General features: G+C 46.3%; 3 protein-coding genes across 5 annotated transcripts; 1 reads left to right on the forward strand and 2 right to left on the reverse strand.

Moving 5' to 3' along the window:
• Positions 1–19,194: 19,194 nt before the first annotated feature.
• Positions 19,195–30,492, reverse strand: DNAAF6 (dynein axonemal assembly factor 6). Its single transcript, XM_066580993.1, has 7 exons — positions 30,301–30,492; positions 28,813–28,919; positions 28,487–28,559; positions 25,173–25,272; positions 25,000–25,096; positions 19,604–19,689; positions 19,195–19,421 (listed from the first exon to the last, which is right to left on the reverse strand). The coding sequence occupies exons 2-7, from the start codon at positions 28,903–28,905 to the stop codon at positions 19,292–19,294; spliced, it is 579 nt and encodes a 192-aa protein (XP_066437090.1). The 5' UTR covers positions 28,906–28,919; positions 30,301–30,492; the 3' UTR covers positions 19,195–19,291.
• A 45-nt stretch (positions 30,493–30,537) lies between these two features.
• On the forward strand, positions 30,538–53,229 carry NUP62CL (nucleoporin 62 C-terminal like). Of its 3 annotated transcripts, none has more exons than XM_066580995.1 (12): positions 30,538–30,616; positions 32,350–32,676; positions 34,899–35,146; positions 36,410–36,529; positions 37,567–37,674; positions 39,611–39,680; positions 47,150–47,297; positions 47,382–47,431; positions 49,609–49,743; positions 50,291–50,402; positions 51,204–51,270; positions 53,051–53,229. In XM_066580995.1, the coding sequence occupies exons 2-12, from the start codon at positions 32,357–32,359 to the stop codon at positions 53,140–53,142; spliced, it is 1,470 nt and encodes a 489-aa protein (XP_066437092.1). In that variant the 5' UTR covers positions 30,538–30,616; positions 32,350–32,356; the 3' UTR covers positions 53,143–53,229. The 3 variants fall into 3 exon arrangements, with proteins under 3 accessions (XP_066437092.1, XP_066437094.1, XP_066437093.1); XM_066580997.1 differs by having other exon boundaries at positions 47,153–47,297; XM_066580996.1 differs by lacking the exon at positions 30,538–30,616 and adding an exon at positions 30,874–30,895.
• Positions 53,230–68,990: 15,761 nt separating this feature from the next.
• Positions 68,991–99,216, reverse strand: FAAH2 (fatty acid amide hydrolase 2). The gene is made up of 10 exons (XM_066580998.1): positions 98,967–99,216; positions 94,559–94,778; positions 94,279–94,488; positions 89,849–89,968; positions 89,166–89,301; positions 85,148–85,265; positions 82,855–82,974; positions 74,569–74,668; positions 71,334–71,528; positions 68,991–69,335 (listed from the first exon to the last, which is right to left on the reverse strand). The coding sequence occupies exons 1-10, from the start codon at positions 99,141–99,143 to the stop codon at positions 69,160–69,162; spliced, it is 1,572 nt and encodes a 523-aa protein (XP_066437095.1). The 5' UTR covers positions 99,144–99,216; the 3' UTR covers positions 68,991–69,159.
• Between the last annotated feature and the right edge of the window lie 15,536 nt (positions 99,217–114,752).

The following is a 114,752-nucleotide window of genomic DNA, read 5'->3' on the forward strand; positions in this document are numbered from 1 at the left end:
CCACACACTATTCATTCTGTCAAGGTGTCTGCACGCCCCAGTCAGACCGCGGTTTTTTATAAATAGTCACAGGCAGGTACAACTCCGCAATGGGAATTCCGTGTGCACCTACAGCATGGGTGGCTCCCTGGAACCCACCGGCGGTACATAAAAATATCCCATTGCATTGCCCAACACAGCTGAGGTAGTAATGTCGTGCTTAATGCAGGTGGGCTTCGGCCCACAATGCATGCCCCAGTCAGACTGGGGTTCTTTAGAAGTGGACACATGTAGGTTAAACTCCGTGTGCACCTACAGCATGGGTGGGTGCCAGGAAGCCACCGGCGGTACATAAAAATATCCCATTGCATTGCCCAACACAGCTGAGGTAGTAATGTCGTGCTTAATGCAGGTGGGCTTCAGCCCACACTGCATGCCCCAGTCAGACTGGGGTTCTTTAGAAGTGGACACATGTAGGTTAAACTCCGTGTGCACCTACAGCATGGGTGGGTGCCAGGAAGCCACCGGCGGTACATAAAAATATCCCATTGCATTGCCCAACACAACTGAGGTAGTAATGTCGTGCTTAATGCAGGTGGGCTTTGGCCCACACTGCATGCCCCAGTCAGACTGGGGTTCTTTAGAAGTGGACACATGTAGGTTAAACTCCGTGTGCACCTACAGCATGGGTGGGTGCCAGGAAGCCACCGGCGGTACATAAAAATATCCCATTGCATTGCCCAACACAGCAGAGGTAGTAATGTCGTGCTTAATGCAGGTGGGCTTCGGCCCACACTGCATGCCCCAGTCAGACTGGGGTTCTTTAGAAGTGGACACATGTAGGTTAAACTCCGTGTGCACCTACAGCATGGGTGGCTCCCTGGAACCCACCGGCGGTACATAAAAATATCCCATTGCATTGCCCAACACAGCTGAGGTAGTAATGTCGTGCTTAATGCAGGTGGGCTTCGGCCCACACTGCATGCCCCAGTCAGACTGGGGTTCTTTAGATGTGGACACATGTAGGTTAAACTCCGTGTGCACCTACAGCATGGGTGGGTGCCAGGAAGCCACCGGCGGTACATAAAAATATCCCATTGCATTGCCCAACACAGCTGAGGTAGTAATGTCGTGCTTAATGCAGGTGGGCTTCGGCCCACACTGCATGCCCCAGTCTGATTGGGGTTCTTTAGAAGTGGACACATGTAGGTTAAACTCCGTGTGCACCTACAGCATGGGTGGCTCCCTGGAACCCACCGGCGGTACATAAATATATCCCATTGCAGTGCCCTACTCAGCAGAGCTAACGTCAGATACAATACAGGTGGGCTTTGGCCCACACTGCATGCCCCAGTCAGACTGGTAATATGTACCTTAACAGTAACCTCGTTGGTGGTAATGTGGTGGTGACTGCGGACCTAGTAGCGCGGTTTTATGTAGTTGGTTTTCGGAATGTGGCCATGATTAAGTGGGCCGTGGCCGGGGGATGGTGGTGGTGCTCTCTTGTAGTGTCGTTAAAGGTGAAATTCTTGGACTGCCACCAGACGGACCAATGCAAAGGTATTTGCCAAGAATGTTTTCATTGTTGGAGGAGGAGGGGGATGTTTTGGAGGCACTATGTGTCCTCTCCACGTGTCCGTGGTTATATGCACCTTAACAGTAACAGCGTTGGTGAGAAATGGCCTCGCCACCATCATGTCTTTGTGAAGCCTCTGTTTCCACACCCCAGTGACATACCATTAGCTGCGGTATAGGCAGAGCCCAGATTTATTAACATTTCAGCGGTAGTATTAGGGACAGGCCCCACTAACATATCACTAGCAGCAGTATAGGGGGAGCGCAGTCTTAGTTCCATTTCAGTAATAGTAGCACTCAAGACAGGCCTCAGTAACAATTCCGAAGCAGCAGTATAGGAGGAGCGCAGTCTTAGTTCCATTTCAGTAATAGTAGCACTCAAGACAAGCCCCAGTAACAATTCCGAAGCAGCAGTATAGGAGGAGCGCAGTCTTAGTTCCATTTCAGTAATAGTAGCACTCAAGACAAGCCCCAGTAACAATTCCCATTGCAGCAGTTTAGGGAGATAACAGTCTCTTTCACATTTCAGTAGCTGCAGTATAGACAAGGCTCCAGTTACATTTATGTAGCAAAAGTGTAGGCCAACCCCACACACCTTTCTGTACGATGAGTGCAGGCGAAGAACATAGAAATTACTATGATTACACTGTAGGTGAGGGCCCCAAAAAATTGGTGTAGCAACAGTACTAATGTACCTCAGAAAAAATTGGCCATGCCCAACCAAGATGGCAGGTGAAACCCATTAATCGCTTTGGTTAATGTGGCTTAAGTGGTAACTAGGCCTGGAGGCAGCCCAGTTTAACGAAAAGTTGGTTCAACTTTAAGTTTCATCGCTTGTAAGAGCATTGAAACGTATAAAAATTGTTTGGAAAAATTATATGAGTGAGCCTTGTGGCCCAAAGAAAAATTGCCCGTTCGGCGTGATTACGTGAGGTTTCAGGAGGAGGAGGAATATTATACACAGATTGATGAAGCAGAAATGTCACCGTTTTGGATGGTGATACAGAACGATGCTTCCATCCGCGGGTGCAGCCTACATATTGCTTAGGTATCGCTGCTGTCCGCTGGTGGAGAAGAGAAGTCTGGGGAAATCCACGCTTTGTTCATCTTGATGAGTGTAAGCCTGTTGGCACTGTCGGTGGACAGGCGTGTACGCTTATCTGTGATGATTCCCCCAGCCGTACTAAACACCCTCTCTGACAAGACGCTAGCCGCAGGACAAGCAAGCACCTCCAGGGCATACAGCGCGAGTTCAGGCCACGTGTCCAGCTTAGACACCCAGTAGTTGTAGGGGGCAGAGGCGTCACGGAGGACGGTCGTGCGATCGGCTATGTACTCCCTCACCATCCTTTTACAGTGCTCCCGCCGACTCAGCCTTGACTGGGGAGCGGTGACACAGTCTTGGTGGGGAGCCATAAAGCTGTCCAGGGCCTTAAAGAGTGTTGCCCTGCCTGTGCTGAACATGCTGCTGGATCTCCGCACCTCCCCTGCTACCTGGCCCTCGGAACTGCGCCTTCTGCCACTAGCGCTGTCGGAGGGGAATTTTACCATCAGCTTGTCCGCCAGGGTCCTGTGGTATAGCAACACTCTCGAACCCCTTTCCTCTTCGGGAATGAGAGTGGAAAGGTTCTCCTTATACCGTGGGTCAAGCAGTGTGTACACCCAGTAATCCGTAGTGGCCAGAATGCGTGCAACACGAGGGTCACGAGAAAGGCATCCTAACATGAAGTCAGCCATGTGTGCCAGGGTACCTGTACACAACACATGGCTGTCTTCACTAGGAAGATCACTTTCAGGATCCTCCTCCTCCTCCGCCTCCTCCTCCTCAGGCCATACACGCTGAAAGGATGACAGGCAAGCAGCATGGGTACCGTCAGCAGTGGGCCAAGCTGTCTCTTCCCCCTCCTCCTCATCCTCCTCATGCTCCTCCTCCTCCTCCTCAACGTGCTGAGATATAGACAGAAGGGTGCTCTGACTATCCAGCGACATACTGTCTTCCCCCGCCTCCGTTTCCGAGCGCAAAGCATTTGCCTTTATGCTTTGCAGGGAACTTCTCAAGAGGCATAGCAGAGGAATGGTGACGCTAATGATTGCAGCATGGGTAGACTCCTCAAAGTTTCCAAGGACCTGGCAGATGTCTGCCAACCAGGCCCACTCTTCTGAAAATAATTGAGGAGGCTGACTCCCACTGCGCCGCCCATGTTGGAGTTGGTATTCCACTATAGCTCTACGCTGCTCATAGAGCCTGGCCAACATGTGGAGCGTAGAGTTCCACCGTGTGGGCACGTCGCACAGCAGTCGGTGCACTGGCAGATTAAACCGATGTTGCAGTGTCCGCAGGGTGGCAGCGTCCGTGTGGGACTTGCGGAAATGTGCGCAGAGCCGGCGCACCTTTCCGAGCAGGTCTGACAAGCGTGGGTAGCTTTTCAGAAAGCGCTGAACCACCAAATTAAAGACGTGGGCCAGGCATGGCACGTGCGTGAGGCTGCCGAGCTTCAGAGCCGCCACCAGGTTACGCCCGTTGTCACACACGACCATGCCCGGTTGGAGGCTCAGCGGCGCAAGCCAACGGTCGGTCTGCTCTGTCAGACCCCGCAGCAGTTCGTGGGCCGTGTGCCTCTTCTCTCCTAAGCTGAGTAGTTTCAGTACGGCCTGCTGACGCTTGGCCACCCGCTGTGCTGCCACGCTGCGCGACACCGACTGCTGGCGACGTCCTGCTGCTGCTGACACATCTAGATTGCGAGACAGAGGTTGAGGAGGAGGAGTAGGAGGAGGAGGAGGAGGGTGCTTTAGTGGAGGAAGCATACACCGCCGAACATACCACCACCGAGCTGGGGCCCACAATTCTGGGGGTGGCTAGGACGTGAGCGGTCCCAGGCTCTGACTCTGTCCCAGCCTCCACTAAATTCACCCAATGTGCCGTCAGGGAGATGTAGTGGCCCTGCCCGCCTGTGCTTGTCCACGTGTCCGTTGTTAAGTGGACCTTGCCACTAACCGCATTGGTGAGGGCGCGTACAATGTTGCGAGAGACGTGGTCGTGCAGGGCTGGGATGGCACATCGGGAAAAGTAGTGGCGACTGGGAACTGAGTAGCGCGCCGCCGCCGCCGCCATCATACTTTTGAAGGACTCCGTTTCCACAACCCTATATGGCAGCATCTCAAGGCTGATAAATTTCGCTATATGGACGGTTAACGCTTGAGCGTGCGGGTGCGTGGCGGCGTACTTGCGCTTCCGCTCAAAGACTTGCGCTAGCGACGGCTGGACGGTGCGGTGCGAGACATTGCTGGATGGGGCCAAGGACACTGGAGGTGAGGGTGTGGGTGCAGGCCAGGAGACAGTAGTGCCTGTGTCCTGAGAGGGGGGTTGGATCTCAGTGGCAGGTTGGGGCACAGGGTGAGAGGCAGCGGTGCAAACCGGAGGCGGTGAACGGCCTTCGTCCCACCTCGTGGGGTGCTTGGCCATCATATGTCTGCGCATGCTGGTGGTGGTGAGGCTGTTGGTGGTGGCTCCCCGGCTGATCTTGGCGCGACAAAGGTTGCACACCACTGTTCGTTGGTCGTCAGGCGTCTCAGTGAAAAACTGCCAGACCTTAGAGCACCTCGGCCTCTGCAGGGTGGCATGGCGCGAGGGTGCGCTTTGGGAAACAGTTGGTGGATTATTCGGTCTGGCCCTGCCTCTACCCCTGGACACCGCACTGCCTCTTGCAACCTGCCCTGCTGCTGCCCTTGCCTCCCCCTCTGAAGACCTGTCCTGAGTAGGCGTTGCACACCAGGTGGGGTCAGTCACCTCATCGTCCTGCTGCTCTTCCTCCGAATCCTCTGTGCGCTCCTCCCTCGGACTTACTGCCCTTACTACTACCTCACTGCAAGACAACTGTGTCTCATCGTCATCGTCCTCCTCACCCACTGAAAGGTCTTGAGACAGTTGCCGGAAGTCCCCAGCCTCATCCCCCGGACCCCGGGAACTTTCCAATGGTTGGGCATCAGTGACGATAAACTCCTCTGGTGGGAGAGGAACCACTGCTGCCCAATCTGAGCAGGGGCCCGAGAACAGTTCCTGGGAGTCTTCCCGCTCCTGAGCATGTGTCATTGTAGTGGAGTGAGGAGGCTGGGAGGAAGGAGGAGCAGCAGACCGAGGATTCGGATTTGCAGCACTGGACGGCGCAGAACTGTGGGTGGATGATAGCTTGCTCGAAGCACTTTCTGCCATCCACGACAGGACCTGCTCACACTGCTCATTTTCTAATAAAGGTCTCCCGCGTGGACCCATTAATTGGGCGATGAATGTGGGGACGCCAGAAACGTGCCTCTCTCCTAATCGCGCAGCAGTCGGCTGCGATACACCTGGATCAGGAGCTCGGCCTACGCGTCCTCGGCCACGTCCACGTCCTCTAGGCCTACCCCTACCCCTCAGCATGCTGTATTACCAGTGATTTCCCAGGCAGGAAATAAATTGGCGCAAGCCTGCAGGACAAATAGAATTTTTCCCTTTTTTTTTAAAGGGAAGGTCGGCCCACTGACTATATTCAATCAGATAAGAAATCTGTTCCACAGAAATGCAGTTATATGAAGTGCAGCAGAGCGGTGATTTTCCCCAGGCAGGCAGGAAATAAATTGGCGCAAGACTGCTGTTAAACGTAGCTGGCTGCGTATGATTTTTTTACTATCTCCACCCACCACACACGTACACAGAACGCTGAGGACTGACAGAGGCAGGCCACATAGAATTTTTCCCTTTTTTTTTAAAGGGAAGGCCCACTGACTATATTCAATCAGATAAGAAATCTGTTCCACAGAAATGCAGTTATATGAAGTGCAGCAGAGCGGTGATTTTTCCCAGGAAGGCAGGAAATAAATTGGCGCAACACTGCTGTTAAACGCAGCTGGCTGCGTATGATTTTTTTTTACTATCTCCACCCACCACACACGTACACAGAACGCTGAGGACTGACAGAGGCAGGCCAAATAGAATTTTTCCCTTTTTTTTTAAAGAAAAGGCCCACTGACTATATTCAATCAATAATATATGTCTTCTGGCCCTGCCTACACAATTCTCTCCCTGTAGTATTACTGCAGGGCGCAATGCTCTGCACTGCCGATTTTGAAAAAAAAAAAAATGCAACACTGCTAACAGCAGCCTGCACAGTACTGCACACGGTTAAATGTGGCCCTAAGAAGGACCGTTGGGGTTCTTGAAGCCTACACTCACTCCTAACACTCTCCCTGCCTAACCACCACTTCTGTCCCTGGACTATTACTGCAGGGCGCAATGCTCTGCAGACAGCCGATTTTGAAAAAAAAAAAATTGTGCAACACTGCTAACAGCACCCTCCACAGTACTGCACACGGATAGATGTGGCCCTGAGAAGGACCGTTGGGGTTCTTGAAGCCTACACTCACTCCTAACACTCTCCCTACAGCAGCACCAGCAGCAGCACTTTCCCTCAGCTAACTCACAAGGCATCTGAGGCGAGCCGCGGGAGGGGCCGACTTTTATACTCGGGTGACATCTGATCTCCCCAGCCACTCACAGCAGGGGGGTGGTATAGGGCTTGAACGTCACAGGGGGAAGTTGTAATGCCTTCCCTGTCTTTCAATTGGCCAGAAAAGCGCGCTAACGTCTCACAGAGGAAAGTGAAAGTAACTCGAACACTGCGTGGTGCTCGTTAAGAGTAACGAGCATCCCGAACACCCTAATATTCGCCCGAGCATCAAGCTCGGACGAGTACGTTCGCTCATCACTAATGTTCACCATAGCATTCATTCTAACCTTTTCAGAGGTATTCAGAATAAGTGAAGTAGTGGCGAGGTATAAGGGTGGAAAGTCAGCTCTGAAACTGGGGAACATTAGATTACTAAGAGGTACAGCTCTCTGACGTGTTTCAGAGGGAATAAATCAATAAAAAAAACTTTTTTCTGCTTGTATGAAATTTTTTGGAGAATGTCTAATCTGGGAATTCTGTTGAGTTTGTTATTGACTTACTGGAATTCTCTTTAACACATATATTTTTTTGTTTTTAAGGACCGTTTTGGTCCTGCAGTTCCAGGGAGCAGTGATGGGAGTGACTTGTGCACCCTCATATTCTAATTTTTACTGCGGCTATGGGAGTGAGAGGTGGCTCAAAACACTGCGGCAAATTAGTCTGCTGCTCATGATATAGCTTTAATGCATTATGCTGTTTTCCCATCTGACAGCGCTCCACATCACAATAAGAACGCTTTCTTCAATCACTGAACTGTAATGAGATGAATATTGAGGATTGAGTTTCTGGATGGCCTCATTGAAAGGGATCTAGATGGTTGTTTATCAACTGACCTTTTTAGGAAACCTACTTCTACAAATGCCTTATTGCATGCTACATCTTCCCACTATCCTCAGGTAAAACAGGCTAAACCAACTGACCGCTTCTTGCAAATGCGTCAAATCTGCTTTAGTAACTTGAGATTTAAGAGACAGGCCAGGGATCTTTTTGACTGGCTCCATGAGACAGGATACAACCATAGGGGATATAAGGATAAGGCAACATCTAGGGACTGCTTGTTGACAAATACCCTTAGGGTGACTACCCACTAGCGTTTTTTTAACTGCAAAATTTGCAGCGGTTTTTTTTTCTGCAGGGGTCTTTGGGCTATGGGACATGTAAAGCTAAAATTGCGATCGCGCAAAATTGCGATATCGCGGTAAATCGCGATTTTAACATTACAAGTCCCATAGACCCCTGCAGGAAAAAAAAAACGCTGTGAATTTCGCTGTGAAAAAAACGCTAGTGGGTAGTCACCCTTAAAGGGAATATATTATCAGAAACAAATCTATAGACGTATTTATATTAAAATATATACACATGATCACATGGAAGGGCACAGCATGGTGAACTTAATTTGCACTTAGGTAAATACCAGAGACAGGGCAAGAGGGCACAGACGTATTGTAATTATTAGCACTTAAATAAATACTAGGGAGGGATGAGCATAACAGTAAATAAGTCCAGTGACAAGTAATGTGAAAGTTTATAGTCTCTAAATTGATGTTAGGGGGTCAACAGGCCAGCGTGTTACCTCTGCTCTGGGTTTCTCATATCTTATAATCTCCACTGATGTAAAAGCCCCATTCCGAGATTCATATTGTTTCTGATAGTGCCAAAGGTGGTTATAAATTTATATTCCTAAATTCATCTGTGATGTTGGGACTTAAAATTGCTTTTTGGTATAATAACTTTCATATGGAAATAGTTCTGCTTGTAGATATATGACCCGTACCTCAAGTTTCACTAATTTGGCAGTAATTGGATATTTAAAATTGTTTTCCTTATTTGCTGTAATACATCATCGATGCTCCATTATGCTGTGTGTTGTCGTGGATTAATTTAGGTTGGTATGACGACCAGATAACTCAAGGTTCCTGCTCTTGAACACATTAGAGATATAAAGGCAGCGGCTAACACTTCACATGTTGAAAAATCGAAGCCAAGCTCTGGACACCTTTTGGAAAAACATGATTGCAATCCTATGCATTTAAAAATATATAATTATTGTAAAGTATATAGTCTGATTTATTAGTGCCTTCACAGCTTCCTTGTGCTGCTGGTCTTTCCTTGCATGTATTTTGTTATACATATATGAAATTTAATTAATAAAGTTCTATATCTTTCAATGGTTGTTGGTCATGTATACCTTCTTGTGTGTAGGTTTACTAGTTGCCTGAAGGCGGTGGCCTGATATGTTATTTCTTTGGAGGTTTTGTGTCGGTTTAACAATTGCTGCTCAAATAGCCTTTGGGTCTTTTTGCGACATTTTTTGACATAAACTACAATAAATCTGCTGGTCCAATAGTAGCCAGCTCATGCTAATCTCATGCTTATCCTTACAGTGAATTGTCACGTGTCTTCTGCACCAAGTGTCACCACAACCACTGACACTGGGCGATAGAGACTGCCCATATAATAATTGTCTAGTATTGGGCGCTGCTTCATAAGCCCTTCCCTGAAAAGCCATTTTAAAAAGTGTATTAAAAAAAAAAATCAATACTCACCTCCCTTCAGCTGCCGGGGCTCAGCCGCGACTTCTGCTGCTGTCCCCGGCTCTGTAGTTCTGAGCTATGAGCAGCCGGGGATTTAAAATTCCCGCCTGCTGGTAGCTCTAATTGTGATTGGCTGAAGCACTTCAGCCAATCACAATCAGAGCTTCCAGCAGGCGGGGATTTTAAATCCCCGGCTGCTGATAGCTCAAAACAGCAGTGCAGAGTCGGGGACAGCGGCAGCAGTCGCGGCTGAGCCCCGGCAGCAGTCAATGGCTTTTCAGGGAAGGGCTTCATAAGCCCTTTCCTGAAAAGCCTGTTAAAATAGTGTGAAAAAAAAGGCATTCTCTTCAATAGAGCCACGGCTGCTGCTGGCGGCTCCATTGAAAACAATGCTCTGCCGGCCCCCTGCATTCTTTTTCAGGGAAGGGCTTTACATATAAGCTCTTCCCTGAAAAAGAAAGATTTTAGTGTAAAAAAATATATATATATACTTACCTGTCCGCGCTGCCGTGACCCCCGCCGGGATGAAGAACACTTCTGTCACGGACTCTAAAAGCAACAACAGACAAAAGATAAGAGACATTTATAATTATGTAAAATTATTCCCTATGTACTTTTTTTAAAATCGAACAAAGCATTATGGGTGACTTTACATATAAGCTCTTGCCTAAAAAAGAAAAATTTTAGTGTAAAAAAAAAAAAATAAATAAACTTACCTGTCCACCGCTGCTGTAACCCCCGCAGGGATGAAGAACACATCTGCCGCATGCAGCAGATGTTTCCTTCATCCCCGCTAGTTAAAAGAATTCTCTGCTGCTGCATCTGCCATATCTGTGAAAGATGCAGCAGAGAAATTCTTCAATTCTCACACATGTCAGCTGCGCTAGAGGATTCTGCTGCCGGCAATTGATTTCAGGGAAGGGCTTTAAATATAAGCCCTTCCCTGAAAATCAAGTAAAAGTGGTTTAAAAAAACAAAAAAATAGATACTCACCTTGCTTCAGCTGCCAGGGCACAGCCACGTCTTCTCCTGCTGTCCCCTGCACTGTAGTGCTCATCCATCAGCAGGCAGGAAATTAAAATCCCTGCCTGCTGAAAGAGCTGAATGTGATTGGCTGAGGTGCTCAGCCAATCACAGGCAGCTCTCCCCGAATGAATAACGGCTGAGAGCTGCCTGTGATTGGCTGAGCACCTCAGCCAATTACATTCAGCTCTTTCAGCAGGCGGGGATTTTAAATCCCTGCCTGCTGATAGATCAGCACCACAGTGCAGGGGACAGCAGGAGAAGACCTTTTACTTGATTTTTAGGGAAGGGCTTATATTTAAATCCCTTCCCTGAAATCAATTGCTGGCAGCAGAATCCTCTACCGCAGCTAACGTGTGACAGCTGCGGTAGAGAATTTAAGAATTCCTCTGCTGCATCTTTCACAGATGTGGCAGATGCAGCAGCAGAGAATTCTTTTAACTAGCAGGGATGAAGGAAACATCTGCCACATATGGCAGATGTGTTCTTCATGCCCGCAGGGGTCACGGCAGCGGCGGACAGGTAAGTATATATTTTTATTTTTTTATTTTTTTTTACACAAAAATTTTTCTTTTTCAGGGAAGGGCTTATATGTAAAGCCCTTCCCTGAAAAAGAATGCAGGGGTGCTGGCAGAGCATTGTTTTCACTGGAGCTGCCGGCAGCAGCCGCGGCTCCATTGAAAACAATGCGTGCATTCCGAATGGTGCACGCATGTCCTATCTTTGCAGGCATACGCCTGTAAAGCACAGACATGTGCATGCACCATAGGGAATGCAATGTTGCAAAAACACGCTCGTGTAAAGCCACCCTTAGTCCTTAGCCTGACGGGCGTTTTTTCGCGCGATTTGCGCATGCGCATGTGTCCGGCGATTTTATAAAACCCTTGCTTTGCAATGGTATCGGACACATGAGCGCTTTTTATGCGCTCGTCCGATAAATTATAGAACAGAAATCGCAGATCGCACCTATCTGCGATCTGCGATTCCTGTTCTCTTCTCTATATGCGCTCAATGGGGCCTCTGACTAAGGCCTTAGTGTGTATTTCCTCTGCCCACGTGGAGAAACTTACATTTATCAGTGATAAACCTCATTTACCATTTTTCTGCCAAAGCCTCCAACTTATCCAGATCCATTTATAACAACATACTCCTCTCTATTGTGTTAATTACTTTACATAGTTTCGTATCATTTACAAATATTGATATTCTACTGTACAATCACAGTAGAATATCAAAAGCCATTTTTTATGTTATATAGTTTGAATACCTTGTCATAGATTTATTATTTATCATTGGAAAAAAACATTCTACACCCTTTTTTTCAATTTTTCGAGGAAAAAATAGCTTTGATAAAAAAAACTATTTTTTCCCCATTTTTCAGTTTTTTTTTTCAGGCCTTCCCATCTCTAGTAGTGCCCAAAGCTCCTCCCCCTTTCACAGGGCTCATTCCACAAACTTTGTTAATGATTAGCCTAAGTAACCTCTAAACTACTCACACATTTTGGTGCCGGCCACTGATAGCACGCCACTTTACATACAGACTGACTTCACCCCCTTGGCTTAGGACACAGTGTACTCAGAACAGGAGCTGGGGTAGAAGTCAGGATGTATATAGAGCGATATGCTGTCAGTGGCTGGCACTAGAGCATGTGAGTAATGTAGAGGTTACATGGCTAATCAGGGGAAGAGTGTCTGGAGCGAGCTTGGTGGCAAAGGGCAGGGAAAATCATAGGACTTGGAGCATGCCTTCCAGGTCAGCCACCAAATTTGGGACAGTTGGGAGGCCTGCTTTAAGTGTCCTCTTGAGTAGAAATCACATTCAGCAATGGTAGGGTTAAAGGGTTAAGAGACGTTGGGAGACCCCAAGATAAACTTTTGCACCCTGGCTCATGAGCCTTTAGCTAAACCGCTGGTGGGAAGCATATGCAAGGTCATTCTAACTAGCTATCAGCATTTATAGGAAGATGTCTTGAAAGGGAAGAATCTACTTTTCAATATTCATGAGGCACCTTGATGAAGCCAGTAGCCTCTTTAAACACATTGGTGGCATGTCACTAGGATGTGTCACCAGTGTCTAATCAGCATAGGTCCAACTTCTATGACCCTGGCTGATTGCTAGAATAAAGTGGCGGTGGCACTATAAAAGCGCGGCTCTGTTTAGGTTAAAGTGCTTCTTTAAAAGTAATTTCCAAGCAAATAACTCAGCATCCTAAACTGCCATGAAGAACTCACATTTTCCTACAGGAGAGGTTAACCCTTTTTGCAAAAGATTAATCTGTGTTGAAGTTAATTCATGATTAGATAAATTACTTACCTTCAATTTCATCTGGGAAGCTTGACCCTGTTGTTGAAGATGCGCGTTTTTCAGTTTGTGGCAGTGGCTCATAGGTTGCATCTTTGGCTTCCCAAGCCTTCACCACCGTCCGGGTGCCCCAGTCTGCCTAAAGAATGCTATGCACGTTTCTTCTGAAACCACCAATGTAAACCAACAGGTGCACGTCGACTTCACCAGCGCATGCGCCAGAAGAAGTGGCCTAGGGGCTGCACAGGGTGTGCGCAAGATTTCAATGCTACTAGTGAAGACGTCAAGAGACTAAGCAGAGAAGAAAGCCTGATTCGGAAAGATTGGGGGCACCAGCTCTGTGCAGTGCATTTGCATACATGTACTATGTGTCACTGCATATGGTATGCGGCATAGCACTATGGCAGTGGATTTATAACGATTTTTCTGTTGGCAGGTTCTCTTTAAAAGTTAAAGAGTAACTCAATTTTTTTGAAAAATGTACAAAATATGCTATTCTAAGAATTTTTGCAATAGGTTTTATTAGCCTATTCTGTACATTGTTCATACAAAACCCCTCTTCAGCTATGCAGCCAGGTGAAGTAGGTGCTGACAAATTCATCTTCAGCTAGCTACTGTTACTGCATAACTGAAGAGGGTACTTCAGCTGTGCCTGCACTGTTCTCTCTGATGCAATCATAGCTGTTCCATATAACAGTGTAATAAAAAATGTGTGCTTTAAATTTTAAATCTATTTCAAACCTCCTGTGCCCCCAAGATGTGTCCTCCATTGGTGAAGAATGTGATGTCAAATTTCAGTATGAAAGGATATAGTCTGTAGACTCAGTGCTCTGAAATCGCAAACCCCAACAGAGTTTTCTCTAAATTACATGTACAGTCTGTATGTATAGCTCACAATGCAAATATCAGTTCATATGTAGTGTCAGTTGTGTTCATAAAAGGTGAACATTCATGCTGGAGTAACACAAATTTGTAACTCTACCTTCAGACTCTAGTCTAAGAGTGCTCCTACATGCTAGTTCGCAGCTTGCAGAATGGAATAGTAAGAAGCAGAACCAAGATGAATTTGAGGGTATTGGAAGAAGCTTGAATGGAAATGTAGAAAACAGTTCTAAGAGACTGTAGGAGAATCGGGCCTGATCAAGACAGAATATTGTATTTAATACAAACTAATTTACATGATACTCTATATAACCCGGCTGGAGCTAAGTGCAGGGATGTATGTATGCGTGGAACTCATGTACTAAGTTTCTATTATTTTTATCTAAAGCGAAGTTGAATCAGACTTGGGTCTTCTTCTTCTATAGAAGAACATCTGCATATCTTCCAATGTCGCCTGTGCATAATAGATGTATTTTTCTTTCTGTATCTGATGATGTTAACCCAGAATAGTCTTACTGTCCATCCTAGACCCTAAAGTTACACAAAGATATGTTTAACCTACTGTGATAGATTTATAGTTTTTCTCTAGGTCAGCCCAGAAAGGAACTTGACAAGGTTCATTGTCCTAGACCAGTGGTGGCGAACCTATGGCACGCGTGCCAGAGGCGGCACGCAGAGCCCTCCCTACGGGCACACGCCCCATCGGCCGCTCACCACTTGTGAATACCAGCAGGGGCCGCGGCTCCCCTGCCGGCATTCACAAACGGCACTGCTAGCCGCGCTGATCCCGGTACACACTGGCTTCAGTGTGCAGCAGGAATCCCTCTCCCCCCTGCCCCGACGTCTCTTACTACTTGGTTCCGCCGGGAGGGGGGAGGCGTCCAGCAGCTTGTGTGTCAGAATGTGTGCCGGGAGCATATTAACACTTTCTTCCCCACTTCTGCAGCAATCAGCAATTCCCAGCAACCAGATTGGTTGTTCGGGTTGGCTGATTCACCAAACAACCAATCAGGTTGCTGGGAATTACCTATTGAGGCAGAAGTGGGTAAGAAAAAGTTAATATGCATGCCGGGACCAGAAGAAAAGCTGAGCTTCCAGGAGGTAAGTATGTGGGTCTCGGGAGGGGCACTGTGGGGTGTCACTACTGCACTGGGGGGCCGCTGGGGGTGTCACTTACTGCACTGGGAGGGGGGGCGCTGGAGGGGTGTCACTACTGCACTGGGGGGCTGCTGGGGGGTGTCACTGCTGCACTGGGGGGTGTCACTGCTGTACTGGGGGGTGTCACTGCTGCACTGGGGGGTGTCACTGCTGCACTGGGGGGCCACTGGGGAATGTCCCTAATGCACTGGGGGTTCGCTGGGGGGTGTCCCTAATGCACTGGGGGGCCGCTGGGGAGTGTCCCTAATGCACTGGGGGGCCGCTGGGGGTGTCCCTAATGCACTGGGGGGGGCGCTGGGGGTGTCCCTAATGCACTGGGGGCTGCTTGGGGGTGTCCCTAATGCACTGGGGGGCCGCTGGGGGGTGTCCCTAATGCACTGGGGGGCCCCCTAATGCACTGGGGGGGCCACTGGGGGTGTCCCTAATGCACTGGGGGCTGCTTGGGGGTGTCCCTAATGCACTGGGGGCTGCTGGGGGGGTGTCCCTAATGCACTGGGGGCCGCTGGGGGGGTGTCACTATTATCGCTGTGGGGTGGGGGACACTATTACCGCTGGGGCTGCTGTGGGGTGGGGGCCACTATCACTGCTGGGGCCGCTGTGGGGGTCACTATCACCGCTGGGGCCGCTGTGGGGGTCACTATCACCGCTGGGGCCGCTGTGGGGGTCACTATCACCGCTGGAGCCGCTGTGGGGGTCACTATCACCGCTGGGGCCGCTGTGATGTGGGGGTCACTATTATTGCTGGGGGGTGGGGGTCACTATTACTGCTGGGGGTGCTGGGGAGGCGGTCACTATTACCGCTGGGGGTGGGGGTCACTATTACTGCTGGGGCTGCTGTGTGGTGGGGGTCACTATTACCGCTGGGGCTGCTGGGGGGGTGTCACTATTACGGCTGGGGTGTGTTTACAGGTGGCGGAATGGGCAGGGCTGTTTCAAAATAGACAGTGTGCAGATTCTGACTACTTTTTGGATGCAGAAATGCTGCAGAATTTTCCACAGTATTTTCCGCTGAGGACGTTCTGCAGCATTTCCGCATCCAAAAAGCAGTCAAAATCTGCACCCTGTCTATTTTGAAGCGGCCCTGTCCTTTTTAGAACGACGAGGGTAAAATCGTACGTCGTGAAAAGCCCCGCCCCCTGACATGTTGGCACTTTGCGATAAATAAGTGGATTTTAGGTTGCAGTTTGGGCACTCGGGCTCTAAAAGGTTCGCCATCACTGTCCTAGACCAATACACTCACAGCTTGTATCGCACATAGATGGGAGGGCGTGAGATTTGTAGTCCTGAGGTGATGTAATCACTTAAAGGAGTTGTCCGGCCACACAGGGTAAAAAATTTTATAATGCTGCTGCTTTCCTTTCAGTAAGGATAGTAACAGACAGCATACAGGGGCTCAAACCGGCCAGCAGATCAGCTGCAATGTCAGTTTCTTACCTTAGAATCTGATCTTCACTGCAGCTTTCAAAGATGGCGCCTCTGTGCTGCCTTCTCACATGCTCTGCGCTCTCCCTCCTCTGTGTGCGCGCTCCCGATGGTAGTAAGAGACATGAAAAGGCAGGATTTCATGGCCTCCCTCAGCTCACGTCCTAGCCCCGCCCATGACACGCCCACCTCTATTGAACTGCTCTACAGTCTCTCCCCGCCCAGGCCCCGCCCCCTGCTACATACTATAATCAGAGGGGGTGTGGCCAGGGGAGACTGCGTTATACACTCATGTCAGGATAAAATCCTGGCATGAGTGTAAACAGCAGCACAGTGTATAGTGAATGGAGAGGGGCTGGGGAGAGCCCAGAGAGAACTCTCCTGCAGCCCCCCACTGCAAGGCTACCTACTGCCCCCCCACCCTGCTAAAGTGAAACAAAACATTTCCCCACACACACATGCCCTCATAGTGCCCCTCCCACAGCGACCCCCCCCCCCTCACAATGACCCCCCCCCACAGTGCACTCTCCCACAGTGCCCCCCTAATGATCCCCCACAGTGCCACAAACAGTGCCCTCTACAGTACCCCCTACACATGCCCCCCAGTGTCACCCCTACAGTGCCCTCCAAAGTAGCCCCCCTCATTCCCCCCAACCACAGCATTCTCCACAGTCCCCCCTCAACAGTGCCCCCCCAGTATTCCCCCCCCACAGTGCCCTCCGCAGTACCCCCCCTACACATGCCACCCCCCCAGAGTCCCCCCCACTGCACTCCAAAGTAGCGCCCCTCCACATGCCCCCCATCCACAGCGTCCCTATACAGTGCCCCCCCTGTGACCTCCCCCACAGAGTCCCCCTTTACAGTGCCCACACACAAGTACACTAACAGCACCCCCCCCCCCTCCCCCCGGGACTTCTGACAGCCGGGTCTCCTGACATTGCACACACACACACACACATCACTGCCGCCCCCCCCCCCCCCCCCCGGGACTTCTGACAGCCACTTGCACACATCCATCCATCCATCCTCCCCCCTCCCTCCCTCCCTCCCTCCTCCCCCCCCCCCACGAGAGCCCGCCCCTCCTCTCATTCTTACCTTGGAGTTGAAGAGCCAGCAGACACGCCTCCCCTGCAGGCAGAACTGAGCTTCCCAGGCTGAAGTTCTTCTGCACATGCGCAGAGCTGTGCTGGAGAGGCGCGTCCCCGGTCGTCCCGACAAGAAGAGGACAAGAGACTTGTAGGAACCAGGAACCATGGCAACCGAGGAGCAACACAGGGGGGGGCAACCCTAAAGGTAAGTGAATAACTTCTGTTTGCCTAATTTACAATGCACAATGTATATTACAAAGTGCATTGTATTGGGCAAACAGAAGTAATGAGACCTAATGTTTATGGCCGGACAACCCCTTTAAGTATGGGGAAAATGTATAAGATATGTGTATTCTTTATGTCAGATAGCCACTTTCTGTTGGACTTCTGCCTTGAAAGAACTTACAAAAGAAATTTGTAACCTGCCCTCACTGTGCCTCATCTTGGAATAAATACCGTTTGCTTGAAAGGACTTGTTCTCAGGATCAGTGATTTCGAAGATACTGATACAGAGTTTGTGCTGGCCAACCTGAGGTATGCTTCTGTTCTTCACACCCGCAAGGAAGTGGGAACTTTACTGGTCAGATACCCAGGTTGTGGTCCCCAGTAAATGGTCGGGCAGCTTTTGTTATGCTCAAAAAAGGAAGTAAATGATAGATCTCCAAAACACATTGCACTGTGATATAATATTGTTTTGCTACTAATAAACCTTTAACTATCTCCAGGAGTTGTGTTTGGTAACTTGGTATGACGGTAAATGCCAAGTGGGTATCACCGAAACACAGGGTGAATTTAATCATAGAGTTATAGACTGGTAGAGTTGGAAGGGACCTCCAGAGTCATCGGGTCCAACTCCCTGCTCAATGCAGGATTTACTAAATCATCCCAGACAGATGTATGTTCAGCCTCTGTGTGAAGACTTCCATTGAAGGAGAACTCACCACCTCCTGTGGTAACCTGTTCCACTCATTGATCACCCTCACTGTCAGAAAGTTCTCTCTAATATCTAATTTGTGTCTCCTCCTCTTCAGTTACATCTCATTGCTTCTGGTCTTTCCTTGTGCAAATGAGAATAGGGCTGATCCCTCTGCAGTGTGACAGCCCTTCAGATATTTGTAGACATCTATTAAGTCTCCTCTCAGCCTTCTTTTTTGCAAGCTAAACATTCCCAGATCAAAGTTTACACCATTACTTTTGCTGTATTATATAATTCAGACACAAACTGCGGTTCATTTCTTGAATTGTGACCTTCTCATGTTCTCTGGAAAGAGATTTGCAGATAAAATCCGCAGCATACATTGACATTCTGAGAATTTTAAATCTACACTATAGCTCAAATAATGCTGCGGATTTTGTCTGTAGAGTGTGGATAAGATTTGCTAGAACCTCATCCACTTTGCTAGTACTGTAATACACTGCAGATTTCACGTGGCAGAAATTCTGCAGTGTACTTACTATGTATGAATATAACCTCACAGTCTAGGAAGAGTGATGTAGCCCTAACACTCGGTAAGGGCTCTATCTTGCAGCTAGGGCCACACACTTTAGATATGATAGCACAGAGCCTGACCTAAAAGTGATGCCATGATTGTAGACAGGCTAATATGCTGCTTACCTATCAGATGGAAAGCTGTGGCGGCCCTCAAGTTCATTACGTATTTAAGGGAATCTGTATCGTAGGTATGTATGTATGTTATTATTCTAGAATGTAGCAACACACCAGAACATTCAAAAAACATTTAACTATATGTTGTAATTTGACTTTTAATAAATATAAATACATTCGGATTAAAACTGGAACACACTGACAAATGTTGTTATGTGAATAATAGATTTTTTAAAGTGTCATGAAAAGTTGACGAAGTCAAAGTCTCTGACCATAGTGAGGGTCACTTCCAGAGTTTCAGTGTCCACTTTGAATTTTGCCTTAGCAGTTTTTTCATTCACTGGATGGGGAAGGTGTAATCCCAGTTTGCTAAGGAAAGAAAACATTACAAACTTAACATCAAATCATTAAAAGCGCACCTCTCTTTTGCGAAACAATGTATGTGTCCATTGCTGCCAGTTTGTTGTTGACATGCCATGGGCTGGAATAGGAATAATCAAATAGATTTTTCCTTGTTTATCTATGATGCATTCTTCCCCTGTATTACTTACTATTTTGGAGTACGGAGATCTAGGAACTTTCTCCTTATGTCAAGTGACACATCAGAGGTTTTTGTGTTAGGAAGGTGGATTTTAACCTAGGATAAAATGACAAATAAATCAGAGATGATGGGGTCAAGGACTAAAATATTTACAGAAAAATTGACCATCACATTTGTATGAGGGGGTACCCAAAAGAAACAGGAATCTTCTTCTAGTGGTGCAGTATTACTAGTACAGGCTTCTGTTGCTAGGTGAATGTCTGCGGAACTCTTCTGAGAAGGTATGGCCGCTTACGGCATTGGGGAATGTTGTGTTTGGCTTCAGTGATTTCTTTTCAACAAGTTGTTTAGTTTTCCACCTATTTTGTGATGGCCGATTCATACAAACAACATGCAGCTGTGAAATTTTGCTCCTTTTGTACTGCTTAAAGTACTTGTAAAAAAGTCACACAGAGCAGAGTTGGGTGAATATGAAGGGTGAGGCAAGGGTGTGTCATGCCGATTTTTGTCAAAAACTGCTTAACACTCAGGGTTATGTAGGCAAATGGGTGACTGGTTCTTCCATCATGACAATGCACCTGCCAACACCTCCCTGAGTGTTAAGCAATTTTTATTGAAAAATAATAATAATAATAATAAACTTTATGTGTATAGCGCCAACATATTCCGCAGCGCTTACATAGACAGGGGGGAATACAGAAAGACAAAATACAAACATTACAGAACCACGGTTACATATAGTAATCAGTTGATGGAAACAATAGGGGTGAGGGTCCTGCTCCAACTAGCTTACATACTACAAGTAATGGGGTGATACAGAGGGTAAAGGGGCTGGAGATGTGCACGGTATGGCGAAGTGTGAGCGATGTTATACACATAGACAATGGTCAGACATTTAGCCGTGTGACGGCAGAAACGGTGTGACTGCAGGAGCGGTTTATGATGGCTAGCAGGGATTGCAGTCAGTAAGTCAGGGAGCATGTTATCAGGCGGAGTACAGAGGGGTTTGTTTAGGGAATGCTGTATGCCTTCTTGAAGAGGTGCGTTTTTAGAGCACGCCTGAAGTTCTGCGAGTCCTGGATTGCTCGGGTAGCCTTTGGTAGTGCGTTCCAGAGGACAGGTGCCGCTCTGGAGAAGTCTTGGAGGCGGGAATGAGAAGTTCGAATGAAAGGGGCGCTCAGTCTGGTTTCATTAGCAGAGCGGAGAGCCCGGGCTGGTTGATGGATTGAGATGAGGGAGGCGATATAGGGTGGCGCTGCACTGTGGAGGGCTTTGTGGATGAAGGTAGCGAGTTTGAATTGAATTCTGTATTTAACGGGCAGCCAGTGCAGTGACCGGCACAGGGCAGAGGCGTCAGAGTAGCGGCTGGACAGGAAGATGAGCCTGGCTGCCGCATTCAGGATGGACTGGAGAGGGTAGAGTCTGGTGCAGGGGAGGCCGATCAGCAACGAGTTGCAGTAATCGAGCCGGGAGTGGATGAGGGCGACAATAAGCGTTTTTAACGTCTCCACAGTGAGAAAAGAGCGGATTCTTGCGATGTTCTTGAGGTGCAGCTGACATGTTCGGGCCAGAGATTGGATGTAGGGGGCAAAAGAGAGATCAGAGTCAAATATGACCCCAAGGCAGCGGGCGTGTTGTCTAGGAGTTATGGTGGCGCCACACACTGAGATGGAGATGTCAGGATGAGGTCGGTTAGTGGAGGGCGGAAATACCAGTAAGTCAGTTTTAGAGAGGTTTAGTTTTAGGTAGAGAGAGGACATAGTGTTAGAGACAGCGGACAGACAGTCGGTGATGTTTTGGAGGAAGGGTGCAGAGATGTCACGGGCAGAGGTGTATAGCTGGGTGTCATCAGCGTACAGGTGGTATTGGAGGCCAAAACTCCTGATGGTTTGTCCAATAGGGGCTGTGTAGATAGAGAAGAGAAGGGGGCCAAGGACCGAGCCCTGGGGGACCCCAACAGCAAGGGGAAGAGGGGGGGAGGTAGAGCCAGCAAAGGAGACACTGAAAGAGCGGTCAAATAGGTAAGAGGAGAACCAGGAGAGGGCAGTGTCCTTTAGGCCAATGGAGCGTAGCATACTGAGGAGGAGTTTGTGGTCAACAGTGTCAAACGCTGCAGAAAGGTCGAGGAGGATCAGTAGGGAGTAATCGCCCCTCGATTTGGCTGTCAGTAGGTCATTGGATACCCTAGTAAGGGCAGTTTCTGTCGAGTGTTGAGGTCGGAAGCCAGACTGTAGGGGGTCTAGGAGAGAGTGCTCTGATAAATAGCTTACAAGGCGGGAGTAAACCAGGCGTTCTAGTAGTTTGGAGATGAAGGGGAGGTTTGAGATGGGTCGGTAGTTGGCAGCATCGGTCGCGTCCAGAGTCGGTTTCTTTAGCAGTGGGGATATGATGGCGTGTTTGAAAGAAGAGGGAAAGATGGCAGAGGTCAGAGAGAGGTTGAATATAGTGGTGAGATGGGAGATGACCACTGGGGAGAAGGAACGGAGGAGGTGTGAGGGGAGAGGGTCGCTAGCGCAGGTGGTGGGGCGAGCAGAGAAGAGCAATTTGGAGACTTCTTCCTCTGTCGCTGGTCTGAGTACAGACAGTGAGCAGGAGCTAGATGCAGTGCTGACAAGACTAGGGTCAGGGCTAGTCTGGGATTGGGAAGTTATTTCCTGACGGATGTCGTCTATTTTCTTTTTGAAGTAAGCAGCCAGCTCTTCAGCACTAAGATCCGTCACCGGGGGCTGCGGTTTTGGGCTGAGAAGGGAGTGAAAAGTATCAAAGAGCCGTTTAGGGTTGTGCGATAATGAGGAGACTAGAGAGGTGAAGTAGACTTGTTTGGCATGGTGGAGGGCGAGGTTGTAGGTTCTGAGCATGAATTTGTAGTGGAGGAAGTCTGCGGCTGTTTGCGATTTCCTCCACAGTCGTTCAGCACTTCTAGAGCACCGCCAGATGAAGCGTGTTTGAGGTGTGAGCCAGGGTTGCCGTGTTCTACATCGAATGGCTCGGGTTCTGGGGGGCGCCGCTTCATCCAGGGCATGTTTGAGAGCGGTGTTGTAGTGAGCGGCAGCCAGGTTGGGGCAGGAGAGGAGAGAGATAGGGGACAGAGAGGACTGTAGGGATTCAGCAAAGTCCTGGGTGTGAATGGCCTTAAGGTTCCTGTAGGTACTGTAGGTAGGTGGGTCTGGAGAGATGGTAGGGAGCGTGACAGAGAAAGAGAGGAAGTTATGATCCGACACCCTTGCTCTCCCTCCATATTCACCCAATCGGGCTCTGTGCCACCTTTTTTTTTTAACAAGTGTTTTGAGCAGTGGAAAAGTAAACAAAATTTCCCAGCTGCACGTTGTTCGTATGAGTTGGCCATCACAAAGTAGGCAAAAAGCTGAACAACTTGCTAAAAAAAAAAATCACTTGGAGCCAAATGCAACCTTTCCCAACGATGTCGGCTCACGTACCGCCTCAGAAGGGTTCCGCAGACATTCACCCAGCAATAGAAGCCTGTACTAGTAATGTCCCACCCACTAGAAGAAGATTCCTGTTTCTTTTGGGTACCCCTATGTATTTCCTTTGGTATGATTTTCCACAACTGTTCTGTTGAAGCTCGGCAAAAAGTCTAGACTGTTACTACTGCTAATAATGTCCCCATAAAAATGGAACGATGGAAATGTACAGAACATTTTATGTGAAAGGATAGTTCACCAGCAAATGCCACATCTGTGATGCCTTTTAACCATTCTACTACCCGTTTAGGCCTTAGTCAGACGGGCGTTTTTTTGTGCGATTTGTGGATCGCATGACGGATGCGCATCCGCAAATCGCGTGATCGGTGCCCGAAAATCTGCTTCTAGCCGCGTTTCATTAGAATGAGTGTGAGTCAGACCTGCCTCTGATTGGCTCAGCGTTGAGCCAATCAGGGGGCAGGTCTGACTCACACCCCCTTCACACCCACTGCAGGCCGGCCACGCGGAACTCCGGCTGCCGGGAGCAGGTGAGTATATATATATTTTTTATTTTAACACTTTTCTGGATGAATTGGCGGCTCCATTGAATTCAATGGGCAAACATCGTTCTTCTCTGCCACAGCTGTTACAGCTGTGGCAGAGAAGAATGATTTGTCTTCTATATGTTCTCAATGGGGTCGGCGCTGCTGCCGCCGGCCCCATTGAGCGCATATACAGAAGAGAACAGGAATCGCAGATCGCAGATAGGTGCGATCTGCGATTTCTGTTCTATAATTTATCGGACGAGCGCATAAAAAGCGCTCATGTGTCCGATACCATTGCAAAGCAATGGTTTTAAAAAATCGCCGGACGCATGCGCAAATCGCGCGAAAAAACGCCCGTCTGACTAAGACCTTATGGTGAGACACAAATTTCTTACTTGTGGTTTGCAATTGAAAAATGTTTCATTATATTTGACTTTAGACAAAGGAAATGCTAAAAAATGTGACTATCCTAGACAGCACATAGCGTGCATACTCCTGAGCCTTCCTGATGACATTATTCTATCAGTTGTAATCATAAACAACTAAATAATAGCACAATAGTGCTAGTAGCATCTGCAGTGCAGCAACAATAACAATCAAGCTAAACAACATGCTCCTACGTTCACTTAATCACATGCAGGTCATATAATCAGCAAATGCGTTTAAAAATGGATGTTGTCAAAAACAGAAGCTAACCGTATTATATTATTAAAAAAGTTTACTCTTTCATAGTTTTGAAAAATGTAGCAGCCTAGGCTTTTGAGTAGTGAAAAACTAAGGAAAAAATTATGTAAACATTGCAAAGAAAACTACTCATTTGACGTATGTTTGCAGAACACAGAAGTATATAGGGAAGCATTAACCCTTTCCAATCCAATTTGTATCCTGGTTTTCCTAGTGGGCTTACTTTTTCTGCCTACCTGCTGGCTAAAGCCAGTACTGCATGAGGTGACACGGATAGACTCCGACAGCAGAGAGGCTGGCAATATATAGTAAGAGAACCCCGACGGACGTCTTCCAACATCGGAGCTGTGCAGCGTTAAATCATAATGTCTTTAGACATTAGACGGTGGATTGGAAAGGGTTAAAGGCCTCATTATGTTTTGATGTGCTAAAAAAAACAAAACTACAACATTGGTCATAACAAAAATTATTTACTAAAAACTGTAGAGAACTTCATATTCTTCTACTGACTGCCAGAAACATTTGTTCACTCACTTTTTATTCCGAAAAAAGCAGGAAAACAAAGATGAAAAACTTCCACTATTTTCATCAAATCTGGCCTGAATGTAGGTAACTTTGGTCAATAACAATAAATGAACATTATTATCGTCATTATCTCTAGTATTTTACGTAAAAAGATTTTTCTTGTGAATCAGCTATTCTGTTAGTTAGACGACTACTGTAGATTGTTAGGGTGTAAACATCTAATTGCTTACCGCCAATTCCTCACAGCAGGCTGTTGATGGGTCTTTACGGCTCATGCCTAAAAAGAGATCTTCACTTCCGACTCTCTGCTTGAAAAACATCTCATAGCTGTGAGACAAAGAAGAAATGAATCATGTATTGTATTGTCTGGTAGATTTATATAGCAAATAGCAGCAGTACTTACTCAGGCTGTTCTCTTGGGTCCAAAGAGTCATGAAATTCTGACCCGTCAGGAACTTCCAAAACATCCCATATCTCCTTGCTGTTTTTGTCTTTCTGTAATGCTATAAAATGAGGTAAGCAGATCAGGTGAAAGGAGACTCATGCCGGTGTTCTTTTTTTAAATTTTCTTTTAAAAGTCTATTATACCAGGTCTTTGGTCTTCTGTGAAGAGGTTTGTGTTTCTTCAGATACTTTGTTATACCTGATGAAGAGACCTAAGTATTTTCAGAAGCTTACATTTAACCCCTTCCTGAACTAGGATGTAACTGTACATTGTAGGTCTAGCAAGGTGGGTTTGGGTGGTCTCAGGAGCCAAGCCTACTTCTTACTTGCTTCATACAGCTGTGATCGGATGTAGCTGTGACAGCAGCCATTTAACTGCTTAGATGCCATGGTCAATGCTGACCGCAGCATCTAAGCAACAGGCTGAAGGAGGGGCATCCATCACCGCATCACCCCCCGTGATGCAATAGCGGGGTGCTGATGGGTTGCCATGGCAGTCTGGGGCTTTGTGAAGGCTCTCAAGCATGCCATATATTAGCCTATTAAGCCTTAATAGACTGCTGGTAAAAGTACAATATACTGCAAAAGGGGCCTGGAAGCCTTTCTTGAATGCAACAATATTACATGTTATAGCCACTAGCTTTCTTCAAAGGGGAGCCAGGGATTTATTTTTACTACCTAATTTGGATTCGGGAAAATTGGCTTCTACCCCAGGGGAATTTTTGCTTTCCTCTGGATCAACAATACAGGATACCAGTCTAAACTGGATGTATATATGTCTTTTTTCATATGTAATACAGAGGTATTGCTGTACACCGTACAAGAGATCAGATGTTCACTACCCTATACTGAGCAAAAGAAAAAAGGAAAAATATTCTTGTTCTCATAAAAGTCTGAACTATTAAAATATCACATTATTTAACGTTCTTGCTGAAAATTGTAAAACAAAAAATATCCTCATCGCTATAAAAAATGAATAAGAAGTGATTAAAAAGGTCATATGTATCAAAAAATGGTACCGATACAAGGTACAGCTCGCCCCACAAAAAACAAGGCCTCAAACAGCCCTATCTACAGAAAAATAAAAAGGTTATTGGTCTCAGAATATGGCACCAAAAAACAGTTATTTTGCTTCTTTAACTGAATCCTGGGTTGTTAGCACTTTGATGTTACACGGATGGATGGTTAAACAGCCGATCTATGCCATATGACTTAGTGAAATTAATATGACTCCATTTTCCCTTGACTGTCTTATAGTAAGCTCCTTCCATTTTGTATGATATAGTCTGTGTCAATGGTTTGTACTTTGCCTTTAACAAGATTTGTTCTAATATATTGAAGAATAAAAAGGGACCTTGATGATTAGAACATTCCAAGGTCCTAGATCGAATGACTCAGGTCACTGCGCCCTGTTCTCCTATTCATCTCTAAACAACTTATTGTTTATAATTACTGTATTTTTGTGTTCTAAGAAGTTAATCACGTATGATAGTTCTGCGCTTGTGTTGCGTTTACCTGGCATCTTAGATGTTAAATTCCTTATCTTGCATATTCATATTGCGTTTATGCTTCATTGACCAAAGGTAATAAATGAATTAGAATTAGAGATGAGCGAGTATACTCGCTAAAGGCAATTGCTCAAGCGAGCATTGCCTTTAGCGAGTACCTGCCCGCTTGAGACAGAAGGTTCAGGTGCCGGCGTGGGGGAGAGGTGAGTAGCGGCAGTCAGCAGGAGGGAGCGGGGGGGGGGAGAGGGAGAGAGAGATCTCCCCTCCGTTCCTCCCCGCTTTCCCCTGCAGCTCCCTGCCCGCCGCTGGCACCCGAATCTGCAGTCTCGAGTGGGCAGGTACTCGCCCATCTCTAATTAGAATAGATTTGAATTATTATAATTGAAGCATGTGCCTCTAAAAAACTGCAGGCTGTCAATTAATAAATATATAACTATGGATTACATTGGGTCGTGTGAGGTTTTATGTTATTTCCAGGCCCGTATGTACTTCTAACCAATTTGGACCCCAGAAGCATATCGCATATAGCAAATAGTTGTGTTTGCACCAACAACTTCATGTTATAATGTTCTTATTTACTCTGTGCTGCCATAGGTGGATTCGTTGCCATTTTTTTTAACATCGATCAGTGTATGTTATGTTAAGAATTCCAGTTTACATACTGCAGCAATTTTGAATGACGTCCTGTTTCTAGAAAAACAGCGCTTGGTATGCCTTTCAGAAGAAGATTGCTGCTCACTTCTCTGTAGCGGTTGCTCTTAGTCAGAGCTGATCATCTGACTGAAAACCTCAGAAGACAGATAGCAGATCTCAATGATGGGGCATTTACCTATCCAGAAGGTAAATATGAAACCTTTATGGACAGAGAGGATAAAAAGCAGTGTGCTTCAAGGCTAGATGGGCCTCTTCATCGGGCAAATCTGCACTGACAAGAGAAGGCAGCCAACCAAAACTTACAGACCCGCTGAATCTGCATTTTGGTAGACTGCCTTCTCTTCTCAATGTGAGTGAAGAGTTGCCTGACGAAGAGGCCCGTCCAGCCTTTAAACACGTGGCATATTATCCTCTCTGTCAATAAAAGTTTCATTCTTACCTTCTGGAGTGCTGAATGCTCCATCATGGAGCTCGGCTATCTGTCTTCTGAGATAATCTGTTTCATGTTTTATTCTACTAAGAGACTAGAGGGGGAAGTAGAGTATTGCAGCTCTAATACAAATACTAAAATGTGCATGTGTTATAATTATCAAAGAGCACTTTAGGCCTCATGCACACGGGCAGATTTTTGCTGCGGAATCCGGAGCGAGCGTCCGCCTCCATGTTCCGTAGCACTAACTCTCCATAGCATGCTATCGAAAACTGATTCTTCGTGCACGAGTGGAAAACAATTGCGGTTTTTGCTCGTGGATGAAAAATCGCAGCATGCTCCGTTTTACTGTGGTTCCCACATGGATGGCTTCCATTAAAGTCAATGGAAGCCATCTGACCCACAACCTGTCCGACCACCGATTCCACGGGAAAAGCAGGAGTTTAAAAAAAAAGAAACTGTACTGTGCATGTCCAACATAGCACCAGCTGGCACATCCGCAGTACAGAAAAAAGAAGACACGGACAGGTACGCAGGGTCGCCGGCTGTGGGCACGGGCAGATTCTGTGCGGGTTTACCCATGTAAAATCCATACATGCCCGTGTGCATTCGGCCTTAAACAAAGGATTTGCTGTGATACATAATTCAAAAATTAACTTTGGCTAGAATACCGGTACTTACGAGTGCTACCATTTTTTTCTGGTCTTAAAGGTCCAATATCTCCTGGATTAATCACGGAGGATGAAGAAAGTGCCTGTTTGGTAAATTTAAGGGAAAACAGCACAATAAATATTTAACATAACATACCTGTATAAGGAAGCAAACACAAATCCATCAATTCACTGCCAAGGACTTCTATTCTGGCTACTCTAGGAGTACATGGGGTGGTGAGATGGTGCAGGTAGGTATATAAGGTAGGCAATATATACGATACGTTGTACGAAAGTGTATGATAATGATGTATATACAAAGCACAATATATGGATAGAACGTAACTACAAACTTACTTCATCGTCTTCTTCTTCTTCACCATTGTTAAGCAAGGCAGATAAAACTTCAATAGATGATGCTGAGGAAAAGTCACCGAGACGCGGATCCATTACTAAAATATATTCTAAATGGATAAAACAAAAACATTATAAATGATCGGATAAACAGAAAACATTTATGCTGTGATTGCATTGAAACTAAATGTAGATTCTTTATAGTATCCTCATCTGCTACCAAAAGCAGAGGAAGACTCTGATAAGCCTCTCTCTCCAGAAGTACACCGTTCCCTGAAAACAAGCCCTACCCTGTAAATAAGCCCTAGTTACACTACATAAAAAAATACATTACCTAGCAGACTCAGTCCAGGTCCCTTTCGGTGCTCTATAGAGGTCTGGCGCGGTTCCTGAAGTCCTCAGTCGCTCGTACAGCATCACTTCCTGGTTACAGGATTCATAAATCCCACCTCCAGGAAGCGATGGCTGTGATTGGTTCTTCGACTGCTGTTCACGCAATCAATGCAGTGCTGGATGAACCAATGCAATGGCTGTAATTGAGCTCCCCGTACATAAGACCTGGCGTCTCTTTTGGGGGGAAATTAATATAAGACAGGGTCTTATTTTCAGGCTTACGCTACAATTAAGTATGGGAATGCGCTATTCGTTTTGTTTCGGACGTTTCGCTATATCATAGGTATAGTCTCGGATTATAGGGCGCAAAAAACAAATCCTCATGTAGAAATATCACCTGAAAAAGCAAAAAGTTATGGGGAGGATATAGCAGAATGTGACCTGGACGCAGACGCATCAATGCCCCTCGGTCACGAACGAGTTAAGGTGTTTAGATAAATTGTCCTCCGGCTTCACACGGACGTATCTGTGTGCGCAAAATCCGTGCACGTGATAGGCAGAGAATAGAACTCATTGATTTAAATGGGTTCGTTCGTATTTCTGTTTTTTGCACGCGCATTTCAGTCGCAAGAAGAAAAAAAAATAGAAAATGCTCTATTTTTCTGCGTGTTTACGCACCAAATGTCCCAACAGAAGTCAATGGGAGGGGTGCAAATGTGCGCAATAAGAAAGGAGATGCGGGAAATACTGCGTGATTCCGGTGGGAAAAGAACACATCTTGAACTCATTAAGACTAATTAGCCATCGATGCGTCTTCGTGCCCCACGCGCAAGAGAACACGCCCGGCGGACAGGAAAAGTACAGAAGAATTGCGCATGCAAAATTCAGAAATGTGAACAAACCCACCAAAATCAATGGAGTCAATGAAAGTACATTTGGCGGTAAAACGCTGCATTATATACGCTGCATTTACCCATACGCTCGGGTGAGCCACCCTACAAAAGTGGTGAACCCAGAAACCAGCTGCGGTCTGCCCTGCCTACAGCGCACTGCGGCGCGCCATTATGTTACCAGCAATCCATAATAACATATTCCACGTCACTAAAAGCAAGAAACTAAAAAATAAAGTATCTACTTTTAGCCAAACACAGTATTTACCTCAGACTCGTCTCCACAGTGTTGGTTACTACAGCAACACCGTTGCTAAGGAAACGAAGGGACGTCCGGAGAAGATGCCTTTATGCTGCGCAGTGAAAAAAAATGTAAATAATAAAAATGATAAACTCCTGGTGTTCGCCGCTTTCCTATATCATGTAGACTCCGGTCTGAATATTTGTATGTACGACTGCTTCATCACTCTGCGTGCAGGCATTGTTTAGGACACCTATGGGCCTTCCCGCATCACGTGGTTTATGACGTAGGAGACGTCAGCGCGCGGTTTCTGTAGCTGCTGGAGCCGTGCGGCCGCTCAGAGGTAGGTGACGGTTAGTTCCCCTGCGGTAGGTAGTGGCGCCCTGGTATGTAGGGAGGGTCATGGGTGTGACTAACGTGTGCTCACAGCTTGTTTCCTGAGGGCTGTCAGCCGGTGCCGCCATGACACTCCTGCTGTATGTAGCCTGTGTACATGTGTGTTGGCCGTATCTTACCACCTGCGTCTCCTGCACGAATGGCGCTGTAGTGGCGTAAGCTGCGCCGTATAGGATAGTGGGAGCTGCGGACACAAAACTACTGGTTGGGTTTGTTTATTACAAAGGTAATCAATTTGAGATCTGGTTTCGGCCTCCTGCAGGCGGGCGGATTGGCACTGCGGGATCCAGAGCGGGCGTCTGCTTCTGCCGCAAACTCTGCCCATAGCATGCTACAGCAATACGCCATTTCCTACCCACGAATGGAAATTGATTGCAATGTTCCACTCGCAGGGGCGAAATCGTGGTAGGTCGCGATTCTGTGCGGGCCACACGCTGCTGGCTTCCATTGAAGTCAGTGTAAGCTGTCTGTCCCTCAGCTATTCTGCATCATTGTAGAATGATCGCGGGAGCCGTGTCATCGCCATAGCGACAGTGTGGCATCACCTCTACTTCACATACGCCGGTCGGCACATCCGCAGCAGAGAAGTGAAGCCGTCCCGAGAGGTATGCTGGGGGCACCTGCTGGGCACCGCGTCAGATCCCGCATGTGGGGTCCGACCAGCCCGTGTGCAGGCGGCCTTAGGCTGCGCTCACCCAAGTGTCTTCTGGTAGCGTGCGGTACGCAGCTAGTATGCAGTGACGTTGCAAGCTGCCTGCATGCCGCCAATCGCCATCCACTATCCTGGCGTGTATGTGCGTGCGGAGATAAAACATGCTTTGTTTTTTTTGCGCACGTGTTTTGCTCAGTTTTGTGAGTGGCAACATGGCTGCCTATGGGATATTGGTACAGCTTATTGCATGCGCAAAACCCCCACACGTAACATGCTACGACCATATGCTTGTGTGAGACAACCCCTAAACGTTCTGGGGAAGAAAAACTAGAAAGTGGAGGTTAAAACTTTTTTTTTTTTTTTTAAACCCCTTAAGGACGGGGCCCTTTTTTTTTTTTCCTCCCTACTTCGTAACTTATTTTTCCGTTGACGTGGCGGTCTTGTTTTATGCGGCACAAGCAGAATTTTTCAGTGGTACTAATTAATTTAATGAAAAACTTTTAAAAGCTCCTAAGTGGAGTGTACTGGGGGGAAACACCCTCCCCATTCCATCCCGGGGAAACACCCTCCCCATTCCATCCCGGGGGAACACCCTCCCCATTCCATCCCATGGAAGCCATGATGCCAGAACAGCGGCACATGACTGCTGCATCGGTTAGGTGGTAGCTATTTGTCAAGAAAGACCAGGAAGAGGAACGAGTCTGTGTGGCTGCTTTTATTTTAACACCGTCATACTTATAGTTAAAGTAATTGCCCACATTCGGACGACCCTTTTAAAGCCCGTCCAGGGCTGCTTCAGATGGCCATTTTCAGTAATTCATACAGAGCCCTGAAAAGGAGAGGCCTTCTAATACAGTGTGAGCCCATCCTTATATTGTTCAACAGCGGCTCCATTGTGTCTGGGGATACATTTCTCGTACAGACGTCATGCGGTGTAATGTCATCCTTCCACTGTTTGTATTCTTAGTACTGTAACTGGAGCCAGTAGTGATGCCAGCGCTATAACTCTTCTGTTTCTTGTTTGGCAGGATCAAAATGAGCAGCTTTAACTTTGGGACGAATTCATCTGCTGGTGGCTTCGCATTCGGGACCCCAAAAACCACCGCACCAACAGCAGCTACTGGTTTTTCATTTGGCGGTGCGGCTGCTCCATCCGCAGGCTTTAGTTTTGGCGCAGCGACACAAACTCCTGCGGCTACAGCACCACAACCAAATCAGCCTACTGGACTATTCTCTTTCGCCACACCAGCTCCCACCACCACTGCCGCCGCCGCCGCTGCTGCTGCACCAACATCTGGGTTCTCTTTTGGCGCACAGCCGACAGCTGCGACATCTGCCGGAGGCTTGGTGTTGGGGTAAGGCAAATATCATCAAGCTCCTAATACTTTCTTATGATGATCCCTTTACACTAGTGTCAAACGGGCAGGTTAGGGACTAGGACATGTGAGTTATACCAAGAGGGACTATTCCCATAAGGGCTTGTCAGAGACATTGCAGGGGTGCATGTCGTCTGTGTCCAGGTAGGCAGGTCAGACAAGTCCAATACCTTATAATAGAAGCACATTGGGTGTGGAACTAAGCCCCCTATCTTTTTTTTAAGCCTTGGCCTAGTATATATACATGAACCTTAAGTCGGGTATATAAAGGATTTAATGTGGGAAAAGTAACAGACACAGAAGAATTAAGACTGGTTTCACATCTGCGCTGGAATCTCCGGTCGGGGGTGCTGTCGCAGATCCGGTACAAGATATCAGAAGAAACATTACTGCATAAAGTGCTTTTTCTTCAGGTAAAATGTCCGGCGGCTGAGCGGAAACCGGGTGAAGCCCGTTATAGTCAGTGGGGTCCATTCGGCCCTGTTCATTTTTGTCATAAAACGGATCCATTCGGCCAGGGGATTCCCTTTTCCTGCTCTCCCCACAGATGTGAAAGCAGCCATTGACTGCAATGGAAGCCGCCCATGCATTTTTCCGCACAGAATAGAACATGCTGCGATTCTCCCTCGCTAGCAGAAAATCACAGTTGATTTCTGCTCGTGGACAGGGGAGAATCATTTAGCCTAGCATGTCTATGGACAGACATTGCTGCGGGATTCGCGGTGGGTGTCTGGCCGCGATTTCTGCTGCGATAATCTGTCCGTGGGAATTCGGTCTGTTACAGGTTTTCTTTTTAAATAGTTTTGGTATGCATTGGTGTGTAGCATTTTGTGGTGCATGTTTTCGTTTTGTTTTTTTCCCCCCCAATGTGCTAAAATGACCAGCAAATCAACAATTTTGGTATTGTGGGTCCTAATTTTTCATGAGCTTCATGGAGTAGGATAACATGATATTATAGTTTGAGCTTTTACTGGGTGTAAAGGGTGGGAAAGGGTGTTTTCTTCTTGAATCTTTGTTTCTAAAACAATTTTTCCCCCTTTTAGCCCCACTAGGGGACTTGATATCCTCAATCAGGAGATTAAATATTTACCACAGTGCAGTACTTCTATAGTGCAGTGTATTATACAGTACCTTCTAGAAGTTTGGGAGCACCCCATGTTTTAAACAAATTTCTAGTCAGAGGTTTTCCATCAAGAACAGAAATGTATCCAGACTGAGACTTGGTTAATCCACCGCGTGCCAATATTTTATGGATGTCCTGTGTCATTATGCAGAGCAGGCTTGCAAGCTTAGAAAGCGCTATACATGGCAGGTATCGGCTGTCTTTGACAGCTAACATCTGGCTGCAGCTGCTGGGTTCGAAGAGAACTTGAATCTCCACAGTTATTCCATTGTGTAAGTTTTGACAGTGGCATTTAAAGGGAACTTGTCACCAGGTATGAGCACCATAAACTAAGTATTGGTGCTCATATGGCAGGTGCCTTGGAGTCAAGGGAGTCCCTGATCCAGCACGGTCACCCCTGAAATTCAGCATGGACTGATTGCTGTGGGAGTACGCACCATCTGCGCTAATCACCTCAAGTGACACTGCTGGGCTGGGGAGCTGGGCAAGTATAACAAATACCTCCCTGAGCTCCAGGAAACCTGCCTTATAAACACCATAAGCTAGTTTATGGCGCTCATAACTGATGATTAGTTCTCTTTAAATGGCCTAATAGAGGGAAATGATGCCCTCTGTCGCCCAAATGGTCCACTCAAAAAGAATTTGCAGGCTGCCATTCATATACCATGGTAACTTGAGTTTTTTTGGAGCCCCTAAGCCTGTCATGAATGGCTCCCTATTACGCCTGTGACCTGCCATCTTAATAGGATGCCTGCAAAATTATATACTGCAGTACTGAAATATTGCAGTATACTGTGCAGATAATCAGGGGATTGTTAGTTCAAGTTCCTTAGGACTAAAAAAAAGTATAACAAATTTTAGTCTTTTAAATTTACTAAGAATTAAAGAGAAGAAAAAGAAAAACTTTTACAAATCGTCACATAAGACTAATTTGGCATCGCCACATCGGTCAGCCCAATTTATAAACATTTCACACTATTTATCCCTTTTGTTGAATCTTGTCAGAAAATACATACTTTCATTTCAATTTTTCTTAATATTGTTTTTGCGAATAAACAGCTTATCTTTTTATTTTCAGGAATACTGTACCTAAATTGGGTCTCGGAGTGGCGCAGCCTGCTCCTGGGAGTACGATCAGTGGAGCCACTCAGACTTCCGGTTTTTCTTTCGGTGCTGCAGTTGCTCAACCCAACCCAGCGCCTTCCAACGCTCCTGCTGCTGCTGGTGGCGGCGGCTTCAATTTTACTGGTGCTGTAACAACAACCGTACCCCCTACTACAGCAGCAGCTACTACTCAAGCAGCAAGCAATGCAGTGCAAGCACCAGGTATCTGTTGGCATTTAATTTTTGTTGCTAAAGAGGTTTTCCAGCTCAAAACAAAACTGATGACTTATCCTCAGGATGGGACATCAGTAGCTGAGCAACATGATTTTCTAAGCTGGAAAACCCCTTTAAGCTGGCACTTTAAAAACCCACTCCAGTGAGATAGATATATATTCATTTGTGTCTAGATCCCTCCTGGCCTTTCTCATCAGATGGTCATGTGATCTGTATTCTGGCCAGCTTGGATTTACTTGAGGTTATGTGTCAGTTTCTCAGTCTGTGTGATGCTGTTACATGCAGCCGACTCCCAACACAGTTGCTGATGATGATTGGAGGCTCCTGTCACAGTTATAATGAAGGAGATCACAGCTTATCCTGTTGGCTGTGTACTCGCGGTCTGCAGCTTATTTAGGTGAATACAGATGGTAATGGCAGTGTTGCAGAGAAGGAACACGAAATGCCGTACTAATGCATCATAGGATTGATGTTGCTCTCACTTCCACATCAAGATGATGCATGAGTAGCATCAGACAGGAGACTGCATTGCATGGAGGGGAATACAATATGCACTAGGGACCTCCAGAGAGTGACAGAGGCAAGTTGACAGTTGAGGGAGGCAAGGTTGGAAAGATATATTTGCTGGAGTGGCCCTTTAAACAATGCCAGGATAAAGAAATGGTCTGTTAATTAGATTACGGGTCCATTCACATTGGTGACAGGGAAGTGCCTGACCTTCTCAGGTGCAGCTTGCATTGCACAGCACACAGCGACCCATCCGCATGCTATGCAATGTTCAGGAGACCGCACATCTGTAACTTCTAGTCTCATGCAAGACTCAAACGGAAAAAGAAGCATTGCTGGGACAGAAAAATCGCCCATGTAAATACACCCAGTGCAAATAAGTTGTATTTTTGTGCGTCTTGCAATGCACAAAACTCACTCGATTTTCTCACCCGTATGAACGCACCCTTAGCCTTGCAAATTCCAGCAGCCAGGTAGCCAATTCATTTAACTACTTACTGCTGCTACTTTTTATATTCTCTCTTTGGCTATGAAAGGGGCAGGTCATGGAAAAAAATCTAAACTATCTATTTACAGTAATTTGCCTACCCTGATTGAGAGAAAGGGAAGCAATTGCCACTGCACATATTGGAAAATCTCAAATCTTTGATTTTTATATAAGAAAACAGGTTGGTTTGATACCCCCACCCCTCCTTGTTACCGTTTGTATCATAGGAATCTGTCTCCTTCTTTTTACTCTTCTAGTTTTTTGTATGCCAACACCCCTCACTTCAAACATTGCAACTGCTACCACTGCACCAGCGCAGGCTGCTCCAGTCCCGCAGAATCCAAACCTATTTGGAAAGCCTCCTGAACCTGCACAAGGTAACCTTGCTCCTATCTTATAGACATATGATTGCGTGTATGAACACATCCACAAGGTTTGCAAAAAGTAGCAGATTTTTTTAAAAAAATCTCAACGGTATTTTGTGAGTTTTTATTCATAAGTGAATGAATTAGAGGCAGTTATACAAATATATCTCCATATACCAGAAAAATAAACTGCCTATCCCTCTCATTGGCATATGAGTTGTTGACTGTCAAGCAATTGTACTGAGAGCACCACGTATAGATTGTGAACGATGTCACATCTGACTACACCCTGGGAGTTACGTCCTGCAGGACTGCAGCTGCTGTAACTATCATAAACTGCAGTAGTCAGATGATTGTAGTAGGAAGGGTTTAGTAGTCATAAGGTGTGGGGGAAAGTACTGTTGGATGCAGCTAAGGGGTTAATGAACAATGTACAGGATGTAAGTAAACATTTTAGTGCGGATTCCGTGCCGACAGCTTCCATTGAAACTGCGGATTCCGCTGGAAAGCAGGAGTTTAAAAGAAAAAAAAACAACTATACTGCGCATGTGCTCCGGCCGACACTTCCGCACACATCCGCAGTACAGAAAAAAGATCCGGACAGGTATGTGCGATCGCGGGCAGGGTTGGATTCCGATCTGCCCGTGGACATGAGGCCTAACTAACAAAGTTTCAACCAGCAAAAAAATCATTGCTTGGTTCGCTCACTTCTCGCTGTGTCTAAACGCTTTCCGCGCAGTGTTTGATGTAGAATGTGAAGCGCTGAGCGAGAAGTTAGCGATTCTAAGCAATGATCTGCCTGTCTAAACATTCTGCATAAGCGCAAACAACTAGCGTTGACATCACCCGCTCGTGCGCTCATTTAGCCAATGGTCGTCTCGTGTAAATGGGCATTAGTTGACGGTGTTATTTTACATTTGGTCTAAGTTGTTGCCGAGCAACCTGATTTGTCACTTGTCTGCTATGTAATTATGGGGAGTTTTGTCTTGGTGTACATAGTAAATAGTAAATTGACCTGGTTATTTTTTTCTCTTTGCCCCATCTGACAGTTACAGTTTTAAGCTCCACTACAACAGCTGCACCCAGCACTCTGGGACTGAGCGCCAGTCTCACCACGCCCGCAGCATCTCTCTTCTCAATCCCAACCACAACTTCAGGTAGGACTGCGTTTATGTTGTGAACATATCAGATCAACTACTATTTCCTTTTTTTTTTTTCTTTTTTACGTTAAATTCTATTTCTTTTTACGAGTTTTGTGATAGAAACCAGAAGATTCATAGGGTACACAGTCAGTGCTGAAACCTACTGAGGGTTATAAAGTAGGAGGTAGTGAAAGTCTGACACCAACACTTGAACAATCAACAAAGCGGTCAGCGCAATACACCTGAGATAGATAATGAAGTAGAACAATAACCAGAGGGGTAAATAACACTGTGGAGGAGAAAAGGGAGGGGGAGCAAAAGACTAATCTTCAGGAGAAAGGATGGCTGCCGAGTCACATTATGAAGCCCACACTTTATGGAATTTGAGGACGCGTGTGGTGTTGACAAACCACTTTGCTGTAAGGAAGCATATCCTTAATAAGTTTAACCCATTAGGATTTAGGGGGAGAGGGGTGCTGGCCAATACAAGGCAATGACATTATAGGCTATAAAGAGGATCTGGGGCGAGACAGAATCTCACCATCCATACAGCTAAATAAGAGGTTGGTGTTCCAAGGCTAGAAGGACAATCTGAAGCGTGGCCAGGGTCATTCTGACAAGCCGCCAAGAATTCAACAATGGGGTTACAAAGCTGAATGAGCCATATACCTATTGCATGCTAGGGAGCACACTGCAGCAGCCCGGAAGAGTCTAAGAGTACGTTTACATGCAGCGGAAATAGAGAAGCTTTTCCGCAGCGGAAGATCCGCACCAAAGTCTGCGTCGTTTCCAAGTCAAAAACCACATCGTTGGTGCAGATTCACAGCTGGTTTCATCCATTCAGTAGATTGGATGGAGTTTGCTGTAAATCCACACCAACGCAGCGGATTTTGACACTGTTTTTGATACATAATTTGCTGTGGATTTTCCACACTGGGGAAAGATATATAGCTGATGAGTGATAGAGAGCGGAGTTAAACTATTAGCAGTAGCTGGGGAAACCAGTAGATGGAGAATGGTACAGAAGCAGTCAGCACAAAAAAATTTGTACGGCTGCTTCTGTAAAAGTTAAATTTCTTAAAATATCGCACCGTTTATCCTGAATGCCATCAGAATTGGTTTTTTGGTCTTCAAAGAAAGAATTAAAACTGAATAAGAACCACTCAGTCATGTTGTATGTCCCCAAAATGACACCCAATAAAAATTAATTGTCCTCAAACAATGAGCCTTCACACAGCTGGATAAACGAAAGGCTACGAAAGATGGTGACAGCAAGTATTTCATTTTTCTAGTATAACATAAAACTATAAATTGTACGGACCTCTAGAAGATGTCCTTTTCAATTTCCAATGGAAGCTGCTACCCTCCTTCTCTCTCAAAAACAGGCAAAATTGCACTCTTTTATTTTTTTCCACTTTTTTCCCCTTTGCAAGTTTATGTTGCTGCAAAAATGACAAGTTATGATTTTTTATTTTTTGTGTAAGGGGGGGATGAAAAATTGAGAATGGAAAATTTAAAAGGGCTGCAGTGGGAAGGGGGTGAACATGAAGTTGACGGTTTTCTTTCCGACTCTAATATTTGGGACATTTTTAAGGTCAGTTCCCTCATTTGCACCCTGCTCTCTGGGACTTGGTTCCTCTCTTAATAGGGATGCTGAAAATATTAACTATGGTTTTGAATTGTTCCCACCAAAAGGACACTTTCAGTGGTTCTAAGTTGGGGCACGGCTGAATATACTGAAGGCCCAGATTTCAGTTTCTCAGTCTTCTGAAGTAAGAAATGTCATGCAAAAAAATATATTTCATATTTTATAAACAGCAAGTTGGATGTTCTGTAAATGCTCAGTGGATTTGATTATACTATGTGCAGAGCTTTAAAAATGTACATTCATTCATTCACACGTACGTACGTCTAGGCGCTGAAACAGAAATATGTTTTGTTTTTTTTGCAGCCCCCTTGGCTAATAAACCCCAGGCTACTGTAGTAGTGCCAACTATCACTTCCGGACCAACAGTTGTAAGGTAAGTGCTGGAGGCTGGTTCTCCCACTCTCCCATTTAAGCCTCCCTCACACAGGGCGTTTGCAGATTCTGCCCCGTTTCAGCAGCGCTGGCATACTTTATGCCAGCGTTTTGGCTGCGTTTTCAGCTCGGCTGAAAACGCAGCCAAGAATGCTGAAAAGAAAAAAAAAAAAGTAATACTCACCTAGCCGCTGCAGTCCGGGTCGCGGCCGCTGGTCTCTGCCGCTGATCCGGGCTTCCTCGGCACTCCCAAGTCTAGTGCCGGAGGCCAGGTTTGAGAACCCTGGCTCCGGCAATAGAGTGCTGTGATTGGTTGTCTGTGCTTGCTTGATGCCCAATCACAGCCCTTCATTGACTGTCTCAGCCAATCAGAGCTTGCCGGCGCTGATTGGCTGAGACAGTCAATGAAGGGCTGTGATTGGGCAATGAGCAAGCACAGACAACCAATCACAGCACCCTATTGCCGGAGGCGGGGTTCTCAAACCTGACCTCAGGCAATAGACTTGGGAGTGCCGAGGAAGCCCGGATCAGCGGCAGAAATCAGCGGCCGCGACCCGGACTGCAGCGGCTAGGTGAGTATTATTTTTTTTTTCTCTCTCTCTAGCCCGCTGGGACTGTTTTTCGGGGTAGGGCTTCTATTGCAAGCCCTCACCCTGAAAATCGGCGAGCGGTTAACGCTGCCAAAAACGCGGCACCAAGTGTTGCCACGTTTTTAGCAGTGCTAAAACCACTGCCCATTCATTTCAATGGGCGACGCAGGGCTGAAAACGCCCCAAAATAGAACATGCATCGCTGTCAAAGCGCAGCGTTGGGAGGCGCTGCGTTTTCAGCCCTGTGTGAGCAGCCCCATTGAAATGAATGGGAGTGTTGTACAGCGTTTAGCGCTGGGCTGAAAAGGCAGCGCTAAACGCTGTATAAAACGCCCTGTGTCAGGGAGGCCTTAGGCTGCATTCACACGTATAAGCATTATATGGACATCACGCTTGCAAGCATAACTTTCATGCCGCTGCAAGGTGGTTTTGCTTACAAAAAACTCTTCATCACTTTTGTGAAATTTATGACCCTCTGGTACATGTTTCATGCGCGTCAGAGGATCGCAAGTAATTTCCATTGATTTCGGTGCAAAACATATCACACACTCATGCATCTTGCATGGCATGCGAGTCGTGTGATGTTTTTAAAGGTCCCATTGAAAACAAATGGGCCTGGCGATCGGAGGGAACGCCAAAAGATAGAACATGCTGTTTTTTTTTTTGTTTTGTTTTTTTCTTAATATTCTCTGAGCATTACCGCAAGGGAAAAAAATCGCTCAAGTGAATAAGTCCGTTCAAAAGAATGGAGATCATATATTTTTGCATCACAACGCACAAAACCCCATAAGATTATCGCCTGAATGTAGCCTCTTATGGGGAGGTTTTAAATATTGACACACTTAGTTGATTAAGTTCTCTTGATAACTCAGGGTGGTTTTGCACAGGACAACTATCGTCTGAATACATTGATGGTGAATGTAAGCAGCGGTTGTTCCCTGTAAATGCCACCAAATGATCGACATGAGAATTTATTTACTTAGTTTCAATACACCTAAAAATAGTCAGTGGCTGATTATGCTGTGTAAATGGGCAATCGTTTCTTGCAACGATTAGCTAATAACTTGCCTGGAGGTGTTTGATTCAGCAACTGGGAAATTAAACAAGTAAACAATTGGTTTGTGTAAAAGCAGACAGTCGTTCGTACTCCTCTGCCGAGAATATTCAGAGGATTGTGGTCCTGTGTAAAGCGCCCCTCATCTGCATACTGTACTGCAGGCTCATGATTACCTGCTATAACATATTGCAAACACAAGCCTTATGATTTAATTATCGAGCTCATCCAAGATAATGTCAGAGTTACCAAAAAACACTTTAGTGCCTTACTAGTATACCATGTGGTGTATTTTATTATTTCTTTTTAACCCCTTCCCGCTCCATGACGTACCGGTACGTCATGGGAGCCTGGAACTTCGCGCAAAATGACGTACCGGTACGTCATCGGGATAGCGCGAGATCATGACTGACCTTGCGCTATCCCACAGCGGGAGTCGGCTGTCCGTCACAGCCAGCGTCCCGCTGCAACAGCGGGGGGGCATTGGAGATGCGCGCCCCCCCCCCCCCCCCCCCCCCCCGCTGTTAACCCCTTCCCTGGGAAAGAGTTCACAGAGGGATCGCGCTCCCTCTGTGTCTCCGGCCGGCCTGTCACCATGGCAACAGGACGCCAGAGACTGGCGTCCTGTATTGCCTATGCCTATGATCACTGTATAAGTGATAAGGCATGGCAGAGCAGTAGCTCTGCCATGCCTTATGACAGTGATCATAGGCATAGTGCTGCAAGTCCCTCAGAGGGACTGAAATAGTGTAAAGAAAAGAAAAATGTAAAAAAAAAAATGTAAAAAACTCCCTATTTAATGCTTTTTCTAATATTAGCATAAAAAAAGGTAAAAAAAAAATTAAAACCCCACATATTTGGTATTGACGCGTCCGTAACGACGTGTTCAAAAAGTTGAACATGCTTTTTATTTTGTACAACAAAAAGCGTAAAAAAAAACGCTAAAAAACAGAGGCAAAATGCTAATTTTTAGCATTTTGCCTCACAAAAAATGCAATAAAAGTGATCAAAAAAGCCGTACATTCCCCAAAATGGTACCAATAAAAACTACAGCTCGTCTCCCAAAAAATAAGCCCTTATAGAGCTCCGTACATAGAAAAATAAAAAAGTTACAGGACTTTGAATGCAGCTATAGAGAAAAAAAAAGATTTCCAAAAAAAGGCTTTTTATTGCAAAAAAGTGTAAAAACCTAAAAAAATAACAATTTTGGTATCGTTGTTACCGTACCGACCCGCAGAAAAAATTTAGTGTCATTTATGCTGCATGATTAATGCTGTTAAAAAAAAAATCTGTCAGAATTGATGCGTTTTCTCTCCCTGTTATCATAAAAAAATTAAAGTTTTACGATAGTCTATGTACCCAAAAGTGGCACCGATTAAAAACTACACCTCGCCACACAAAAAACAAGCCCTCATACGGCCGCGTCGACGGAAAAATAAAAAAGTTATGGCTTTTGAAAAATGGAGATGGAAAAATACCAAAAATCGCTTGGTCCTCAACGCCAAAATAGGCCATGTCATTAAGGGGTTAATATAGGAGCATATGAGCACCAAATGCCACTGTTATATCTATACAGCAGCATCTGTCTGAATTATACATCAGCAAATCCTGCTGTAAACTATTTGAAAGCACTCAGTGGGTGCCATGTAATGCCACATTAATTTCCTGCAACAGTCACCATAGGTGAAGTTGACCACCTGCACCTTTTGCCGGTAATGAATGTTGATTGCTGTGCCATTCAGCTGTCAGACTTTAGATGATGAACTGTTGGCAACGTACTGCTCAATGCCCCCTTTTGGACTGGACGAGCTGTTGGGCAAATGATGCTTGATACTCGTCCCACTGATGCTCACTGCTGTGCTGTTATACAGTAGCGAGTATCGCTGAAAGCGATGGAGGCAGAGCGGGCCAGGGAGCATTCTCCCCGCCCCCCCCCCCCCCCCCCCGCCTCCATTCATTGGAAACGGACAGTTGTTCGGTAGTAAACGTCTGCTGTTTATACTGAATGACTCATTGTTCAGTTTTCAGCATGAAGAAACTGAACTGAACTATTCTCATTCAGTCTCTGCATGCATTTACACAGGACGACTAGCGTTTAGATCCCAGCTGCAGCGCGGGAATTTGAACGATGATCTAAATGTCCCATTAGACACAGGATACCTCCATGTAATGTCTGACTTGGGGTAGAGACTGGGTGTTACCCTAGTTAGTTTTGGTGGTAATATACAAATGGTTTATTGCAGTATAGTGATTCAGTAACAACCATACCTGATCCATGCACTTTAAAAGCTGAAATGTAATACAGTTTGTCAGCTAACCTTTGGGTGGAATTTCCCTTTCTATTGCTGCTATCTTTATCCCTTTGCCGTCAGCCGTACAGATATATACATCCTACCAGCACATGCCTCGTGCAGTTGGGATGTACGTTGACGTCAACAGCATACGCCTGCTCCATGAACGATGGGTAGTTGCTGTCTGTGACAGCAGACACCCACGATCAAAGAGAACACCAATCGTGGCTGTTAACTAGAGATGAGCGAGCATACTCGTCCGAGCTTGATGCTCGTTCGAGTATTAGGGTGCTCGAGATGCTCGTTACTCGAGACGAGCACCACGCGGTACTCGTCTCGATTAAACGAGCACTGACCATTGAATTCAATGGAGCCGGCAATACAGCCGGCTCCATTGAAAGCAATGGGCTGCCGGCGAGTGCGGGATGAATTGTCGGGAAGGGCTTAAAAATATAAGCCCTTACCTGAAAATCATCCTAAAATGTGTAAAAAGTAAAACAAAAAATATACTCACCTTGTCCCGGCAGAACGATGTTAGCCCATTGAATTCAATGGAGCCGGCAATACAGCCCGCTCCATTGAAAGCAATGGGCTGCCGGCGATCGCGGGATGAATTGTCGGGAAGGGCTTAAATATATAAGCCCTTCCCTGCAATTCATCCAGAAATGTGTAAAAATAAAAAATATATATATATAGACACACCTGGTCCCGGCAGACGGCAGTCCTCCTGAACTGCTCTGAACAGCTGTGAGTAGTATTCAGCAGCCGGGGATTTAAAATCCCCGCCTGCTGAATGAGCTGCCTCTAATTGGTCACAGCCTGACCAATCCGAGGCAGATTCCACTCACACACCCATTCATGAATTTATGAATGGGTGTGTGACTGCCTCTGATTGGCTCAGCGGGACCAATCAGATGAGGCAGCAGTCACTCACCCATTCATAAATTTATGAATGGGTGTGTGAGTGGAATCTGCCTCTGATTGGTCAGGCTGTGACCAATTAGAGGCAGCTCATTCAGCAGGTGGGGATTTTAAATCCCCGGCTGCTGAATACTACTCACAGCTGTTCAGAGCAGTTCAGGAGGACTGCCGTCTGCCGGGACCAGGTGTGTCTATATATATATATATTTTTTTTATTTTTACACATTTCTGGATGAATTGCAGGGAAGGGCTTATATATTTAAGCCCTTCCCGACAATTCATCCTGCGATCGCCGGCAGCCCATTGCTTTCAATGGAGCGGGCTGTATTGCCGGCTCCATTGAATTCAATGGGCTAACATCGCTGCTGAATACTACTCACAGCTGTTCAGAGCAGTTCAGGAGGACTGCCGTCTGCCGGGACCAGGTGAGTGTGTATATATATGCATATATGTATATGTGTGTGTGTGATATATATATATATAATTTTTTTTTTTTTTTTTTTACACATTTCTGGATGAATTGCAGGGAAGGGCTTATATATTTAACCCCTTTCCGACAATTCATTCCGCGATCGCCGGCAGCCCATTGCTTTCAATAGAGCCAGCTGTATTGCCGGCTCCATTGAATTCAATGGGCTAACATCGTTCTGCCGGACATTTCTGGATGAATTGCAGGGAAGGGCTTATATATTTAAGCCCTTCCCGACAATTCATCCCGCGATCGCCGGCAGCCCATTGCTTTTAATGGAGCCAGCTGTATTGCCGGCTCCATTGAATTCAATGGGCTAACATCGTTCTTCTCTGCCACAGCTGTTACAGCTGTGGCAGAGGAGAACGATCTTTATGCTGACAGTGCGGGGGGTGGGGTGGGGGGGTCTCACTCTTGCCACTATTGTGGCTTAATAGTGGGACCTGGGAACTTGAGATGCAGCCCAACATGTAGCCCCTCGCCTGCCCTATCCGTTTCTGTGTCGTTCCCATCACTTTCTTGAATTTCCCAGGTTTTCAGAAATGAAAACCTTAGCGAGCATCGGCGATATACAAAAATGCTCGGGTCGCCCATTGACTTCAATGGGGCTCGTTACTCAAAACGAACTCTCGAGCATCACTGAAAGTTCGACTCGAGTAACGAGCACCCGAGCATTTTGGTGCTCGCTCATCTCTGTTAACCCTTTAAATGCCTCTGGCAATTCTGACTGTGGAATTTAAATTTCACGATGGATTTAAATGTCCCCAAAAGCCTCACAGAGATAGGATCACGGTGTGCCATCTGGGTATCATGGCCGCCCTGTGAAGGCCCCTAGGGCTGCCATGAATGTTTGCCTGCTAAGACGTGCCTGGAGCAATTCAAATAGGAAACCTGTTACAAAAAAAAAGCTAGTATAATGCTATACTTTAGTATTGTGTTGTACTGTATATGCAATCAGACAGTCTCAAATTCAAGTCTCCTGTAGGGACTACAGTAAAAATAAGAGAAAAGAAATGTAAGTTATTAAAATAAGAATATTAAGATTTAAAAAACTTTTCAGTCTTTGCAGCATTAAAAAAAACAAAAAAAACACACACAAAAATTGGAATGATGAGGTTATGGGAATAATATCTTTTTCCGGATGAGTTCACTGTCCTGCTCCAAATTGGTTATAACGAGAAGTTGCATGCATGCAGATGTATTTGAGTCTGACTCTGACTCCATGTTGGTCATTCTGTAATACATTTCTGGTTTATTCACATCATAACAGTACAGATATAGTTAGACCTGACGCATCAATGGTACCGACCCAGAGAATAGGCCGTCTGCAGACGGCCAGGTCGGATGTAGCGGAACCCAGCCTGCACCCCTGCAGTGACCAGTGCGGCTCACCACCTTCCGCGTCCGATCTGCTCTGTGATGTGTCAGCTGCCTCCCAGTCAGCGCATGCGCAGAGCGGAGACGGCGCATCGGGAGTGACATTTCTGTGCGGGCCTCTGCGAGACCTGCACAGAAATAGAACATGCCGCAATTTGTTTTCCGCACGTGTTTTCACGCGGACAAATGATGGCCGTCTGCATAGGATTGCGTTTTGTTATGTAATCCTATGCAGGCGGGCACGGGTGGGAATTTCTGCCCATGTGCAGGGGGCCATAAGGACATGTTTTTACTGTATAAAAACGACCAACCCTCATCAAAAAAAGTTTTGTTTTTTTTCTTGATTTTTGATTTCACCCCACATCGCAACACTTAGACAAATTTAAAAGTGGTGTTCTGGACATTTCACTGGGGTCAGCGTGATCTGCTTTCTACGCTGCCCATAGAGACAATTGCGTTGGGGATCTAAAATGGTGGACAACCCACCCATCATCTATTGATAACCTTTCCTCATGTCAATAGAAAAAATCCAAAAAGTTCGTACAACCCCTTTAAGTCTTTCAATACATCATATGGTACTGTTGAGAAATAGAACTCGACCCTCAAAGAACAAGTCCTCCTATAGCTAGGTCACTAGAAGCTGATACTAGAACTGCAGAATGTGCTCTGGACCCTGGAGCATCAATGACTCTTGGTCATGTAATGGTTGTCATACATTATATACCATGGGATTGGTCACCCCGTCATGTAATGTTCTCTTGCTTACAGCAGCGCTCCTTCTGTTATGACCTACGCTCAACTGGAAAACCTCATCAACAAGTGGAGTTTGGAGCTTGAGGATCAAGAAAAGCATTTTTTACAGCAGGCTACACAAGTCAACGCCTGGGACCGAACGCTCATTCAAAACGGGGAAAGGGTGAGTGACGAACACTTTTAGAAGCTGTTGTGAATGTTGATGGCCTTTGTAGCAATCTAATGCCAAAATACTTAATGCTCTCAGATCACTGCGTTACATAGAGAGATGGAGAAGGTCAAATTGGATCAGAAGAGGTAAGACAATGAAAATGTTCCTTTTATTTACTCTGCCATACATGGTGCCAGGCTTACATTGGATTCCCTCTGGGAGGGGCTGCATACTATTTCAGTTGTTAATAGTCTCGGTTTGCCTTAATGCAAAGTGCTTTTATATGACTGCAGAGAAGACCACATACTGCTGGTATACTTTAGACCCATTTACACTCAACGATTATTACTCAAAACCTACTCAAAAGCCATCTTTTGAGCTATAATCGTTGTCTGTAAATGTGTGCCCATTGTGCACTTTTCGTCCATCGCTGACTTCAGGTCAGCAAGAAATCTGTCGTCCCTGATGAGGGGACCGTACGCGGAGTTCTCCGCAGGCAGCACTGATAACGTTCTTTAACAGCTGCTGTCCAGCTGAAGAACAATAGTGATGTATTTAGAGAACAGACCACCTGGTCTTCTCTAAACACAGGCAAATGAAGCTAGTTAGCTACTAAAGGGCTGTTTAATCCATTAGTACCTAATGCAAAATGATCACTCAAAGCATTCAGTTTCTGAAGAATTTCGAGCAATCATCTTTGTGTGTAAATGGACTTTTACTGCTACAAGCTGCTCCTCACTTTGATCCATCTGATTGTCCTAGAGATTAACTTTTTTTGGATCTGTTAATTTGTTAAACCCTTAAAAGGGTTGGCTAGTTTTCTATAGGTGCAGCAGAAAACTGTTTAGTTGTGTCTTTTTTACCAGCACATTGTCAATCTTCACATGTGCCGTTCCGTCCTTGAGCATAGCCTAACTCCTAGCCAGCACGGCGCCCCCTTCTGTATATAGTTACTGATGATGGGGCACATGACCTGAACCATCAATCAGCGACCAACAATGAATAACCCTATGCACGATATTAGACGGCGCATTCACAATGCTGTGTGCAGTGTTATTCAAAGGAGACCATGGATGGATGGATGGGTCAGGTCATAAGCCCCTCCATCAGTGGCCATATTATGGACAGAAGCCCTCCGCTCTAGGATAGGGCAGCACTTTACAAATCTGAATAACTGTGCTGGTAACTCATGAATAAAGTAAAAAGTGGACAGGTTCTCTAGGGAATGTTAACATATAGATTTTCTGTGTTTTTTGTTTGTTTGTTTGTTTGTTTTTGAACTAAGAAATCTGCACCCAAAAATTGTGTGCATTTTTTTTTTTATCTTAGCGTTTTACCATTTCACCTCTTAAAAAATGAATAAAACACCATGGCTCATCCAGTATCAAACAGGCCCTCACATGGCTAGGGTGATGGAAAAATAACATTATGAGTGCACCTTTATATTGTGTTTGATGCTTTTTAAAAGGGTCTAGAAAAGGGGGTGCAGCTAAGTGGAGTTTTAAATGGACCGGTATGTGGGAGAGTGTGTGCATGGCAACCTGAAGAGTCAGATTTCTGTGCGCCATGCAGTCTTCAGAGGGGAACACTAAAAAATACATCACCTGACTCTGTCTTCTCCCCTAACCTAGTTTATGGTGCCATAGGGAGGTGAGAAGTTCCCATTAAAATGCATCGGTTGTTTGGCACATAAGAAGCCAACCAAAAGTTGGTGTAATTCGGTGTCTAACTTCTAGCAAGAGGCACCAGACCTGTCACATATAAGTGTGGAGCATCTTCTGGCTGCCTTGTTTAAGTTGTCTTAAAATTAAACGGCATTATTAAATCCACTGTACTGTGTTTAGAGGTACTACTAGATCCTGGGTGGTGTTAATAAATGCTCCATGATATACAGGATATTTATATGCAATGTGGCAGAGTTAGAAGAACTGGTGAAAGTGAAGGTAATTGTATTCTAGCTCATTACCTCTTATAAAACTTGTGCCGTCTGATGCCAGTTGCACCCATGGGCACATGTCTGTGTACTGTCCGACCTACACGGACTCTGTACTCTGCGTGTCCGGTTTTCATCTACCAAATATTAAATGCCACAACTCTTTTCTACATGGACCTATTCTGTGTGAAGAATCGTGCAGGTAAATAACCGCATTGGCTCTAATGAGATCCTCTGCTGTCCGTTTAATAAAATACAGCTGTGTGCCTTTTGGCCCAGGTCTGACAAGTTCTCCAACATTCAAATAGTTTACCTCCTTTTTTCCCCCTTCCCCACTATTTTTGGCCATGGTTTACCAACAAATCATTAGTAGGGTTTTATATCTTTTAGGTTGGATCAAGAATTGGACTTTATACTTTCCCAGCAGAAAGAGTTGGAGGACCTTTTAACCCCACTGGAAGAATCCGTTAAGGAACAGAGTGGAACGATCTATTTACAACATGCAGATGAGGAGCGAGAGAAGACGTAAGTTCTGGGTGGATCGGGAGCCGGGATATTCTGGAGATGTAGTAGAGAAAGCAAATTAAGCACTTAGATTATTTTCTCTAACCTTTTGAAGGTAGAGTTTGGAATTGGGTACGGTATGGAAATGGGATGAGTCCGGACATAGTGGAAGATATCCACAGAGTATTTCCCCAGAAGTCGTTGGATACTAAGCACCCACATTACATGCAGATTATATTGTGGGGGATTAATGGTCACAGTTTATATACCCCTCTGCACATGTCGTAGAACAGTCTCTGACAGAAGTCAACAGATTTGCTTCTGTATATTGTATCTGGTCCGCTGTAAAACAGCTCCCCAGTAAGTGATGCATTCTCTTTATATTCCCCATCGGTGGTACAAAGTCTTTTATAAACCTACTATAAAATTCTTAGAATGTATCATTCCAAAAGCTGAGATGATCTGAAGGCCCTTGACCTTGAAAGGGTTAATAATGTGATTTTGACTTTTTTATTATAATGTGCCATATATTAGATTCTGGTGCTTTCATTTTTACTTTTGCCAACAGATACAAGCTAGCAGAGAACATTGACGCTCAACTGAAGCGAATGGCCCAGGATTTAAAGGACGTTATAGAACATCTGAACACAACAGCCGGTCCTGGAGATGCCAGTAATCCAGTGAGTAGTTAGACACAAATCTCCAACGATCTCTTAATAACCCCCAGTGAGTGGACATGCCGTTGCCAAAGTAACATCCACCATCAAGGGGGCCCCCTATATGCACATTACATGGGCCGCCTGCCCCAGCAAAATTATTGATTTGGCCAATATATATGTAAAGGCGTTACTGATAATCGCTACTGGTGGTTAGACACTGGATCCTATTTAATCAAATGGTACAAATTCCGCTGATGTTGTCGTCCCGACATTTTACAAGCTAAGGGCCCATTTACACACAACGATGATCGATCAAAATGTGTTTAATCAATGTCTTTTGAGCGATAATCATTGCGTGTAAATACTGCCGCCGTTAGCTTTTCGGCCAAATGATGATTTTTAGTTCAGCATAAAAACCATCGTTCGGCCGCCCAGCTGAAAGCAGGGACTGCATGAGTTTGCAGATAACAGACCACCTGCTGTTATCTGCATACAGCGAATAGAACTTTATGCAAAGAGAGCTTCATTTAAATGCAAATGAAGCTAATAATGGGCATTAGTGCCCATAAGTAGCTATTGAAAATGTTCGCTCCAAACTGTCACTCAAACTGTCTTTTGAGTGATCCTCTTTGCGTGTAAATGGGGCTTTACAGCTTAATGTTTCATCATTGCATGTGTATGCTAATTTACTGCATTTGAATAGATTACATGTAGGATTAGTAAATCAACAGACTGGTCGCTTCGCCTGTTAATGATTGGAACAAGAGGGCGATTCCTCTCGTTAAACTGACATTTAATACATTGTGTATTTTGCATTAACAGCTCCAGCAGATCTGTAAAATCCTGAATGCTCATGTGGATTCATTGCAGTGGATTGACCAGAATTCAGGTGAGTTGTTGCAAGAACCATTCTTGCTATAGTGAACCCTGGTCTCCGTGGGAAAGGATGTCTTCTGAATGTCTTGAATTTAGTACTATGTAGAAAAGAATACCATGGCGCGACAAAGTGGAGTGAACCCAACATAGAGAAATGGAAACTGTCAATAGATGAGCTGCTCACCTTTCGGCGGTTGTACATGTGGCAGGCATAAGACGGATGTAGATATAGCACAACCCAGGCAGCTGATGCTGCTCCTCTTCAAACTGCTTATTTATCACTGTGGCAGAAGAATCAGCCCGTTTACTAGATCAGTCTTTCACTGTGGAGATCCTTATCTCTTACAATATAGCCTTTATTAAATAATATAATAAAACTGGTAATAAACCTGACACACAATCAAGGTCGGTGCTATTGCTGGGTCATTCCAAAACCTTGATCTTCTGGTGAAGCCATTCTTTTGTGTCTTTGGAGGTCTGCTTTGGGGTCATTGTGCTGAAAGGTGAAATTCCTCTTCAGCTTTACAGCAGAGGCCTGAAGGTTTTGTGTCAAAATGAGCTGATATTTGGAACTGTTCATAATTCTCTCCACTTTGACTTAAAGTTCCAGCAGCATAATGCCACCCCTGCCATCTTTACTGTGGGTATGGTGTTCTTTGGGTGATGCGCAGCGTTGGCTTTGTGCCAAACATACCTTTTGAAATTATGCCTAAAATGTTCCCCTTCGGTCTCTTTAAACACAACACGTTCTCCTACATACTTTTAGCAGATTTGATAGAAGTTTTGGCAAAACACAGCCGGGCTTGGATGTCTTTCTTTGAAAAGACTTCTTTCTTGCCACCCTACCCCACAGCCCAGACATATGAAGAATATAGAAGATGATTGTCACATGCACTACACAACCAGTACTTGCCACAAATTCCTGCAGCTCCTTTAATGTTGCTGTCGGCCTCTTGGCAGCCTCCAGCACCAATTTTTTTTCTGGTCTTATCAATTTTTGAAGGACGTCCAGTTCTTGGTAATGTCACTGTTGTGCCAGATGTAATCCATTTCTTGATGTCTTCACGATGTTCCATGGTAGATGTAATGTCTTAAAATAAAATTTTTGGTCCCCTTCTCCCGACTTGATGCCTTCCAACAATCAGATTCCTTTTGATGTGCAGTAAGCTGTTTACGGGGCCATGAGAAGAAAATGACAGGAAAATCTTCCTAGAGGAGATGAACTCTATATGGGGGAAATGAGAATCCCTGTAAATGACAGCAGCGGAGTGCTGACTACTATTTATCATGCGTTCATATGTGATTGGCTAAACACAACCACACCCCAAATATAAGAGGGGGCTCACATTTATGCAAATACACTATTTATTTCCACCCTGAAATATTTCAGCTTGTTTGTCAATTTAAATTGTACAGATAACGGGTCACATTGAAGGTGGAAATTTGAAATGATTCCCCCCCCCCCTCTTTTTTTCTTTCCTTATTGCTGCATTGATTGTAGGTACATTTTAAAGAGGCCGTGTGCTATAGAGATTTTCCCACCTCTGCTGTTTTGCTACATGAAGCAGGCAGCTCCGTACATTGCGCAGTGGTCTGGCACTACTGGCTGAATCCCATTCCCTTTATTAGGACTTGGCCTGCAGGGTCAACTCGGGCCACAGCGCAATGTACGGAGCTGTCTGCTTCCTGCAGCAAACTGGCTAGAAAAGACAACCCCTTTAACGAAGGAATTTTTTTCATTGGATCAGATCTTGATTTTCTGATGTCATTTACTGTTCACTTTCTCCCTGTAGCTCTTCTTCAAAGAAAAGTGGAGCAAGTTGCAAAGGAATGTGAGAGTCGGAGGAAGGAACAAGAGAGGGGATTTTCCATTACATTTGACTGAGCTAAATGGATTAAACAATATGTACTATATATGTATGTGCTTGGTTGGAATTTTTTTGCTTTGTTTAAATAAATTTTTTTTTTGTGATGTTTGTTTTTTTTTTTTTTTACCTCAGCTGAGCTATATAATGCAACCCTTTAAACCAATCAGCTGGCACCGTGCAGCCAAGTTTTACCTAATCCTAGATATCAGTCTAATTTCTGAAAACGGACTTGCCAAAAAGCAAGCCTATGATTTGGCAGCGGCTTTTTACCAAACCTCTTTCTAGATGTAGTCTTGGTGTGGCATAAATTACCCGGATACGGGGGTGTGATAGAAGAAATGTGCTTTGTGATAAGAGGATTTATTTATGCACCAGTAAAGTCCTTTTCCCAGGGAGTCTCCATGACAGCACCACCTGAGATCGCCTCCTCCTGATAGGACAGGAACACACCGAGAGGTTAAAGTTCCACCCCCCCCCCCCCCCCCCCCCCCCCGTCCTCCCCGTCCTCCCCTCCTCAGTGTTTTCCTGTCCTGCCAGGAGGCAGGGTCACCGAGAGGGGCTGGTGGAGACGCCAGCCCGGAAGGAAGAAGCATACCGGCAGATCAGAGGGTAGTGGTCCAGCCTGTCCTCCCTTCTTGCAGAGCGACTCCCGGGACGCCACATGGGGTGGTCCCCCCGGGCCAGGTTCCTCCCGCGGCGGCCCATGGGGGGTGCAATGCGGGGCTCCAGCTCTCCCACGCGCCGGCTTAGGAACGTGCGCGGCGCCTACGGCTTCCCCTTAACGAGCAGGAGAGGGGGCGGGGCGCCGCGGCAAGCGGTGAGCGTGATGACGTCATCGCGCAGCACGGCCGGCGCTCGGAGAGGGCGGGGCTAAAATTTAAAGGCGCCAAAATTCAAAAAGGAAAAAAAAGAGAGAAAGGATTCAAAAGGAACCTGAGAGAAGATGGCGCCGAGCAAGGAAGCCACTCAGTGAGTATTGGCTTAAACGCCCCAAGAGTGTCTGCAGCACCAGTAATAAAGCAATGAGTGCTCCAGCACCAGAGGCCGCGGAATGCTCCACCGCGGCGGCAACCGTAAGTAGCCAGTGGGGCAAACAAGGCATGCATATTCGTATATGTTGTTAATGAATTTTGCATCCTTACACGTACATTTTGTTGTCTGCCAGGGGGATAGAAGAGTTGCCCCTCCCAGAGCCAAAGCTAAAAAGTGCGCAGAATGCGGCGCAAGACTATCGGCTTCGCATGCCAGGCCATTATGCAAAGCATGCATAGCCAAGTTGGTCAAGGAGGAATCGGGGGGATTCCTCGAGGACGTCAGAAAACTCGTCCAAGAGGAAGTGCGGTCAGCGCTGTCGACCCCAAAAACTCCACCCAGAGGGGCATCGGGGACAAAGCGCCGAAGAAAGGCGCATACCCCGCAGGAGCTCTCAGACTCAGAGAGTTCGGGATCTGAACCGGAAGAGCTGATGCTTGAGGAGTCCTCAGAGGAAGAGGAATACCAAAAGTACCTCTTCCATAGAGAAGATTTAACGGAGCTGATTAAATCCGTTAGAGCTACACTGAAAATGGAGGAACCCAAGGAACCCCGTTCAATGCAGGACGAGGTCTTTGGGGGTTTAGGAGAGAGGAAGAAACATACCTTCCCGGTCCATAACAACGTAACAAAATTAATACTTAAGGAGTGGGAGAAGCCCGACACGGGATCCTTCTCGTCTAAGGGGGTGAAGAGGCGCTACCCGTTTGAGGAGGGGGTATGTGCAAATTGGGAGGAAATACCCAAGGTAGACGTCCCAGTGGCTAAGGTGGCTAGGAGGACAACATTGCCCTTCGAAGACGCCACACAGCTTAGAGACCCAATGGATCGCAAGGCGGGGGGCCTACTAAGAAGATCCTGGGAGGCAGCGGCCAGTACGCTCAGGCCAGGGGTGGCAGCCACGTGCGTCGCCAGAACCCTGGGTGTGTGGCTCGAACAACTGGAGCTGCACATCTCGAGCAAAACACCAAGGGAGCAGATCATAGATTCCCTCCCTATGTTAAAGATGGCCACTAACTTCCTGGCAGACGCAGCAGCGGAGTCAGTGAAGCTTTCGGCAAAAGCAACGGCCCTAACCAACTCGGCCAAGAGGGTCCTCTGGCTAAAGTCATGGTCGGGCGACCTAACATCCAAGAATAAACTGTGCTCGCTACCCTTTCACGGCCAATTCCTCTTTGGTCCGGATCTAGATAAAATACTAGAGAAAGCGTCGGATAAGAAGAAGGGATTCCCGGAGGAAAAACAACGTAAGGGGAGGACCTTCTTCCGAACCCCAGCACAACAATCGGAACCCTATAAAGGCAAAGGCAAGATGGGCCGATGGAGTTACCCCAAGGGAGGCAGAGGGAGAAGCTTCCTCTTCAACCCGCACCAGGGGGACCCAGCCAAGCAGAAGCCCTGACGCCATCCCAGTGGGGGCGAGGCTGCAGGGCTTTGCGGATCGGTGGGCCTCGATTTGCAGGAGCCCGTGGATCCCGGAGATCCTGCAGCAGGGATACAGAATCGAGTTAGTATCCCCCCCCAGGAGAAAATATATTATCACGCGAGGTCCAGTACAACAACTGTACCCGCTTCAGCAGGCGGTACAGGACCTAAGACGTCTAAAGGCAGTGTCCCTCGTGCCACAGGAAGAGGAGACCTGGGGGCATTACTCCAGACTCTTTCTAGTAAAAAAACCCGGGGGAGGTTCACGCCTGATAATAAATCTAAAACCCCTGAACGTTTTCATAAAATATCGAAAATTCAGGATGGAGTCCATCACATCAGCGGTAAAGTTGATCCCCAGGGGGGCCTACATGGCCTCGATCGACCTGAAAGACGCCTATCTGCATGTACCGATCCACAGGGACTCAAGGAAGTACCTAAGGTTCGCGTTGGAAATGGGCAGGAAGACAAGGCATCTTCAATTCAGATGCCTTCCCTTTGGAATCTCCTCAGCACCCCGCATCTTCACGAAGATCATGGCGGAGGTCGCAGCCTACCTAAGGCAGAGGTCGATCCTAATAATCCCATACCTGGACGACATACTAATTATAGCCGAGTCCAGGGAACGCCTAGTAGAGAACTTGGCAACAGTGCTCAGCCTGTTACAGTTCCTAGGTTGGATCATAAATTGGGAGAAGTCCAGCCTAAACCCCAGCACGGAGAAGGTGTTTTTGGGCATAACACTCGACTCAGAGGCCCAATGCTCCTTCCTCCCCGAGGCAAAGGGGCAGAAAATTCGGCACATGGTAGAATCCTTTATGCAGAGACGGTCATGCACAATCCGGGAGGCTATGTCCCTCCTAGGAAGTCTAACATCATGCATCCCGGGGGTAGCATGGGCACAGGCACATACCAGACCCCTGCAAGCAGCAGTCCTCGCAGCATGGGACGGCAGGCAGGCTTCGTTAGAAAACAGAATACAGATCAGGAACTCGGTAAAGGTATCCTTACGCTGGTGGACGTCCCCAAGAAATCTAAGAAAGGGAGTCCACTGGATATTGCACCCGGCAGTACAGATCACGACAGATGCAAGCTCCTGGGGGTGGGGGGCGCACGTCGGAGACCAGCTCCTACAAGGCCCATGGCCACCGCAGACGAAGCGTCAATCCTCAAACTACAGGGAGCTACAAGCAATCTGGAAGGCCCTGCAGCACCTGGGGGAGACGGTAAGAAACCAACATATACGAGTACTGTCGGACAACACCACGGCAGTGGCCCATATCCGACACCAGGGGGGCACGAGGTCACCAGCTCTGCAAAGTATCGCGCAAAGGATATTTCGCTGGGCGGAGGGCCGCATCATCTCACTGTCAGCGGTACACTTAAAGGGATCTCTGAATCAAAGAGCAGACTTCCTCAGCCGGGGGCGCTTAGACCCAGGGGAATGGTCCTTATCCCAGGAGGCATTCCGGATAGTGACGGACAAATGGGGTCTCCCGCAACTAGACCTATTCGCGTCAAAACAAAACGCCAAGGTGACGAACTTCTCCCTCAGACGGGAAGACCAACCGACAGCGGTGGACGCCCTGAGCCAGGACTGGGGAGGAGAACTGGCGTACGCATTTCCCCCGATCCCACTAATCCCAAGGGTACTACAGCACTTCAGGTCACAACCGTGCACCCTGATCCTGGTGGCTCCCTTTTGGCCAAGAAGGAGCTGGTTCAGCCTCCTGAGAGACTTGAGCATCCAGGAGCCAGTTACCCTTCCGGCTCAAGAGAATCTCCTAACGCAGGGACCCCTGAACTACCCCGACGTAAGCAGACTTCATCTAACAGCTTGGTTACTGAAGAATCCATACTGAGGGGCAGGGGATTCTCAAGCAAGGTAGTCAGAACGCTAATGGCAAGCAGGAAAGAGACTACCAACCGCATATACCAGAGAATCTGGAGGAGGTTTACCTCTTGGAGACAAGAGAGAGGCTCCTCAGGCAGCAGTGCGGACGTCCCTCTGATCCTGGACTTTCTACAGGACGGCCTGGATATGGGCCTCGCCCCAAGCACCCTAAGAGTCCAAACGGCAGCCCTTAGCGCCCTATTTGACACTAAGTTATCCGGGGACAGGTGGATCAATAGATTCCTGGCAGCGGCAGATAGGCTACGACCCAGGTCCACCAATATATGCCCAGACTGGAACCTTAATTTAGTCTTGAGGGCCATGACAGGGGAACCCGTCGAACCAATGGAGGGGCTCTCATTAAAAATGCTCACAGTAAAAACTATCTTCCTAGTGGCAATTTCCTCAGCCAGGCGGGTCAGCGAGCTACAGGCCCTATCCATACGCCACCCGCTCCTCAAGATTACAGATACCAAGTTAGTCTTTAAAACAGACCCGACCTTTTTGCCTAAGGTGGTATCCCCATTCCATAGGGCCCATGACATAATAATACCCTCGTTCTATAATCACCCAAAAGACGAGAGCGAGCGAACCCTAAGCTGTTTGGACGTCAGAAGAGCAGTCTTGACGTACATCGAGGCCACAGGCCCATGGAGGCAGGACGACAACCTGTTCATCCAATATTCAGGCCCTAATAAGGGAAAGAAAGCAGCCAAAAGCTCTATAGCCAGGTGGATTCGCCTGGCCATTAGCGAGTCATATAAGGCTTTGGGGAAGGAGGCCCCCTCGGCTCTTAAAGCCCATTCCACAAGGGCAGTAGCGACCTCATGGGCCGAGCATGGCTCGGCATCAGTAGAGCAAATATGTAAGGCAGCAGTATGGAAAAAGCCCCATACTTTCGTCAAACACTACAGGGTAAAGGTGCAGCTAGACGAGGACATGTCCTTCGGTCGTAAGGTCCTCTCAGCGGCAATCCCACCCTAGAATTACTTTAGTTGATACGTCTCAGGTGGTGCTGTCGTGGAGACTCCCTGGGAAAGGTAGGATTATACCTACCCGATAATCAGGTTTCCAGGAGTCTCCACGACAGCACCCGTACATTCCCTCCCAAAGAAAGAATAATGTATATAGGTATATAAAAATAATTAAATAAATAAAAGATAATAAAATAAAAAATATACCAGATAGGAAAAAATTTAAGTTAGCTCCTACCCCGGCAGTTTCGTTATAATACACTGAGGGGAGGGGAGGACGGGGGGGGGGGGGGGGACTTTAACCTCTCGGTGTGTTCCTGTCCTATCAGGAGGAGGCAATCTCAGGTGGTGCTGTCGTGGAGACTCCTGGAAACCTGATTATCGGGTAGGTATAATCCTACCTTTCTTGCTGAATTCTCTGGGGACACTATATATGTCTGCAGCTTATACCCAGAAACTTGAAGCCAAAAGTGTTACTGGGCTTAATTGGTTTTGTACAAAAGCAGTACAAAGAGCTAGGAAAATTCACCACAATGTAAACAGCAACACTGGGATACAATGCTGAGGTTTCAGAACAAGAGGAACCCATCTAGTAAAACTAGTAGATGGTCAAAGAAAAGTAGGCGTTGTGTTCCCCTAATGAAATTGAGCATTACAGTACACTTGTAAGTACCTCGATGAGCTATGTTACTGCTTTAAGCAAGGCTAATTTCACACGGGTGAGCACAATATTGGGCCGTGAAACTCAGCCAAATATTATGATTTGGAATGTTTTGGCTTCCCTGTGTATGCAAGGCATATTTTGGTCAAAAACACCATGCATCATTAGGAAAGTCATTGTTTTTGATGGGAGACCTTGCATTGCACTCTCGTGCACCTCACACTCCACACAGTGGTTTTTCTGGCCTCATTGAAAACGATGGGGTAAGCGTTCTGAGGGAATGCCTAAAGACAGGATATGCTGCAATTTAATTTTTTTTTTCCTGCACTGTGATGCAGGAATAGATTACTCATGTATATGACCCCGTTCAAAAGAATGGGGTTCATATTCATGCAAGATTTTGACCGTGTGAAAGCGACCTAAGAGAAACAAAATAATATTTTAGCTATACTTTTTAATGACTATTGACCCTTTTACACAGGATGACAGGTGAACGACTGCAGGAGTGTTGATGTCATCGCTAAGGTCGTTAGTGCTCATGCAGAGCATTTAGACAGACTTCGCCTCTGGGTTCTTGCTCAGTGCTTCACCTTCTATGTGAAGTGCTGAGTGGGAAGCATTTACACTGAATGAGAAGTCCCTGATAGCTTTTAAGAGTAAGAGGGTCCATTTACATTGGATGATTGTCATCCCAATGATCATCCCTCCTGTGCTGTTATATAGGAGCGCTAATTGCTCACTGAATGGAGGTGGGACGGGTCGGCAATTTGCTTCCGCCTGCTGTTCTCCATTCAGAGGTAACAGTCTTTCATAGATAAACAACTGCCTATTTACGCGGCCTGCTCATTTTGAATTTTACGCCTGCATAAACTGAACAAATGGAAAGCGAACAAATTATTAGTTATTCAATGCATACAAAAGGCAAAATTCAGCATCTCCGACAAATGTGTGCACACAAGTCATGGCTGCAGCAAATCTGGTAACCCGTGCATCAGCACTCATGCACATTTAACATCTGAATACAATTGCACAACTGTTTGTACTAATGGCATAAAAGGTTTGCCTGCACATGGCAGGTGGGCCCACAGGCTTTGATCAAAAGGTGTGCGAAATACACTGCATTTTTATGTGGCTAGTATAAACAGTCCTGCAATTTTATTCAAATACTAAATGTGTAGGAATAGTGAGACCATGTTTGTCGTGGTATCATTCGTCATTCAGTCACGGCACACTGAAAGATTACACTGTTACAAGGGTATATTTACCGTTAAACAGTTTAGATAAATGAGGCAAAGTTTTTTGTTGCCCCCTAGCAACCAATCACAGCTCAGCTTCCATTTCTAAAACTGCTGAGTAGAGATGATCGAGCATACTTGCTAAGGGCAATTGCTCGATGGAGCATTGCCCTTAGCGAGTACCTGCCCGCTCGGGAGCAAAGATTCGGCTGCCAGCGGCGGGGGAAAGTGGGGAGGAACGGAGGGGAGATCTCTCTCGCTTCCCCCTGCTCATGGCCGCAACTCACCTGCGCCGGCAGTCGAACCTTTTCTTCCGAGCGGGGAGATACTCGCTAAGGACAATGCTCTATCGAGCAATTGTCCTTAGCGAGTATGCTCGCTCATCTCTACTGCTGAGTTATGATAGTTGTGCTTTGGTTGCTATGGACAACAAAGATAGTTTTACTGTCCATTTTGGTAAAAAGTCCTATTTTTCTAGTGAAAGAATATGGCACCATGACCTGCTTAAACAAACCAGACCACTATATACATGGTGAGTTAACATTGGAAAGACACCAAATGTCTGTAATATAGAAGGCCAACAAGCATTACTTTAGCTGTGAAATCTTAGATCAGGACAAGACTTGCCATTTGCTATGTGAAATTAAGAAATTGCTGGAAAGGTATATCTTTTCTAGCTTCAAATATGCACAAAATCTCAAAGGGTAGAGGCTCCCTTTTTTTTTATCTCCAACGAATATTTCCTGCACTCAAACGTTAACTACTTCCTGGAGACATGCTGTGATTTAGCAGATGAGCATGGTGAAAGACATACCAAGACATTCGTGCAATTGACAAACGGTAAGAAGAAAAATGGATGGCAGTTGCAGACTTCATAAAAGCCTACAGGTCCATTGTGGAGATGTTGGGCAGGACATTCAGCTAGAACCCCCCTGTATGTTCTGATTAATGCTGAGGAATTGTTCCTACCCGAACGCATGTGTGGTAGGTCTTCAAAACAGCAACAGTCCTCGAGGTTGCACAATCATACACAATTGCTTCCTTCCCCTGCCTCTCTTCCATCTGCAGCAACCCACTTAATTCCTTCTAGGGACAGCTCCCACTCTGAGGGTGAAATACCAGATTGTGGCTCTTCCTTGGATGAGGAACAGTCTTCCAAAGTCTCTGCTATGGCAGACCCTTTCATACATGTGGTAAGAGATGCTCCATGTAAAAGACCATAATTCCTTTACCACTGCAGGCTTCTCCTTCCAACATCTGCATTAAATATTCTCCACTCATGGAATTTGAGCAGGTTGTGTCCAAAGAATGGTCTACCCCAGATAAACATTTCCTCAAGTCTAAGTGCTTGGATGTTATGTATCAGTTCCCTGAGGAATCTGTTAAGAAGTGGTGCTCTTCACCATCCATGGATGCCCCAGTGTCTTGCCTTTACAAACTCACTACCCTGCCCCTGGCAGATACCTCATCCTTTAAGGACCAGCGTGATAGATGTCTGAAATCCTTTGCCAAGTCATCTTGAGGCCACTGTGTCGGCCCTTCGTTCTTTCTTGCCCTTATCATGGGTCAGTAGGGCCACATCCGGATAGGCAAAACAACTGTGCTGAGTCCTCTCCAATGCTCCACAGGAGGAGTTAGCGGAGCTGGCTCTTCAGCTCTCTCAGGCAGGCAAATTCATCTGCAAAGCCTCTCTGGATGCAACCAGGCTACTAGCCCACTCCTCTACACTTACTAATGCAATCCACCACACTTTGTGGCTAAAGTGTTGCTCCACTCACCTTGCTTCAAAAAAGTCTCTTACAGGACTTATTACAGGAAATCTCCTCTTGGCAGCTGCCTAAATGAAATAATTTTCTCATCTGTATCATTGGGGGACACAGCTCTGACCTTGGGTATAGTCCGCAGTGTCTGAGTCCAGGATGACACGCGGACGGGATCGCCAGAGCCACAGACCAAGTGCGCTCTCGCTACTGTACGAGATGTACTGACAACGGTATGCAAACTCTTGCCAGCTTTACTCCGGGCTTGCTGAGACCTGTAGTACCTTCCATGCCAGAAGGAGTACTGCACAGGGAGCCTTGGGACTCATCGCTCCCCATGTCTGCTCCGGACCGGATTGAGCCTCCCTATCGGTAACTCCCCTATTGCTTTCCTGCCATGCCCTGCAGCCAGCCGACCGCAGTGTCTGAGCCCAGGATGACACGCGGATGGGGCGGCAAGAGCCACATACTAAGTGCGCTCTCGGTACAGTACGAGATATACGGACAACAGGTGCGAACTCTTGTCAGCATTTCTCCGGGAAGGGTACTGCTCAGGCAGTCGGGACTCATCGCTTCGCATCGGGTGGAGCCTTACCTGCCAGTAGCTCCCATGCTGTTCCCCTGCAGCCAGACGTACCGCAGTGTCCGTGTCAAAGGTGACACGTGGACGGGCCAGCCACATACCAGGTGCACTCGCTGCAGTACATTCAGCGGGGAGAATCTCGTCTTAAAGACAACAGTATGCGATCTCTGGTCAGTACTCGCACAGGGAGTCTCTGGACCCATCGCTCCTTATGTCTACTCGGAATCGGGTTGAGCCTGGCCTGGCGGTAGCTCTTCTGCTACCTCTCCTGCATTTCTCTACAGGCAATCGCACCACAGTGTCTGTGTCCATGATAACACGCGATCAGCGGACGGCAAGAGCCACATACTATGTGCGCTGTCGTTACGGAACGAAATTACATCCAACCGATGAATATCTCGTTTTATGAACAACGAGGTTCAAGCTGATTGTCGGCAGGACCCCAGGCTGCGGAGACCTGTGGTGCCTTCCATGCCTGAAGGAGCACATACACTGGTCTGATCCAGGTTGATCCCTCAGTAGTTCCCTGCATCCTGGGTCGGAACCCAGGGGACAGAGATACCAAGTGCGCTCTCTGCCGTAGTACAAGATTTACAGCCAGCAGAGAATATCTTGGTTTATGGACAATGTTACTCAAACTGATTGTCAGCGGTACTCCAGCCTTGATGGCAGGCCAGACCGAGTGGAGCTTGGCCTAACAGCTAGTTGCCCGCCGCTGTCGCCTGCAGGCAACCGGACCGCAATGACCTATGCCAGTATGGCACGCGGACAGGAGCCGGCTAGAACCACATATGGTATGTGATCTCGATATAGTATGAGATTACATTCACCCAAAATATGTCGTCCTATGGACAGTATTGTCAAACTGCCTGTGGGCGTTCCTTTGGCCTTCGTTTCATATAGAAAGAGTACTAGTCGCAGGAATCTGCGAATACACAGGGAGCTGTAGATATTTCTGTGGGCGCCCCTCCACTCAGCTTGTCATGCCGACCCACTGTGAATCCGCTCTCTTTCGGGAGGTCACAGAGCTTCTAGGCATGTTATATTTTCTATGAACGCTGGACGGCTAGTTCTACAGCCATGTCCGTACGGACATGGATATCTCAGGTAGACAGAGCCCCCTGCTGCCCCTGATGGGTGCAGAACAGGCCACGGTTTCCCCGATATTGTGGATGGGGAGAATGGCCGTAAGAGTACTCTGTAATCAGTGCAGGCTCTAGTTCAGATCAGCTGTAGGGCGCTGATCCTCAGCAGAACTAGTTCTTCCTATTCCCCTGCGAGACTAATCGTATAGGGAAGTTACACGTCGGACGGATCCAGCATCATGCTGCGATCCTTTTGCATTGTTCTCCCTGCATTATTGCTGCAGGAGAGCGTAAAACAGTATATACTGGTACTGTCTACAATTTTTAGAGTTTGTCCCTATTTACTGCTGATGTTTCCTCAGAGGGACTAGCGAGAGCCTCGTACCAATGTACCCTTGCTGCCTTGTGCAGCCAACTTTTTTGTGCCTAGGGGATTCGCGTGTTTGCAATGAATCCCAGTACAGGGCCAGCCCTAGTTGATTACCCAGTTAGTCGCCATTCCAAGGGACAGATGTCTTTGGACATCGGGGCAGGCAGAAGGACACGGTGGGCATTGTCGCAGGATCACGGGGCTAAAGGATTTCTTCAGACAGGCTCTTTTCGCGCTCAGCCCATCGGACAACTGACGTCATGGATTGGGGTGGTCGGGTTACACAGCATCAAGGTCATACTGCTGCGTATACAAGCCTGGTACTTCCCGCCGCAAGTCTTTCAGCCTTGGTCAACACGGGATTCCAGCATGAAGCAGTGGTAGGGCGCAACAAGCTGCTTCTTCATTGGCATCTGGAATCGACCTGCTTCCTTTCTCATGGCGGGACTGTGAAGGTGAGATTGACAACGTGGAGGTATATGGAAGCTGACATACAACTAAGTTGACTGGCGGAAGGCCCACAACTCTGAAGTTTTCGGCGCTAATGGCTCCACAGCTGTGTGGGGATGCCTATTTTGTACCGAAGGTTGTCATCAGGAGACGGTCGTTTTCAACCTGCTGTATATTCTCCCACTGTCGCTGGTATCAGGACCCACTTCAGTAAAGTATCGGTGGGCAACTTTCTCGGTAGTCCCGAGGAACGCTCCGTGGCAAGTGGGCTTGGTCTGACTAGGTAAGAGTACCTCCCTCAGGTAGCAGTCTTCAATCGCGATAGCTTGCTGCTGATAATCCTGGCAACTCCAAGTGCACTCCTGCGTTTCCAAGATGGACTCCTGGTAATGGCTCTGCTTCGCGACACTACAGGGTTACTATATTCCCAGGCCGTGTTACAGCTCATATTACTTGGACGGCGGGCGCCTCGTCGGAGGCTTATTGTCAGGAGTTTTCTTTCCCCTGGAGGGTGGATGGGGCCGTACTTGGGCCCTTTACGCTCTGTCTGAGCATGCTGGATGCCTAGACATCCATTAACGTTTGTTGCAGTTTAGGAGCGGATTTGCTTCCTTATACGTGCGACCTCTTCTATTTTCCTGCCCCTTTGGGTACTGCTCTAGAACGTCCCAAGGTCAGAGCTGTGTCCCCCAATGAGACAGACGAGAAAACTAGATTTTGTAAGAACTTACCGTAAAATCTCTTTCTCGTCTTGTTCATTGGGGGATACAGCACCCAACCAGTCTGGTATTAGGACTGTAACATATACCTCTTAGTTGGAGGATCCTCGGTGCGGTCGCACACTGTGTTGGAATGAGTTACAGTTCATGAGTATGGTTATTTATTTATTATTGTCATATCCTACTGGCTGTTCCTACTGCTTGCATACAAACTGAGCTAGCACGATGCTGCAGGAGGGGTATAGCTAGTGGGAGGACTTAACACTTTTTGTGCTTAGTGCCACCTCCTAGTGGCAGAAGCTATACCCAAGGTCAGAGCCGTGTCCCCCCAATGAACAAGACGAGAAAGAAATGTTACGGTAAGTTCTTACAAAATCTAGTTTTTTGAGGGGATAGGTGGAAAAAGTGCTCACCTTCTGCAATACAGGTCCTCTGGTTAATACACTGCTAATAAGAAAGTTGGCGTTTCATTCCTTTGCTGCTCCAGCCCAGTTCTTTTAGGACCTCAGAAAGCTCCCATCCTTTAAATCACGCCCCTACTGGCACCCTCATCCTCTAGTAACCAAACACTCCTCAGCAATGTCCTCCTTGGCATGAAGGGTTGTTGTCACCAACCTAATCAACCACGGTGCTGGAACATCTGCTTTTCAGGTATGTGTGGCTTGCTCACATCCAGGATTCCCTGGTGGGCAAGATCATCTCTTCGGAATATGCAATAGATTTTTATTCTACCCCTCCAGCATTATTTCGCTTCTTTCCCACCGACCGATCCTTTCAGATTCTCCCACTACCTTTGAGCCAGTCAAGATTTGCTCTACAAAGGGCTTCTACGTCCCATGAGTTATCAATAATGGAAGCTATAGCAGACAAACAACTCTATGTGCCCTGTCATCCAGTTGTGCGGCTAAACTCATACCTAGCCAAGTTGTTGGTGCAGTTGCTGTTGTAGCACCTGGTTGAGTCTACATCCACGGTTGGGCCATGAAACAAATGTAATAACATAATGCTCCTGGTGGAGGAAGGCGGAGGGAGATTAAGATTGGTGGCAGGGAGGCCTCCGTTGAGATGTTTCATCTCCTCAGCAATCGGAACAGTGAGAGGAGATAAAACTAAAAGAATTGTAACTTTTTCATAGTTTTTTTTTTTAATAGCGATCACGTGACCAAGGACCGCTCACTGCAGCCTCCGTTCACTGCTCCAAGTTCTCATCTACCTCTGGTAGCTGAAAGCAAGGGGCTGTCACACTCCCCGACCCCGCAACTACATTCTGATGCGGCATCATTTTACAGTGCTGCATCAGAATAAAGCCCTTTAGTAGCCGCCCTCAAAACACCACGTTAAGAGGTTAAACCAGACAATAAGCAACCAGCGACCTTAGGGAAGTTTAAATGAAGCAACTAGTGAACGAATTCCTGCTAGTCACCCTGTGGGTGGCCATGTTTACATGGTACAACATTTGCTTACATTTGCTTGATCAAGCAACTATTCAGTCAATAGTAGTTGTGTGTCAAGGCACCCACGCATAAATGAGTACTGAGAACAACAAGAATTAAGAAAGAAATATGTAACTTTGCCGAAATCAAATGGGTCGTCCTAGTGTATGGTAATCCGGCATTTATCAAGAGATTAGGTCCCTGTAAGTATAGTTATATAGGGGGTGGATCTAATCTGTTAACCAATCACAAACTGTATATGCTTAATGTAGCAAATATATTATATATATATTTATTACACATACACACAATAAGTAACATTTTTGATTGAGACTAAAAACTATTATATATTATATTTTTTATATATATATAAAAAAATCAGATGTCGGCGTCAAATATCAGTGTCTCAGACTTCAAATTGTGAAATCTGGTCTCAAATTTCACTAATGTTTGACATGAGGTTGTCCTAATATGGAACCTTCAGGAACCCTTCAGAGTCAAACATTTTACTCATATTAGAGATTAAACTCATCTGGCTCACATTCTGAATTCTAGTACATTTGCAACCCATCAGTCCTGTGGAACAGCCCCTGGCCATATAGAATCCTTAAATATTACAAATAAGGGTCTTTTGCATTATTTAATTTCCTCAGAACCCAGGTGTGTGTAGGTGGATGAGGTGGTGGGGGGATTACTACCCACTACGTAAAACGTGCTTGCAGCCTATTACTCTACAAGGGGGTGTGACCTAAATTAGATTCCCACTGCATGGATTGTCTGGAAGCTCAGGGAGAGTGTACCCTGAGTGCTTCATGTGCAATATCAGCCAATATAGCTATGTCCTGCTAGTCATTAGGGCTGCATGCCAAAACAGCCAAAAAGAATATGTGTAAGGCTATAATCTAAACCTTGCATTATCAGTTACTATCATACTACCCTGATGAATCAGTCTATAAGTAGAACCTAGGCTGAGGAAACGCGTTGGACTTTCATTAAATAATTCTAAAGGCTCCCTCATATATAGGAGCAGAAAGACGCACATGCCTGTATACATACAAAATGAACGCACTGTAGTAAGACTAACAAGTGCATGATTGAAAAACTACCAAAAAGTCCTTTTCTCTATGATCTAGTTCTGGGGTTATCTCAACAATAAAAGCCACCCGCCTATCATTAGTTCACGTTTACTCTGCACTCTTGTGTCTTTGACGCCAGTAATATTATCCATATATCTTTGATGGGTACCCTTGATTTCTCTAAGTGGTGACAGACCCCCTATGATATATTACATTTGGGACATAGTTTCTCCAGTACACAATATTGGGTTCTAATCACCAACTAGTGCGCTGAAAACATACAAAAAGACCAAGAAGTGTATGAAGGATTAACAACCTTCATTGCTACTTGTTACCCAATTATCAAAAGCACTGTTTCTGTCTGTGCTTTGGACTGTACTCCTCGTAGGGGTGATAAGCTAGATGATATTTGGGTACCACCAGGCTAACATCTAGATTTATGTTTGTTTGTCTATACTCAAATAGTGGTCTCCACCATTTTTAATTGTAGAAATAAAGATTTTATTTTAGATACGAATCTCATTTAGTAGGAAGGTAATTCTTCTGGTCGAGGACCTATTTGTCTCTGTGAATTGTATGGCCAGGTAGGGTGCAAAAGAGCGAAGTTCTAAATTTAATGTTAGTCAGACATTATAGATTTACAATACGTTGGAGGTGTGTAGCCAGGCCAATGGGTCCAAAACACAGGGGGTTTTTTTATAATTTTTTTTTTGCAGGCGCTTTTTCCTACCTTCTTTGTGACCAACATACTGACATTAGCTGTATGGTGTTATGAAACACTATGATCTGTGGTTTTATTTTTTCTACTTTTGATACTTTTTTGGGGGGGGAGGGGTCAACTGTGCTTTTCTACAAATTACAGCATGCTTCGGGTATGGCTTTTTTGTCACAGAAAGGGTTTCTAAAAAAAATTACAAATTTTTAATAAACAAGCTAGAAAAACTGCTACAAAAACCGTGAGAAGGAAGCATTAGACTTTTTGCTAGTTTAGGTTTCCCTCAAGGCTTTGGCTTACAAGTGATAATACAAAACACTCACCAGAACGCAGAATCGTGAAAGTAACCTAAAACATTTACAAATGTATACATTTTGCATAATATTTGTTGTTTTTGTCACAGTTGCTGATTGTTTCAGCTCAGCCGGTGAACAGAAAAATTAAGAAAACCGCTTTGGTGATTTATTGCTTTATGTATATAATAGTTTTTCGTCAAATCTCATTATAGAATATTATACATTATACAACCTAACAATCTGCAAAAATTATAAAATTGACAATACAGGTAAGCATTCTGCATATCCCACGGGCTGTAAGAACAGTTCTGGTTTCATCCAATGCATCAGACACTTCCTGGTGGTGTCCAACCGACTAGTGATTTTTCCAAATACTGGGCAAGTGCCAAAGTTAGATGGTCATTGTGCTGAGAAGAAATGATCTGTATGCCCAAGGGCAGGCCAGCTTCACTAAGCCCCAGTGGGCATTGAGTAACTGGAAGTCCTAACACATTAAATATCCCTAAAAGGTAAAAAAAAAAAAAGAGGAAAATATTCAATTAGCACAATTTCATCTTGAAAATGCAGAATGAAATATAACATACAACAAAAGTTCAAAGAAAATGCAGCACTTCAATGGTGACTGCGATGTCAAACAAATTGTCCTTAGGTGATAGCCAAGAGATAACTAGCAAAAGTGCAAATCACTTGATTTACCTAAATTATGCTTTTGTGCTGAATAAAAACCCTAAAAGTACTAGCCACTACGGGTCTCCTTTGCTTCTAATTTGCAAAGCCCTTTTGTTGGATTTAGGTCAACAGGATTTTCCTTAACTATACCATTCTCATTATATTCTCGACACTGCTGCACAAGAAACCCCCCCATGATTGGAAGTTTTTGAAACTTTGGCCCCAGCTAGTCTAGCACTGATGACCAGGCCTCGTTCAAAGCATTGCAGTCACTTCCATGCAGTGCAGCCCCCTATCCGATGTTTATTTGCCACCATCTTAATGCTGAAGTTTTTGGTTTCACTTCACTTTCACATCAATCCTATGATGCATCAGCACAGCACTAGCTAGAGGCTATACCATTTCTGCCTGCTAGTGGTGGAGTTGAGGCAGTTTAATTAGCATGAACTTCTATACTATACTAAATAAGCTACAATCAGGAGGATGAGCTGTGATCGCCTCTATTATAAGTATGACTGGAACTGTGAGATCATCATTAGTAACTGTGATAGGAGTGTCTACGGTAGCGTCCATGTAACTGCATCAGACGGAAACTAATCAATTTTTTCAGACAGCATAAGCCCAAGTACATCTGAGCTGGTCAGAATTAAGATCAGATGACCCTCTGAGAAGAAGGATGCCAGGAGTTTCAGACAAAAAAGAATTAACCAAGGTAACACTAGCCGACCAAGATATACTGGGGGGCTAGCTACATAATGAATGGGGGAGGCAGTAAAAAAGGCCGGAGTTGCCCTTTAACCCCTTGAGTGGCGGGTTTCCTACCACCCTGTCGTGCCCACCAGGGCAGGTTTTTTTAAATGGTCTAATCATTGAATTTCAACTAATTTTGCAGTTGCGTCTCAAGAGCCATAACTTTTTCATTTTTCCATTGACATGGCCATATAAGGGCTTGTTTTTTGCGGGACAAGTTGTGATTTTTTAAACAGGGGGGAGGAAAAAAAAAAGGGGCCATGTCATTAAGGGGTTAAATAATGTATTAACTTCCTTCTCTGGGTCATTACGATGCATGGATACCACATGTGTGATTATATTTTTGATTTTTTACAAAGTAAAGGGAGACAAGTGTTTTTATTATTTTTTTTTATAATTTTTGTCTTTTTTTTTTTTAATTTTTTTTTTCTTTTGTCCCTTTAGGGGACTTTTACAGGGACCCATCAGGACCCCTGATCACATTCCGGGGGTCCGATGGTGACAGCCCTTTACATGCTGCAGTGACAGCCCTTTACATGCTGCAGTCACATAGACTGCAGCATGTAAAGGGTTAACACAGCAGAGATCGGAGGTTTTCTCTGATCTCTGCTGTAAGAGCTAGTACCTAGCTGTCCTCTGACAGCTAACAACCAGCTCTCCCTGCCACAGAGACCATCAGCTTGCTTCTGACAAGCTGATGGTCTCTATGGCAACCTGTAAACAAACCAGTGCAGGAGATTGCCCGCATATCGGCAATATCTTCTGCTGGTTTTTCAAAGCCCTTGCTTTGTTCTCTGTGGGTCTGTGCAGGCAGAGCACACTGTCACAGCTTGTGGCATTGTGCTCTGCAGCTCCCATAGTGATACATAGCCTGGACATCTTCCGGGCTATGTTGCTATGAGCAGTGGAGCTCGTCCTGGAAAATTTCCGGGCGTGCCACTCAAGGGGTTAAATATTATTTTCTGGTTTACCTTGACCTTTGCCTATGACTTTCTGTTTCCCCCTTATTCTCTTGTACACCAATTAAAAATCCCAATCTGTTGCTGCAAAAAAGGTTATCAATAACTTTAGGAATACTAACCAGTATATGCAAAATTGAAAGGCATGGCAATTGGCTCGTTGTGTTTTGGCGCTATCTTCGGGTGTGATGGATAAAGAAGAATTCCATCATCTCCCAGCAGTGTATTAATTTCCTCTTTCAGGTTTTTGGCTGTCTGGATCATTTTTGCATTACCTTTGGGATTTAGATTAGCAAATTTCTCAGTGAGAGCCAAACCTGCAGAAAAAAAAAATGAAAAGTACAGTTGCAAGAAAACATAAGTGAAGCAATTAACATACAAAACCAGTTAATTTCAAATAAATGTGGTCTGACTGTGACTGAATTTGCCTGAAAACGGCTAGACTTTCTACACTGCTGTTGGGGAACAGACGTTTGAGACAAAAGTGGAACTTTTTAGCACAATGCCATCTGGTGTATAGACAGACTCAAGGCCCCTTTACACGCAATGATTATCGTTCAAAATTTGTTCAAACAAATTTAACAGTTTATTTCAGGGTTCCTGCTGACACAGCCGAGCCTGGAAGACCGTGACTTTTAGAGGGTTGACCAACAGCATAAAGACCTGACCATGGATGGTCATTCAGGATGGCCAGCCCCTGAGAATTTTCAGGCATTCCCATGGACTATGCAATGCAAGGCACTGCTCCAGGAGCCCATTTGCTGAGGAAAACCCTTACACGTCTTCTGGCAGTGTCTATTTTGCCAGTCCTGTTGGATGCCCTGGAAAATAAACTATATCATGGATGGTCTGGACATCAACAAAGAAGAGGATTAATATCCCTTTTCCTTTCCCCTCTCTCCTTGGTTTGTCTGTCCTTTAGTAAAGGTTTGGGCCTGTGAGTCTAAGGCCTCATGTCCACTAGGTAAATTGATTTAGCAAATCCGCACGGGTGTCCCGCACGCGTGATCTGCGCCCATAGGGATGCAATAGACACACGCAGGTAAGTAAATACCTGCGAATGGCATTTTTCCCTGCTGTGCAGATCGCATGTGCGGGAAATCACCCGCAGCATGCTCCATTTTCTGCGGGTTACCTGTACGGACGGCTCCCACATGCTTCATTGAAGCCTATGGAAGCCGTCCGTATCCGCGGCACACCCGCAGCTGAATTTCTGCTCTGCCGTGGAAGCGTGAGAGAGCAGGAGTTCAAAAAAAAAAAAAAAAAAAGTGCACGGCGCATGCCGCGACAGACAGGAACCCGCAGCGTCCGGACAGGTGGGTAAAATCAATTTATAGGCCTCATGTCTGCCGGAAAGGAGGGACCGGCTGTGGAATTCTGCATGGAGAATCCGTGCGGGCCCGAATTTCCTAGTGAACATGAAGCCTTACTCCCTTTCCCTTATTCCTCGCCACTTTCTTGTCGCTTGTTGTATGAGGTGTAGCTTCACTACAATGTTGGTTGTGTGGTGTGTAATTTGTCTTGCCTCTACTGTATTTTGTGCTCTTCTAGTACAATGTATGCTTGTGATATTCATTATACTGCTGGCCTGTGCTGCATCACATTATATCTTGTATCTATCGGCTGATTGAAATAAAGCCATTTTTTCAATAAAAGTGAAAGCCCTTCCTTTTGGGGGGGGGGGGGGGGGGGAAAGAGTCCAATTTGGATAAAATCCATTCAGGTTCAAAGGCTCTTTAATGGGTTGGGTTTTAACCTGCAGGGTAACTACCTATGAGAGGGTGCTGATAAGTATTGAGCCTTACCCAGAAAAAACTGAGCTAGTAAGCTGTAAACTGCAGGGTGTACTTGTCTATTCAATCTATAGTCAATGATACAAAACCCAACTCCCTATGGTTTTAACTTATCTTATTTTTTGCTGGTCTAAAGTGAACATGGCAGCATCTCCAAAGACGTTCAGTGTGGAAGCAGATAGGACCATAATCAGGTTCCTGTTTCTCCAAGGAAAAGGTACAAAGCAGATCCATGATGAAATGTCACAATCTTTGGGTAACAGCGGCCCTTCATATGCAACAGATAAATGTTGGGTTGTACATTTTAAAACTGGTCATTTTGGTGCTGAAAGTGAGAAACGCAGTAGAAGGCCTTTCTCCGTCTACTTGCCTGCAAATGTGAAAACCATCCATGACATGATCATGGAAGACCGCCGAATATCAGCCAGAAGTATGGCTACATATCTGGGGATATCATGTGGGAGAGTTACTGCCATTATCCATAACGACTTGGGAATAAGAGAGCTTACAGCCAAGTGGATCCTGAACAGAAGGGGAGACGTGTGGAGACATCGGTGGCTGTTTTGGAGCATTTTGCAAGAAATGACTCAGATTTCCTGGACAAGCTGGTAACTGGTGATGAGACATGGATCTACTCTTATGGTCCAGAGACAAAGGAACAGTCTAAGTAATGGAGGCACAGTGGTTACCCAGGCCAAAGAAGTTCTGTGTGCAAAGGTCAGTGTAGAAGCAAAAGGTAACCATTTTTTGGGGATAAGAAGGGAGTTCTGCTCGTGGACAACCTCTCAAAGGGTTCAACATCAATGCAACATATTACTGTTTATTGTTGACAAAGTTGAGGCAAAATATTAAGGAAAAATGTCAAGTAGAGCTCTCCAAAGGTGTCATCCTGTTGCATGACAATGCCCAGTCACACACTGCAGGTGCCAGGATAGCAAAAATGACCTCCTTAGGCTTTCAATTGATGCCCCATCCACCCCATTTGCCTGACCTGGCTCCGTCTGACTACCGTCTGTTCCTCAATCTCAAAAAACACCTAAAAGGGACAACTGTTTGGGAGGCAACTAATGCTGCAAATAAGTGGTTTGACCAGCAGTCGGAAGAATTCTATTTGTAGGGACTGAAAAATCTGCAGGAGAGATGTCACAAGCGCATTGACATCCTGGGGGAATATGTAGAATAGTGCGGCAGGTTCAGCTTCCTAGCTCAATTATTTCTGTGTAAGGCTCAATACTTATCAGCCCCCCCTCGAATATGTGGCATTAGAGTGTGATTTCTTCCGTCTGGAGGAGAGATAATTTGCATTTCTTTTCTCAGGGAGCATTGCCTGTAAGACCCCCTACACCACATGGATCTCCAAAAGAGAAGCAGTAACCCCCTGCCTGAGATGAATTTCTTCATGAACACAGCTTACCGTGTTGTGCAGCTTTCTGCTTGACTGGATAAGCCAGAAGATGCGTGAGATGTTCTGCTAGTGGTCTCTAAAGAATGACAGAACAGCCCTACACCATAACATCTTTGTGGATTTGTCCAGCATTACTCAAAATGCGAAATAAATTCTCACCAATCGCTGGTAATGTGTGCTTCGATAGACCAAACATCCATTTTAGAAGTTCAACACTTGGCCACATAGAACCACCATTTGCCAGCAACTCAGTAAAACTCTAAAGTAGAAGAAAAGGTTGGAGTTTACAAGAAAGTTCTAAACATAACAGCATTCTACATTCACACTCCGCAGACACTGAAATAAATATATATATTATAGTACTGTATGACGCATTAGTAGATCAAAATCAAATCCAAAAACATTCAGACAATAATTAATATCAAATCTATAAATGCCAAAAGCTACATTTACATATTGCAATCTTCCAAGTGTGGGAAGTGAGGTTGAACACTAGCAGTCCAGCCTTCTAAACTGATAGCTAAATCTCTGAGAGTGGAGGTTGGGGGGGGGGGGGGGGGGGACCTATTGCAATTGTACAGCATAAGATGAAAGATATTCAAATATTAAAGACAATGAATAAAATAACAGTGTAAATCTGTCAAACACACTAATAGCTGCAGAATAGATGATAATGGGGAGATTATATCTGGATGCTTCTGACTGATGTAGATCGGAAATGTTGTGAACAAAGCAGAATTCACTCAAAGGTCTGGATACAATCCACAACATGTGACTATAGCTTTAGCAGCAGTTTGGGTGAAATATACTAAAAGGAACAATATTCAGTTCTATACCACCGATTGCAGCCAATGTCAATCATGGCAGTTAACTATTTAGATGTGACCAAAAGTGACTGTGTGTCTAAGCAGTCATCATCTGTGTCCTTACAGCTCTGCCTGGGGTGCAAACGCAAGCCTAGAGAAGGCTCCCAGAGCTGCCATGCATGGATGCCTTAATAGGAAACATTGAAAACCATTATATAGTGCAGTACTGAAGTATTGCAGTATATAGTACAAGCGATCACGTGATGCTACTTAAAGTCCTCTATGGTAACTAAATAAAGATGTAGGAAAAGGTTTGATGAGGTTATAAAATAGTAAAGAATAAATATTAAGGGGGTATTCTGGGTGAATACTATTGATGACACATCTTCAGGGATTGGCCATTTGGGATTCCTAGCAACCAGCTGATCGCCTTTCCTGCTGTCAGCGCAGTGGGGCCAGATATCATCACTGGGGTCAGAACAGGAAGTTTACTAGGAGACTTCACTCCCACAGAAATCAATGGGAGTGAAGCCACCTATTACACTTATGGCTTTGCACTGGGGGTCCGAGATTCGGATCCACTGCACAGACAGCGGGCCAGGAACTCAGCTGATCGCTAGGGATCCCAAGCTGCAGATCTCCACTGATCAACTATTGAGTATCTATCCTGAGGTTAGGTCATCAATAGTTTTTGCCTGGAAAACCCCTTTAACCCCTTCCCGCTCCAGGACGTACCGTTACGTCCTGGGAGCCTGGTACTTCCCGCAACAGGACGTACCGGTACGTCCTGGGGATAGCGCAGGATCACATAAGATCCCGCGCTATCCCGCAGCGGGAGCCGGCTGTCACTCACAGCCGGCGTCCCGCTGCAACAGCGGGGGGGCATCAGAGATGCGCCGCCCCGCTGTTAACCCCTTCCCTGCCGCGATCTAAGTAGATCGCGGCAGGGAAAGAGTTCACAGAGGGATCGCGATCCCTCTGTGTCTCCGTCCGGCTTTCGCGATGTCACTGGCGTCCTGTATTGCCTGTGCCTATAATCGCTGTATAGGCGATAAGGCATGGGAGAGCAGTAGCTCTGCCATGCCTTATCACAGCGATCATAGGCATACTGCTGCAAGTCCCTCAGAGGGACTCAAATAGTGTAAAAAAAAAGAAAAGAAAAATGTAAAAAAAAAATTAAAAAAAAATGTAAAAAAACCCCCCTTTTTCATGCTTTTTCTAATATTAGCATAAAAAAAGGGGGAAAAAATGAAAACCCCACATATTTGGTATTGACGCGTCCGTAACGACGTGTACAAAAAGTTGAACACACTTTTCATTTTGTACGACAAAAAGTGTAAAAAAAAAAAGCTAAAAATTAGCATTTTGCCTCCCAAAAAGTGCAATAAAAGTGATCAAAAAAGCCGTACATTCACCAAAATGGTACCAATAAAAACTACAGCTCGCCTCGCAAAAAATAAGCCCTGATAGAGCTCCGTACATAAAAAAAAAAAAAAAAAAATTACAGGACTTTGACTGCAGCTATAGAGAAAAAAAAAAAAGATTTCCAAAAAAAAGGGGGTTTTATTGCAAAAAAGCGTAAAAACCTAAAAAAAAATATAACAATTTTGGTATCGTTGTAACCGTACCGACCCGCAGAAAAAATTGTGTGTCATTTATGCTGCATGATTAACGCTGTAAAAAAAAGAAAAAGAAATCTATGGCAGAATTGATGCGGTTTATCTCCATGTTATCATAAAAAAATTTTTTTTAAATTTTACGATATTGTCTACGTACCCAAAAGTGGCACCGATAAAAACTACAGCTCGCCATGCAAAAAACAAGCCCTTATACGGCCGCGTCCACGGAAAAATAAAAAAGTTATGGCTTTTGAAAAATGGAGATGGAAAAATACGAAAAAAATCACTTGGTCCTCAACGCCAAAATAGGCCATGTCATTAAGGGGTTAAAAGTTCGAGAGAGAAAAAAAAAAAAGCAAAACACTTTCCCCATTTTTCCTATAAACAAATGTAAAAAATGAAAAAGACCCACAACTTTGGTATCACCGTGTTTGTAAATGTCTGAACTAATTATTTATCCCTCACAATGAACACCTGGCTCCCAAAAATGTTGAATAGAAAAGTGAACAAACAGCTGCAGAGACCCCTAAACCCGTAATGAAAACTATAGATCGGCCTTCAAAAAACAAGCCCTCACAGCTCAATCGACGATAAAATAAATAGAGATATGGGTCTCAGAATATGATGGAAAGCAATTTTTTTAAAAAGGTTTTACTTTTTAAAAGTAGTAAACGGGGAAAAATAAATTATAGAAATCTGGTATCACCATAATCACATGGACCCACAAAGCAGTCAATCTGCACTGTGATCGTAAAAACGAAACTGCTCAAAAATTGTGAAATTTCTTTTTTTTTCCATTTCACTGCACTTAAAAAATATTAAACTTCCTCTACAAAGAAGCACACAATTTATCGTTCACTGTCCAATTGTTGGCTGCATTTACACTGAATGATAATTTTTGTTCACTTTTGCTCATCTGAACGATTTTTCCAAACTATAATCTTTTCGTGTAAAAGGGCCTTAACACTCCGCAAACATTGCAGTTTTTATCGTAAAAATTGCAACATTATGGGAAAACAATGAAACAAAGCAAAATAAAAAAAAACTACTGAATTAGCATCACTGCATCCCAAATAACCTGATTAGTTATCTAGGACACATTGCAGTGCTGAAGACCTAGCCATTTATTGAAAACTAACCACACTGCAGGAAATCTCCCAATCCCTCAGGGATTTGATCCCCGTCCTCCCAGCACCTTCTCTAGGTCACCCTCAGCATTTGACCCAATAACAGAAGTCTCCAGGTTCCTCTTCTCGCCCTACTACCTGCATTAGTGACACTATTCTCTTACATCCCATCCAAAAAAACAAAAAAAAAAAAAAACAACCTTCCTCAGCACTCAGCCAGGTGCTAACGGGGTTTCCCAGGAGAGAACCCCGCTGAACACCTGGTAAGTCCTGTTGTTTTTACTTCACTGCTGCCCACTGATATTCACCATTTATGTTGTGAAGCGCAGTCCTAATTGTATCTCCCATCTCATCCAGTGTCTCTCCTCAGCTGTCACGTCACCAGTCCATTCACTACAATATATAACCGCTTTCTTTTTTTTCAGATATATTTCCCTCCTCTGTTAAATTCTCAACAGAAAAAAAAATCCCACAAGCGAAAAACACTTATTTCCAGACTTAACCCTTTGCAATCCAATTTTGGATTCAGAGTTTCCTAGGGGGCTTTCTCTTTCTGCCATTATACAATGGCACCATCTGCTGGCTTGAGCCAGTACTGCGCTATGGGACATGCTGGAGAGGCCCCCCGAAAACAGAGCGACCAGCAATATACAGTAAGAATACGCTGCCGAACGTCTTCAGACATTGGAGCTGTACAGCAATCAGAAGGTCTTCAGACGTCAGACAGTGGATTGGAAAGGGTTAAATCAGCAATGTCTTTGCAAATTTTCTTCTTGACCCCTTACAACCATGTTTTTTTAAATCTACATTCTACAGGAACAACCCTTACTAAAGTGTCAATCTCCTCATGAAGAGATCCAATGATGACTTCTCTCTACTCATTCTTTAGAATCTGCCTGTAGCATATGACACCGTAGATCACCATCTCCTCAGTTTGCTCAATTCTATTGGCCTTAAAGATACCGCTCTTTCGGTTTTCCTCCTACTTCTCTGGCTGCTCAATTAGTTTATCATTTGCTGGCTCTACTTCTACACTTTCTGCTGCTCTTGGGGTTTGATCATAGGCAGGGGCTGGCTGGCATATTTTTGCTTGGAGAGCAAGCACACCGCACTGGCCAATGAGTAGTGACCCATCCTAAGGCCTCATGCCCACGGCCGGGTCAGATTCCAACTGCGAAATATCACAGCGTAATCAAACCCGGCGCCCCCCCAGAGACCCCATACTCACCTCTCCGGATCCACCATGAGTGTCTCACCCGGCGAGCATGACGCGTCGGCGCTGGGCGGTGACGCGGATTCTTGCGGTACTTCCGCAGAGCTCAGTACGGAAGTATCACATGGCAGATGGCTTCCACTGACCATAGTGGAAGCCGTCCGTGCGATTTTCCGCACAGAATAGAACAAGCTGCGGTTCTCCCTCGCGAACGGAAAAGAAAAAAAAATATCATAGTTGATTTCCGCTCGTCGGCAGGGAAGAATTGTTTACTACAGCATGTCTGTGGACAGTCATTGCTGCGGAATTTGCGGCAGGTGTCGGACCACGAATTTAGCAGCGATAATCCGTCCGTGGGCATTCGGCCTAGAGGTGGAAACACATGGTGCGGCAGGCCACACACAACCAAACCATGGCTACATAAATGACTAGCAAAATTTTTGACCACTACAAGTGGGCATCGGCTGGCTATATGCGACCAGCCACACCATGTTTTTTCCATCCTTAACTTGTTCATCTATTCGACAAAATTTCAGTAGCAGAACCAAGCCCAACATAAATACAGCACCAGAACTGAGCTTCGTACAGAAATACAGTATCAGAACCAATCTCAGGATAAATAAAACACCAGAACCAAGAACTATATTTCTTCTCTATATGGACAGATACAGACGAGCATACCATTTTACAGATGTGTTCCAGGCCGTCTGCGGGTCTACTGATCTAAAGTCACAGTATGATAGGGATCTATGAAACAAGCGGGCCTAGAGTAGAAGCTCCCCATAGTAAAACTCAGAATCCCCCCCCCCCCCCCCCAAAAAAAATAATTAAATCTTATGTACTCAAATACTGACGCTACACAGTGATAGTGGTCATAGTGCAGGTACCTCCAGTGATGGCAGGTTTGAAATTGTCCTTATTTGGTTTTCCTCTCTCTAGCTCCAGATCTCCACTGAGATTTCTTCCAGCCACAACCTACATCTGCACATTCTCCCCATTCTGCTGTCACAACCCCTAAGAGACTTTTTCGTATCCCCTAATAGTAACAGTGTCTGCGCTGTGGTCCCACTAATAGTGCCCTCACTGTGACCCCAGTTACTAATAGGACCCCACTGTGATCCTAACTTCTAACAGGACTTCCCTCTATATGACCCTTTTTTTGTTCTGTGGTCCCTTGCAATATACAGTAGGACCCTCACTGTTCCCGTTGGGATTTTACACACGCAGTACCTGATGAACTCCGGCCACCGGTAAAGCTGTTCAGAAGATCCTAATACACAGGACGTCAGATGCTGCACGCTCTTCTGGAGCAACATAACCTCACTCCTCCTCCCCTAGTTCCTCCATCAGAAAGTAGAGTATGCATGTCTGTTTGTGAAGAAGATCCTAAGAGCTGTACCAGCAGTCGAGAGTTCATCGGGTTCTTGGTCTGTCATACAGTCCATCAGCAGTAGCTGCTCTTCATCAGGTCTGGAGCCTCTGTGTATCTACAGGTTTAGGAGTCTGAGTGACCCTAAACATGCTGTGCTGAGGGCTCAGGAGGGTCATACCTCCTTGCCTTCCGGTCAAGCCCACCCCGGTCCTAGGACTCTCGTCTTTTCTAACTAACTGGACAAACTATTAGTAGATTTGGCTTTTTAATACCAGCTGTATGCTGATGACAATCGATCATATAGCTCTTCCCAAGACATCACCCCTGCAAGACACCAGCGATTGTCTGACCAGTCTCGTAACAGGTCCTCTCTACGTAAAACTGAACCTTTAAAACAACCAAACTATTCTATTTCCACCACCTGCGAAAGAACTTAAAGCTGATTTCCATTCGGGTGTGTATTGCTACCATAACTCCTAGGAAGCATGTCCACAACCTTGGAGTCATATTTGACTCAGATCTTTCCTGTGCTCCCTATTAAATCACTGGCAAGATCATGTCACTTACACCTCAAAAACAGCTCTAGAATCAGCCCTTTTCTTACTGTAAAAACAAAAATTCTTATTGTTGCCCATAACCTTTCTCATCTTGACTACTTAAACTCACTACTGTTTGATCTTCCCCACTTTAAAGCAGTTGTCTGCCCTCTTTTTAACGGATGATCTAAGCTCTGGATAGGTCATCAGTAGTTGATGGACAGGGGTCCGCAGCTCAGCATCCCCGAACACCAGCTGATAGTCCGGCCCGCTATCCAGTGCAGCGGGATGGACGTCGCCATCAGCAGTCAGAAGAGAAAGTTGGAGTGCTGGCTTCACTCTCATTGAAATCAATGGGAGCTTCTCTACTTCCTGCTTTTCACCAGATCAGAATGTCACATGCAGCCCTAACCGACGCTCCCACTTCCACTGCTGAGCACTGATGACAGAGGGCCAGACGATAAGCTGATGGACAGGGATCAGCTGATGGACAGCGGATCAACTACCCTGTCCATCAACTACTGATGACCTATCCAGAGGTCATTAGTTGAAAAGAGGGCAGATATCCCCTTTAAACTCTCCTTTCTCCAAAATATCCTGAATGCAGCAGCCAGGCTCATCTTTTTGTCCAGCCGGTACACCGATGCCTCCACCCTGATACGGTCACTGCACTGGCTGTCCGTGCACTATAGAACCCAATTTAACTCATCACTCTGATCCATAAATCTCTCTATAGCACTACACCGCCCTATATCTCTTCCCTCATTTCTGTCTACCACCTACCCGTGCCTTCTGTTCGGCTAACAATCAGACCAAATTCCTACATAATCCAAGGAAGCATGGGTATGACTAGATGTATCGTCCTCGTATCTTCAGAAACTCCTTAGAAAATGACATAACTTACAGCATAGCACATCTACACTTTCCGTTGTAGGTCATCGTCTAAAGTAAAGACCACTTATAGGGCATTGCAGTATGCCAAAGAAGTTGTAATCCGAGTGGTACGCTTCTCCAGTGGGATCTACTGTGGATGAACTTTTTTGCACAACAATGGCCAGAGTTACTAGAATCAATATTTACCCCTCATATTAACAGTCCTGTGCACAATAATTGCAGATATCTGTACACTGTCATGTCACAATAGTGCAGAGAACAATCCCCGTTTTAGCTATATTCCCCATACACGTCCTCCGCACACGGAGAATAACCCTTCATGTCAAGAATGTAGTTTGTCTTGTCAAAGCAGAAAGTACAACGGCGGATAGGGAAGGATAGAAGTTACCGGCCAGGATCCATTTGTGCATGTTTACAAGAACATAGTTATTATGTATCATATAGTCATAGAACCACAAGTTCGGATGTGGGCGCTGCGGACATCAGACGTCCAAGACAATGGGATGAGCAACAAAATATCATTAACTAAACCTCTAAACAATGGCTATGCTCCTCAATACCATACTAGTATCTACCAAAGGCCAACAATATGGTTGATACCAGTCCAAGACAACCTGTGGAAGACACAAGTCTGGTACTGAAACACAAGAGCAGTTATTAATTGTTTAGTTACTACAGTTACTCCAAGGTGACGTCCCACAAAAGCACATTCCTGCTCATCAGTGGGGGCCGAAGCTGTCACACGTGTGCACCGCCGCTCCATTTATTTCAATGGAATCGCTGTATATAGCCGAGGTCCAACCTCAACCATCTCCAAGTTATAGACATACAGTTATTTCAAGAGCCTGCAGGAACTTACAAGTACTACTAGTATTTACCTGCCCTTTGGTACCATCAGCAGACATGGATGCAGACCATATCTGCAGAGAGTAACGTAAATGGTGTATGTTGATGGGCTGGACACTGACTCCAAGATCAGCTTCTAGATGTTGGACGACCTGCAGAATGATAGAAGTTTTACAATTATTTTAGAAGATGAAAATAGCAGTATTTTATTTCCAAAGTCTTCACTAAAGTTGTATTACAGTTTGCAGTGCCTTTGGCATAGTACATCGCTCGCACGGCAGTAGCACTTAAACACCCAATAGTTTCCACAAATGGCAACACAGTTACAACCATTACGTTTTGTTGTGATAAAACACTGATATATGGAACGTACATTATGTAATTCTTCACAAAAGGCTGATCTGACCTTTCAGTTGAGGACAGGATTACTGGAGTGAAAATAGCAGATTCTACGCGGCATCCACTACTTTTTATTAAAAACACTGCGCAAATTATTTCCACTAGCCAACTTGGCTTTCCCTAAACCATCGAGGCTATTAAACAGCGCTTCTGCTGGCCTTTGTCATAAAATGACATTTTTCCATGCTATGAACTGAAGTAAGGCAAGAATATATTCCACATATGTGCCGTCTTATTGTTAGCAGTGTCAAAGACATCTTTGACACTGCTATCTGAGCCGGAACAGCGGCTAATATGGTCGCATAGACCCTCTAATGTTTTCTAAAAACGTCACAGGCCATAAGGGCCTTATTGAAAGACACTGCATAACTCTGTCCTGATGAAGCAATCTTTGTTTCACTGATTGCGGAAACGCGTTGATGGGGTGGGGGTGGGGGGCTTCAGATATACAAAAACTTTAAAAAAAAAGGGAATGATACATCAGATCTCCAATAAGAATTGTTAGCCCCGTATATGTATTATAAGAGGAATATATCAGGGTTTCCTATATACAAGAGAAACGTATGTGGATGTGCTGGGTTTTCTATCTCTGAGCACAAGTAGAACACCCTGACATTCAATGTCTTTGCATGAAGAGAATCTGTAGCACTTATGTGAACTTCATCCAAGTGATAAACACTAGGGTATATGCTTGATGCAATTTTACATCAATATGTAACTTAGTGTTAGGTCACTTTGATAACCCTCAATAGATCACTGAAGTCTATACAAGCTTCTTGATATAGATCATCACCGACAATACCGGGAGGACATAGATATGCTATCCTTGCCTGAATATTAGGAAGGAGCATGCTGGAATGAATGTGTCGCTTGATGAATTTATATAAGACAAAGCGTGTTTAGGTCATCTGGTAGACTTCTCAGACATCGGGGGACATATATAACAGCACATTATCTTCAGTTGTGCTGGTTTGACAACCCACCTATGCGATAGCTAACAAGCTTAACTGAGGAATTATTTAAAGTGAATAGTCAAACATTTGAAAATTGGATGTCAGGTGGACTAGTCAGAGGTGTACTATCTGAGAAGAGGGATGAGAGATATGAGAGGCCCACTAATATATGGGTGAATAACCAAAATTGGGGATATAGCCCTCAATTTGATGGGGTATCTATATGCTATAAACCTCTCCATTATTCACCTATTTCTCACTGTGAACACAGTGCTATTGTGAACTATATGTTTGTCTGTTTAATATTACCTTTGCCGAAATTTTAATTTAGGTAATAAAGGTTATATTTTAGATTAGTCTTTCCCTTCGGTGATTTCTAGTTTTCCATTTTGGGAATTTTTCTGCCAACGGTGATTTTCTGCGATACGGATGCATTATTAAATTTGTCCATGTAAAAATGCATCCATGTTACAGGAAATAGTCCATGACAGCGTGGGTGGGTTGGGGGAGTGTTACATTTTTTTTTTTTTTTTTTTAATTCTTCTATTGTTTATGATTTTACATAATAATGTGCTTCTATACATAGAGGTACAATAGCTTGCGTACTTCAAGTAGGTAGGCTTTTGTATGCCCTAACAGGAGGTATCCATAATGAACCCTGGGCAGTCTACCTCCAATACAAAGCGTGTCAGAGGGATTTCCTGTGGCAGTTCTAAAGGGATTCCTACTTGGTTTTACCATTGTATGCTGTAATCTGCTTTGATGGTGGCAAACAAGAGGTTAAACAGATCAGAGGTTTCTCTGACTAATGTCATTCCAGCAGGACCACGACTGCGTGTTACAGTCCTGTTACTAGTTGTGGTGAAACAGTGGCAGTGCCCGAGATCAATAGTATGGCACAAGTCCTCGGAGACTCCTGTCTGTGCCATACTATTATGGCATGAGCCCATCACCCATCAATAAAGCCTCTCACCCTCCTTTGTGCTTGGACCAATTCTTTATCCACTGGAGACACAAACAGGCAACCCCCATCATTCTCCATAGAGAAAAACTTCAGACTGCGCACAGATACTTCAGTATCAAGAGAAAGCCTAATAAAAAGATAAATAACACAATGAAAGGGTTTCTTAGTAAAAGCAGATTATACATACAGGTTACAATCTAACCTCCCATCATAAAACTACTTCATTGGAACTAAAGTCCAGTTTAGATAACAGTATCATACTGCTGGTTCCCCACCAACTAGTTGGATTAGGCTCTTGGCATTTGACTAAAAAGTAGGCGATTCTGAGGAGGTCCTATTTCTTTGTAATGGGGGTACAAGTTGTTATTGTTCTATGTTAAATTAGGTTGCTTCCCTTTTAATGGTACAGTTTGTCTAAGAGGGAGCGGGAACAGAGCAGGAAGAAGAGACAGGAAGTAGTTGAGAGAGGTGCTTGGTGCAGGATGGAGGTTGAAGCAGGAGTATCTCTGTGTGTACTGCAGTGTCACAGATACAGTCTGGGAAAAGATTACCAGGCCAGTCAGAAAAGGTTAAGACACCTGAAAGGCTGAAGGTGTAGTTCTTCCAAACCTTCCCCTTTGGTAATGCTGAACCTGCACCAATGGGCTTAGAAGAGAATCATCCCTGGTCATCTGGGAACAAAGTTGTTACAGGTATCTCACGCTAATGGACCTAGTGCGGGATACCTGAAACAGCGAGAGAATTATCATTTATCCCAGTCAATTGGGTTAGGACTAACAACCGTTCATACGAACTCCAGAACTTTGTTGAGAAATACCCAGGATCACCATCTTGGCCTGTGAACTACAGATCATTTTCTTTCCATGAATACAGATGTTCACCCAGTTAAGACAATTTTTACTTAACGGTATTAAACTTAATCCTTATTAAAAATGTTGATGTTTAAAACAAAACAAAAAAAGAGCAGTGCTGGGTGATCTTAATATGCAAATTTATTCATGGGGCTCCTTGCATCCCTATAGGTTATAGCACAGATGAAGGACAGACAGTACCTAGGGGGGATAGGCGATATCTGGGAGATATGAGAAAGATTTTATATCTTCGGAGGGGAGTTAAGCCCCATTTACATGCAAAGATGATCGCTCACAATTGTTCAAAAGATAGGATGATTGACAGTTTGAGTGATCATTTTGCATAAGCTGGTAATGGTCACTAATGTCCATTAGTAGCTTATTATCTTCATTTGCATGTAAATGAGCCTCCATGCGCTGTATGCAGAGAATAGCAGATGGTCTGTTCTCTGCATACAGCTACTTTGTTCTCCCACGGGACTGCAGCTGAATACAATGTTATCAGCGCTCCTGTGTAGAAACACAGTGTGTGGTCCCTGCTATCAGCTCTCTGGCCGAACAATGAATTTTAAGCTCAGCTAAAAATAATCGTTCTGCCGAAAAGAAAACTATGGTAACATTTACACGCAACGATTATTTCTCAAAAAAACATCGTTTGAGCGAATTGTGAGTGAAAATCGTTGCGTGTAAATGGGGCTTAACTAATACCTTTATAGGATGAGGATTCTTGGGGGAGGATGGCGGGTTGTGGGAGAAGGGGGTTGATACCCAAGAGTAGCTACTTGAGGGAGGATGGATACCTGAGGGAACGATGAGAGATGCTACTTGAGACAAGAGAAGGTAGGATGATATGGTAAAAGAGGGGGGAATGAAATAAAAAAAAGAGTTGTGAAGGTGTACACAGCCCATAATTTCTCTTCTTCTATAGTGGTTCTCCTGGGGTTGGTCGCACCTAAATAATCCTACACAGGGCACCATCTAACAGTATGCTGGCCCTGTGACTGAGACAGGAGCTTGGATTAAAGAGGACCCTCATATCCTCATGTCAAGAGGGCTGCTTGCCCTGCTGAGTCCGACGATGTCTAGCCGCGGTCCTGCTGACTGTAACAAGGTCTTTTTTTTCCGTCTACTCCCTCTTGTTCCCCCATAAAGACTCTTCTTAGTTTCAGTTCCCGGAGCTGTAAAAGGTGCCCGGTGGCGGTCCCCACTGCTCACCATCAATGGGTGATGTCAGACTTGGATTTTAAATAAAAAAAATAGATTTCCCAATAGGATGAACTATAAAAGTGATATATTGTATATTTATTAGGTTTTTACACCACAATACTGTGAATAATGTATAGTCAATATATGCACATATTATAGCTTTAATTGGCCCCTTGTTCTTATAAACTTGCAAGTGATATTCCATTTTTTATGCTGTGATTAAGGGCCGTAGTGGCAGAAACGCGCTGATGTTTTTCACGGTCTTTTAATGATTCAATAAAAGGGAAACGTTTTATTTCATCCTTGGATGTACGGACTTCTTTAGTTTCCTGCAGCCTTCCAGGTGATCACATGCATGTCTAGACACTCACGAACTGCATGGCTGTGACTCTCATGCATTACTATAGGAGCGGGAGCTCCCCTTGAACTGTTTTCTTAGTAAAGACAGAGTTGTTTGTGCTTAAACAACTTATGAACGAAATTGCATGGAGAATCCCCTGAAGAATAACGTGTTGGCAAATATGGAATGAATAATAAGTTCTCTGAGTAAAAGCCAACAAACTGTCGCTTGTCTGCTTCAGCAACTTTTCTGAGCAACTATCTGACAGATAGTTACTCCATGTAAAAAAGTACCTTAAAGCGTATGCCTACATGTAACGGAAATGTTGCGGATACGGCTGTATAACATAAAGATACATGAATATACCAGATTAGGTACATCTACCATGTTTCCCTGAAAATAAGACACTCATTAATTTTTGCCCCAAAAGAGGCACAGTGTCTTATTTTCATGGGGGGTGGGGGGAGGGGGGGAAAGCCTATACTCACCTGGCCCGTGGAATCTGAGTCCCTCACGCTGGTCTCTGGCACTACCCCGCCTCCAGCAAAGCGAGTGGTGTGATTAGATTGAGCGCCAGCCAATCAGAGCCGGCACTCGATGAACCAATCACAGCCATTCAGTGATATCATTTACTTAAGGGCCGTGAATGATCGGCTCAGATTGGCTGGCGCTTGATCCAATCACAGCCCTCGCTTTGCTGGCGGTGGGGTATTCAAAGCCCTGTCACCAGAAAGAAAGTGATATGTCAGCACGGAGGACACGGCAGCCTGCCGCAGCGTCAGGGACCAGTGTGAGGGACTGTGATGCTACGGGCTAGGTGAGTATTGAGGTTTTGTTTTTCATATATAGTTTAGCTAGGGATTATTTTCAAGGAGGGCTCATATTTCAAGTCTCCCCTGAAAATCAGGGTAGGGCTTATTATCAGGGTAGGTCTTATTTTTGGGGAAACAGTAGCATTAGGAGAAGCAGAGATTGTGTACAAATTAACTGCGAATCTAAGAGCAGTTTGAGAGCAGGAGCCGAGCATGAGAAGATAGCTCCTACTACAAGAAGAAGATGTTGTAGTTGCTAGAGAAGCTGAATGCCTTATGACAGGCAGTGGATTGCAGAGGGGCTGCACCTCAAACCTGATTTACAGTAATAAAACAAAACAAAAAAAAACAAACAAACAAAAAAAAATCAATGAAAATATATTACAAGATTGATGAAACACAGGCTATTAGATGAACACAAGTTGTTTGATAAGTTAGTGTCCCTTTAAATCAGAGGCCAAGTTGTCAAATGAGCAACCACTCACGGCTGTCTTTACAATTTCCATAAGTTGTTGTCACCCAGTTTTTCAAAGACAAATTGTTGCATTTTCCTAAAATCTCTTATTGCTGTACCTGTGCAAGGGTCTAGTAGTTCTGAGAGGCAGTCACTGTCTTGAAATGCTCAGCTTCAAAACATTTCATGAGACGTTTCCTTTTTGGAAGTTTTGGGAAAGGTTCAAAAGGCCTTTTTGATCTTCACTGTGCATTAAAAACCATTACAAATTGTGTGCTTCACGAAACGTCCTTTTTCCTTACAGCTATTGAGGCAATCCATTATAATTTAGAAAGTTCATAGAATGAAAGTACCTCTCACTCACTTTTCAACATTCTTTCCAGCCATCACTTTCAGGACAAGTGGGAGATCTACTGCATATCTGCACATCGGGCCGGTGCACAACAGTTCAGTACGACAGCCGTGGGCATCGGGAAACTGGCCCTCGTTTGGCACAATACCTGTTGGCAAAAAACAAAATGATTCAGTTAAAAAGATGCATTGATACATAGGAGAAGCACGATTTATATACTCATACAGGGTACATTTATTCTGAACCGCGAATTTCCTTAACCGCAAAATCATGCACGGTGAATGCTGTAGGAAGAAAATACATAATTTGTGCTGTCACCCCGCCACTCAAAAACTGAATAAAAAGTGGTATTTACCCCATAATGGTACCAACAAAGACTACTGAAATGTATAGAAGTTATTCAGTACATTATATGATGCCACTAAAAGAAAATACTACTACTTGAGCTTGTGACATGTAAGGGGTTAAACTGCCAGCATCTGAGGTCTTTGTTCCTGGTGGTTAGAGAGGAGCTGAGCCGTCAGTAGTCAGCCAAGCCACCGCCTTAAAAAGATGTATGTGCATGGGCGAGAAAAAAAAAAAAAAAATGCAGAGAGATAGGACATGCTGCAATTTCCAGATCTCGTAACATCGCAGATGGGAATGAGATACAAAAGGTATGAGATACAATGTAACATGACAAAAATAAATCTCACCTATGGTCGGTTTGTGTCCATATATTCCATTAAAATAGGCAGGCATCCTTATGCTGCCTCCAATATCAGAGCCGACTCCTATCACAGATCCCCCTGCACCGATAATACAGCCTTCTCCTCCTGCAAGAAACATGTAGAAATATAGGAGCAGCAAACAATACAAAAAACAACTAAGGCCGGGCTCACACGAACGGGCCGGATTCCGCATACGAGGGCCCCCTACGGATTCCGGCTGTGAGCCCAACCGGTGACCCTTTGTATGGCACTAACCTGTTTTGCGGATGACCGCGGAGGCTCGCAGGCAGTCATGAGCAGTACAGGGTTTTTTTTTGGATTGCATTTCCCGCACCGTCGCTTAGCAATGACGCGAGTACCCACAGCCCATATACAATGTTAATTTCGTATGGGCTGCAAGTCGGACGACTCCATTGACATCAATAGAGGCCACCCGCGCGGATTCCACGTTGAAGCAGAGCACGCTGCAATTTTTCTTCCGCTCTAGGAATACGCAATTCGTACCCGCGAGTGTGAAGGTAAACTTAAAAAACGCATGCCTTCCAATGCTTGTGTTTAACCACAAAAAGGTTTTTAAAACAATATTGCCACGAGTAAAATAGCAGCCTACAATGCCGAAGCTCCAAGGAGGTGTTGCTCATTATCAGCACTAGAAAAACTGCATAATAATGTACAGAATGGGACATTTCAGAAAAGCAAAGCAGAGAACCAACTAGTAAATTCCTCTCACAAAAAATAAATAAATAAAAAAAATGCATGTTCATTCTTTTTCTTGTTTCCTCTGCTTTGTCAAAATAGCCTGGAATGAATCCGGTAGAAAAATGGAAATGTAGTGGACTCATCCTAATATTAGCAAAAAAAAAACAAAAAAAAACAAAAAAAAAAACCTGTACATCCAGCTCCATAATGGACCTTTCACATGAGATACAATAGGCCACACCATATACCGCATCAGTTCTCCACCCAAATCTGTAGGCTACCTGCAGATTTTGATGTGGACTTCCACAGTTAAGTCTCGCGGCATAATTCCATCTTGTGTGAAAGGTCAGTAAAGGGGTTTTCCAGCAAGAATACCATTGATGACCTATCATCAGGATAGGTCATCAATAGTTGATTGGCTCGGGTCCATCATTTGGGGCCCCAACTGATCAGCTGATTATGCGCCTGCTAACACCACCGCAACTACATAGGGGTCGGAGCAGAAGCAGCAGGAGTCTCTGCTCCGACCTCTGTGAAGTGCCCGATGCTTGTAACATGGCTCCCATTGATTTCAATATAACCGTGCTTGCAGTTACAAGCACCGGGCACTACACAGAGGTCGGAGCAGAGAGTACCACTTCTTCCGCTCTGACCCCTGTGTAATCGCGGCCCTGCCAGCGGGCACACAATCAGCTGATTGGTTGGGGCCCTAAGCAACAGACCCCGGCCGATCCTGAGGATAGCTCATCAGTAGTATTCTCCCTAGAAAATTCCTTGTTTGCAGCATATGGAGCAGTGCATTATGGTCAAAAAATAAAAGCAAAGTGGACAATCAGCATGTAGTGCTAATGGGAACACTTAACATGCATCACAATCGTTGGTGTAGAATGACAAACAACTGAGCTATCCATTTCACCGGACATAATCCCTGCATTCAATAGAGAGTAAACGGCTCTTATAACCAGCAGGATATCGTGTTCACGGGTATAACATCCAGGATGCTTCTCTACATGCTCCTCCAATCCGCTCCGCTCCATGGTTCCTTAACGCTATCAATGCCTACTAATCTGAAGGTGGTTAATATGTTTGCCATCTACTGACGCATTTCTATTGTGTCTCTCAATGCCTGGAAGATGTTCAGCAAGTTCTCACAGTCCAGCCACATATGGGACCTCACATTCTGCACAACGGATGTTATAAACCACATGCTTACATTCACAACTCATGTCTTTATATAAGGGTTGTTCTAATCTGTGGTTTGAAATGTTCCTAACTTAAAAACAATGTTGCAGACAATCCATCGTCCACGGCCGCACGTAAAAACCCCTGTTGCGACAGCCATGTTTTATTTGTTGCCTATGGTCGATATTAACCAGCTGACAATAAATAACCCAGACTCCAGCTTCCCTATTGATATACAATGTAACCCCTGCTCTACTTTTGTTTTAAGATCTGATCTTGCTTCACAATCGGAAGGCAAGTATAGAATATTTTTAACTGTATGGAAATTCCATCTAGAAGGCCATTTTAAAACGCTACCTGTTCATATTTACGTTTTACTCGTGCGCCCATGTGCAACAGGGCACCATCCACGTTTCATGGACGCTCCACTCATTCTAACCTCTGCTTGTAGAGCTGCAGGAGTTACAAAGAGAAAACCTAATTCCACAAGATCAAAGTGCAGCTAGAGTGCAATGTACTATGCGTAATCCGGCTTTTTATCCAATTAGACTAGAGTTTCTGTGTTGGACGACTTCCAGAATGCCATGGAACAGCAGCTGAAAGTCCTGAACGACGGTATTTCAGCCCTGAGAACAGATATAATTCAGTGAGTAAGCTAAAGAAAAACTGCTTTATAGGACTGTAACAACTGAAAATGACTCAGAATGTAATCATTAAAGGAGCAGATAAAGGGGGATCAGTCACAGTTATCACGCTCTGGATGGTGGCATGCCGGAGGCCATCCACACATCAAACTGGTGTATTACCCTACTGCACAATGTGGGGCCAAGCCGAGGACTATACTACAGGAGGGTAAGAGTATGGGTGGATCGTTGGGGCAGCGTGTCCCGGAGGATCTTAGCCCCCCTTACGAGTACCCGACGTATATACACACACATCGTACGGTTGTGAGGATTACCCTCCAGTGTCCCTTTGGACCCTGAGATACAGTTGCGAGACGCAGAAGGACTAGAATGTCAACCCAGATATTTAAGTATTGTAGTTTATAGGCCAAGCGATCAAGTGATCACAACTTCACGTCCCTTGTAGGGACTAAATTGGGTGTAAAAAAATAGATTTGATCCACCCTTAGACCCCACTCCCTTTTGCTATGGGAAATCTCTTGCGAGAATCCCTATAGCCCCGCCCCCTCTCTCTGCACTATGGGATATCCCTCGGGAGTCCCCATAGCAGGGAGAGAGAGAGGAGCTACGGGGAAAATCCCCCACAGCCCTGCTCCGCCTCTCCCCGCTACGGGGAAAATCCCCCACAGCCCTGCTCCGCCTCTCCCCGCTACGGGGAAAATCCCCCACAGCCCTGCTCCGCCTCTCCCCGCTACGGGGAAAATCCCCCACAGCCCTGCTCCGCCTCTCCCCGCTACGGGGAAAATCCCCCACAGCCCTGCTCCGCCTCTCCCCGCTACGGGGAAAATCCCCCACAGCCCTGCTCCGCCTCTCCCCGCTACGGGGAAAATCCCCCACAGCCCTGCTCCGCCTCTCCCCGCTACGGGGAAAATCCCCCACAGCCCTGCTCCGCCTCTCCCCGCTACGGGGGAAATCCCCCACAGCCCTGCTCCGTCTCTCCCCGCTACGGGGGAAATCCCCCATAGCCCTGCTCTCTCTCCCTGCTATGGGGAAATCTCAAAGCGCTGCAGGGCATCTTCAATCTCTTTTATTGGAGCAGCTGCGCTTCTCCAGTGAATGGGTGAATTTCATGAGCATGAAGCTTCGGTCTTCTGCACATGAAAAAAAATAGCCCATTCATGCGATTTTAGTATATGTGAGCGGCACTTTCTTTTGCGCGTCCATTGGAGCACAAAAAAAAAACAAAAAAAAAAAACGCTCGTCTGGCCGTGGCCTACATCTGGTATTGACATAAACATACTGACCCACAAAATAAAGCTCAAATGTTTTTAACCGCACTGCGAATGCCATAAAAACTAAACCCTCCGAAAATTACGCAATTGCAGTTTTTTTCCATTTGACCCAATTTACATTTTTTTTTTTTTTTTTAATTTTTCAATACTTTATAGGGAACATTAAATAATCCCACTAAAAACAAACAAAAAAAAAAAAAGAACACACCTTGTGGCGCAAAAAAAAGCCATCATGGAGCTATGTTGATAGAAAAATAAAAAAAAGGTATGGCTCTTGAAAGGCAGGGACGAAAAAAAATGCAAATAAAATAAAGTATCTGGCCCTGAAGGGGTTAATGATGTTAATCAGCTTATCAGGCGTTAACTGTGGTATCATGGGGAAAAAAAAAGCGAATGCGCTATTTTTCAGGGAATTTTGTTCCTGCGGTGTTCATGGTGTGGTAAAAATGACACGATCACTTCATTCTATAGGTCAGCACCATTCTGATAATGGAACATTTCGGGAAGGCCACAATTCCTCCAGGACATCTTTGCACATTTATACACGGGTTGACCCCACTTCTTTTCTCATTGGTTGACGCTGTTTTTGCACGCTCACAACTCCAAATGTGAAACTTACCAGAGCTCCCCCCCACTATGTGCTGCAGGTTGTAGGGGTTCCTGGAGCGGCCATATATGTTGTTACTAGACTCGTACCACATGCACAGCTCGCTGCAGTTGGTGACACCAAGAGGTATGGCCCCAGCTCTCTTCAGCCGCGATACAACAGCCGCATCATGTTCGGAGCGCAATGACCGCCGAGAGAAGAGTCCAGAAGTATGCGGCATTCCTGCAAACACAAACCATTGTGAGTCCAACATGAAAGACAACCGAACGTCACGGGCAAAAAGTCATCTCACCTTCCAGAGCAAAGGCTTCCTTCACCGTTAATGGGACCCCCAGCAGAGGATAGTTCTCCTTAAGAGTCTCCTCATCGTGCGTCCCGGAGGACACCAAGTTATCAACCGCCTCGGCTTCACGTAAGGCCTCATCGAAGCGATCGCGTACTAAGCCATTGACTACGGGATTAACCTCTCGGATCCTGGATATGAAAGACTGCACAACAACACTGCTCTTCACCTGAAAGACAAGAGTAGAAATAAAACAAACCACCGCATCTACATACTGTAGTGGTGCAGTATCATGGCCTATAGAGGGTGCTAAATAGGCAGTCTGATACCTGGAAAGGAAAAGATAGGGTTAACACTTGATGGTGTAGCAGGAATTGGTTGCATGTAAGCCAGTTCCTGCCAAAACAAAAGGGGAAGTTATAGCTTGGCAGTCCAGGACAGGCTGCAAGCTGGGGTCCAATGAGGACCCGCAAAGGCCCCGAGGTTGACTGGGACGGCAACCCTAACCTCACACCCAGGTGGGGTGTTTATGGACTGTGTATGAGATACCTGTTTGATGTACTGTGAATAAGGCTGGCAGGAGCCAAATTTAAAGAAACCTTCAGACTGCTGGAGTGTATTTTCGTGTTTTACGGAACATATGCTTTTTTGTGCAATGCGTAAGATTCGCGTTTGTGCGCATGTAGCCGCTCTGCGTGGGAAAAGAAAAAAAAAAATTGCTGATGTGTCTACAGTTTTTACCACAGCTGTATTACTAACCACAACCTACGGCTAGATTCACACGGACGTATTGGGGCGCTAAAGACGCAGATAATAGAACCCATCGATTTCAATAAGTTCATTCGCATATTTTCGGTCGCGCAAAAAAAAAAAAAAAGCATGCTCTATTTTTACCGACGCATTTGCGCACCAAAGGTTCTTTCACAAGTCAATGGGGGGTGCGCAAATGCAAGTGTAAAATGCTAGGAAACGCGTGAAACATGCACTGCGTAATTCTGGAACTCATTAAACTAATTAGCCATTTAAATCGCTGCATCTTTGTTTGCCGCGCGCAAATGAAGAGGTCTTGCAGGCACAAAAAGTATAGTAAAATACGCCAGTGCGTGCACGAAAAAGAAATGAAAAAAAAAAAAGCATAGTTCGTACCGAAAAAATACTATGCTCATGAGCACGCAAATACGCATACGTGAATCTGGCGTTAACCACACCCCATATCTGAATATGGCCGAAGGAGTATCAGCCTGTACTTTGATGATATGTCCAGCCTTGAGAACAGCTCAAAGTTCTGATGCGTGGGACTAGAGATAACGATAACGGCATCTCCTGACAGTATCTTAGAAGACTGGAATCACGCGGGTTTGGAGCCGAGGCCAGGAGTGGATGACAAAGGCAAGGAAAGAGGAAAGACATATTTCTCCTCCCCTTTTTTTGACTTTGAATCTAAAATAGTCACAAAAGTTGCTTACACGTTTCATGTCAGTTTTTGAACCGTGGCAGGATGTGACTCCAGCGGGAGAAGAATACAAGATGTGTCCACCCGGGTCTAATGTTGCTAATTTCACCCTGTGCCATGCAAAGGGTGCAAACTGCTGTGAAAATCCACTGGGCATGCTGCAGATTTTATTTTTTTTTTTGCAGCATGTGAATGAGATTTGGAATAATCTGATCCAGGATACCGCTACCGTAAATACTGTGGAAAATCCACCGCTTTTACCTCCATGTGGACATCTCCTTTAACCCCTTAGTGACGGAGCTATTTTGCATATTTTGAAAAATTGAAGATACTTGCCTTTCATTACCCGCATTTGGCTGTGGATCGCCCACAATACACATCTGGTCGTGTAATACTGGCCTAAATGTAAATAGTGCCTTAAAGGGATATTCTGGGGCTTTGCTAACTTTTGTATTGATGACTAACAGATCATCAATGGATGATTTGTGGGAACCCACCACTCAGATCCCCACCGATCAGCTGATTCCTGGTGCAGTTGTCACTATGAAGCAGAAAGCACTGACCATGACGTAGCGACCCGGGTTGGTATTACAGGTGGGGCTCCCATTGGATTCAACGGGACGCTGTGCTGTGCTCAGCGCTTTATGATGAACCGTTGGGCATCAATAGAAAAAGTTAACAAAAAGATCCAGAATACCCCCTTAACCCTTTCCTATCCAGTGTCGAACCTCGTCCAATATTGAGATTTCCCTGCATAGATCCGATATGGGGCAAGGTGCAACAGGCTTATAACACTATGGAGGAGAGCGGTCCAAATTCACAGCTCTCCTCCACATCGTGTAATACACATATAGCGCAATAGACATGCAATAGACATATAGCGCAATAGACATATAGCGCAATAGACATGCAATATACATATAGCGCAATAGACATACCACCCCTACGCTGACGACACCCAACTATGCACCTCTTCCCGTGACATCTCTGCATCTTTCCTCCAAAACATCACCGACTGTCTGTCCGCTGTCTCTAACACTATGTCCTTTCTCTACCTAAAACTAAACCTCTCTAAAACTGACCTGCTGGTATTTCCACCCTCCACTAACCGACCTCATCCTGACATCTCCATCTCAGTGTGTGGCACCACCATAACTCTCAGACAGCACGCCCGCTGCCTCGGGGTCATACTCGACTCTGATCTCTCCTATACCCCCCACATCCAATCTGTGGCCCGAACATGTCAGCTGCACCTCAATAACATCACAAGAATCCGCCCCTTCCTCACCATGGACACGCTAAAACCACTCACTCTTGCCCTCATCCACTCTCGCCTCGATTATTGCAACTCGCTGCTGATCGGCTTCTCCTGCTCCAGACTCTTCCCCTTCCAATCCATCCTGAATGCGGCAGCCAGGCTCATCTGCCTGTCTAGCCCCTACTCGGACGCCTCTGCCCTGTGCCAGTCACTGCACTGGCTGCCCGTTAAATACAGAATTCAATTTAAACTTACCACCTTCATCCACAAAGCCCTCCACAGTGCAGCGCCCCCCTATATCGCCTCCCTTATCTCAATCCATCAACCAGCCCGGGCTCTCCGCTCTGCTAACGAAACCAGACTGCGCGCCCCTTTAATTCAAACTTCTCATTCCCGCCTCCAAGACTTCTCCAGAGCAGCACCGGTCCTCTGGAATGCACTACCAAAGGCTACCCGAGCAATCCAGGACTCGCAGAACTTCAGGCGTGCTCTAAAAACGCACCTCTTCAGGGAGGCATACCGAATTCCCTAAACAAACCCCTCTGTACTCCGCCTGATAACATGCTCCCTGACCTACTGACTGCAATCCCTGCTAGCCATCATAAACCGCTCCTGCAGTCATACTGTTTCTGCCATCACACGGCTAAATGTCTGACCATTGTCTATGTGTATATCACCCCTCACTCTCCACCTCGCCATACCGTGCACATCTCCAGCCCCTTTACCTTCTGTATCACCCCACTATTCGTAGTATGTAAGCTCGTTGGAGCAGGACCCGCACCCCTATTGTATCAATCAACTGATTACTGTGTAACCGTGGTTCTGTAATGTTTGTACTTTTGTCTTTCTGTATCCCCCGTCAATGTAGGCGCTGCGGAATATGTTGGCGCTATACAAAGAAAGATTATTATTATAGCGCAATATACATATTAACTCACATTTTGTTACCAAAAAAAGGGAATTTGGATTGGAAAGAGTTAAAGAGCTCGTTAATAAGGCTGCTTAGTTCTAGGTACTAAACGGCGGTAAAACTGGAAGTGACAGACGGGTCCAACTAACTATACCTGGTCTGTCCCGACTCGGTGAGGGTCCTCTTACACAGACCGATAAATCGATCAGTGTAAAGGCACGCCCCGACTGAACCACCAACGAGAAGTCGTTCGCTTCTCGTTCAGTTCCTGCATGCAAAAAACTGACCGACGTATCGGTCCGTGCGAAGCAGACGTTCATATACCAACGACTGCCCGCTAGTGGACGGTCTCGCGGGACGCAGTAGGACGCGCCGCAGGCTGCAGTGAAATCCGTACTAAAATCTACAGACCGCTTATGGATTTTCAGGCAGAATTGAAAATGGCTTAATGTGTGGAATTCCGTAGCTGCGAATCTGGTCGCGTTATTCCATCCTGTGTGAAAGGTCCCTTACGGAGAATGGAGGCGAATGGCTGGAAGGATTCTGACCCGCTCCACCGCCATTCACCAAACACTTGTCTCGCTCAGGAACGACAATCACCGCAACGACCTCTGAGGCTTCTGCACCACCGGTCATTCTGTGTAAAAGTGCCCTTATCCTACAGCGCTGCGTGCAGTACCGCCCCCGCCAGGATCATACTGGAGGCGCTGGTGGGTAGATGTAGCAGGTGAGTCCTGATGGCGGCCGCAGCCCTCCAGGGACCCCTCCATCACCGGTCCTACAGGTGGAGCCTCACCTCTCCTCGGCGGATCTTCTCGGCCAGCACGCTGGCGGGGGTGAGCAGGAGGGGATCCCGCGGAGCGCGCAGCCCGGGCGGCTGCCGGGAGAAGACGGACAGCAGGCGGATGACAGCCAGCAACAACCGGGAGGACGTCCGGAGTGCGAGCACAACCAGGCGGCGGAGGACGGACATTGTACGGAGCGCTGACAGCGGCCGGTGCGGGGGGTACCTGCAGAGCGCTGCCGGGTGCAGCCACACCTCTCTACACAGTGAGGACCAGCGGTACATGAGGATGGGGGAGGCGGCACCATGCGGAAGTGCTGCTCATTGGACCGACACAGGAGGCGGAATGCAGGCCTAATGGGCTGGTCCTCCACCGGCCGGCTGCTTCTGGTGACCTCGGGGGTCAGCTGCCCTCTCAGAGCCGGCTGCTTCTGGTGACCTCGGGGGTCAGCTGCCCTCTCAGAGCCGGCTGCTTCTGGTGACCTCGGGGGTCAGCTGCCCTCTCAGAGCCAGCTGCTTCTGGTGACCCCGGGGGTCAGCTGCCCTCTCAGAGCCGGCTGCTTCTGGTGACCCCGGGGGTCAGCTGCCCTCTCAGAGCCGGCTGCTTCTGGTGACCCAGGGGTCAGCTGCCCTCTCAGAGCCGGCTGCTTCTGGTGACCCTGGAGGTCAGCTGACCTCTCAGAGCCGGCTGCTTCTGGTGACCCCGGGGGTGAGCTGCCCTCTGAGAGTCGGCTGCTTCTGATGCCCCGGAGGTGAGCTGCCCCCTCAGAGCCGGCTGCTTTTGGTGTCCCCGGAGGTGAGCTGTCCTCTCAGAGCCAGCTGCTTCTGGTAACCCCAGAGGTCAACTGCCCTCTCAGAGCCGGCTTATTCTGGTGACCCTGGAGGTCAGTTGTCCTTTTAGAGCCGGCTGCTTCTGGTGACCCTGGAGGGGAGCTGTCCTCTGAGAGCCAGCTGCTTCTGGTGACCCCAGGAATGAGCTGTCCTTTTAGAGCCAGCTACTTCTGGTGACCCCGGGGATGAGCTGCTCTCTCAGAGCCAGGTGCTTCTGGTGACCCCAAGGGGTGAGCTGTCCTCTCAGAGCCAGCTGCTTTTGGTAACCCCTGAGGTGAGCTGTGCTCTGAGAGCTGATGCTTCTGGTTACCCTGGAGGTCAGTTGTCCTCTCAGAGCCAGCTCCTTCTGGTGACCCCAGAGGTCAACTGCCCTCTCACAGCCGGCTTATTCTGGTGACCCTGGAGGTCAGTTGTCCTCTTAGAGCCACTGATTCCGTTGACCCCGGAGGTCAGATGTCCTCTCAGAGCCAGCTGCTTCTGGTGACTTGGGGATGAGCTGTCCTCTCATAGTCGGCTGCTTCTGGTGACCACGGGGGTCAGCTGCCCTCTCAGAGCCGCTGCTTCTGGTGACCTGGAGATCAGCTGCCCTCTCAGAGCCGGCTGCTTCTGGTGACCCTGGAGGTGAGCTGTCCTCTGAGAGCCGGCTGCTTCTTGTGACCCCGGAGATCAGCTGCCCTCAGAGCCTGCTGCTTCTGGTGACCCCGGAGGTGAGCTGTCCTCTGAGAGCCAGCTGTTCTGGTGACCCCAGGGATGAGCTGTCCTTTTAGAGCCAGCTACTTCTGGTGAACCCGAGGATGAGCTGCTCTCTCAGAGCCAGGTGCTTCTGGTGACCCCAGGGATGAGCTGTCCTCTGAGAGCCAGCTGCTTCTGGTGACCCCAGGGATGAGCTGTCCTTTTAGAGCCAGCTACTTCTGGTGAACCCAAGGATGAGCTGCTCTCTCAGAGCCAGGTGCTTCTGGTGACCCCAGGGGTGAGCTGTCCTCTCAGAGCCAGCTGCTTCTGGTAACCCCGGAGGTGAGCTGTACTCTGAGAGCTGATGCTTCTGGTGACCCCTGAGGTGAGCTGTCGTCTGAGAGCCAGCTGCTTCTGGTGACCCCAAGGATGAGCTGTCCTTTTAGAGCCAGCTACTTCTGGTGACCCCGGTGATGAGCTGCTCTCCCAGAGCCAGGTGCTTCTGGTGACCCCAGGGGTGAGCTGTCCTCTGAGAGCCAGCTGCTTCTGATAACCCCGGAGGTGAGCTGTCCTCTCAGAGCCGCTGCTTCTGTTTACCCCGGGGGTGAGCTGTCCTCTGAGAGCCTGCTGCTTCTGGTGACCCCGGGGATGAGCTGTCCATTCAGAGTCAGCTGCTTCTGGTGACCCTGGGGGTCAGCTGCCCTCTCATGTGGACAGGTGACCTGCGCTTCTCAGCCACCATTGAGGACAATTAGGAGTTATGGGCTCCTCACACAAGCGCGTTGTGTGGTACCAATCTTTACATTACTTTCAATTGTGCCTCACAGCTTATGCAAAAAAGATTGCAGCGTGCACTATCTTAGCGCATATTAGGCACGCATACACACTATCATAGTGCATGGGGATTGTCGGTGCACAATGCATTGCGTATTGCTGCTTGCTCCCGCGCAGGAGGTGAGCCCACGGCATGCATGAGTGAGAAAGTGAGGATTATTCAATGTAAACATTCCGCTGAGCCCTATAGCGGGTATAGCATATATAGCAGGAGCCTGAGGGAGGGGGCACATTATACACTGAGCCCTATAGCGGGTATAGCATATATAGCAGGGCCCTGAGGGAGGGGGTACATTATACACTGAGCCCTATAGCAGGTATGGCACATATAGCAGTACCCTAAGGGAGGGGGCACATTATACACTGAGCCCTATAGCAGGTATAAGAAGATGTAGCCAGATAGCGCCTCAGGTTGTCATTCAGTGGAAAACGACACTATTCAAATCCTCCAAAGCAAGGGGGAGAGCTGCAGAAATAATTGGGGTCTCTCAATAGAGAGTGATCCCAAAGGAATAAAATGCACAAAAAGCTATCAGCAAACAAAATATTTTCTGCGCTCACAGAATAGTGTGCATCCACAAATAGTAATCTGTCAAGAAAAGTATAGGAGTTACACTTACTGGGGAGGAGGGGGGTATGATGACCATGAGCCCCCTCCTTGAAGTGATATCTCCCTCTGTCTCCAAGTAGATGTTTCCACACGTAATAGTAACACCTTTTATTCTCAAACTTCACTTAAAACAACGGGCAACGCGTTTCAGTGCACACAGGCACCTTTCTCAAGCCATAGCAAAACAGTAAAATCATTACAAATATATAGCATATGGGTCACTTACATTGCATGCTGTTAGTGTCTCTCAATGGCCGCTGCCATATTGGGGGTGTGTCTCAGTTATCAGCGTCATCGCGCCGGTCACATGACCGGCGCTGCCATATTGGGGGTATGTCTCAGTCATCAGCATCATCACGCCGGTCACGAGACCGGCGCTGATGTTACATCACTCTCAATGGGGCCTGATGTTAGTGGCCATATTGGGGGCGTGTTGTAACGAGCCCACGTCATCGCGCCGGTCACGTGACCGGCGTCCCGACGTCCTTCGCTACTAATGTCTCAGGAGGGGGCACATTATACACTGAGCCCTATAGCAGGTATCGCACATATAGCAGTACCCTAGGGGAGGGTGACATTATACACTGAGCCCTATAGCAGGTATGGCACATATAGCAGTACCCTGAGGGAGGGGGCACATTATACACTGAGCCCTATAGCAGGTATCGCAGATATTGCAGTATCCTGAGGGAGAGGGGCACATTATACACTGAGCCCTATAGCAGGTATGGCACATATTACAGTACCCTGAGGGAGGGGGCACATTATACACTGAGCCCTATGGCAGGTATCACACATATTACAGTACCCTGTTGAATCTCAGTCAATTTTGGTTGGAGTGTTAATGAGTAGAAATGTCCTGACCCCACTGCAGCTTCAAAATAAAAATATTGTATAGTAATATATAATATATTAAAGGGGTTGTCTCGCGGCAGCAAGTGGGGTTATACACTTCTGTATGGCCATATTAATGCACTTTGTAATATACATCGTGCATTAAATATGAGCCATACAGAAGTTATTCACTTACCTTCCCTGCGCTGGCATCCCCGTCTCCATGGCTCCACCTAATTTCAGCGTCTGATCTCCCGATTAGACGCGCTTGCGCAGAAGGGTCTTCTGCCTTCGGGTCTGTCCGGCAGCAGCAGCGTTCTGGCTCCGCCCCCTTCTACGCATCATCGCGTAGCTCCGCCCCTGTCACGTGTGCCGATTCCAGCCTCCTGATTGGCTGGAATCGGCACACATGACGGGGGCGGAGCTACGCGATGACGCGTAGAAGGGGGCGGAGCCAGAATGCCGCTCGTGCCGGACTGAACAGATGGGAGAAGACCCTTCTGCGCAAGCGCGTCTAATCGGGAGATCAGACGCTGAAATTAGGCGGAGCCATGGAGACGGGGATGCCAGCGCAGGGAAGGTAAGTGAATAACTTCTGTATGGCTCATATTTAATGCACGATGTATATTACAAAGTGCATTAATATGGCCATACAGAAGTGTATAGACCCACTTGCTGCCGCGAGACAACCCCTTTAAGCCTGATCTTAAAGGGGTATTTATCTCCGAACCACAGGCTAGGGGGATAACTACATGATTGGTGGGGTCTGACCACTATCACCCCCATCAATCACCAGGATGGGGATCCCATGTCCCCCTGTGGTAATAAAAGGAATGTTTGAACTTGGCTATCTCCTGCAGTCCTATTGACATTAGTGGAGCGGTGGCTGAGCATTCCATTCATCGCCAGTCACACAGGAGGAAAAGGGACCCTCGTTCTGGCGATCAGTGGGGGTCCTAGCGGTCAGACTGCCGAGGATCTGATAGTTATTCCCTATCCTGTGGATAGGGCCATGTATGAAGGAGCCAGATACATGGTGTGTAAAAAAACAGGAGCCCGACATGTGGCTTACCGGCCACGCAGTCCATGTTTCATGTTTAGAAGAGATTAAAGAAGAGATAAAACTTGCCTGATTTTGTAACTTCCTCAGAAGGAGACGAGTGGGTGTTATGGGGGTATACTTATGTCAAAGAATTTGGAGTGTAACAGGAAGTCAAAAAGTTGGTTTCATTTTTTCGCTGTCTACTGTAGCAGTGCAGCTACTGATGTGGCCACTAGGAGGCCTAATTATAGACATATCAGGTGGGCTGTGGAAGGGTCCTTTGAGACAAGCCAATTCTTGATTGAACGAGTGAGTGAGATCACCAGCAGGCTCTCGTGCAGCCTGTTTAGACAGGCAGAGGCATCATTGGCCCATCCAAATGAGTATCCTTCAATCTTTCACATTCGCTGTATAAACAAATGAGAAGGATTGAACGATTGCTGTTTAGACTGACTGATAAGTGAAGAAGCCAACAGGGATTTTTATGCCTGCATAAAATGAACGACGAGCGAGGTTCTAAAAAGGGCTTGCCAAAGCCATCTCAGGCTCTAAGGCCAGACACGTAAGGCTTCCTATACACGGCCAAGCGCGATATCGGGCCATGAAACTCAGCCTGTCCTGATATTGCGCTCATGCACGTACAGTGTCAGCGCAGATGACTTTGGTGAGGTTGCAATCCTCCATCCGCGTGAAAGTGGCCTAATTGGAGTAGTTAGCAGAGGTGACAGACCGTCCTCTTTTGGACATTCCAAAACCATTCGGCATTAGTCCATGGTTTTGGAATGTTGAAAAGAGGACGGTCTGTCATCATGTAGCGAGGATCAATGGTTGTTAGATTTCATCCGACAATTGATATTTTGTTGAAATTGTCCATTTTCATCAACTCTAGACTATTAAGTGTAGGCAGCTTTAGCGTTAATCTTCTCCTTCAATTAGAGTAGGCAATTGTTGTTACAGCTTGGAAATGAGTGAATCCTGATAAGAGTTAGGCAGTTTAAATGGGCTAGCTACTATAATACATCGGAATCAATGGTAGCCCTCCATACATTTAACCCTTTTTAATGGAGATGTCTTCTGACATAACCACTGTAGGTCTGTACAGCTCCGATGTCGGAAGACGTCAGACAATGTATACTTACACTATTTTGCCGGCTGCTCTGACATGATGTAGTTACTGGTTTTAGTCAGCAGATGGCACCATTGTATAACGGCAGAAACAGCAAGCCCCCTAGGAATTCCACAGTCCAAAAATGGATTGGAATGGGTTAAACCATGCAGCAGATTAAGTCAAGTCCATCCAATGCCCAAAAAACTACCAAATATATACCAATCTCCCTTCTAAATTTTAATAAAATATTAACTTTCATTCTAGCCCAGTGTCTTAATAGTCTTCTCCCTGCTATTATACGCTGGGATCAAGTTTGGTTTATACCCCCCCAGGCAACATTGGAACAAAACTTAATACCTTATGGTACATTGGGCTTTCGTAAAGTTGTTGTAGCCACAAAAGAAGGGCCAACTCCATATTAAAGTGACACCCAGGTTCGGGACATAATTCTGTCCTGGGACAGGAAGAGGACGGGGTATATTACCCGCAGTTGTTCTTCTCTGCCACCCCTCCAAACCAGTTCTGGTCTCTGTTTTCAGCAGTCCTAAATAGCCACCGCAATCTTCTAACTACCTAAGGGCGCCTTCACACTTGCGATCGCGATATCACTGCATTTTTTCAACGTGAATGTCAATAGGACTTTCTAATGTTAAAAACGTATCGCACAGAAATCGCAAGTTTGTGATTCTTGTACGATGCGTTTTTAACCCTTTCCAATCCACTGTCTGATGTCTAAAGACATTATGATTTAAGGCTGTACACCTCCGATGTTGGAAGACGTCCGTCTGGGATTCTTTTACTTTGTATTGCCAGCCTCTCTACTGTTGGAGGCTATCCAATGTATCACCTCATGCAGTACTGGCTTTAGCCAGCAGATAGCGCTGTTTTCTAATGGCAGAAAAAGAGTAAGCCCCCTAGGAAAACCAGGATACAAATTGGATTGGAAAGGGTTAACATTAGAAAGTCCTATTGACATTCATGTTTAAAAAAACGCAGCAATATCGCAATCGCAAGTGTGAAAGCATCCTAATTCAAACTATACGCTAATCTCTTGATTGGCCAGCACGTTCACTTGAGCGACCCTGACCAGCGAGCAATGCACTGTGGGGATTAGTCTGAATGTTGCATCGGCCATGTGGATGGCCGAAAACTGGAATTGGAACTGGTGGATTGGAAGGACCGCAGAGAAAAACAACTGCAGGTAATATACCTCCACCCTCTTCAGACCCGGGAGAGAATATTGTTCGAAACCGGAGGGTTTTTGGTGGTAGTGTTTTCAGGTAGCAGCCAAATCCAGATTCATCCATCAGTATGTAAAATGTGATTCATCATTTCTGAGAAGGTTTCCACTGCTCGGAGTCCGGAGGTGCTGAGCTTTACACCCCTCCAGCAGGCGTGTGTGCAGCCGTTGCTCAACCATGGCAATCCATTTCATGAAGCTGCTGTGCAGATATCACTTTCAGGGGCTCGTTGGAATCTAAGTTTTGATTTTAATTTGTAAAATAAGCAATGTCATTGCATAAAATTATGTTTCATATACAGTGATACCTTGCGTTAAGAGTGCCTCAGCTTAGAAGCTTTCTGACTTGAGAGCAGGCTCTCTCCCGAATTTTTGCTCTGATTTAAGAGCAAAAACTTGGGTTGCATGCCTTGCTCTCAATGGGGTCGCTGCTGCTGCCGGTGGCCCCATTGAAAGCAATGGCTTGCCGGCAACCCCTGCAGTGATTTTCGGGGAAGGGCTTTAAATATAAGCCCTTCCCTGAAAATCTTACCAGGCTGTAGTAAAAAAAATATATACTCACCTGTCCGCTGCTGCCGGGACTCAGGCGTGTATAGCCACTGCTTGTTCTCCCTGCCTCTTTAATCCCTGCTTGCTGAAAAGCTTCAGAGCAGTGCAGGGAGAACAAGCGGCGGCTAGACACACCCGAGCCCCAGCACACAGGTGAGTATTTTTTTACTACAGCTGGAGATGATTTTCAGGGAAGGGTTTCTATTTAAAGCCATTCCCCGAAAATCACTGCAGGGATGCCAGCGTCCTATTGCTTTCAATGGGGCAAAGCCATCCCCATTAAAATCAGTGGGAGAGCTTTGTTATCCGGAACGGATTAATGACTTTTCCATTAATTTCAATGGGGAAAATTGATTTGACTTACAAGTGTTTTGGGTTAAGAGCTCTGTCATGGAAATAAATTAAACTCTTAACCCAAGGCACCACTGTACTATTATTTAGTTAAATGGGTTTTCTGTGGAAATACTATTGATGACCTATCATCAGGATAAGTCATCAATAGCTGATCGGCCGGGATCCACCCCTGAGGACCCACGACCGATCAGCCGAGGGGGCGCATGCTGTCAGTGCCACAATAACAGAGGTCAGAGAGGAAGCCTCCGCGCCGACCTCCGCGTAGTGGCCGTCACTTGTAACTGCAGGAACGGCTCTCGTTGATTTAAATGAGAGCTGTGCCTGCAGTTAGAAGTGCCGGCCACTACACAAAGGTTAGTATGGAGACTTCCAGACCGATGTATATTTGCGGCTTTGACAGTATGCGCTCCCTCAGCTGATCGGTCGGGGTTTGAGCTATGGACCCCGGCTGATCAACTATTGATGACCTGTCCTGAGGATAGGTCATCAATAGTATTTCACTGGAAAACCGCTTTTAAACTTCCAAGAATTTGACATGCAGAGGTCTGTTCAGGCATCGACAAATTTTGTAAATAAGTGAAAATGCTCTACGATCAAGTAATTTGCAGGATTTTTATGACTCCTCGTCCACTTCAAGTGAAAAAAAACACAAACTTAGGTTTTTGTGAAAATAAGTTATTATTTAGAACAAAGAATAAAAACATGGCAACCAAAAGTGGGATATTAAAGTTTATAATCCGTTATTTTTGAGAAAAACATGCATTTTTCCTGGGTCTCACGCACTTCAGGGTATTCAGTATCCATATCACGAATCCCAGAGTACAGCCACCGTGCATCCTAATCCCTTAGTGACCAAGCTTTTTTTGGTTTTCCATTTTTGTTTTTTTCCTTCCCCTTTAAAAAAAATTGTAACTCCTTTATTTATTTATTAACGCAGCTGTATGAGGGCTTGTGAGTGTCTTGTTTCTACGGCGCACAAACTGCAGCAAAAATGACATGAGCGTTTTTTTGCGCACAAATAACGCCGCAAAAAGATTGACGCTTACGTGAACAAATGAACAAATTAGAAGGCACGATCTACATTTGCGCATAATTTGTTCATTCACACAATCCGTGGTTGGAGTCAATAAAAAACTACTGCGCAACACACACCAAAGATAGGTCAGGTCTAGAGATGAGCGAACGTACTCGTCCGAGCTTGATACTCGTTCGAGTATTAGCGTGTTCGAGATGCTCGTTACCCGTAACGAGTACCACGCGGTGTTCGAGTTACTTTCACTTTCATCTCTGAGACGTTAGTGCGCTTTTCTGGCCAATAGAAAGACAGGGAAGGCATTACAACTTCCCCCTGCGACGTTCAAGCCCTATACCACCCCCCTGCAGTGAGTGGCTGGCGAGATCAGGTGTCACCCAAGTATATAAATCGGCCCCTCCCGCGGCTCGCCACAGATGCATTCTGACAGAGATCAGGGACAGTGCTGCTGGTGCCGGAGCTGCTATAGGGAGAGTGTTAGGAGTTATTTTAGGCTTCAAGAGCCCCAACGGTCCTTCTTAGGGCCACATCTAACCGTGTGCAGTAGTGTGAAGGCTGCTTTTTGCAGTGTTGCACTTTTTTTTCTTTTTGTATATCAGCCGTGCAGAGCATTGCATCCTGCAGTAATTTTACATTGTCCAGGGCCAGTAGTGGTGAGGCAGGGACAGAAGACATATTTAGTGTATATGGGCAGTGGGCCTTTCCAAAAACATTTGGGGAAACAATCTATTTGGGCTGCCTGTGACCGTCCTCAGTGTACTGGGTCTCTGCTGGGGGTAGTTGTCCTAATTCATACGCAGCCAGCTAAGTGTTACAGCAGGCTTGCGCAAAATTCTTTCCTGCCTCTGTGTTGCCTCTTACATCACCGCTGTATTCCTGTCCACAAGTGTACTGGGTCTCTGCTGGGGGTAGTTGTCCTAATTCATACGCAGCCAGCTAAGTGTTACAGCAGGCTTGCGCAAAATTCTTTCCTGCCTCTGCTGTGCGTTCCGTAAGCGAAGTCAGCCTCCAACCACAGGCCAATAAGCGGCACATTTAATTACAGCGTTCTGTTTCTGCACTACTGGTAATACACCATGCTGAGGGGTAGGGGTAGGCCTAGAGGACGTGGACGCGGCCGAGGACGCGTAGGCCCAAGTCAGGGTGTGGGCACAGGCCAAGCTCCTGATCCAGGTGTATTGCAGCCGACTGCTGCGGGATTAGGAGAGAGGCACGTTTCTGGCGTCCCCACATTCATCTCACAATTAATGGGTCCACGCGGTAGACCTTTATTAGAAAATGAGCAGTGTGAGCAGGTCCTGTCGTGGATGGCAGAAAGTGCATCCAGCAATCTATTGACCACCCTGAGTTCTGCGCCGTCCACTGCTGCAACTCTGAATCCTCTGGCTGCTGCTCCTCCTTCCTCCCAGCCTCCTCACTCCATTACAATGACACATTCTGAGGAGCAGGCAGACTCCCAGGAACTGTTCGCAGGCCCCTGCCCAGAATGGCCAGCAATGGTTCCTCTCCCACCGGAGGAGTTTGTCGTGACCGATGCCCAACCTTTGGAAAGTTCCCGGGGTCCGGGGGATGAGGCTGGGGACTTCCGGCAACTGTCTCAAGAGCTTTCAGTGGGTGAGGAGGACGATGACGATGAGACACAGTTGTCTATCACTCAGGTAGTAGTAATTGGAGTAAGTCCGAGGGAGGAGCGCACAGAGGATTCGGAGGAAGAGCAGCAGGACGATGAGGTGACTGACCCCACCTGGTTTGCTACGCCTACTGAGGACAGGTCTTCAGAGGGGGAGGCAAGTGCAGCAGCAGGGCAGGTTGGAAGAGGCAGTGCGGTGGCCAGGGGTAGAGGCAGGGCCAGACCGAATAATCCACCAACTGTTTCCCAAAGCGCCCCCTCGCGCCATGCCACCCTGCAGAGGCCGAGGTGCTCAAAGGTCTGGCAGTTTTTCACTGAGAGTGCAGACGACCGATGAACAGTGGTGTGCAACCTTTGTCGCGCCAAGATCAGCCGGGGAGCCACCACCACCAGCCTCACCACCACCAGCATGCGCAGACATATGATGGCCAAGCACCCCACAAGGTGGGACGAAGGCCGTTCACCGCCTCCGGTTTGCACCGCTGCCTCTCCCCCTGTGCCCCAACCTGCCACTGAGATCCAACCCCCCCTCTCAGGACACAGGCACTACCGTCTCCTGGCCTGCACCCACACCCTCACCTCCGCTGTGCTCGGCCCCATCCACCAATGTCTCTCAGCGCACCGTCCAGCCGTCGCTAGCGCAAGTGTTGGAGCACAAGCGCAAGTACGCCGCCACGCACCCGCACGCTCAATCGTTAACCGTCCACATAGCCAAATTTATCAGCCTGGAGATGCTGCCGTATAGGGTTGTGGAAACGGAGGCTTTCAAAGGTATGATGGCGGCGGCAGCCCCGCGCTGCTCAGTTCCCAGTCGCCACTACTTTTCCCGATGTGCCGTCCCAGCCCTGCACGACCACGTCTCCCGCAACATTGTACGCGCCCTCACCAACGCGGTTACTGCCAAAGTCCACTTAACAACGGACACGTGGACAAGCACAGGCAGGCAGGGCCACTATATCTCCCTGACGGCACATTGGGTGAATTTAGTGGAGGCTGGGACAGAGTCAGAGCCTGGGACCGCTCACGTCCTACCCACCCCCAGAATTGCGGGCCCCAGCTCGGTGGTGGTATCTGCGGCGGTGTATGCTTCCTCCACTAAACCACCCTCCTCCTCCTACGCAACCTCTGTCTTGCAATCAAGATGTGTCAGCAGCAGCACGTCGCCAGCAGTTGGTGTCATGCGGCGTGGCAGCACAGCGGTGGGCAAGCGTCAGCAGGCCGTGCTGAAACTACTCAGCTTAGGAGAGAAGAGGCACACGGCCCACGAACTGCTGCAGGGTCTGACAGAGCAGACCGACCGCTGGCTTGCGCCGCTGAGCCTCCAACCGGGCATGGTCGTGTGTGACAACGGCCGTAACCTGGTGGCGGCTCTGCAGCTCGGCAGCCTCACGCACGTGCCATGCCTGGCCCACGTCTTTAATTTGGTGGTTCAGCGCTTTCTGAAAAGCTACCCACGCTTGTCAGACCTGCTCGGAAAGGTGCGCCGGCTCTGCGGACATTTCCGCAAGTCCCACACGGACGCTGCCACCCTGCGCACCCTGCAACATCGGTTTCATCTGCCAGTGCACCGACTGCTGTGCGACGTGCCCACATGGTGGAACTCTACGCTCCACATGTTGGCCAGGCTCTATGAGCAGCGTAGAGCTATATTGGAATACCAACTCCAACATGGGCGGCGCAGTGGGAGTCAGCCTCCTCAATTCTTTACAGAAGAGTGGGCCTGGTTGGCAGACATCTGCCAGGTCCTTGGAAACTTTGAGGAGTCTACCCAGATGGTGAGCGGCGATGCTGCAATCATTAGCATCACCATTCCTCTGCTATGCCTCTTGAGAAGTTCCCTGCAAAGCATAAAGGCAGACGCTTTGCGCTCGGAAACAGAGGCGGGGAAGACAGTATGTCGCTGGATAGTCAGAGCACCCTCCTGTCTATATCTCAGCGCGTTGAGGAGGAGGAGAAGGAGCATGAGGAGGAGGGGGAAGAGACAGCTTGGCCCACTGCTGAGGGTACCCATGCTGCTTGCCTGTCATCCTTTCAGCGTGTATGGCCTGAGGAGGAGGAGGAGGAGGAGGATCCTGAAAGTGATCTTCCTAGTGAGGACAGCCATGTGTTGCGTACAGGTACCCTGGCACACATGGCTGACTTCATGTTAGGATGCCTTTCTCGTGACCCTCGCGTTACACGCATTCTGGCCACTACGGATTACTGGGTGTACACACTGCTCGACCCACGGTATAAGGAGAACCTTTCCACTCTCATACCCAAAGAGGAAAGGGGTTCGAGAGGGATGCTATACCACAGGACCCTGGCGGACAAACTGATGGTAAAATTCCCATCCGACAGCGCTAGTGGCCGAAGGCGCAGTTCCGAGGGCCAGGTAGCAGGGGAGGCGCAGAGATCAGGCAGCATGTACAGCACAGGAAGGGGAACACTCTCTAAGGCCTTTGACAGCTTTCTGGCTCCCCAGCAAGACTGTGTCACCGCTCCCCAGTCAAGGCTGAGTCGGCGGGAGCACTGTAAAAGGATGGTGAGGGAGTACGTAGCCGATCGCACGACCGTCCTCCGTGCGCCGAAGCCCACCTGCATTAAACATGACATTACCTCAGCTGTGCTGGGCAATGCAATGGGATATATTTATGTACCGCCGGTGGCTTCCTGGCACCCACCCATGCTGTCGGTCCACACGGAGTTGTAACTGCTTGTGTCTACTTCTAAAGAACCCCAGTCTGACTGGGGCATGCAGTGTGGGCCGAAGCCCAGCTGCATTTAATCGGACGTTACCTCAGCTGTGATGGGCACTGCAATGGGATACATTTATGTACAGCCGGTGGGTTCCAGGGAGCCACCCATGCTGTGGGTGCACAAGGAATTCCCATTGCGGAGTTGTACCTGCCTGTGACTATTTATAAAAAAAACGCGGTCTGACTGGGGCATGCAGAGACCTTGACAGAATGAATAGTGTGTGGCACATAGGTTCCCCATTGCTATGCCCACGTCTGCAGCTCCTGATGGAGGTGGCACAGGATTGGATTTCTCATTGCTTCTGTACAGCATTGTGGGCTATCGCCCCGCCCCTTTTAAAGAGGGTCGCTGCCTAGCCGTGCCAACCCTCTGCAGTGTGCGCCTGCGGTTCCTCCTCATGGCAGACGCACTTATAAATAGACATGAGGGTGGTGTGGCATGAGTGCAGCTGAAGGCTGCGCAGGGACACTTTGGTGTGCGCTGTGGACACTGCGTCGTGCAGGGGGGGGGGGGGTTGGGCAGCATGTAACCCAGGAGAAGTGGCAGCGGAGTGTCATGCAGGCAGTGATTGTGCTTTGTTGGAGGTAGTGTGGTGCTTAGCTAAGGTATGCATTGCTAATGAGGGCTTTTCAGAAGTAAAAGTTGTTGGGAGGGGTGGCCCACTCTTGCCGCCATTGTGGCTTAACAGTGGGACCTGGGAACTTGAGATGCAGCCCAACATGTAGCCCCTCGCCTGCCCTATCCGTTGCTGTGTCGTTCCCATCACTTTCTTGAATTGCCCAGATTTTCACAAATGAAAACCTTAGCGAGCATCGGCGATATACAAAAATGCTCGGGTCGGCCATTGACTTTAATGGGGTTCGTTACTCGAAACAAACCCTCGAGCATCGCGATAATTTTGTCCCGAGTAACGAGCACCCGAGCATTTTGGTGCTCGCTCATCTCTAGTCAGGTCCTATCTTTTCTCTTAGCCTGCACCTTAGATTCATGCATTGTAGCCAATCTTTTGTATTGAGTATTTTGCATGTCTAAAAATCGTTCATGTGAACGCTTTAATAAGAAACCATTGGTTTTAATAGACGCAAACTTTTTGCATGGCTACTTGTGCGCACAAAAACGCTTAACTGAACGAGGCCTTATATAGGTTTTTTTCTGCTGTATTACTTTTATTTTTTTTCAAAAATATTTAACTTTTTAAAATTATTTTCTGCCGCCAACTTCTGCACGCAGCAGCTTTTTTTTTTTCCCCTTCGCTATAGTTGTGCAAGCGCTCATTTTTGCAGGACATCCTGTAATTTGCGTTGGTACCATTTTGGAATAACTATGACTTTTTGATCGCTTTTTATTGCATTTTTTCTTGGACACAGGGTGACCAAAAAAGCGCATTTTTGTCATTCTTTATTTTTATGACGATGTTCATCATGTGGGTAAATAATGCAGTACTTTGATAGATCGGACTTTTACAGATGCAGCGATACCAAATATGTATTTTTGTTATTTAGATTCTTTTCTAATAAAGATAGCAAAAGTTTTTTTTTTAAATGTTTAAAACCTTTTTTTATTAATCTTATTTTTACTTTTGTTTTTTTCGTCTTGCGATGCTTTGATCACTCCTGCAGTATGATGTAATGCCATAGAATGCCTGCGCAATAGCAGTATAATGTAATGCTATCAAACCACTATGGGCATGTCTTGATAGGCATTCTGCCATGACAGCCCTGGGGCCTTTCAGAAGGCACCCGGCTGCCATGACACCTGCATGGCTCCCTACGCTCTCATCATTCGGGGAATTTAAATGCCGCTGTCAGAATTGACAGCGGCATTTAAAGCGTTAACAGCTCTGATGAGCTGCGTGGCTGATCAGAGCTGTTGGTGTTGGCTGTAAAAAAATTTTTTTAAGGCGGTGGCTCAGCTGACAACTGACAGCCAGGCTCCTGCTCTTCTTGCATGGTGAACGCCGCAAAAATAGTTTAAAAAAGTGTGCCGGAATTTCTATTTTTCTTTTGTTCACTTCCTAAAAAATGCAATAAAAAGCAATCAAAAAGTCATATGTATCCCGAAACTGTACCAATAAAAATCTTCCCACAAAAAACAAGACCTCACAGAGCTCCATTGCTGAAAAAATGAAAATGATTTGAGTCTTACAATACTGCGATGCAGATTCAATTTTTCTTGAAAAACTTGATTTTATTCTGCAAAGGTAGTAACAAAAAAAATCCATATAAACTTGGTGTTGCACTAATAGTGCTGATCAAGATAAGAAAGTTATGCTAGTTTTTTCCGAATGAGGAGTGCCGTAAAAACAAAAACCATGGTGGAATT

Source organism: Eleutherodactylus coqui, chromosome 10 (assembly GCF_035609145.1).
Source record: "Eleutherodactylus coqui strain aEleCoq1 chromosome 10, aEleCoq1.hap1, whole genome shotgun sequence".
NCBI lineage: Eukaryota > Metazoa > Chordata > Amphibia > Anura > Eleutherodactylidae > Eleutherodactylus > Eleutherodactylus coqui.

What these genes read in the sequence shown, in the direction of transcription:
- FAAH2 (XM_066580998.1), bottom strand. Translation starts at nt 99,143, where the DNA reads ATGTCCGTCCTCCGCCGCCTGGTTGTGCTCGCACTCCGGACGTCCTCC. An exon ending in TGGTCCAAGCACAAAGGAGG is followed by an intron (nt 82,975 to 85,147) that starts GTGAGAGGCTTT and finishes ATCATTCTGCAG; the next exon opens with GTCGTCCAACATCTAGAAGC. An exon ending in CTGATGGTACCAAAGGGCAG is followed by an intron (nt 74,669 to 82,854) that starts GTAAATACTAGT and finishes CTTCTACTTTAG; the next exon opens with AGTTTTACTGAGTTGCTGGC.
- DNAAF6 (XM_066580993.1), bottom strand. Translation starts at nt 28,905, where the DNA reads ATGGATCCGCGTCTCGGTGACTTTTCCTCAGCATCATCTATTGAAGTT. An exon ending in AGAAAAAAATGGTAGCACTC is followed by an intron (nt 25,273 to 28,486) that starts GTAAGTACCGGT and finishes CTCATTTTATAG; the next exon opens with CATTACAGAAAGACAAAAAC. An exon ending in CCTGCTGTGAGGAATTGGCG is followed by an intron (nt 19,690 to 24,999) that starts GTAAGCAATTAG and finishes ATTTTATCCTAG; the next exon opens with GTTAAAATCCACCTTCCTAA.
- NUP62CL (XM_066580995.1), top strand. Translation starts at nt 32,357, where the DNA reads ATGAGCAGCTTTAACTTTGGGACGAATTCATCTGCTGGTGGCTTCGCA. An exon ending in GCCGGAGGCTTGGTGTTGGG is followed by an intron (nt 32,677 to 34,898) that starts GTAAGGCAAATA and finishes TTTTATTTTCAG; the next exon opens with GAATACTGTACCTAAATTGG. An exon ending in GTGGATTGACCAGAATTCAG is followed by an intron (nt 51,271 to 53,050) that starts GTGAGTTGTTGC and finishes TTCTCCCTGTAG; the next exon opens with CTCTTCTTCAAAGAAAAGTG.